This window comes from Hyla sarda, chromosome 11 (assembly GCF_029499605.1).
Source record: "Hyla sarda isolate aHylSar1 chromosome 11, aHylSar1.hap1, whole genome shotgun sequence".
In the NCBI taxonomy this organism is placed as follows: domain Eukaryota; kingdom Metazoa; phylum Chordata; class Amphibia; order Anura; family Hylidae; genus Hyla; species Hyla sarda.
In genome coordinates this window covers 82,669,722-82,813,900 of record NC_079199.1, presented here as the reverse complement: position 1 = coordinate 82,813,900, position 144,179 = coordinate 82,669,722, and positions in this window count along the sequence as shown.

Sequence of the window (144,179 nt, the reverse complement as noted above, 5' to 3'; positions counted from 1 at the left end):
GCTGGTTCATGTACCCCACCCAGGGCAGGGAGGTCCCCGAGCGAAGCCTTTGAAACAGTCCCCTGACAGGCTTCCATGCCTGTAGACCTTTGACACGTAGAGAACCAGAAATGGCTATAAGGGCGGGAGGCGCAGGTCCCTGTACCCAGACAGGGCGCGCCATCTTTGGGCACAGGATCGGTGATGCAGACCCCCCAGCGTCGGGGAGCAGAACCGTCTGGCGAGTCGGCAAACATCGGCGGGCGGTCCGCCGAGGAGGTTCATCCCCACGGGAGCCCGTACTCAGCCGTTCTCTCAGGGTATGCAAGGGCCGAACGCGGGCTCCCCTGGGACGAACCTTCCGGTTTCTCCCTTGGTCTTTTCCAGGGGGATTGGGCTGGTTCATGTACCCAGCCCAGGGCTGGGTGGTCCCCGGCGAAACCTCCGGAACAGTCCTCTGACAGGCTTCCATGCCTGAAGACCTTTGACACGCAGAGAACCAGAGAGGCTATAAGGGAGGGATGTGCGGGTCCCTGTACCCAAACAGGGCGTGCCGTCCATGGGCACAGGATCAGTGATGCGGACCCTCCAGCGTCAGGGAGCAGAAGCGTCGGGCGAGTCGGCAAACATCGGTGGGCGGTCCGTCGAGGAGGTTCATCCTTAGGGGAGCCCGTACTCAGCCGCTCTCTCAGGTTACGCCAGGGCCGAGCGCGGGGTCCCCTGGGGACGAACCTTGGTATTTTACAGGGGGAAAGGGCTGGTTCATGTACCCCACCAAGGGCAGGGCGGTCCCCGAGCGAAGCCTTTGAAACAGTCCCCTGACAGGCTTCCATGCCTGTAGACCTTTGACACGTAGAGAACCAGAAATGGCTATAAGGGCAGGAGGCGCAGGTCCCTGTACCCAGACAGGGCGCGCCATCCTTGGGCACAGGATCGGTGATACGGACCCCCTAGTGTCGGGAAGCAGAACCGTCGGGCGAGTCGGCAAACATCGGCGGGCGGTCCGCCGAGGAGGTTCATCCCCACGGGAGCCCGTACTCAGCCGTTCTCTCAGGGTACGCAAGGGCTGAGCGTGGGCTCCCCTGGGGACGATTCTTCAGGTTTCTCCCTTGGTATTTTACAGGGGGAATGGGCTGGTTCATGTACCCCACCCGGGGCTGGGCGGTCCCTGAGCAAAGCCTTTGTAACAGTCTCCTGACACGCTTCCATGCCTGTAGACCTTTGACACGCAGAGAACCAGAGAGGCTATAAGGCAGGGAGGCGCGGGTCCCTGTAGCCAGGCAGGGCATGCCGTTCTTGGGCACAGGATCGGTGATGCGGACCCCCAGGCGACGGGGAGCAGAAGCGTCGGGCGAGTCGGCAAACATTGGCGGGCGGTCCACCAAGGCACTCAGGCCCTCCGGAGGTGAAATTAAAAATTCCAGGTTGTCGGCCAGGGGCAGATGCGAGTCCAAATGCACAGAAGGGTCAACAGAACACGGGCAAGGCCTCTGTAAGGGTCTTCCATGCCTGTAGACTTTGACACACAGAGAACTAGAGAAGGCTATAAGGGCGGGAGGCGCCGGTCCCTGTACCCAGGTAGGGCGCGCCATCCTTGGGCACAGGATCGGTGACGCGGACCCCAGGGTTGCGGGGAGCAGAAGCATCAGGCTAGTAAGAATACATAGGCGGGCGGTCCGCCAAGGAGGTTCGTCCCCAGGGGAGCCCGTACTCGGCCACTCTCTCAGGGTACGCCAGGGACAAGCGCGGGCTCCCCTGGGGACGAACCTTCAGGTTTCTCCCTTGGTATTTTACAGGGGGAAAGGGCTGGTTCATGTACCCAGCCCAGGGCTGGGTGGTCCCCGGGCGAAACCTCCGGAACGGTCCCCTGACAGGCTTCCATGCCTGAAGACCTTTGACACGCAGAGAACCAGAGAGGCTATAAGGGAGGGAGGCGCAGGTCCCTGTACCCAGACAGGGCGTGCCGTCCATGGGCACAGGATCAGTGATGCGGACCCCCCAGCGTCAGGGAGCAGAAGCGTCGGGCGAGTCGGCAAACATCGGCGGGCGGTCCGCAGAGGAGGTTCATCCCCAGGGGAGCCTGTACTCAGCCGCTCAGGTTACGCCAGGGCCGAGCGCAGTGTCCCCTGGGGACGAACCTTCCGGTTTCTACCTTTGTATTTTCCAGGGGGATTGGGCTGGTTCATGTACCCAGCCCAGGGCTGGGTAGTCCCCGGGCGAAACCTCAGGAACGGTCCCTGACAGGCTTCCATGTCTGAAGACCATTGACATGCAGAGAACCAGAGAGGCTATAAGGGAAGGAGGCGCGGGTCCCTGTACCCAGACAGGGCGTGCCGTCCATGGGCAGAGGATCAGTGATGCGGACCCCCCAGCGCCAAGGAGCAAAAGCGTTGGGCGAGTCGGCAAACATCGGCGGGCGGTCCGCTGAGGAGATTCATCCCCAGGGGAGCCAGTACTCAGTCGCTCTCTCAGGTTACGCCAGGGCCGAGCGCGGGGTCCCCTGGGGACAAACCTTCAGGTTTCTCCCTTAGTATTTTACAGGGGGAAAGGGCTGGTTTACAGGGGGAAAGGCCTGTAGACCTTTGACACGTAGAGAACCAGAAATGGCTATAAGGGCGGGAGGCGCAGGTCCCTGCACCCAGACAGGGCGCGCCATCCTTGGGCACAGGATTGGTGATGCAGACCCCCCAGCGTCGGGGAGCAGAACCGTCGGTGGAGTTGGCAAAGATCGGCGGCCGGTCCGCCGAGGAGGTTCATCCCCACGGTAGCCCGTACTCAGCCGTTCTCCCAGGGTACGCCAGGACCAAGCGCGGGCTCCCCTGGGGACGAACCTTCAGGTTTCTCCCTTGGTATTTTACAGGGGGAATGGGCTGGTTCATGTACCCCACCCAGGCTGGGCTGTCCCTGAGCAAAGCCTTTGTAACAGTCCCCTGACAGGCTTCCATGCCTGTAGACCTTTGACAGGCAGAGAATCAGAGAGGCTATAAGGCAGGGAGGCGCGGGTCCCTGTAGCCAGGCAGGGCATGCCGTCCTTGGGCACAGAATCGATGATGTGGACCCCCAGGCGACGGGGAGCAGAAGCGTCAGGCGAGTCGGCAAACATTGGCGGCGGTCCACCAAGGCACCCCGGCCCTCCGGAGGTGAAATTAAAAATTCCAGGTTGTCGGCCAGGGGCAGATGCGAGTCCAAATGCACAGGAGGGTCAACAGAACACAGGCAAATCCTCTGGAAGGGTCTTCCATGCCTGTAGACTTTTGACACGCTGAGAACCAGAGAAGGCTATAAGGGCGGGAGGCGTGGGTCCCTGTACCCAGACAGGGTGCGCTGTCCTTGGGCACAGGATCAGTGACGAAGACCCCCCAGCGTCGGGGAGCAGAAGCGGCGGGCGAGTCGGCAAACATCGCGGGCGGTCCGCCGAGGAGGGTAATCCACAGGGGAGCCCGTACTCAGCCGCTTTCTCAGGGTACGCCAGGACCGAGTGCGGGCTCCCCTGGGGACGAACCTTGAAGTTTCTCCCTTGGTATTTTACAGGGGGAATGGGCTGGTTCATGTGCCCGACCCGGGGCCGGGCGGTCCCCGAGCGAAGCTTTGAAACAGACCCCTGACAGGCTTCCATGCCTGTAGACCTTTGACACGTAGAGAACCAGAGAAGCTATAAAGGGCGGGAGGCACGGTTCCCTGTACCCAGACAGGGCGCGCCGTCTTTGGGCACAGGATAGGTGACGTGGACATCCCTGCAGCGAGGAGCAGAAGCGTCGGGCGAGTCAAAAAACATCGGCGTACGGTCCACTGAGACGCCTAGGCCCTCCAGAGGCAAAATGAAAGATTACAAAGTCCAGGTTGTCGGCCAGGGGGAGATGCGAGTCCCTATGCCCAGGATGGTCAACCGAACATGGCAAGGCCTCTGGAAGGATCTTCTATGCCTGTAGACTTTTGAAACGCAGAGAACAAGGGAGGCTATAACGGTGGGAGGCGCGGGTCCCTGTACCCAGACAGGGCGCACTGTCCTTGGGCACAGAATCGGTCATGCGGACCCCCCAGGATCGGGGAGCAGAACCGTCGGGCAAGTCGGCAAACATCGGCAGGCGGTCCGCTGAGGAGGTTCATCCCCACGCACTGGAGCCCGTACTCAGACGTTCTCTCAGGGTACGCCAGGGCCGAGCGCAGGCTCCCAAGGAAATTATTCTTCCGGTTTCTCCCTTGGTATTTTACAGGTGGAATGGGCTGGTTCATGTACCCGACCCGGGGCTGGGCGGTCCCCGAGCGAAGCCTTTGAAACAGTCCCCTGACAGGCTTCATTGCCTGTAGACCTTTGACACGTAGAGAACCAGAGAGGCTATAAGGGCAGGAGGCACGGGTCCCTGTACACAGGCAGGGCGTGCCGTCCTTGGGCACAGGATCGGTGATGCGGACCCCCTGGCGACGGGGAGCAGAAGCGTCGGACGAGTCGGCAAACATTGGCGGGCGGTCCACCAAAGCACCCCGGCCCTCCAGAGGCAAAATTAAAAATTCCAGGTTTTCGGCCAGGGGCAGATGCACTTCCAAATGCACAGGAGGGTCAACAGAACACGGGCAAGGCATCTGGAAGGGTCTTCCATGCATGTAGACTTTTGACATGCAGAGAACCAGAGAAGGCTATAAGGGCAGGAGGCGCGGGTCCCTGTACCCAGGCAGGGCGCACCGTCCTTGGACACAGGATAGGTGACGCAGACATCCCGGCAGCGGGGAGCAGAAGCGCCGGGGGAGTCAAAAAACATTGGCGTACGGTCCACTGAGGCGCCTCGGCCCTCCAGAGGCAAAATGAAAGATTACAAAGTCCAGGTCTCTGGAAGGATCTTCCAGGCAAAGCCTCTGGAAGGATCTTCTATGCCTGTAGACTTTTGACACGCAGAGAACAAGAGAGGCTATAAGGGCGGGAGGCGTGGGTCCCTGTACCCAGACAGGGCGCGCCGTCCTTGGGCACAGGATCGGTGATTCGGCCCCCCAGCATCAGGGAGGATAACCGTTGGGCGAGTCGCCAAACATCGGCGGGCGGTCCGCCGAGGAGGTTCATCCCCATGGGAGCCCGTACTCAGCCGTTCTCTCAGGGTACGCCAGGGCCGAGCGCTGGCTCCCCTGGGGACGATTCTTCAGGTTTCTCCCTTGGTATTTTACAGGGGGAATGGGCTGGTTCATGTACCCGACCCGGGGCTGGGCGGTCCCCGGGCGAAGCCTCTGAAACAGTCCCCTGACAGGCTTCCATGCCTGTAGACCTTTGACACGTAGAGAACCAGAGAGGCTATAAGGGCGGGAGGCGCGGGTCCCTGTACCCAGGCAGGGCGCGCCGTCCTTGGGCACAGGATCGGTGACGTGGACATCCCGGCAGCAGGGAGCAGAAGCGTCAGGCGAGTCAACAAACATCAGCGTGTGGTCCGCTGAGGCGCCTTGGCCCTCCAGAGGCGAAATGAAAGATTACAAAGTCCAACTTGTCGGCCAGGGGGAGATGAGAGTCCCTATGCCCAGGATGGTCAACCGAATATGGGCAAGGCCTCTGAAAGGGTCTATCATGCCTGCCTTTAGACTTTTGACATGCAGTGAACAAGAGAGGCTATACGGGAGTGAGGCGTGGGTCCCTGTACAAAGGCAGGGCGCGCCGTCATTGTGCACAGGATCAGTGACGCGGACCCCCGGTGGCGTGGTGCAAAAGCGTTGGGCGAGTCGGCAAACATCGGGGGTGGGCGGTGGTGCCCTGGCCCTCTGGAGGCCAGTTGTTGGCCAGGGGGAGGTACGGGTCCCTGTGCCCAGGAGGGTCACTGGAGGTAACTCACTGTAACAAACCTCCTAATCAGCTTACTACTGGGGTAACACACTGTAACAAACCTCCTCCTCCTCATGTAATCTCCTACTACTGGGGTGACACACTGTAACAAACCTTCTCCCCGTGTAATCTCCTTACTACTAGGGTGACACACTGTAACAAACCTCCTCCTTATGTAATCTCCTTACTACTGGGTTGACACTCTGTAACAAATCTCCTCTTCATGATTTTTCTCCTAATTACTGGGGTGACACACACACTGTAACAAACCTTCTCCTCATGGATCTTCCTTACAACTGGGGTGACACAATGTAACAAATCTCATCATGTAATACCCGAAATAAAAAATGTCAAATTCCTGGTTATAGGCCAAGGGGAGGTGTAGGTCCATGTGCCCAGGAAGGTCAACCTTACCTGGGCAAGTCCTCCTGAAGGGTCCCCTGACTGACTTCCATGCCTAACAATAATTGAAAAACTGAGAACCAGTATGAGATCGGATTTGAAAGCTGAATCCAGCTCAGAGTTCCACGAGCTGGGCATGTCCGAGTGGTATGCGTTCATAAAACTGTATCGCAGCATCGCAAGTAGGTACCTTTGAACGGCCACCTGCCTCAGAATAGCAGGAGAGCAAGCCGTCCGGCTGCTTTCTCAGGGTACGCCAGGGCCGAGCGCGGGCTCCCCTGGGGTCGAACCCCTGGTTTCTCCCTTGATATTTTCCAAGGGGATTGGGATGGTTCACGTACCCGAACCGGGGCAGGGCTGTCCCCGGGTGAAACCTCTGGAAGGGTCCCCTGAAAGGCTTCAATGCCTGTTGTCTCTGGTTCTCTGCATGTCAAAAGTCGCTATAAGGGGTGGGAGGCACGGGTCCCTGTACACAGGCAGGGCGTGCCGTCCTTGGGCACAGGATCGGTGACGCGGACCCCCTGGCGACGGGGAGCAGAAGCGTGGGGCGAGTCGGCAAACATTGGTGGGCGGTCCACCAAGGCACCCCGGCCCTCCGGAGGCGAAATTAAAAATTCCAGGTTGTCGGCCAGGGGCAGATGCGAGTCCAAATGCACAGGAGGGTCAACAGAACACGGGCAAGGCCTCTGGAAGGGTCTTCCATGCCTGTAGAATTTTGACACACAGAGAACCAGAGAAGGCTATATGGGCGGGAGGCGCCAATCCCTGTACCCAGGGACCCCAGGGTTGCGGGGAGCAGAAGCATCAGGCGAGTAAGAATACATAGGTGGGCGGTCCGCCAAGGAGGTTCGTCCCCAGGGGAGCCCGTACTCGGCCACTCTCTCAGGGTACGCCAGGGACAAGCGCGGGCTCCCCTGGGGATGAACCTTCCGGTTTCTCCCTTTGTATTTTCCAGGGGGATTGGGCTGGTTCATGTACCCAGCCCAGGGCTTGGTGGTCCCCGGGCGAAACCTCCGGAACGGTCCGGTGACAGGCTTCCATGCCTGAAGACCTTTGACACGCAGAGAACCAGAGAGGCTATAAGTGAGGGAGGCGCGGGTCCCTGTACCCAGACAGGGCGTGCCGTCCATGGGCACAGGATCAGTGATGCGGACCCCCCAGTGTCAGGGAGCAGAAGCGTCGGACGAGTCGGCAAACATCGGCGGGCGGTCTGCCGAGGAGGTTCATCCCCAGGGGAGCCCGTACTCAGCCGCTCTCTCAGGTTACGCCACGGCCGAGCCCGGGTTCTCCTGTTGACGAACCTTCAGGTTTCTCCCTTGGTATTTTACAGGGGGAAAGGGCTGGTTCATGTACCCCACCCAGGGCAGGGCGGGCGAAGCCTTTGAAACAGTCTCCTGACAGGCTTCCATGCCTGTAGACCGTTAACATGTAGAGAACCAGAAATGGCTATAAGGGCGGGAGGCGCAGGTCCCTGTACCCAGACAGGGCACGCCATCCTTGTCACAGGATCGGTGATGCAGACCCCCCAGCGTCGGGGAGCAGAACCGTAGGGCGAGTCGGCAAACGTCGGCGGGCGGTCCGCCGAGGAGGTTCATCCCCACGGGAGCCCGTACTCAGCTGTTCTCTCAGGGTATGCGAGGGCCGAGCGTGGGCTAACCTGGGGACGAACCTTCCGGTTTCTCCCTTGGTATTTTCCAGGGGGATTGGGCTGGTTCATGTACCCAGCCCAGGGCTGGGTGGTCCCCGGGCGAAACCTCCGTAACGGTCCCCTGGCAGGCTTCCATGCCTGAAGACCTTTGACACGCAGAGAACCAGAGAGGCCATAAGGGAGGGAGGCGCGGGTCCCTGTACCCAGACAGGGCGTGCCGTCCATGGGCACAGGATCAGTGATGCGGACCCCCCAGCGTCAGGGAGCAGAAGCATTAGGCGAGTCGGCAAACATCGGCGGGCGGTCCGCCGAGAAAATTCATCCACAGGGGAGCCCGTACTCAGCTGCTCTCTCAGGTTACGCCAGGGCCGAGCGTGGGGTCCCCTGGGGACGAACCTTGAGGTTTCTCCCTTGGTATTTTACAGGGGGAAAGGGCTGGTTCATGTACCCGACCAGGGGCTGGGCGGTCCCCGGGTGAAGCCTCTGAAACAGTCCCCTGACAGGCTTCCATGCCTGTAGACCTTTGACACGTAGAGAACCAGAGATGGCAATAAGGGCGGGAGGCGCAGGTCCCTGTACCCAGACAGGGCGCGCCATCCTTGGGCACAGGATTGGTGATGCAGACCCCCCAGCATCCGGGAGCAGAACCGTCGGGCGAGTCGGAAAACATTGGCGGGCGGTCCGCCGAGGAGGTTCATACCCACGGGAGCCCGTACTCAGCCATTCTCTCAGGGTATGCAAGGGCCGAGCGCGGGCACCCCTGGGGACGAACCTTCCGGTTTCTCCCTTGGTATTTTCCAGGGGGATTGGGCTGGTTCATGTTCCCAGCCCAGGGCTGGGTGGTCCCCGGGCAAAAGCTCCGGAACGGTCCCCTGACAGGCATTCATGCGTTGCGTACCCTGAGAGAACGGCTGAGTACGGGCTCCGGTGGGGATGAACCTCCTCGGCGGACCGCCCGCCGATGTTTGCCGACTCGCCCGACCACTTCTGCTCCCTGATGCTGAGGGGTCCGCATCACTGATCCTGTGCCCATGGACGGCACTCCCTGTCTGGGTACAGGGACCCGCGCTTCCCTCCCTTATAGCCTCCCTGGTTCTCTGCGTGTCAAAGGTCTTCAGGCATGAAAGCCTGTCAGGGGACCGTTCCGGAGGTTTCGCCCTGGGACCACCCAGGCCTGGGCTGGGTACATGAACCAGCCCAATCCACCTGGAAAATACCAAGGGAGAAACCGGAAGATTCGTCCCCAGGGGACCCCGCGCTCGGCCCTGGCGTAACCTGAGAGAGCGGCCGAGTACGGGCTCCCCTGGGGATGAATTTCCTCGGCGGACCGTTCGGGAGCAGAATTGTCGGGCGAGTCGGCAAACATCGGCGGGCGGTCCGCCGAGGAGGTTCATCCCCACGGGAGCCCGTACTCAGCCGTTCTCTCAGGGTACGCAAGGCATGGAAGCCTGTCAGGGGACCGTTCCGGATTTTTCGCCTTGGGACCACCCAGCCTTGTACTCCCATACTCAGCCGTTCTCTCAGGGTACGCAAGGGCCTAGAGCGGGCTCCCCTGGGGACGATTCTTCAAGTTTCTCCCTTGGTATTTTACAGGGGGAATGGACTGGTTCATGTACCCCACCCGGGCTGGGCGGTCCCTGAGCAAAGCCTTTGTAACAGTCCTCTGAGAAGCTTCCATGCCTGTAGACCTTTGACACGCAGAAAGGGTCCTCTGGAAGGGTCCCCTGAAAGGCTTCCATGCCTGTTGACTTTTGACATGCAGAGATTGATAGACGCTATAAGGGGCGGGAGGCACGGGTCCCTGTACACAGGCAGGGCGTGCCGTCAATGGGCACAGGATCGGTGACGCGGACCCCCTGGTCATGGGGAGCAGAAGCATTGAGTGAGTCGGTAAACATTGGCGGGCGGTCCACCAAGGCACCCCGGCCCTCCGGAGGCGAAATTAAAAATTCCAGGTTGTCGGCCAGGGGCAGATGCGAGTCCAAATGCACAGGAGGGTCAACACGGGCAAGGCCTCTGGAAGTTGTACACCCCGATAAATACGGTAATGTTCCCTTATGGTGCTATCCTTTTATAATCCATAATTTTTGGGCCAGGTAGTCTAATTACTTGGCGACATAATAATAGTATGAGTTCATGGTTTGGGAAAATAGATGCAGAAGGACAAATGGATGAAAGGATTGCCGCATCTGGCAACTTTACTGTTGGCTTTTTTTCAATGCAAAGGAGGAGCATATAATTATTAAAAAGGGTATTTTTGGAGATGGACAGGCAGGCTGTAGGGGAGGAGGTAGGCCTGTATTTTGAACTTAAAAACTCAAATGTGTTTTTGGGTTCAAAATGTGTATTTTTCCCTTATGCTGCTATCCTTTTATAATCCATAATTTTGGGGCCAGGTAGTCTAATTACTTGGCGACATAATAACAGTATGGGTGCATGGTTTGGGAAAATAGATGCAGAAGGACAAATGGATGAAAGGATGGCCGCATCTGGCAACTTTACTGTTTGCTTTTTTTCAATGCAAAGGAGGAGCGTATAATTATTAAAAAGGGTATTTTTGAAGATGGAAAGGCAGGCTGTAGGGGAGGAGGTAGGCCTATATTTTGAACTTAAAAACTCAAATGGGTTTTTGGGTTCAAAATGTGTATTTTTCCCTTATGCTGCTATCCTTTTATAATCCATAATTTTGGGGACAGGTAGTCTAATTACTTGGCGACATAATAACAGTATGAGTGCATGGTTTGGGAAAATAGATGCAGAAGGACAAATGGATGAAAGGATGGCCGCATCTGGCAACTTTACTGTTTGCTTTTTTTCAATGCAAAGGAGGAGCGTATAATTATTAAAAAGGGTATTTTTGGAGATGAACAGGCGGGCTGTAGGGGAGGAGGTAGGCCTGTATTTTGAACTTAAAAACTTAAATGGGTTTTTGGGTTCAAAATGTGTATTTTTCCCTTATGCTGCTATCCTTTTATAATCCATAATTTTGGGGCCTGGTAGTCTAATTACTTGGCGACATAATAACAGTATGAGTGCATGGTTTGGGAAAATAGATGCAGAAGGACAAATGGATGAAAGAATGGCCGCATCTGGCAACTTTACTGTTTGCTTTTTTTCAATGCAAAGGAGGAGCGTATAATTATTAAGAAGGGTATTTTTGGAGATGGACAGGCAGGCTGTAGGGGAGGAGGTAGGCCTGTATTTTGAACTTAAAAACTCAAATGGGTTTTTGGGTTCAAAATGTGTATTTTTCCCTTATGCTGCTATCCTTTTATAATCCATAATTTTGGGGCCAGGTTTTTCGATAACTTGGCAAAGTGAAAACAGTATGAGTGTATGATGGTTTGGGAACATAGGTGTAGAAGCACAAATCGATGAAAGGATAGCAGCATATGGCAACTTAACTGTTTGTTTTCCAAAGCAAACGAAGAGTGTATAATTATTAAAAACTGTATTTTTGGAGATGGACAGGCAGGCTGTAGGGGAGGAGGTAGGCCTGTATTTTGAACTTAAAAACTCAAATGGGTTTTTGGCTTCAAAATGTGTATTTTTCACTAATGCTGCTATACTTTTATAATCCATAATTTTTGGGTCAGGTAGTCTAATTACTTGGCGACATAATAACAGTATGAGTGCATGTTTTGGGAAAATAGATGCAGAAGGACAAATGGATGAAAGGATGGCCGCATCTGGCAACTTTACTGTTTGCTTTTTTTCAATGCAAAGGAGGAGCGTATAATTATTAAAAAGGGTATTTTTGGAAATGGACAGGCAGGCTGTAGGGGAGGAGGTAGGCCTGTATTTTGAACTTAAAAACTCAAATGGGTTTTTGGGTTCAAAATGTGTATTTTTCACTAATGCTGCTATCCTTTTATAATCCATAAATTTTGGGCCAGGTAGTCTAATTACTTGGCGACATAATAACAGTATGAGTGCATGGTTTGGGAAAATAGATGCAGAAGGACAAATGGATGAAAGGATGCCCGCATCTGGCAACTTTACTGTTTGCTTTTTTTCAATGCAAAGGAGGAGCGTATAATTATTAAAAAGGGTATTTTTGGAGATGGACAGGCAGGCTGTAGGGGAGGAGGTAGGCCTGTATTTTGAACTTAAAAACTCAAATGGGTTTTTGGGTTCAAAATGTGTATTTTTCCCTTATGCTGCTATTCTTTAATAATCCATAATTTTTGGGCTAGTGAGTCTAATTACTTGGCGACATAATAACAGTATGAGTGCATGGTTTGGGAAAAATAGATGCAGAAGGACAAATGGATGAAAGGATGGCCGCATCTGGCAACTTTACTGTTTGCTTTTTTTCAATGCAAAGGAGGAGCGTATAATTATTAAAAAGGGTATTTTTGGAGATGGACAGGCAGGCTGTAGGGGAGGAGGTAGGCCTGTATTTTGAACTTAAAAACTCAAATGGATTTTTGGGTTCAAAATGTGTATTTTTCACTAATGCTGCTATCCTTTTATAATCCATAATTTTTGGGCCAGGTAGTCTAATTACTTGGCGACATAATAACAGTATGAGTGCATGGTTTGGGAAAATAGATGCAGAAGGACAAATGGATGAAAGGATGGCCGCATCTGGCAACTTTACTGTTTGCTTTTTTTCAATGCAAAGGAGGAGCGTATAATTATTAAAAAGGGTATTTTTGGAGATGGACAGGCAGGCTGTAGGGGAGGAGGTAGGCCTGTATTTTGAACTTAAAAACTCAAATGGGTTTTTGGGTTCAAAATGTGTATTTTTCACTAATGCTGCTATCCTTTTATAATCCATAATTTTTGGGCCAGGTAGTCTAATTACTTGGCGACATAATAACAGTATGAGTGCATGGTTTGGGAAAATAGATGCAGAAGGACAAATGGATGAAAGGATGGCCGTATCTGGCAACTTTATTGTTTGCTTTTTTTCAATGCAAAGGAGGAGCGTATAATTATTAAAAAGGGTATTTTTGGAGATGGACAGGCAGGCTGTAGGGGAGGAGGTAGGCCTGTATTTTGAACTTAAAAACTCAAATGGGTTTTTGGGTTCAAAATGTGTATTTTTCCCTTATGCTGCTATCCTTTTATAATCCATAATTTTTGGGCCAGGTAGTCTAATTACTTGGCGACATAATAACAGTATGAGTGCATGGTTTGGGAAAATAGATGCAGAAGGACAAATGGATGAAAGGATGGCCGCATCTGGCAACTTTACTGTTTGCTTTTTTTCAATGCAAAGGAGGAGCGTATAATTATTAAAAAGGGTATTTTTGGAGATGGACAGGCAGGCTGTAGGGGAGGAGGTAGGCCTGTATTTTGAACTTAAAAACTCAAATGGGTTTTTGGGTTCAAAATGTGTATTTTTCCCTTATGCTGCTATCCTTTTATAATCCATAATTTTGGGGCCAGGTTGTTCGATAACTTGGCAAAGTGAAAACAGTATGAGTGTATGATGGTTTGGGAACATAGGTGTAGAAGCACAAATCGATGAAAGGATAGCAGCATATGGCAACTTAACTGTTTGTTTTCCAAAGCAAACGAAGAGTGTATAATTATTAAAAACTTTATTTTTGGAGATGGACAGGCAGGCTGTAGGGGAGGAGGTAGGCCTGTATTTTGAACTTAAAAACTCAAATGGGTTTTTGGCTTCAAAATGTGTATTTTTCACTAATGCTGCTATCCTTTTATAATCCATAATTTTTGGGCCAGGTAGTCTAATTACTTGGCGACTTAATAACAGTATGAGTGCATGGTTTGGGAAAATAGATGCAGAAGGACAAATGGATGAAAGGATGGCCGCATCTGGCAACTTTATTGTTTGCTTTTTTTCAATGCAAAGGAGGAGCGTATAATTATTAAAAAGGGTATTTTTGGAGATGGACAGGCAGGCTGTAGGGGAGGAGGTAGGCCTGTATTTTGAACTTAAAAACTCAAATGGGTTTTTGGGTTCAAAATGTGTATTTTTCCCTTATGCTGCTATCCTTTTATAATCCATAATTTTTGGGCCAGGTAGTCTAATTACTTGGCGACATAATAACAGTATGAGTGCATGGTTTGGGAAAATAGATGCAGAAGGACAAATGGATGAAAGGATGGCCGCATCTGGCAACTTTACTGTTTGCTTTTTTTCAATGCAAAGGAGGAGCGTATAATTATTAAAAAGGGTATTTTTGGAGATGGACAGGCAGGCTGTAGGGGTGGAGGTAGGCCTGTATTTTGAACTTAAAAACTCAAATGGGTTTTTGGGTTCAAAATGTGTATTTTTCCCTTATGCTGCTATCCTTTTATAATCCATAATTTTGGGGCCAGGTTGTCCGATAACTTGGCAAAGTGAAAACAGTATGAGTGTATGATGGTTTGGGAACATAGGTGTAGAAGCACAAATCGATGAAAGGATAGCAGCATATGGCAACTTAACTATTTGCTTTTCCAAAGCAAATGAAGAGTGCATAATTATTAAAACAGGGTATTTTTGGAGATGGACAGGAAGGCTGATGGGGAGGAGGTAGGCCTGGATTTTGAACTTAAAAACTCAAATGGGTTTTTGGGTTCAAAATGTGTATTTTTTCCCTTATGCTGCTATCCTTTTATAATCCATAATTTTGGGGCCAGGTTGTCCGATAACTTGGCAAAGTGAAAACAGTATGAGTGTATGATGGTTTGGGAACATAGGTGTAGAAGCACAAATCGATGAAAGGATAGCAGCATATGGCAACTTAACTGTTTGTTTTCCAAAGCAAACGAAGAGTGTATAATTATTAAAAACTTTATTTTTGGAGATGGACAGGCAGGCTGTAGGGGAGGAGGTAGGCCTGTATTTTGAACTTAAAAACTCAAATGGGTTTTTGGCTTCAAAATGTGTATTTTTCACTAATGCTGCTATCCTTTTATAATCCATAATTTTTGGGCCAGGTAGTCTAATTACTTGGCGACATAATAACAGTATGAGTGCATGGTTTGGGAAAATAGATGCAGAAGGACAAATGGATGAAAGGATGGCCGCATCTGGCATCTTTACTGTTTGCTTTTTTTCAATGCAAAGGAGGAGCGTATAATTATTAAAAAGGGTATTTTTGGAGATGGACAGGCAGGCTGTAGGGGAGGAGGTAGGCCTGTATTTTGAACTTAAAAACTCAAATGGGTTTTTGGGTTCAAAATGTGTATTTTTCACTAATGCTGCTATCCTTTTATAATCCATAATTTTTGGGCCAGGTAGTCTAATTACTTGGCGACATAATAACAGTATGAGTGCATGGTTTGGGAAAATAGATGCAGAAGGACAAATGGATGAAAGGATGGCCGCATCTGGCAACTTTATTGTTTGCTTTTTTTCAATGCAAAGGAGGAGCGTATAATTATTAAAAAGGGTATTTTTGGAGATGGACAGGCAGGCTGTAGGGGAGGAGGTAGGCCTGTATTTTGAACTTAAAAACTCAAATGGGTTTTTGGGTTCAAAATGTGTATTTTTCCCTTATGCTGCTATCCTTTTATAATCCATAATTTTTGGGCCAGGTAGTCTAATTACTTGGCGACATAATAACAGTATGAGTGCATGGTTTGGGAAAATAGATGCAGAAGGACAAATGGATGAAAGGATGGCCGCATCTGGCAACTTTACTGTTTGCTTTTTTTCAATGCAAAGGAGGAGCGTATAATTATTAAAAAGGGTATTTTTGGAGATGGACAGGCAGGCTGTAGGGGTGGAGGTAGGCCTGTATTTTGAACTTAAAAACTCAAATGGGTTTTTGGGTTCAAAATGTGTATTTTTCCCTTATGCTGCTATCCTTTTATAATCCATAATTTTGGGGCCAGGTTGTCCGATAACTTGGCAAAGTGAAAACAGTATGAGTGTATGATGGTTTGGGAACATAGGTGTAGAAGCACAAATCGATGAAAGGATAGCAGCATATGGCAACTTAACTATTTGCTTTTCCAAAGCAAATGAAGAGTGCATAATTATTAAAACAGGGTATTTTTGGAGATGGACAGGAAGGCTGATGGGGAGGAGGTAGGCCTGGATTTTGAACTTAAAAACTCAAATGGGTTTTTGGGTTCAAAATGTGTATTTTTTCCCTTATGCTGCTATCCTTTTATAATCCATAATTTTGGGGCCAGGTTGTCCGATAACTTGGCAAAGTGAAAACAGTATGAGTGTATGATGGTTTGGGAACATAGGTGTAGAAGCACAAATCGATGAAAGGATAGCAGCATATGGCAACTTAACTGTTTGTTTTCCAAAGCAAACGAAGAGTGTATAATTACTAAAAACTTTATTTTTGGAGATGGACAGGCAGGCTGTAGGGGAGGAGGTAGGCCTGTATTTTGAACTTAAAAACTCAAATGGGTTTTTGGCTTCAAAATGTGTATTTTTCACTAATGCTGCTATCCTTTTATAATCCATAATTTTTGGGCCAGGTAGTCTAATTACTTGGCGACATAATAACAGTATGAGTGCATGGTTTGGGAAAATAGATGCAGAAGGACAAATGGATGAAAGGATGGCCGCATCTGGCATCTTTACTGTTTGCTTTTTTTCAATGCAAAGGAGGAGCGTATAATTATTAAAAAGGGTATTTTTGGAGATGGACAGGCAGGCTGTAGGGGAGGAGGTAGGCCTGTATTTTGAACTTAAAAACTCAAATGGGTTTTTGGGTTCAAAATGTGTATTTTTCACTAATGCTGCTATCCTTTTATAATCCATAATTTTTGGGCCAGGTAGTCTAATTACTTGGCGACATAATAACAGTATGAGTGCATGGTTTGGGAAAATAGATGCAGAAGGACAAATGGATGAAAGGATGGCCGCATCTGGCAACTTTATTGTTTGCTTTTTTTCAATGCAAAGGAGGAGCGTATAATTATTAAAAAGGGTATTTTTGGAGATGGACAGGCAGGCTGTAGGGGAGGAGGTAGGCCTGTATTTTGAACTTAAAAACTCAAATGGGTTTTTGGGTTCAAAATGTGTATTTTTCCCTTATGCTGCTATCCTTTTATAATCCATAATTTTTGGGCCAGGTAGTCTAATTACTTGGCGACATAATAACAGTATGAGTGCATGGTTTGGGAAAATAGATGCAGAAGGACAAATGGATGAAAGGATGGCCGCATCTGGCAACTTTACTGTTTGCTTTTTTTCAATGCAAAGGAGGAGCGTATAATTATTAAAAAGGGTATTTTTGGAGATGGACAGGCAGGCTGTAGGGGAGGAGGTAGGCCTGTATTTTGAACTTAAAAACTCAAATGGGTTTTTGGGTTCAAAATGTGTATTTTTCCCTTATGCTGCTATCCTTTTATAATCCATAATTTTGGGGCCAGGTTGTTCGATAACTTGGCAAAGTGAAAACAGTATGAGTGTATGATGGTTTGGGAACATAGGTGTAGAAGCACAAATCGATGAAAGGATAGCAGCATATGGCAACTTAACTGTTTGTTTTCCAAAGCAAACGAAGAGTGTATAATTATTAAAAACTTTATTTTTGGAGATGGACAGGCAGGCTGTAGGGGAGGAGGTAGGCCTGTATTTTGAACTTAAAAACTCAAATGGGTTTTTGGCTTCAAAATGTGTATTTTTCACTAATGCTGCTATCCTTTTATAATCCATAATTTTTGGGCCAGGTAGTCTAATTACTTGGCGACATAATAACAGTATGAGTGCATGGTTTGGGAAAATAGATGCAGAAGGACAAATGGATGAAAGGATGGCCGCATCTGGCAACTTTACTGTTTGCTTTTTTTCAATGCAAAGGAGGAGCGTATAATTATTAAAAAGGGTATTTTTGGAGATGGACAGGCAGGCTGTAGGGGAGGAGGTAGGCGTGTATTTTGAACTTAAAAACTCAAATGGGTTTTTGGGTTCAAAATGTGTATTTTTCACTAATGCTGCTATCCTTTTATAATCCATAATTTTTGGGCCAGGTAGTCTAATTACTTGGCGACTTAATAACAGTATGAGTGCATGGTTTGGGAAAATAGATGCAGAAGGACAAATGGATGAAAGGATGGCCGCATCTGGCAACTTTATTGTTTGCTTTTTTTCAATGCAAAGGAGGAGCGTATAATTATTAAAAAGGGTATTTTTGGAGATGGACAGGCAGGCTGTAGGGGAGGAGGTAGGCCTGTATTTTGAACTTAAAAACTCAAATGGGTTTTTGGGTTCAAAATGTGTATTTTTCCCTTATGCTGCTATCCTTTTATAATCCATAATTTTTGGGCCAGGTAGTCTAATTACTTGGCGACATAATAACAGTATGAGTGCATGGTTTGGGAAAATAGATGCAGAAGGACAAATGGATGAAAGGATGGCCGCATCTGGCAACTTTACTGTTTGCTTTTTTTCAATGCAAAGGAGGAGCGTATAATTATTAAAAAGGGTATTTTTGGAGATGGACAGGCAGGCTGTAGGGGTGGAGGTAGGCCTGTATTTTGAACTTAAAAACTCAAATGGGTTTTTGGGTTCAAAATGTGTATTTTTCCCTTATGCTGCTATCCTTTTATAATCCATAATTTTGGGGCCAGGTTGTCCGATAACTTGGCAAAGTGAAAACAGTATGAGTGTATGATGGTTTGGGAACATAGGTGTAGAAGCACAAATCGATGAAAGGATAGCAGCATATGGCAACTTAACTATTTGCTTTTCCAAAGCAAATGAAGAGTGCATAATTATTAAAACAGGGTATTTTTGGAGATGGACAGGAAGGCTGATGGGGAGGAGGTAGGCCTGGATTTTGAACTTAAAAACTCAAATGGGTTTTTGGGTTCAAAATGTGTATTTTTTCCCTTATGCTGCTATCCTTTTATAATCCATAATTTTGGGGCCAGGTTGTCCGATAACTTGGCAAAGTGAAAACAGTATGAGTGTATGATGGTTTGGGAACATAGGTGTAGAAGCACAAATCGATGAAAGGATAGCAGCATATGGCAACTTAACTGTTTGTTTTCCAAAGCAAACGAAGAGTGTATAATTATTAAAAACTTTATTTTTGGAGATGGACAGGCAGGCTGTAGGGGAGGAGGTAGGCCTGTATTTTGAACTTAAAAACTCAAATGGGTTTTTGGCTTCAAAATGTGTATTTTTCACTAATGCTGCTATCCTTTTATAATCCATAATTTTTGGGCCAGGTAGTCTAATTACTTGGCGACATAATAACAATATGAGTGCATGGTTTGGGAAAATAGATGCAGAAGGACAAATGGATGAAAGGATGGCCGCATCTGGCATCTTTACTGTTTGCTTTTTTTCAATGCAAAGGAGGAGCGTATAATTATTAAAAAGGGTATTTTTGGAGATGGACAGGCAGGCTGTAGGGGAGGAGGTAGGCCTGTATTTTGAACTTAAAAACTCAAATGGGTTTTTGGGTTCAAAATGTGTATTTTTCACTAATGCTGCTATCCTTTTATAATCCATCATTTTTGGGCCAGGTAGTCTAATTACTTGGCGACATAATAACAGTATGAGTGCATGGTTTGGGAAAATAGATGCAGAAGGACAAATGGATGAAAGGATGGCCGCATCTGGCAACTTTATTGTTTGCTTTTTTTCAATGCAAAGGAGGAGCGTATAATTATTAAAAAGGGTATTTTTGGAGATGGACAGGCAGGCTGTAGGGGAGGAGGTAGGCCTGTATTTTGAACTTAAAAACTCAAATGGGTTTTTGGGTTCAAAATGTGTATTTTTCCCTTATGCTGCTATCCTTTTATAATCCATAATTTTTGGGCCAGGTAGTCTAATTACTTGGCGACATAATAACAGTATGAGTGCATGGTTTGGGAAAATAGATGCAGAAGGACAAATGGATGAAAGGATGGCCGCATCTGGCAACTTTACTGTTTGCTTTTTTTCAATGCAAAGGAGGAGCGTATAATTATTAAAAAGGGTATTTTTGGAGATGGACAGGCAGGCTGTAGGGGTGGAGGTAGGCCTGTATTTTGAACTTAAAAACTCAAATGGGTTTTTGGGTTCAAAATGTGTATTTTTCCCTTATGCTGCTATCCTTTTATAATCCATAATTTTGGGGCCAGGTTGTCCGATAACTTGGCAAAGTGAAAACAGTATGAGTGTATGATGGTTTGGGAACATAGGTGTAGAAGCACAAATCGATGAAAGGATAGCAGCATATGGCAACTTAACTATTTGCTTTTCCAAAGCAAATGAAGAGTGCATAATTATTAAAACAGGGTATTTTTGGAGATGGACAGGCAGGCTGATGGGGAGGAGGTAGGCCTGGATTTTGAACTTAAAAACTCAAATGGGTTTTTGGGTTCAAAATGTGTATTTTTTCCCTTATGCTGCTATCCTTTTATAATCCATAATTTTGGGGCCAGGTTGTCCGATAACTTAGCAAAGTGAAAACAGTATCAGTGTTTGATGGTTACCCCTGCTATCGGCGCTGCTGCCCCTTCTCTCCCCCTGGCTATCAGTGCCGCTGCCCCATTGCCGGCGCCGATAGCCAGGGGTAGAGAAACGGCGCCGGCAATGGGGCAGCGTCGTCGACAGACAGGGGGAAAGAAGAGGCAGCGGCACCCATTGCTGGCGCCGCTGCCCCGTGTCCCCCCACCAGAGGCCTGAAGCAGCACGGACCTGACCCCGGCAACAGGGTAATTATACAACTAGGGATGGGGGAGGCAACGGAGGAGCGGCACCGGCAATGGGTGCCGCTGCCCCTTATCCCCCCCTGGCTATCGGTGCCGTTGCCCCATTGCCGGAGCCGCTTCTCTCCCCCTGTATTTTGAACTTAAAAACTCAAATGGATTTTTGGCTTCAAAATGTGTATTTTTCACTAATGCTGCTATCCTTTTATAATCCATAATTTTTGGGCCAGGTAGTCTAATTACTTGGCGACATAATAACAGTATGAGTGCATGGTTTGGGAAAATAGATGCAGAAGGACAAATGGATGAAAGGATGGCCGCATCTGGCAACTTTACTGTTTGCTTTTTTTCAATGCAAAGGAGGAGCGTATAATTATTAAAAAGGGTATTTTTGGAGATGGACAGGCAGGCTGTAGGGAAGGAGGTAGGCCTGTATTTTGAACTTAAAAACTCAAATGGGTTTTTGGGTTCAAAATGTGCATTTTTCCCTTATGCTGCTATCCTTTTATAATCCATAATTTTGGGGCCAGGTTGTTCGATAACTTGACAAAGTGAAAACAGTATGAGTGTATGATGGTTTGGGAACATAGGTGTAGAAGCACAAATCGATGAAAGGATAGCAGCATATGGCAACTTAACTGTTTGTTTTCCAAAGCAAACGAAGAGTGTATAATTATTAAAAACTGTATTTTTGGAGATGGACAGGCAGGCTGTAGGGGAGGAGGTAGGCCTATATTTTGAACTTAAAAACTCAAATGGGTTTTTGGCTTCAAAATGTGTATTTTTCACTAATGCTGCTATCCTTTTATAATCCATAATTTTTGGGCCAGGTAGTCTAATTACTTGGCGACATAATAACAGTATGAGTGCATGGTTTGGGAAAATAGATGCAGGAGGACAAATGGATGAAAGGATGGCCGCATCTGGCAACTTTACTGTTTGCTTTTTTTCAATGCAAAGGAGGAGCGTATAATTATTAAAAAGGGTATTTTTGGAGATGGACAGGCAGGCTGTAGGGGAGGAGGTAGGCCTGTATTTTGAACTTAAAAACTCAAATGGGTTTTTGGGTTCAAAATGTGTATTTTTAACTAATGCTGCTATCCTTTTATAATCCATAATTTTTGGGCCAGGTAGTCTAATTACTTGGCGACATAATAACAGTATGAGTGCATGGTTTGGGAAAATAGATGCAGAAGGACAAATGGATGAAAGGATGCCCGCATCTGGCAACTTTACTGTTTGCTTTTTTTCAATGCAAAGGAGGAGCGTATAATTATTAAAAAAGGGTATTTTTGGAGATGGACAGGCAGGCTGTAGGGGAGTAGGTAGGCCTGTATTTTGAACTTAAAAACTCAAATGGGTTTTTGGGTTCAAAATGTGTATTTTTCCCTTATGCTGCTATCCTTTTATAATCCATAATTTTGGGGCCAGGTTGTCCGATAACTTGGCAAAGTGAAAACAGTATGAGTGTATGATGGTTTGGGAACATAGGTGTAGAAGCACAAATCGATGAAAGGATAGCAGCATATGGCAACTTAACTATTTGCTTTTCCAAAGCAAATGAAGAGTGCATAATTATTAAAACAGGGTATTTTTGGAGATGGACAGGCAGGCTGATGGGGAGGAGGTAGGCCTGGATTTTGAACTTAAAAACTCAAATGGGTTTTTGGGTTCAAAATGTGTATTTTTTCCCTTATGCTGCTATCCTTTTATAATCCATAATTTTGGGGCCAGGTTGTCCGATAACTTGGCAAAGTGAAAACAGTATGAGTGTATGATGGTTTGGGAACATAGGTGTAGAAGCACAAATCGATGAAAGGATAGCAGCATATGGCAACTTAACTGTTTGTTTTCCAAAGCAAACGAAGAGTGTATAATTATTAAAAACTTTATTTTTGGAGATGGACAGGCAGGCTGTAGGGGAGGAGGTAGGCCTGTATTTTGAACCTAAAAACTCAAATGGGTTTTTGGCTTCAAAATGTGTATTTTTCACTAATGCTGCTATCCTTTTATAATCCATAATTTTTGGGCCAGGTAGTCTAATTACTTGGCGACATAATAACAGTATGAGTGCATGGTTTGGGAAAATAGATGCAGAAGGACAAATGGATGAAAGGATGGCCGCATCTGGCAACTTTACTGTTTGCTTTTTTTCAATGCAAAGGAGGAGCGTATAATTATTAAAAAATGTATTTTTGGAGATGGACAGGCAGGCTGTAGGGGAGGAGGTAGGCCTGTATTTTGAACTTAAAAACTCAAATGGGTTTTTGGGTTCAAAATGTGTATTTTTTCCCTTATGCTGCTATCCTTTTATAATCCATAATTTTGGGGCCAGGTTGTTCGATAACTTGGCAAAGTGAAAACAGTATGAGTGTATGTATGATGGTTTGGGAACATAGGTGTAGAAGCACAAATCGATGAAAGGATAGCAGCATATGGCAACTTAACTGTTTGTTTTCCAAAGCAAACGAAGAGTGTATAATTATTAAAAACTGTATTTTTGGAGATGGACAGGCAGGCTGTAGGGGAGGAGGTAGGCCTGTATTTTGAACTTAAAAACTCAAATGGGTTTTTGGGTTCAAAATGTGTATTTTTCCCTTATGCTGCTATCCTTTTATAATCCATAATTTTGGGGCCAGGTAGTCTAATTACTTGGCGACATAATAACAGTATGAGTGCATGGTTTGGGAAAATAGATGCAGAAGGACAAATGGATGAAAGGATGGCCGCATCTGGCAACTTTACTGTTTGCTTTTTTTCAATGCAAAGGAGGAGCGTATAATTATTAAAAAGGGTATTTTTGGAGATGGACAGGCAGGCTGTAGGGGAGGAGGTAGGCCTGTATTTTGAACTTAAAAACTCAAATGGGTTTTTGGGTTCAAAATGTGTATTTTTCACTAATGCTGCTATCCTTTTATAATCCATAATTTTTGGGCCAGGTAGTCTAATTACTTGGCGACATAATAACAGTATGAGTGCATGGTTTGGGAAAATAGATGCAGAAGGACAAATGGATGAAAGGATGGCCGCATCTGGCAACTTTATTGTTTGCTTTTTTTCAATGCAAAGGAGGAGCGTATAATTATTAAAAAGGGTATTTTTGGAGATGGACAGGCAGGCTGTAGGGGAGGAGGTAGGCCTGTATTTTGAACTTAAAAACTCAAATGGGTTTTTGGGTTCAAAATGTGTATTTTTCCCTAATGCTGCTATCCTTTTATAATTCATAATTTTGGGGCCAGGTAGTCTAATTACTTGGCGACATAATAACAGTATGAGTGCATGGTTTGGGACAATAGATGCAGAAGGACAAATGGATGAAAGGATGGCCGCATCTGGCAACTTTACTGTTTGCTTTTTTTCAATGCAAAGGAGGAGCGTATAATTATTAAAAAGGGTATTTTTGGAGATGGACAGGCAGGCTGTAGGGGTGGAGGTAGGCCTGTATTTTGAACTTAAAAACTCAAATGGGTTTTTGGGTTCAAAATGTGTATTTTTCCCTTATGCTGCTATCCTTTTATAATCCATAATTTTGGGGCCAGGTAGTCTAATTACTTGGCGACATAATAACAGTATAAGTGCATGGTTTGGGAAAATAGATGCAGAAGGACAAATGGATGAAAGGATGGCCGCATCTGGCAACTTTACTGTTTGCTTTTTTTCAATGCAAAGGAGGAGCGTATAATTATTAAAAAATGTATTTTTGGAGATGGACAGGCAGGCTGTAGGGGAGGAGGTAGGCCTGTATTTTGAACTTAAAAACTCAAATGGGTTTTTGGGTTCAAAATGTGTATTTTTTCCCTTATGCTGCTATCCTTTTATAATCCATAATTTTGGGGCCAGGTTGTTCGATAACTTGGCAAAGTGAAAACAGTATGAGTGTATGTATGATGGTTTGGGAACATAGGTGTAGAAGCACAAATCGATGAAAGGATAGCAGCATATGGCAACTTAACTGTTTGTTTTCCAAAGCAAACGAAGAGTGTATAATTATTAAAAACTGTATTTTTGGAGATGGACAGGCAGGCTGTAGGGGAGGAGGTAGGCCTGTATTTTGAACTTAAAAACTCAAATGGGTTTTTGGGTTCAAAATGTGTATTTTTCCCTTATGCTGCTATCCTTTTATAATCCATAATTTTGGGGCCAGGTAGTCTAATTACTTGGCGACATAATAACAGTATGAGTGCATGGTTTGGGAAAATAGATGCAGAAGGACAAATGGATGAAAGGATGGCCGCATCTGGCAACTTTACTGTTTGCTTTTTTTCAATGCAAAGGAGGAGCGTATAATTATTAAAAAGGGTATTTTTGGAGATGGACAGGCAGGCTGTAGGGGAGGAGGTAGGCCTGTATTTTGAACTTAAAAACTCAAATGGGTTTTTGGGTTCAAAATGTGTATTTTTCACTAATGCTGCTATCCTTTTATAATCCATAATTTTTGGGCCAGGTAGTCTAATTACTTGGCGACATAATAACAGTATGAGTGCATGGTTTGGGAAAATAGATGCAGAAGGACAAATGGATGAAAGGATGGCCGCATCTGGCAACTTTATTGTTTGCTTTTTTCAATGCAAAGGAGGAGCGTATAATTATTAAAAAGGGTATTTTTGGAGATGGACAGGCAGGCTGTAGGGGAGGAGGTAGGCCTGTATTTTGAACTTAAAAACTCAAATGGGTTTTTGGGTTCAAAATGTGTATTTTTCCCTTATGCTGCTATCCTTTTATAATCCATAATTTTTGGGCCAGGTAGTCTAATTACTTGGCGACATAATAACAGTATAAGTGCATTGTTTGGGAAAATAGATGCAGAAGGACAAATGGATGAAAGGATGGCCGCATCTGGCAACTTTACTGTTTGCTTTTTTTCAATGCAAAGGAGGAGCGTATAATTATTAAAAAATGTATTTTTGGAGATGGACAGGCAGGCTGTAGGGGAGGAGGTAGGCCTGTATTTTGAACTTAAAAACTCAAATGGGTTTTTGGGTTCAAAATGTGTATTTTTTCCCTTATACTGCTATCCTTTTATAATCCATAATTTTGGGGCAGGTTGTTCGATAACTTGGCAAAGTGAAAACAGTATGAGTGTATGATGGTTTGGGAACATAGGTGTAGAAGCACAAATCGATGAAAGGATAGCAGCATATGGCAACTTAACTGTTTGTTTTCCAAAGCAAACGAAGAGTGTATAATTATTAAAAACTGTATTTTTGGAGATGGACAGGCAGGCTGTAGGGGGGGAGATAGGCCTGTATTTTGAACTTAAAAACTCAAATGGGTTTTTGGGTTCAAAATGTGTATTTTTCACTTATGCTGCTATCCTTTTATAATCCATAATTTTGGGGCCAGGTAGTCTAATTACTTGGCGACATAATAACAGTATGAGTGCATGGTTTGGGAAAATAGATGCAGAAGGACAAATGGATGAAAGGATGGCCGCATCTGGCAACTTTACTGTTTGCTTTTTTTCAATGCAAAGGAGGAGCGTATAATTATTAAAAAGGGTATTTTTGGAGATGGACAGGCAGGCTGTAGGGGAGGAGGTAGGCCTGTATTTTGAACTTAAAAACTCAAATGGGTTTTTGGCTTCAAAATGTGTATTTTTCACTAATGCTGCTATCCTTTTATAATCCATAATTTTTGGGCCAGGTAGTCTAATTACTTGGCGACATAATAACAGTATGAGTGCATGGTTTGGGAAAATAGATGCAGAAGGACAAATGGATGAAAGGATGGCCGCATCTGGCAACTTTATTGTTTGCTTTTTTTCAATGCAAAGGAGGAGCGTATAATTATTAAAAAGGGTATTTTTGGAGATGGACAGGCAGGCTGTAGGGGAGGAGGTAGGCCTGTATTTTGAACTTAAAAACTCAAATGGGTTTTTGGGTTCAAAATGTGTATTTTTCCCTTATGCTGCTATCCTTTTATAATCCATAATTTTGGGGCCAGGTTGTTCGATAACTTGGCAAAGTGAAAACAGTATGAGTGTATGATGGTTTGGGAACATAGGTGTAGAAGCACAAATCGATGAAAGGATAGCAGCATATGGCAACTTAACTATTTGCTTTTCCAAAGCAAATGAAGAGTGCATAATTATTAAAACAGGGTATTTTTGGAGATGGACAGGCAGGCTGATGGGGAGGAGGTAGGCCTGGATTTTGAACTTAAAAACTCAAATGGGTTTTTGGGTTCAAAATGTGTATTTTTCCCTTATGCTGCTATCCTTTTATAATTCATCATTTTGGTCCCAGGTTGTCCGATAACTTAGCAAAGGGAAAACAGTATGAGTGTATGATGGTTACCCCTGCTATCGGTGCTGCTGCCCCTTCTCTCCCCCTGGCTATCAGTGCCGCTGCCCCATTGCCGGCGCCGATAGCCAGGGGTAGAGAAATGGCGCCGGCAATGGGGCAGCGTCGTCGACAGACAGGGGGAAAGAAGAGGCAGCGGCACCCATTGCTGGCGCCGCTGCCCCGTGTCCCCCCACGGGAGGCCTGAAGCAGCACGGACCCGACCCCGGCAACAGGGTAATTATACAACTAGGGATGGGGGAGGCAACGGGGCAGCGGCACCGGCAATGGGTGCCGCTGCCCCTTATCCCCCCCTGGCTATCGGTGCCGTTGCCCCATTGCCGGCGCCTCTTCTCTCCCCCTGTATTTTGAACTTAAAAACTCAAATGGATTTTTGGCTTCAAAATGTGTATTTTTCACTAATGCTGCTATCCTTTTATAATCCATAATTTTTGGGCCAGGTAGTCTAATTACTTGGCGACATAATAACAGTATGAGTGCATGGTTTGGGAAAATAGATGCAGATGGACAAATGGATGAAAGGATGGCCGCATCTGGCAACTTTACTGTTTGCTTTTTTTCAATGCAAAGGAGGAGCGTATAATTATTAAAAAGGGTATTTTTGGAGATGGACAGGCAGGCTGTAGGGGAGGAGGTAGGCCTGTATTTTGAACTTAAAAACTCAAATGGGTTTTTGGGTTCAAAATGTGTATTTTTCCCTTATGCTGCTATCCTTTTATAATCCATAATTTTTGGGCCAGGTAGTCTAATTACTTGGCGACATAATAACAGTATGAGTGCATGGTTTGGGAAAATAGATGCAGAAGGACAAATGGATGAAAGGAAGGTTGCATCTGGCAACTTTACTGTTTGCTTTTTTTCAATGCAAAGGAGGAGCGTATAATTATTAAAAAGGGTATTTTTGGAGATGGACAGGCAGGCTGTAGGGGAGGAGGTAGGCCTGTATTTTGAACTTAAAAACTCAAATGGGTTTTTGGGTTCAAAATGTGTATTTTTCCCTTATGCTGCTATCCTTTTATAATCCATAATTTTGGGGCCAGGTTGTTCGATAACTTGGCAAAGTGAAAACAGTATGAGTGTATGATGGTTAGGGAACATAGGTGTAGAAGCACAAATCGATGAAAGGATAGCAGCATATGGCAACTTAACTATTTGCTTTTCCAAAGCAAATGAAGAGTGCATAATTATTAAAACAGGGTATTTTTGGAGATGGACAGGCAGGCTGATGGGGAGGAGGTAGGCCTGGATTTTGAACTTAAAAACTCAAATGGGTTTTTGGGTTCAAAATGTGTATTTTTCCCTTATGCTGCTATCCTTTTATAATCCATAATTTTGGGGCCAGGTTGTCCGATAACTTAGCAAAGTGAAAACAGTATGAGTGTATGATGGTTACCCCTGCTATCGGTGCTGCTGCCCCTTCTCTCCCCCTGGCTATCAGTGCCGCTGCCCCATTGCCGGCGCCGATAGCCAGGGGTAGAGAAACGGCGCCGGCAATGGGGCAGCGTCGTCGACAGACAGGGGGAAAGAAGAGGCAGCGGCACCCATTGCTGGCGCCGCTGCCCCGTGTCCCCCCACCGGAGGCCTGAAGCAGCACGGACCTGACCCCGGCAACAGGGTAATTATACAACTAGGGATGGATGAGGCAACGGGGCAGCGGCACCGGCAATGGGTGCCGCTGCCCCTTATCCCCCCCTGGCTATCGGTGCCGTTGCCCCATTGCCGGCGCTGCTTCTCTCCCCCTGTATTTTGAACTTAAAAACTCAAATGGATTTTTGGCTTCAAAATGTGTATTTTTCACTAATGCTGCTATCCTTTTATAATCCATAATTTTTGGGCCAGGTAGTCTAATTACTTGGCGACATAATAACAGTATGAGTGCATGGTTTGGGAAAATAGATGCAGAAGGACAAATGGATGAAAGGATGGCCGCATCTGGCAACTTTACTGTTTGCTTTTTTTCAATGCAAAGGAGGAGCGTATAATTATTAAAAAGGGTATTTTTGGAGATGGACAGGCAGGCTGTAGGGGAGGAGGTAGGCCTGTATTTTGAACTTAAAAACTCAAATGGGTTTTTGGGTTCAAAATGTGTATTTTTCCCTTATGCTGCTATCCTTTTATAATCCATAATTTTTGGGCCAGGTAGTCTAATTACTTGGCGACATAATAACAGTATGAGTGCATGGTTTGGGAAAATAGATGCAGAAGGACAAATGGATGAAAGAATGGCCGCATCTGGCAACTTTACTGTTTGCTTTTTTTCAATGCAAAGGAGGAGCGTATAATTATTAAAAAGGGTATTTTTGGAGATGGACAGGCAGGCTGATGGGGAGGAGGTAGGCCTGTATTTTGAACTTAAAAACTCAAATGGGTTTTTGGGTTCAAAATGTGTATTTTTCCCTTATGCTGCTATCCTTTTATAATCCATAATTTTGGGGCCAGGTTGTTCGATAACTTGGCAAAGTGAAAACAGTATGAGTGTATGATGGTTAGGGAACATAGGTGTAGAAGCACAAATCGATGAAAGGATAGCAGCATATGGCAACTTAACTATTTGCTTTTCCAAAGCAAATGAAGAGTGCATAATTATTAAAACAGGGTATTTTTGAAGATGGACAGGCAGGCTGATGGGGAGGAGGTAGGCCTGGATTTTGAACTTAAAAACTCAAATGGGTTTTTGGGTTCAAAATGTGTATTTTTCCCTTATGCTGCTATCCTTTTATAATCCATAATTTTGGGGCCAGGTTGTCCGATAACTTAGCAAAGTGAAAACAGTATGAGTGTATGATGGTTACCCCTGCTATCGGTGCTGCTGCCCCTTCTCTCCCCCTGGCTATCAGTGCCGCTGCCCCATTGCCGGCGCCGATAGCCAGGGGTAGAGAAACGGCGCCGGCAATGGGGCTGCGTCGTTGACAGACAGGGGGAAAGAAGAGGCAGCGGCACCCATTGCTGGCGCCGCTGCCCCGTTTCCCCCCACCGGAGGCCTGAAGCAGCACGGACCTGACCCCGGCAACAGGGTAATTATACAACTAGGGATGGATGAGGCAACGGGGCAGCGGCACCGGCAATGGGTGCCGCTGCCCCTTATCCCCCCCTGGCTATCGGTGCCGTTGCCCCATTGCCGGCGCTGCTTCTCTCCCCATGTATTTTGAACTTAAAAACTCAAATGGATTTTTGGCTTCAAAATGTGTATTTTTCACTAATGCTGCTATCCTTTTATAATCCATAATTTTTGGGCCAGGTAGTCTAATTACTTGGCGACATAATAACAGTATGAGTGCATGGTTTGGGAAAATAGATGCAGAAGGACAAATGGATGAAAGGATGGCCGCATCTGGCAACTTTACTGTTTGCTTTTTTTCAATGCAAAGGAGGAGCGTATAATTATTAAAAAGGGTATTTTTGGAGATGGACAGGCAGGCTGTAGGGGAGGAGGTAGGCCTGTATTTTGAACTTAAAAACTCAAATGGGTTTTTGGGTTCAAAATGTGTATTTTTCCCTTATGCTGCTATCCTTTTATAATCTATAATTTTGGGGCCAGGTTGTCCGATAACTTGGCAAAGTGAAAACAGTATGAGTGTATGATGGTTTGGGACCATGGGTGTAGAAGCACAAATCGATGAAAGGATAGCAGTATATGGCAACTTAACTGTTTGTTTTTCCAAAGCAAACGAAGAGTGTATAATTATTAAAAAAAGGTATTTTTGGAGATGGACAGGCAGGCTGAAGGGGAGGAGGTAGGCCTGTATTTTGAACTTAAAATCTCAAATGGGTTTTTGGGTTCAAAATGTGTATTTTTCCCTTATGCTGCTATCCTTTTATAATCCATAATTTTGGGGCCAGGTTGTCCGATAATTTGGCAAAGTGAAAACAGTATGAGTGTATGATGGTTACCCCTGCTATCGGCGCTGCTGCCCCTTCTCTCCCCCTGGCTATCAGAGCCGCTGCCCCATTGCCGGCGCCGATAGCCAGGGGGAGAGAAACGGCGACGGCAAAGGGGCAGCGGCGTCGACAGACAGGGGGAAAGAAGGGGCAGCGGCACCCATTGCCGGTGCCGCTGCCCCGTTGCCTCTCCATCCCCGGCTGTATAATTACCTGTTGCTGGGGTCGGGTCAGCGCTGCTTCAGGCCTCCGGTGTGCATTCCCTGCGTCGTTGCTATGCTTTGCATGGCGCGGCGCAATGACGAGAGACGTCACTCGTCATTGCGTCTCGCAATGCATAGCAATGATGCAGGGGACGCACACCGGAGGCCTGAAGCAGAACGGACCCGACCCCGGCAACACGTAATTATACAACTAGGGATGGGGGAGGCAACGGGGCAGCGGCGCCGGCAATGGGTGCCGCTGCCCCTTATCTCCCCCTGGCTATCGGTGCCGCTGCCCCATTGCCGGCACAGCTTCTCTCCCCCTGGCTATCGGTGCTGGCAATGGGACAGCGGCACCGATAGCCAGGGGGAGAGAAGGGGCAGCGGCGCCGATAGCAGGGGGAGAGAAAGCAGGGCTCTAGACCACAGGAAAGGCAGGGGGAGAGAAACAGGCAGTGACGGCATCTCTCCCCCTGCCTTTCCTGGGGGCTCTGTGGGGTGAAACAAACCCCATCTTTATGTTATTAACTTACTACTTGGGTGACACACTGTAACAAACCTCCTCCTCATTTTTTTCTCCTAACTACTGCGGTGACACACTGTAACAAACCCCATCCTCATATTATTAACTTACTACTGGGTGACAAACTGTAAAAAAAAAAAAAAACATTGTCAAGTAATCACCTTACGACTGGGGTGAAACACTGTAACAAACCCCATTCTTATATTATTAACTTACTACTGGGGTGATACACTGTAACAAACCCCCTCGTCATGTAATCTCCTTACTACTGGAGTGACACACTGAAACAAACCTTCCCCTCATGTAATCTCCTTTCTACTGGGGTGACACACTCTAACAAACCTTCTCATCATGTAATCTTATTACTACTGGAGTGACACACTGTAACAAAACTTCACCTCATGTAATCTCGTTTCTACTGGGGTGACCCACTGTAACAAACCCCATCTTCATATTATTACCTTACTACTGGGGTGACACATAGTAACAAGCCTACTCCCCATGTAATCTCCTTACTACTTGGGTGACACACTGTAACAAACCTCCTCCTCCTTTTTTCTCCTATCTACTGGGGTGACACACTGTAACAAACCCCATCCTCATATTATTAACTTACTACTGGGTGACAAACTGTAAAAAAAAAAAAACTCATCGTGTCATCTCCTTACGACTGGGGTGACACACTGTAACAAACCCCATTCTTATATTATTAACTTACTACTGGGGTGACACACTGTAACAAACCTACTGCCCAAGTAATCTTATTAGTAATAGGGTGACACACTGTAACAAACCTCCTCCACATGTAATCTTATTACTACTGAGGTGACACACTGTAACAAACCTCCACCACATGTTATTGACTTACTACTGGGGTGACACACTGTAACAAACCTTCTCCTTATGTAATCTCCTTTCTACTGTGGTGATACACTGTAACAAACCTCCTCCACATGTAATCTTATTACTACTGGGGTGACACACTGTAACAAACCTCCTACACATGTAATCTCCTTTCTACTGGGGTGACACACTGTAACAAAACTTCTCCTCATGTAATCTCCTTTCTACTGGGGTGACACACTGTAACAAACCTCATCATGTTATTAACTTATTACTGGGGTGACACACTGTAACAAAACTTCACCTCATGTAATCTCGTTTCTACTTGAGTGACCCACTGTAACAAACCCCATCTTCATATTATTAACTTACCAATGGGTTGACACACAGTAACAAGCCTACTCCCCATGTAATCTCCTAAATACTGGAGTGACACACTGTAACAAACCCCATCCTCATATTATTAACTTACTACTGGGTGACATACTGTAAAAAAAAAAAAAAACTCCTCATGTCATCTCCTTACGACTGGGGTGACACACTGTAAAAAACCCCATTCTTATATTATTAACTTACTACTGGGGTGACACACTGTAACAAACCCCCTCCTCATGTAATCTCCTTACTACTGGGGTGACACACTGCAACAAACCTTCCCCTCATGTAATCTCCTTTCTACTGGGGTGACACACTGTAACAAACCTCCTCATGTTATTAACTTATCACTGGGGTGACACACTGTAACAAACCTTCTCATCATGTAATCTCCTTACTACTGGGGTGACACACTGTAACAAACCTTCTCATCATGTAATCTCCTTACTACTGGGATGACACACCATTACAAACCCCATCCTCATGTAATCTCTTTACTACTGGGATGACACATTGTAACAAACCTTCTCATCATATAATCTCCTTTCTACTGGGGTGACACATTGTAACAAACCTTCTCATGTTATTAACTTATTACTGGGGTGACACACTGTAACAAACCTCCTCATCATGTAATCTCCTTACAACTGGGGTGACACACTGTAACAAAACTCCTCATCATCATGTTATCTCCTTACAACTGGGGTGACACACTGTAACAAAACTTCTCCTCATCATGTAATCTCCTTTCTACTGGGGTGACACACTGTAACAAATCTCCTCATGTTATTAACTTATTACTGGGGTGACTCACAGTAACAAACCTTCTCATTATGTAATCACCTTACTACTGGGGTGACACACTGTAACAAACCCCCTACTCATATAATCTCCTTACTATTGGGGTGACACACTGTAACAAAACTTCTCATGTTATTAACTTATTACTGGGGTGACTCACTGTAACAAACCTTCTCATCATGTAATCAGCTTACTACTGGGGTAACACACTGTAACAAACCTCCTCCTCCTCATGTCAACTCCTACTACTGGGGTGACACACTGTAACAAACCTTCTCCCCGTGTAATCTCCTTACTACTAGGGTGACACACTGTAACAAACCTCCTCCTTATGTAATCTCCTTACTACTGGGTTGACACTCTGTAACAAATCTCCTCTTCATGATTTTTCTCCTAATTACTGGGGTGACACACACACTGTAACAAACCTCCTCCTCATGGATCTTCCTTACAACTGGGGTGACACAATGTAACAAATCTCATCATGTAATACCCGAAATAAAAAAAATGTCAAATTCCTGGTTATAGGCCAGGGGGAGGTGTGGGTCCATGTGCCCAGGAAGGTCAACCTTACCTGGGCAAGTCCTCCTGAAGTGTCCCCTGACTGACTTCCATGCCTAACAATAATTGAAAAACTGAGAACCAGTATGAGATCGGATTTGAAAGCTGAATCCAGCTCACAGTTCCACGAGCTGGGCATGTCCGAGTGGTATGTCCGAGTGCGTTCATAAAACTGTATCGCAGCATCACGAGTTGGTACCTTTGAACGGCCACCTGCCTCAGAATAGCAGGAGAGCAAGCCGTCCGGCTGCTTTCTCAGGGTACGCCAGGGCCGAGCGCGGGCTCCCCTGGGGTCGAACCCCTGGTTTCTCCCTTGATATTTTCCAAGGGGATTGAGATGGTTAAGGTACCCGAACCGGGGCAGGGCTGTCCCCGGGTGAAACCTCTGGAAGGGTCCCCTGAAAGGCTTCCATGCCTGTTGACTTTTGACATGCAGAGAACCAGAGACGCTATAAGGGGTGGGAGGCACGGGTCCCTGTACACAGGCAGGGCGTGCCGTCCTTGGGCACAGGATTGGTGACGCGGACCCCCTGGCGACGGGGAGCAGAAGCGTCGGGCGAGTCGGCAAATATTGGTGGGCGGTCTACCAAGGCACCCCGGCCCTCCGGAGGCGAAATTAAAAATTCCAGGTTGTCGGCCAGGGGCAGATGCGAGTCCAAATGCACAGGAGGGTCAACAGAACACGGGCAAGGCCTCTGTAAGGGTCTTCCATGCCTGTAGACTTTTGAAACACAGAGAACCAGAGAAGGCTATAAGGGCGGGAGGCTCCGGTCCCTGTACCCAGGTAGGGCGCGCCGTCCTTGCGCACAGGATCGGTGACGCGGACCCCAGGGTTGCGGGGAACAGAAGCATCAGGCGAGTAAGAATACATAGGCGAGCGGTCCGCCGAGGAGATTCATCCCCAGGGGAGTCCGTACTCAGCCGCTCTCTCAGGTTACGCCAGGGCCAAGCGCGGGGTCCCCTGGGGACGAACCTTCAGGTTTTTCCCTTAGTATTTTACAGGGGGAAAGGGCTGGTTCATGTACCCCACCCAGGGCGTGGCGGTCCCCATGCGAAGCCTTTGAAACAGTCTCCTGACAGGCTTCCATGCCTGTAGACCTTTGACATGTAGAGAACCAGAAATGGCTATAAGGGCGGGAGGCGCAGGTCCCTGTACCCAGACAGGGCACGCCATCCTTGGGCACAGGATCGGTGATGCAGACCCCCCAGTGTCGGGGAGCAGAACCGTCAGGCGAGTCGGCAAACATCGGCGGGCGGTCCGCCGAGGAGGTTCATCCCCACGGGAGCCCGTACTCAGCCGTTCTCTCAGGGTATGCGAGGGCCGAGCGTGGGCTAACCTGGGGACGAACCTTCCGGTTTCTTCCTTGGTATTTTCCAGGGGGATTGGGCTCGTTCGTCCCCGGGCGAAACCTCCGGAACGGTCCCCTGGCAGGCTTCCATGCCTGAAGACCTTTGACACGCAGAGAACCAGAGAGGCTATAAGGGAGGGAGGCGCGGGTCCCTGTACCCAGACAGGGCGTGCCGTCCATGGGCACAGGATCAGTGTCGCGGCCCTGGCGTAACCTGAGAGAGCGGCCGAGTACGGGCTCCGGTGGGGATGAACCTCCTCGGCGGACCGCCCGCCGATGTTTGCCGACTCGCCCTACGCTTCTGCTCCCTGACGCTGGGGGGTCAGCATCACTGATCCTGTGCCCATGGACGGCACTCCCTGTCTGGGTACAGGGACCCGCGCTTCCCTCCCTTATAGCCTCTCTGGTTCTCTGCGTGTCAACGGTCTTCAGGCATGGAAGCCTGTCAGGGGACCGTTCCGGAGGTTTCGCCCTGGGACCACCCAGGCCTGGGCTGGGTACATGAACCAGCCCAATCCACCTAGAAAATACCAAGGGAGAAACCGGAAGATTCGTCCCCAGGGGACCCCGCGCTCGGCCCTGGCGTAACCTGAGAGAGCGGCCGAGTACGGGCTCATCTGGGGATGAATTTCCTCGGCGGACCGTTCGGGAGCAGAATTGTCGGGCGAGTCGGCAAACATCGGCCGGCGGTCCGCCGAGGAGGTTCATCCCAACGGGTGCCTGTACTCAGCCGTTCTCTCAGGGTACGCAAGGCATGGAAGCCTGTCAGGGGACCGTTCCGGATTTTTCGCCTTGGGACCACCCAGCCCTGTACTCCCATACTCAGCCGTTCTCTCAGGGTACGCAAGGGCCTAAAGCGGGCTCCCCTGGGGACGATTCTTCAAGTTTCTCCCTTGGTATTTTACAGGGGGAATGGGCTGGTTCATGTACCCCACCCGAACTGGGCGGTCCCTGAGCAAAGCCTTTGTAACAGTCCTCTGACAAGCTTCCATGCCTGTAGACCTTTGACACGCAGGAAGGGTCCTCTGGAAGGGTCCCCTGAAAGGCTTCCATGCCTGTTGACTTTTGACATGCAGAGAACCATAGACGCTATAAGGGGCGGGAGGCACGGGTCCCTGTACACAGGCAGGGCGTGCCGTCCTTGGGCACAGGATCGGTGACGCGGATCCCCTGGTGACGGGGAGCAGAAGCGTTGAGTGAGTCGGTAAACATTGGCGGGCGGTCCACCAAGGCACCCCGGCCCTCCGGAGGCGAAATTAAAAATTCCAGGTTGTCGGCCAGGGGCAGATGCGAGTCCAATTTCACAGGAGGGTCAACAGAACACAGGCAAGGCCTCTGGAAGGGTCTTCCATGCCTGTAAGTTTTGACACGCTGAGAACCAGAGAAGGCTATAAGGGCGGGAGGCGTGGGTCCCTGTACCCAGACAGTGTGTGCTGTATTTGGGCACAGGATCAGTGATGAAGACCCCCCAGCGTCGGGGAGCAGAAGCGGCGGGCGAGTCGGCAAACATCGGCGGGCGGTCCTCCGAGGAGGTTCATCCCCAGGGGAGCCCGTACTCAGCCGCTTTCTCAGGGTACGCCAGGACAGAGCGCGGGCTCCCCTGGGGACGAACCTTGAGGTTTCTCCCTTGGTATTTTACAGGGGGAAAGGGCTGGTTCATGTACCCGACCAGGGGCTGGGCGGTCCCCGGGTGAAGCCTCTGAAACAGTCCCCTGTAGACCTTTGACACGTAGAGAACCAGAGAGGCTATAAGGGTGGGAGGCACGGGTCCCTGTACGCAAGCAGGGCGTGCCGTCCTTGGGCACAGGATCAGTGATGCGGACCCCTGGCGACGGGGAGAAGAAGCGTCGGGCGAGTGGGCAAACATTGGCGGGCGGTCCACCAAGGCACCCCGGCCCTCCGGAGGCGAAATTAAAAATTCCAGGTTGTCGGCCAGGGGCAGATGCAAGTCCAAATGCACAGGAGGGTCAACACAACACGGGCAAGGCCTCTTGAAGTTGTACACCCCGATAAATACGGTAATGTTCCCTTATGGTGCTAGCCTTTTATAATCCATAATTTTTGGGCCAGGTAGTCTAATTACTTGGCGACATAATAACAGTATGAGTGCATGGTTTGGGAAAATAGATGCAGAAGGACAAATGGATGAAAGGATGGCCGCATCTGGCAACTTTACTGTTTGCTTTTTTTCAATGCAAAGGAGGAGCGTATAATTATTAAAAAGGGTATTTTTGGAGATTGACAGGCAGGCTGTAGGGGAGGAGGTAGGCCTGTATTTTGAACTTAAAAACTCAAATGGGTTTTTGGGTTCAAAATGTGTATTTTTCACTAATGCTGCTATCCTTTTATAATCCATAATTTTTGGGCCAGGTAGTCTAATTACTTGGCGACATAATAACAGTATGAGTGCATGGTTTGGGAAAATAGATGCAGAAGGACAAATGGATGAAAGGATGGCCACATCTGGCAACTTTACTGTTTGCTTTTTTTCAATGCAAAGGAGGAGCGTATAATTATTAAAAAGGGTATTTTTGGAGATGGACAGGCAGGCTGTAGGGGAGGAGGTAGGCCTGTATTTTGAACTTAAAAACTCAAATGGGTTTTTGGGTTCAAAATGTGTATTTTTCACTAATGCTGCTATCCTTTTATAATCCATAATTTTTGGGCCAGGTAGTCTAATTACTTGGCGACATAATAACAGTATGAGTGCATGGTTTGGGAAAATAGATGCAGAAGGACAAATGGATGAAAGGATGGCCGCATCTGGCAACTTTACTGTTTGCTTTTTTTCAATGCAAAGGAGGAGCGTATAATTATTAAAAAGGGTATTTTTGGAGATGGACAGGCAGGCTGTAGGGGAGGAGGTAGGCCTGTATTTTGAACTTAAAAACTCAAATGGGTTTTTGGGTTCAAAATGTGTATTTTTCCCTTATGCTGCTATCCTTTTATAATCCATAATTTTTGGGCCAGGTAGTCTAATTACTTGGCGACATAATAACAGTATGAGTGCATGGTTTGGGAAAATAGATGCAGAAGGACAAATGGATGAAAGGATGGCCGCATCTGGCAACTTTACTGTTTGCTTTTTTTCAATGCAAAGGAGGAGCGTATAATTATTAAAAAGGGTATTTTTGGAGATGGACAGGCAGGCTGTAGGGGAGGAGGTAGGCCTGTATTTTGAACTTAAAAACTCAAACAGGTTTTTGGGTTCAAAATGTGTATTTTTCACTACTGCTGCTATCCTTTTATAATCCATAATTTTTGGGCCAGGTAGTCTAATTACTTGGCGACATAATAACAGTATGAGTGCATGGTTTGGGAAAATAGATGCAGAAGGACAAATGGATGAAAGGATGGCCGCATCTGGCAACTTTACTGTTTGCTTTTTTTCAATGCAAAGGAGGAGCGTATCATTAATAAAAAGGGTATTTTTGGAGATGGACAGGCAGGCTGTAGGGGAGGAGGTAGGCCTGTATTTTGAACTTAAAAACTCAAATGGGTTTTTGGGTTCAAAATGTGTATTTTTCACTAATGCTGCTATCCTTTTATAATCCATAATTTTTGGGCCAGGTAGTCTAATTACTTGGCGACATAATAACAGTATGAGTGCATGGTTTGGGAAAATAGATGCAGAAGGACAAATGGATGAAAGGATGGCCGCATCTGGCAACTTTACTGTTTGCTTTTTTTCAATGCAAAGGAGGAGCGTATAATTATTAAAAAGGGTATTTTTGGAGATGGACAGGCAGGCTGTAGGGGAGGAGGTAGGCCTGTATTTTGAACTTAAAAACTCAAATGGGTTTTTGGGTTCAAAATGTGTATTTTTCCCTTATGCTGCTATCCTTTTATAATCCATCATTTTGGGGCCAGGTAGTCTAATTACTTGGCGACATAATAACAGTATGAGTGCATGGTTTGGGAAAATAAATGCAGAAGGACAAATGGATGAAAGGATGGCCGCATCTGGCAACTTTACTGTTTGCTTTTTTTCAATGCAAAGGAGGAGCGTATAATTATTAAAAAGGGTATTTTTGGAGATGGACAGGCAGGCTGTAGGGGAGGAGGTAGGCCTGTATTTTGAACTTAAAAACTCAAATGGGTTTTTGGGTTCAAAATGTGTATTTTTCCCTTATGCTGCTATCCTTTTATAATCCATAATTTTGGGGCCAGATTGTTCGATAACTTGGCAAAGTGAAAACAGTATGAGTGTATGATGGTTTGGGAACATAGGTGTAGAAGCACAAATCGATGAAAGGATAGCAACATATGGCAACTTAACTGTTTGTTTTCCAAAGCAAACGAAGAGTGTATAATTATTAAAAACTGTATTTTTGGAGATGGACAGGCAGGCTGTAGGGGAGGAGGTAGGCCTGTATTTTGAACTTAAAAACTCAAATGGGTTTTTGGGTTCAAAATGTGTATTTTTCACTAATGCTGCTATCCTTTTATAATCCATAATTATTGGGCCAGGTAGTCTAATTACTTGGCGACATAATAACAGTATGAGTGCATGGTTTGGGAAAATAGATGCAGAAGGACAAATGGATGAAAGGATGGCCGCATCTGGCAACTTTACTGTTTGCTTTTTTTCAATGCTGAGGAGGAGCTTATAATTATTAAAAAGGGTATTTTTGGAGATGGACAGGCAGGCTGTAGGGGAGGAGGTAGGCCTGTATTTTGAACTTAATAACTCAAATGGGTTTTTGGGTTCAAAATGTGTATTTTTCCCTTATGCTGCTATCCTTTTATAATCCATAATTTTGGGGCCAGGTTGTTCGATAACTTGGCAAAGTGAAAACAGTATGAGTGTATGATGGTTTGGGAACATAGGTGTAGAAGCACAAATCGATGAAAGGATAGCAGCATATGGCAACTTAACTGTTTGCTTTTCCAAAGCAAATGAAGAGTGCATAATTATTAAAACAGGGTATTTTTGGAGATGGACAGGCAGGCTGATGGGGAGGAGGTAGGCCTGGATTTTGAACTTAAAAACTCAAATGGGTTTTTGGGTTCAAAATGTGTATTTTTCCCTTATGCTGCTATCCTTTTATAATCCATAATTTTGGGGCCAGGTTGTCCGATAACTTAGCAAAGTGAAAACAGTATGAGTGTATGATGGTTACCCCTGCTATCGGCGCTGCTGCCCCTTCTCTCCCCCTGGCTATCAGTGCCGCTGCCCCATTGCCGGCGCCGATAGCCAGGGGTAGAGAAACGGCGCCGGCAATGGGGCAGCGTCGTCGATAGACAGGGGGAAAGAAGAGGCAGCGGCACCCATTGCTGGCGCCGCTGCCCCGTGTCCCCCCACCGGAGGCCTGAAGCAGCACGGACCCGACCCCGGCAACATTGTAATTATACAACTAGGGATGGGGGAGGCAACGGGGCAGCGGCATCGGCAATGGGTGCCCCTGCCCCTTATCCCCCCCTGGCTATCGGTGCCGTTGCCCCATTGCCGGCGCCGCTTCTCTCCCCCTGGCTATCGGCACTGGCAATGGGACAGCGGCACCGATAGCCAGGGGGAGAGAAGGGGCAGCGGCGCCGATAGCAGGGGGAGAGAAGCGGCGGTAGCAGGGCTCTAGACCCCAGAAAAGGCAGGGGGAGAGAAGCAGGCAGCGATGGCCTCTCTCCCCTGCCTTTCCTGGGGGCTCTGTGGGGTGAGAAGCAGTGTATCGGGGTATACACATGCACACACACGCACCCTCATTTTATGAAGGATATTTGGGTAAAAAACTTTTTTTAACTAAATATCATTGGTAAAATGAGGGTGCGTGTTATAGGCCAGTGCGTGGTACACCCCGATAAATACAGTAATTTTCCCTTATGCTGCTACCCTTTTATAATCCATAATTTTTGGGCCAGGTAGTCTAATAACTTGGCGACATGATAACAGTATGAGTGCATGATTTCGGAAAATAGGTGCAGAAGGACAAATGGATGAAAGGATGGCTGCATATGGCAACTTTACTGTTTGCTTTTTTTCAATGCAAAGGAGGAGCGTAAAATTATTAAAAAGGGTATATTTGGAGATGGACAGGCAGGCTAAAGGTGAGGACGTAGGCCTGTATTTTGAATGGGTTTTTGGTTCAAAATGTGTATTTTTCCCTTATGCTGCTATCCTTTTAAAATCCATAATTTTGGGGCTAGGTACTCCGATAACTTGTTAAAGTGAGAACAGTATGAGTGTATGATGGTTTTGGAACATAGGTGTTGAAGCACAATTCGATGAAAGGATGGCCGCATATGGCAACTTTACTGTTTGCTTTTTTTCAATGCAAAGGAGGAGCGTTTAATTATTAAAAAGGGTATTTTTGGAGATGGACAGGCAGGCTGTAGGGGAGGAGGTAGGCCTGTATTTTAAACTTAAAAACTCAAATGAGTTTTTGGGTTCAAAATGTGTATTTTTCCCTTATGCTGCTATCCTTTTATAAACCATCATTTTGGGGCCAGGTAGTCTAATTACTTGGCGACATAATAACAGTATGAGTGCATGGTTTGGGAAAATAGATGCAGAAGGACAAATGGATGAAAGGATGGCCGCATCTGGCAACTTTACTGTTTGCTTTTTTTCAATGCAAAGGAGGAGCGTATAATTATTAAAAAGGGTATTTTTGGAGATGGACAGGCAGGCTGTAGGGGAGGAGGTAGGCCTGTATTTTGAACTTAAAAACTCAAATGGGTTTTTGGGTTCAAAATGTGTATTTTTCCCTTATGCTGCTATCCTTTTATAATCCATAATTTTGGGGCCAGATTGTTCGATAACTTGGCAAAGTGAAAACAGTATGAGTGTATGATGGTTTGGGAACATAGGTGTAGAAGCACAAATCGATGAAAGGATAGCAGCATATGGCAACTTAACTGTTTGTTTTCCAAAGCAAACGAAGAGTGTATAATTATTAAAAACTGTATTTTTGGAGATGGACAGGCAGGCTGTAGGGGAGGAGGTAGGCCTGTATTTTGAACTTAAAAACTCAAATGGGTTTTTGGGTTCAAAATGTGTATTTTTCACTAATGCTGCTATCCTTTTATAATCCATAATTTTGGGGCCAGGTTGTCCGATAACTTAGCAAAGTGAAAACAGTATGAGTGTATGATGGTTACCCCTGCTATCGGCGCTGCTGCCCCTTCTCTCCCCCTGGCTATCAGTGCCGCTGCCCCATTGCCGGCGCCGATAGCCAGAGGTAGAGAAACGGCGCCGGCAATGGGGCAGCGTCGTCGACAGACAGGGGGAAAGAAGAGGCAGTGGCACCCATTGCTGGCGCCGCTGCCCCGTGTCCTCCCCCTCCCCGGTTGTATAATTACCTGTTGCTGGGGTCGGGTCAGCGCTGCTTCAGGCCTCCGGTGTGCATTCCCTGTGTCGTTGCTATGCTTTGCATGGCGCGGCGCAATGACGAGAGACGTCACTCGTCATTGCGTCTCGCAACGCATAGCAATGATGCAGGGGACGCACACCGGAGGCCTGAAGCAGCACGGATCCGAACCCCGGCAACAGGGTTATTATACAACTAGGGATGGGGGAGGCAACGGGGCAGTGGCGCCGGCAATGGGTGCCGCTGCCCCTTATCCCCCCTGGCTATCGGTGCCGTTGCCCCATTGCCGGCGCCGCTTCTCTCCCCCTGGCTATCGGCACTGGCAATGGGACAGCGGCACCGATAGCCAGGGGGAGAGAAGGGGAAGCGGCGCCGATAGCAGGGGGAGAGAAGCGGCGGTAGCAGGGCTCTAGACCCCAGAAAAGGCAGGGGGAGAGAAGCAGGCAGCGATGGCCTCTCTCCCCCTGCCTTTCCTGGGGGCTCTGTGGGGTGAGAAGCAGTGTATCGGGGTATACACATGCACACACACGCACCCTCATTTTATGAAGGATATTTGGGTAAAAAACTTTTTTTACCCAAATATCCTTGGTAAAATGGGGGTGCGTGTTATAGGCCGGTGCGTGGTACACCCCGATAAATACGGTAATTTTCCCTTATGCTGCTACCCTTTTATAATCCATAATTTTTGGGCCAGGTAGTCTAATAACTTGGCAACATGATAACAGTATGAGTGCATGGTTTCGGAAAATAGGTGCCGGAAAATAGGTGTAGAAGGACAAATGGATGAAAGGATGGCTGCATATGGCAACTTTACTGTTTGCTTTTTTTCAATGCAAAGGAGGAGCGTATAATTATTAAAAAGGGTATTTTTGGAGATGGACAGGCAGGCTGTAGGGGAGGAGGTAGGCCTGTATTTTGAACTTAAAAACTCAAATGGGTTTTTGGGTTCAAAATGTGTATTTTTCCCTTATGCTGCTATCCTTTTATAATCCATCATTTTGGGGCCAGGTAGTCTAATTACTTGGCGACATAATAACAGTATGAGTGCATGGTTTGGGAAAATAAATGCAGAAGGACAAATGGATGAAAGGATGGCCGCATCTGGCAACTTTACTGTTTGCTTTTTTTCAATGCAAAGGAGGAGCGTATAATTATTAAAAAGGGTATTTTTGGAGATGGACAGGCAGGCTGTAGGGGAGGAGGTAGGCCTGTATTTTGAACTTAAAAACTCAAATGGGTTTTTGGGTTCAAAATGTGTATTTTTCCCTTATGCTGCTATCCTTTTATAATCCATAATTTTGGGGCCAGATTGTTCGATAACTTGGCAAAGTGAAAACAGTATGAGTGTATGATGGTTTGGGAACATAGGTGTAGAAGCACAAATCGATGAAAGGATAGCAACATATGGCAACTTAACTGTTTGTTTTCCAAAGCAAACGAAGAGTGTATAATTATTAAAAACTGTATTTTTGGAGATGGACAGGCAGGCTGTAGGGGAGGAGGTAGGCCTGTATTTTGAACTTAAAAACTCAAATGGGTTTTTGGGTTCAAAATGTGTATTTTTCACTAATGCTGCTATCCTTTTATAATCCATAATTATTGGGCCAGGTAGTCTAATTACTTGGCGACATAATAACAGTATGAGTGCATGGTTTGGGAAAATAGATGCAGAAGGACAAATGGATGAAAGGATGGCCGCATCTGGCAACTTTACTGTTTGCTTTTTTTCAATGCTGAGGAGGAGCTTATAATTATTAAAAAGGGTATTTTTGGAGATGGACAGGCAGGCTGTAGGGGAGGAGGTAGGCCTGTATTTTGAACTTAATAACTCAAATGGGTTTTTGGGTTCAAAATGTGTATTTTTCCCTTATGCTGCTATCCTTTTATAATCCATAATTTTGGGGCCAGGTTGTTCGATAACTTGGCAAAGTGAAAACAGTATGAGTGTATGATGGTTTGGGAACATAGGTGTAGAAGCACAAATCGATGAAAGGATAGCAGCATATGGCAACTTAACTGTTTGCTTTTCCAAAGCAAATGAAGAGTGCATAATTATTAAAACAGGGTATTTTTGGAGATGGACAGGCAGGCTGATGGGGAGGAGGTAGGCCTGGATTTTGAACTTAAAAACTCAAATGGGTTTTTGGGTTCAAAATGTGTATTTTTCCCTTATGCTGCTATCCTTTTATAATCCATAATTTTGGGGCCAGGTTGTCCGATAACTTAGCAAAGTGAAAACAGTATGAGTGTATGATGGTTACCCCTGCTATCGGCGCTGCTGCCCCTTCTCTCCCCCTGGCTATCAGTGCCGCTGCCCCATTGCCGGCGCCGATAGCCAGGGGTAGAGAAACGGCGCCGGCAATGGGGCAGCGTCGTCGATAGACAGGGGGAAAGAAGAGGCAGCGGCACCCATTGCTGGCGCCGCTGCCCCGTGTCCCCCCACCGGAGGCCTGAAGCAGCACGGACCCGACCCCGGCAACATTGTAATTATACAACTAGGGATGGGGGAGGCAACGGGGCAGCGGCATCGGCAATGGGTGCCCCTGCCCCTTATCCCCCCCTGGCTATCGGTGCCGTTGCCCCATTGCCGGCGCCGCTTCTCTCCCCCTGGCTATCGGCACTGGCAATGGGACAGCGGCACCGATAGCCAGGGGGAGAGAAGGGGCAGCGGCGCCGATAGCAGGGGGAGAGAAGCGGCGGTAGCAGGGCTCTAGACCCCAGAAAAGGCAGGGGGAGAGAAGCAGGCAGCGATGGCCTCTCTCCCCTGCCTTTCCTGGGGGCTCTGTGGGGTGAGAAGCAGTGTATCGGGGTATACACATGCACACACACGCACCCTCATTTTATGAAGGATATTTGGGTAAAAAACTTTTTTTAACTAAATATCATTGGTAAAATGAGGGTGCGTGTTATAGGCCAGTGCGTGGTACACCCCGATAAATACAGTAATTTTCCCTTATGCTGCTACCCTTTTATAATCCATAATTTTTGGGCCAGGTAGTCTAATAACTTGGCGACATGATAACAGTATGAGTGCATGATTTCGGAAAATAGGTGCAGAAGGACAAATGGATGAAAGGATGGCTGCATATGGCAACTTTACTGTTTGCTTTTTTTCAATGCAAAGGAGGAGCGTAAAATTATTAAAAAGGGTATATTTGGAGATGGACAGGCAGGCTAAAGGTGAGGACGTAGGCCTGTATTTTGAATGGGTTTTTGGTTCAAAATGTGTATTTTTCCCTTATGCTGCTATCCTTTTAAAATCCATAATTTTGGGGCTAGGTACTCCGATAACTTGTTAAAGTGAGAACAGTATGAGTGTATGATGGTTTTGGAACATAGGTGTTGAAGCACAATTCGATGAAAGGATGGCCGCATATGGCAACTTTACTGTTTGCTTTTTTTCAATGCAAAGGAGGAGCGTTTAATTATTAAAAAGGGTATTTTTGGAGATGGACAGGCAGGCTGTAGGGGAGGAGGTAGGCCTGTATTTTAAACTTAAAAACTCAAATGAGTTTTTGGGTTCAAAATGTGTATTTTTCCCTTATGCTGCTATCCTTTTATAAACCATCATTTTGGGGCCAGGTAGTCTAATTACTTGGCGACATAATAACAGTATGAGTGCATGGTTTGGGAAAATAGATGCAGAAGGACAAATGGATGAAAGGATGGCCGCATCTGGCAACTTTACTGTTTGCTTTTTTTCAATGCAAAGGAGGAGCGTATAATTATTAAAAAGGGTATTTTTGGAGATGGACAGGCAGGCTGTAGGGGAGGAGGTAGGCCTGTATTTTGAACTTAAAAACTCAAATGGGTTTTTGGGTTCAAAATGTGTATTTTTCCCTTATGCTGCTATCCTTTTATAATCCATAATTTTGGGGCCAGATTGTTCGATAACTTGGCAAAGTGAAAACAGTATGAGTGTATGATGGTTTGGGAACATAGGTGTAGAAGCACAAATCGATGAAAGGATAGCAGCATATGGCAACTTAACTGTTTGTTTTCCAAAGCAAACGAAGAGTGTATAATTATTAAAAACTGTATTTTTGGAGATGGACAGGCAGGCTGTAGGGGAGGAGGTAGGCCTGTATTTTGAACTTAAAAACTCAAATGGGTTTTTGGGTTCAAAATGTGTATTTTTCACTAATGCTGCTATCCTTTTATAATCCATAATTTTGGGGCCAGGTTGTCCGATAACTTAGCAAAGTGAAAACAGTATGAGTGTATGATGGTTACCCCTGCTATCGGCGCTGCTGCCCCTTCTCTCCCCCTGGCTATCAGTGCCGCTGCCCCATTGCCGGCGCCGATAGCCAGAGGTAGAGAAACGGCGCCGGCAATGGGGCAGCGTCGTCGACAGACGGGGAAAGAAGAGGCAGTGGCACCCATTGCTGGCGCCGCTGCCCCGTGTCCTCCCCCTCCCCGGTTGTATAATTACCTGTTGCTGGGGTCGGGTCAGCGCTGCTTCAGGCCTCCGGTGTGCATTCCCTGTGTCGTTGCTATGCTTTGCATGGCGCGGCGCAATGACGAGAGACGTCACTCGTCATTGCGTCTCGCAACGCATAGCAATGATGCAGGGGACGCACACCGGAGGCCTGAAGCAGCACGGATCCGAACCCCGGCAACAGGGTTATTATACAACTAGGGATGGGGGAGGCAACGGGGCAGTGGCGCCGGCAATGGGTGCCGCTGCCCCTTATCCCCCCCTGGCTATCGGTGCCGTTGCCCCATTGCCGGCGCCGCTTCTCTCCCCCTGGCTATCGGCACTGGCAATGGGACAGCGGCACCGATAGCCAGGGGGAGAGAAGGGGAAGCGGCGCCGATAGCAGGGGGAGAGAAGCGGCGGTAGCAGGGCTCTAGACCCCAGAAAAGGCAGGGGGAGAGAAGCAGGCAGCGATGGCCTCTCTCCCCCTGCCTTTCCTGGGGGCTCTGTGGGGTGAGAAGCAGTGTATCGGGGTATACACATGCACACACACGCACCCTCATTTTATGAAGGATATTTGGGTAAAAAACTTTTTTTACCCAAATATCCTTGGTAAAATGGGGGTGCGTGTTATAGGCCGGTGCGTGGTACACCCCGATAAATACGGTAATTTTCCCTTATGCTGCTACCCTTTTATAATCCATAATTTTTGGGCCAGGTAGTCTAATAACTTGGCAACATGATAACAGTATGAGTGCATGGTTTCGGAAAATAGGTGCCGGAAAATAGGTGTAGAAGGACAAATGGATGAAAGGATGGCTGCATATGGCAACTTTACTGTTTGCTTTTTTTCAATGCAAAGGAGGAGCGTATAATTATTAAAAAGGGTATTTTTGGAGATGGACAGGCAGGCTGTAGGGGAGGAGGTAGGCCTGTATTTTGAACTTAAAAACTCAAATGGGTTTTTGGGTTCAAAATGTGTCTTTTTCCCTTATGCTGCTATCCTTTTATAATCCATAATTTTGGGGCCAGGTTGTCCGATAACTTGGCAAAGTGAAAACAAAATGAGTGTATGATGGTTTGGGAACATAGGTGTAGAAGCACAAATCGATGAAAGGATAGCAGCATATGGCAACTTAACTGTTTGTTTGTTTTTCCAAAGCAAATGAAGAGTGCATAATTATTAAAAAAAGGGTATTTTTGGAGATGGACAGGCAGGCTGATGGGGAGGAGGTAGGCCTGTATTTTGAACTTAAAAACTCAAATGGGTTTTTGGGTTCAAAATGTGTATTTTTCCCTTATGCTGCTATCCTTTTATAATCCATAATTTTGGGGCCAGGTTGTCCGATAACTTGGCAAAGTGAAAACAGTATGATTGTATGATGGTTACCCCTGCTATTGGCGCTGCTGTCCCTTCTCTCCCCCTGGCTATCAGAGACGCTGCCCCATTGCCGGCGCCGATAGCCAGGGGGAGAGAAACGGCGCCGGCAATGGGGCAGCGGCGTCGACTGACAGGGGGAAAGAAGTGGCAGCGGCACCCATTGCCGGTGCCGCTGCCCCGTTGCCTCCACCATCCCCGGTTGTATAATTACCTGTTGCTGGGGTCGGGTCAGCACTGCTTTTAGGCCTCCGGTGTGCATTCCCTGCGTCGTTGCTATGCTTTGCATGGCGCGGCGCAATGACGAGAGTAGTCACTCGTCATTGCGTCTCGCAACGCATAGCAATGATGCAGGGGACGCACACCGGAGGCCTGAAGCAGCGCGTTCCCGACCCCGGCAACAGATAATTATACAACTAGGGATGGGGTAGGCAACGGGGCAGCGGCGCCGGCAATGGGTGCCGCTGCCCCTTATCTCCTCCTGGCTATCGATGCCGCTGCCCCATTGCCGGCGCCGCTTCTCTCCCCCTGGCAATCGGTGCTGGCAATGGGACAGCAGCACCGATAGCCAGGGGGAGAGAAGGGGCAGCGGCGCCGATAGCAGGGGGAGAGAAGCGGCGGTAGCAGGGCCCTAGACCCCAGGAAAGGCAGGGGGAGAGAAGAAGGCAGCGACGGCCTCTCTTCCCCTGCCTTTCCTGGGGGCTCTGTGGGGTGAGAAGCAGTGTATCGGGGTATACACATGCACACACACGCATCCTCATTTTATGAAGGATATTTGGGTAAAAAAAATTTTTTACCCACATATCCTTTGTAAAATGAGGGTGCGTGTTATAGGCCGGTGCGTGGTACACCCCGATAAATACGGTAATTTTCCTTTATGCTGCTACCCTTTTATAATCCATAATTTTTGGGCCAGGTAGTCTAATAACTTGGCGACATGATAACAGTATGAGTGCATGGTTTTGGAAAATAGGTGCAGAAGGACAAATGGATGAAAGGATGGCTGCATATGGCAACTTTACTGTTTGCAATTTTTTAATGCAAAGGAGGAGCGTAAAATTATTAAAAAGGGTATATTTGGAGATGGACAGGCAGGCTGAAGGTGAGGACGTAGGCCTGTATTTTGAAATGTTTTTTGGGTTCAAAATGTGTATTTTTCCCTTATGCTGCTATCCTTTTAAAATCCATAATTTTGGGGCTAGGTACTCCGATAACTTGTTAAAGTGTGAACAGTATGAGTGTATGATGGTTTTGGAACATAGGTGTTGAAGCACAATTCGATGAAAGGATGGCCGCATATGGCAAGTTTACTGTTTGATTTTTTTCAATGCAGTGGAGGAGCTTATAATTATTAAAAAGGGTATTTTTGGAGATGGACAGGCAGGCTGTAGGGGAGGAGGTAGGCCTGTATTTTGAACTTAAAAACTCAAATGGGTTTTTGGGTTCAAAATGTGTATTTTTCCCTCATGCTGCTATACTTTTATAATCCATAATTTTAGGGCCAGGTTGTCCGATAACTTGGCAAAGTGAAAACAGTATGAGTGTATGATGGTTTGGGACCATGGGTGTAGAAGCACAAATCGATGAAAGGATAGCGGCATATGGTAACTTAACTGTTTGTTTTTCCAAAGCAAACAAAGAGTGTATAATTATTAAAAAAGGTATTTTTGGAGATGGACAGGCAGGCTGAAGGGGAGGAGGTAGGCCTGTATTTTGAACTTAAAAACTCAAATGGGTTTTTGGGTTCAAAATGTGTATTTTTCACTACTGCTGCTATCCTTTTATAATCCATAATTTTTGGGCCAGGTAGTCTAATTACTTGGCGACATAATAACAGTATGAGTGCATGGTTTGGGAAAATAGATGCAGAAGGACAAATGGATGAAAGGATGGCCGCATCTGGCATCTTTTTTTGCTTTTTTCAATGCAAAGGAGGAGCGTTTAATTATTAAAAAGGGTATTTTTGGAGATGGACAGGCAGGCTGTAGGGGAGGAGGTAGGCCTGTATTTTGAACTTAAAAACTCAAATGGGTTTTTGGGTTCAAAATGTGTATTTTTCCCTTATGCTGCTATCCTTTTATAATCCATAATTTTGGGGCCAGGTAGTCCGATAACTTGGCAAAGTGAAAACAGTATGAGCGTATGATGGTTTGGGAACATAGGTGTAGAAGCACAAATCGATGAAAGGATAGCAGCATATGGCAACTTAACTGTTTGTTTTTCCAAAGCAAATAAAGAGTGCATAATTATTAAAACAGGGTATTTTTGGAGATGGACAGGCAGGCTGATGGGGAGGAGGTAGGCCTGTATTTTGAACTTAAAAACTCAAATGGGTTTTTGGGTTAAAAATGTGTATTTTTCACTAATGCTGCTATCCTTTTATAATCCATAATTTTTGGGCCAGGTAGTCTAATTACTTGGCGACATAATTACAGTATGAGTGCATGGTTTGGGAAAATAGATGCAGAAGGACAAATGGATGAAAGGAAGGCCGCATCTGGCATCTTTTTTTGCTTTTTTCAATGCAAAGGAGGAGCGTTTAATTATTAAAAAGGGTATTTTTGGAGATGGACAGGCAGGCTGATGGGGAGGAGGTAGGCCTGTATTTTGAACTTAAAATCTCAAATGGGATTTTGGGTTCAAAATGTGTATTTTTCCCTTATGCTGCTATCCTTTTATAATCCATAATTTTGGGGCCAGGTTGTCCGATAACTTGGCAAAGTGAAAACAGTATGAGTTTTTGATGGTTACCCCTGCTATCGGCGCTGCTGCCCCTTCTCTCCCCCTGGCTATCAGAGCCGCTGCCCCATTGCCGGCGCCGATAGCCAGGGGGAGAGAAACGGCGCCGGCAATGGATGCAGCGGCGTCGACAGACAGGGGGAAAGAAGGGGCAGCGGCACCCATTGCCGGTTCCGCTGCCCCGTTGCCTTTCCCATCCCCGGTTGTATAATTACCTGTTGCTGGGGTCGGGTCAGCGCTGCTTCAGGCCTCCGGTGTGCATTTCGTTGTTGCTATGCTTTGCATGGCGCGGCGCAATGACGAGAGACGTCACTCGTCATTGCGTCTCGCAACGCATAGCAATGATGCAGGGGACGCACACCGGAGGCCTGAAGCAGCACGGACCCGACCCGGCAACACGTAATTATACAACTAGGGATGGGGGAGGCAACGGGGCAGCGGCGCCGGTAATGGGTGCCGCTACCCCTTATCTCCCCCTGGCTATCGGTGCCGCTGCCCCATTGCCACCAATAGCCAGGGGGAGAGAAGGGGCAGCGGCGCCGATAGCAGTTGGAGAGAAAGCAGGGCTCTAGACCACAGGAAAGGCAGGGGGCGAGAAGCAGGCAGCGATGGCATCTCTCCCCTGCCTTTCCTGGGGGCTCTGTGGGGTGAAACAAACCCCATCTTTATGTTATTAACTTACTACTTGGGTGACACACTGTAACAAACCTCCTCCTCATTTTTTTCTCCTAACTACTGGGGTGAAACACTGTAACAAACCCCATCCTCATATTAGTAACTTACTACTGGGTGACAAACTGTAAAAAAAAAAAAACATTGTCAAGTAATCACCTTACGACTGAGGTGAAACACTGTAAAAAACCCCATTCTTATATTATTAACTTACTACTGGGGTGATACACTGTAACAAACCCCCTCCTCATGTAATCTCCTTACTACTGGAGTGACACACTGTAACAAACCTTCCCCTCATGTAATCTCCTTTCTACTGGGGTGACACACTGTAACAAACCTTCTCATCATGTAATCTAATTACTACTGGGGTGACACACTGTAACAAAATTTCACCTCATGTAATCTCGTTTCTACTGGGGTGACCCACTGTAACAAACCCCATCTTCATATTATTACCTTACTACTGGGGTGACACATAGTAACAAGCCTACTCACCATGTAATCTCCTTACTACTTGGGTGACACACTGTAACAAACCTCCTCCTCATTTTTTCTCCTATCTACTGGGGTGACACACTGTAACAAACCCCATCCTCATATTATTAACTTACTACTGGGTGACAAACTGTAAAAAAAAAAAACTCATCATGTCATCTCCTTACGACTGGGGTGACACACTGTAACAAACCCCATTCTTATATTATTAACTTACTACTGGGGTGACACACTGTAACAAACCTACTGCCCATGTAATCTTATTAGTACTAGGGTGACACACTGTAACAAACCTCCTCGACATGTAATCTTATTACTACTGAGGTGACACACTGTAACAAACCTCCTCCACATGTTCTTAACTTACTACTGGGGTGACACACTGTAACAAACCTTCTCATGTAATCTCCTTTCTACTGGGGTGATACACTGTAAAAAACCTCCTCCACATGTAATCTTATTACTACTGGGGTGACACACTGTAACAAACCTTCTCCACATGTAATCTTATTACTTCTGGGGTGACACACTGTAACAAACCTCCTCCACATGTTATTAACTTACTACTGGGGTGACACACTGTAACAAACCTTCTCCTCATGTAATCTCCTTTCTACTGGGGTGATACATTGTAACAAACCTCCTCCACATGTAATCTTATTACTACTGGGGTGACACACTGTAACAAACCTCCTCCACATGTAATCTCCTTTCTACTGGGGTGACACACTGTAACAAAACTTCTCCTCATGTAATCTCCTTTCTACTGGGGTGACACACTGTAACAAACCTCATCATGTTATTAACTTATTACTGGGGTGACACACTGTAACAAACCTACTCCCCATGTAATCTCCTAAATACTGGAGTGACACACTGTAACAAACCCCATCCTCATATTATTAACTTACTACTGGGTGACATGCTGTAAAAAAAAAAAACTCCTCATGTCATCTCCTTACGACTGGGGTGACACACTGTAACAAACCCCATTCTTATATTATTAACTTACTACTGGGGTGACACACTGTAACAAACCCCCTCCTCATGTAATCTCCTTACTACTGTGGTGACACACTGCAACAAACTTTCCCCTCATGTAATCTCCTTTCTACTGGATTGACACACTGTAACAAACCTCCTCATGTTATTAACTTATCACTGGGGTGACACACTGTAACAAACCTTCTCATCATGTAATCTCCTTACTACTGGGGTGACACACTGTAACAAACCTTCTCATCATGTAATCTCCTTACTACTGGGATGACACACCATTACAAACCCCATCCTCATGTAATCTCCTTACTACTGGGATGACACATTGTAACAAACCTTCTCATCATATAATCTCCTTTCTACTGGGGTGACACATTGTAACAAACCTCCTCATGTTATTAACTTATTACTGGGGTGACACACTGTAACAAACCTCCTCATCATGTAATCTCCTTTCTACTGGGGTGACACACTGTAACAAATCTCCTCATGTTATTAACTTATTACTGGGGTGACTCACAGTAACAAACCTTCTCATTATGTAATCACCTTACTACTGGGGTGACACACTGTAACAAACCCCCTACTCATGTAATCTCCTTACTATTGGGGTGACACACTGTAACAAAACTTCTCATGTTATTAACTTATTACTGGGGTGACTCACTGTAACAAACCTTCTCATCATGTAATCAGCTTACTACTGGGGTAACACACTGTAACAAACCTCCTCCTCCTCATGTAAACTCCTACTACTGGGGTGACACACTGTAACAAACCTTCTCCCCGTGTAATCTCCTTACTACTAGGGTGACACACTGTAACAAACCTCCTCCTTATGTAATCTATTACTACTGGGTTGACACTCTGTAAAAAATCTCTTCATGATTTTTCTCCTAATTACTGGGGTGACACACACACTGTAACAAACCTCCTCTTCACGGATCTTCCTTACAACTGGGGTGACACAATGTAACAAATCTCATCATGTAATACCCGAAATAAAAAAATGTCAAATTCCTGGTTATAGGCCAGGGGGAGGTGTGGGTCCATGTGCCCAGGAAGGTCAACCTTACCTGGGCAAGTCCTCCTGAAGGGTCCCCTGACTGACTTCCATGCCTAACAATAATTGAAAAACTGAGAACCAGTATGAGATCGGATTTGAAAGCTGAATCCAGCTCACAGTTCCACGAGCTGGGCCTGTCCGAGTGGTATGTCCGAGTGCGTTCATAAAACTGTATCGCAGCATCACGAGTTGGTACCTTTGAACGGCCACCTGCCTCAGAATAGCAGGAGAGCAAGCCGTCCGGCTGCTTTCTCAGGGTACGCCAGGGCCGAGCGCGGGCTCCCCTGGGGTCGAACCCCTGGTTTCTCCCTTGATATTTTCCAAGGGGATTGGGATGGTTCACGTACCCGAACCGGGGCAGGGCTGTCCCCGGGTGAAACCTCTGGAAGGGTCCCCTGAAAGGCTTCCATGCCTGTTGACTTTTGACATGCAGAGAACCAGAGACGCTATAAGGGGTGGGAGGCGCGGGTCCCTGTACACAGGCAGGGCGTGCCGTCCTTGGGCACAGGATCGGTGACGCGGACCCCCTGGCGACGGGGAGCAGAAGCGTCGGGCGAGTCGGCAAACATTGGTGGGCGGTCCACCAAGGCACCCCGGCCCTCCGGAGGCGAAATAAAAAATTCCAGGTTGTCGGCCAGGGGCAGATGCGAGTCCAAATACACAGGAGGGTCAACAGAACAAGGGCAAGGCCTCTGGAAGGGTCTTCCATGCCTGTAGATTTTTGACACACAGAGAACCAGAGAAGGTTATAAGGGGGGTAGGCGCCGGTCCCTGTACCCAGGCAGGGCGCGCCGTCCTTGGGCACAGGATCGGTGACGCAGAAGCATCAGGCGAGTAAGAATACATAGGCGGGCGGTCCGCCAAGGAGGCTCGTCCCCAGGGGAGCCCGTACTCGGCCACTCTCTCAGGGTACGCCAGGGACAAGCGCGGGCTCCCCTGGGGACGGACCTTCCGGTTTCTCCCTTAGTATTTTCCAGGGGGATTGGGCTGGTTCATGTACCCAGCCCAGGGCTGGGTGGTCCCCGGGCGAAACCTCCGGAACGGTCCCCTGACAGGCTTCCATGCCTGAAGACCTTTGACACGCAGAGAACCAGAGAGGCTATAAGTGAGGGAGGCGCGGGTCCCTGTACCCAGACAGGGCGTGCCGTCCATGGGCACAGGATCAGTAATGCGGACCCCCCAGCGTCAGGGAGCAGAAGCGTCGGACGAGTCGGCAAACATCGGCGGGCGGTCTGCCGAGGAGGTTCATCCCCAGGGGAGCCCGTACTCAGACGCTCTCTCAGGTTACGCCACTGCCGAGCCCGGGTTCTCCTGGGGACGAACCTTCAGGTTTCTCCCTTGGTATTTTACAGGGGGATTGGGCTGGTTCATGTACCCCACCCAGGGCAGGGAGGTCCCCGAGCGAAGCCTTTGAAACAGTCCCCTGACAGGCTTCCATGCCTGTAGACCTTTGACATGTAGAGAACCAGAAATGGCTATAAGGGCGGGAGGCGCAGGTCCCTGTACCCAGACAGGGCGCGCCATCCTTGGGCACAGGATCGGTGATGCAGACCCCCCAGCGTCGGGGAGCAGAACCGTCTGGCGAGTCGGCAAACATCGGCGGGCGGTCCGCCGAGGAGGTTCATCCCCACGGGAGCCCGTACTCAGCCGTTCTCTCAGGGTATGCAAGGGCCGAGCGCGGGCTCCCCTGGGGACGAACCTTCCAGTTTCTCCCTTGGTATTTTCCAGGGGGATTGGGCTGGTTCATGTACCCAGCCCAGGGCTGGGTGGTCCCCGGGCGAAACCTCCGGAACGGTCCCCTGACAGGCTTCCATGCCTGAAGACCTTTGACACGCAGAGAACCAGAGAGGCTATAAGGGAGGGATGTGCGGGTCCCTGTACCCAAACAGGGCGTGCCGTCCATGGGCACAGGATCAGTGATGCGGACCCTCCAGCGTCAGGGAGCAGAAGCGTCGGGCGAGTCGGCAAACATCGGTGGGCGGTCCGTCGAGGAGGTTCATCCTTAGGGGAGCCCGTACTCAGCCGCTCTCTCAGGTTACGCCAGGGCCGAGCGCGGGGTCCCCTGGGGACGAACCTTGGTATTTTACAGGGGGAAAGGGCTGGTTCATGTACCCCACCAAGGGCAGGGCGGTCCCCGAGCGAAGCCTTTGAAACAGTCCCCTGACAGGCTTCCATGCCTGTAGACCTTTGACACGTAGAGAACCAGAAATGGCTATAAGGGCAGGAGGCGCAGGTCCCTGTACCCAGACAGGGCGCGCCATCCTTGGGCACAGGATCGGTGATACGGACCCCCCAGTGTCGGGAAGCAGAACCGTCGGGCGAGTCGGCAAACATCGGCGGGCGGTCCGCCGAGGAGGTTCATCCCCATGGGAGCCCGTACTCAGCCGTTCTCTCAGGGTACGCAAGGGCCGAGCGCGGGCTCCCCTGGGGACGATTCTTCAGGTTTCTCCCTTGGTATTTTACAGGGGGAATGGGCTGGTTCATGTACCCCACCCGGGGCTGGGCGGTCCCTGAGCAAAGCCTTTGTAACAGTCTCTTGACACGCTTCCATACCTGTAGACCTTTGACACGCAGAGAACCAGAGAGGCTATAAGGCAGGGAGGCGCGGGTCCCTGTAGCCAGGCAGGGCATGCCGTTCTTGGGCACAGGATCGGTGATGCGGACCCCCAGGCGACGGGGAGCAGAAGCGTCGGGCGAGTCGACAAACATTGGCGGGCGGTCCACCAAGGCACTCAGGCCCTCCGGAGGTGAAATTAAAAATTCCAGGTTGTCGGCCAGGGGCAGATGCGAGTCCAAATGCACAGGAGGGTCAACAGAACACGGGCAAGGCCTCTGTAAGGGTCTTCCATGCCTGTAGACTTTGACACACAGAGAACTAGAGAAGGCTATAAGGGCGGGAGGCGCCGGTCCCTGTACCCAGGTAGGGCGCGCCATCCTTGGGCACAGGATCGGTGACGCGGACCCCAGGGTTGCGGGGAGCAGAAGCATCAGGCTAGTAAGGATACATAGGCGGGCGGTCCGCCAAGGAGGTTCGTCCCCAGGGGAGCCCGTACTCGGCCACTCTCTCAGGGTACGCCAGGGACAAGCGCGGGCTCCCCTGGGGACGAACCTTCAGGTTTCTCCCTTGGTATTTTACAGGGGGAAAGGGCTGGTTCATGTACCCCACCCAGGGCAGGGCGGTCCCCGAGCGAAGCCTTTGAAACAGTCCCCTGACAGGCTTCCATGCCTGTAGACCTTTGACACGTAGAGAAGCAGAAATGGCTATAAGGGTGGGAGGCGCAGGTCCCTGTACCCAGACAGGGCGTGCCATCCTTGGGCACAGGATCGGTGATGCAGACCCCCCAGCGTCGGGGAGCAGAACCGTCGGGCGAGTCGGCAAACATCGGCGGGCGGTCCGCCGAGGAGGTTCATCCCCACGGGAGCCCGTACTCAGCCGTTCTCTCAGGGTATGCAAGGGCCGAGCGCGGGCTCCCCTGGGGACGAACCTTCCGGTTTCTCCCTTGGTATTTTCCAGGGGGATTGGGCTGGTTCATGTACCCAGCCCAGGGCTGGGTGGTCCCCGGGCGAAACCTCCGGAACGGTCCCCTGACAGGCTTCCATGCCTGAAGACCTTTGACACGCAGAGAACCAGAGAGGCTATAAGGGAGGGAGGCGCGGGTCCCTGTACCCAGACAGGGCGTGCCGTCCATGGTCACAGGATCAGTGATGCCGACCCCCCAGCGTCAGGGAGCAGAAGCGTCGGGCGAGTCGGCAAACATCGGCGGGCGGTCCGCAGAGGAGGTTCATCCCCAGGGGAGCCTGTACTCAGCCGCTCAGGTTACGCCAGGGCCGAGCGCAGTGTCCCCTGGGGACGAACCTTCCGGTTTCTACCTTTGTATTTTCCAGGGGGATTGGGCTGGTTCATGTACCCAGCCCAGGGCTGGGTAGTCCCCGGGCGAAACCTCAGGAACGGTCCCTGACAGGCTTCCATGTCTGAAGACCATTGACATGCAGAGAACCAGAGAGGCTATAAGGGAAGGAGGCGCGGGTCCCTGTACCCAGACAGGGCGTGCCGTCCATGGGCAGAGGATCAGTGATGCGGACCCCCCAGCGCCAGGGAGCAAAAGCGTTGGGCGAGTCGGCAAACATCGGCGGGCGGTCCGCTGAGGAGATTCATCCCCAGGGGAGCCAGTACTCAGCCGCTCTCTCAGGTTACGCCAGGGCCGAGCGCGGGGTCCCCTGGGGACAAACCTTCAGGTTTCTCCCTTAGTATTTTACAGGGGGAAAGGGCTGGTTTACAGGGGGAAAGGCCTGTAGACCTTTGACACGTAGAGAACCAGAAATGGCTATAAGGGCGGGAGGCGCAGGTCCCTGCACCCAGACAGGGCGCGCCATCCTTGGGCACAGGATTGGTGATGCAGACCCCCCAGCGTCGGGGAGCAGAACCGTCGGTGGAGTTGGCAAAGATCGGCGGCCGGTCCGCCGAGGAGGTTCATCCCCACGGTAGCCCGTACTCAGCCGTTCTCCCAGGGTACGCCAGGACCAAGCGCGGGCTCCCCTGGGGACGAACCTTCAGGTTTCTCCCTTGGTATTTTACAGGGGGAATGGGCTGGTTCATGTACCCCACCCAGGCTGGGCTGTCCCTGAGCAAAGCCTTTGTAACAGTCCCCTGACAGGCTTCCATGCCTGTAGACCTTTGACAGGCAGAGAATCAGAGAGGCTATAAGGCAGGGAGGCGCGGGTCCCTGTAGCCAGGCAGGGCATGCCGTCCTTGGGCACAGAATCGATGATGTGGACCCCCAGGCGACGGGGAGCAGAAGCGTCAGGCGAGTCGGCAAACATTGGCGGCGGTCCACCAAGGCACCCCGGCCCTCCGGAGGTGAAATTAAAAATTCCAGGTTGTCGGCCAGGGGCAGATGCGAGTCCAAATGCACAGGAGGGTCAACAGAACACAGGCAAATCCTCTGGAAGGGTCTTCCATGCCTGTAGACTTTTGACACGCTGAGAACCAGAGAAGGCTATAAGGGCGGGAGGCGTGGGTCCCTGTAGCCAGACAGGGTGCGCTGTCCTTGGGCACAGGATCAGTGACGAAGACCCCCCAGCGTCGGGGAGCAGAAGCGGCGGGCGAGTCGGCAAACATCGCGGGCGGTCCGCCGAGGAGGGTAATCCACAGGGGAGCCCGTACTCAGCCGCTTTCTCAGGGTACGCCAGGACCGAGTGCGGGCTCCCCTGGGGACGAACCTTGAGGTTTCTCCCTTGGTATTTTACAGGGGGAATGGGCTGGTTCATGTGCCCGACCCGGGGCCGGGCGGTCCCCGAGCGAAGCTTTGAAACAGACCCCTGACAGGCTTCCATGCCTGTAGACCTTTGACACGTAGAGAACCAGAGAAGCTATAAAGGGCGGGAGGCACGGTTCCCTGTACCCAGACAGGGCGCGCCGTCTTTGGGCACAGGATAGGTGACGTGGACATCCCTGCAGCGAGGAGCAGAAGCGTCGGGCGAGTCAAAAAACATCGGCGTACGGTCCACTGAGACGCCTAGGCCCTCCAGAGGCAAAATGAAAGATTACAAAGTCCAGGTTGTCGGCCAGGGGGAGATGCGAGTCCCTATGCCCAGGATGGTCAACCGAACATGGCAAGGCCTCTGGAAGGATCTTCTATGCCTGTAGACTTTTGAAACGCAGAGAACAAGGGAGGCTATAACGGTGGGAGGCACGGGTCCCTGTACCCAGACAGGGCGCACTGTCCTTGGGCACAGAATCGGTGATGCGGACCCCCCAGGATCGGGGAGCAGAACCGTCGGGCAAGTCGGCAAACATCGGCAGGCGGTCCGCTGAGGAGGTTCATCCCCACGCACTGGAGCCCGTACTCAGACGTTCTCTCAGGGTACGCCAGGGCCGAGCGCAGGCTCCCAAGAAAATTATTCTTCCGGTTTCTCCCTTGGTATTTTACAGGTGGAATGGGCTGGTTCATGTACCCGACCCGGGGCTGGGCGGTCCCCGAGCGAAGCCTTTGAAACAGTCCCGACAGGCTTCATTGCCTGTAGACCTTTGACACGTAGAGAACCAGAGAGGCTATAAGGGCAGGAGGCACGGGTCCCTGTACACAGGCAGGGCGTGCCGTCCTTGGGCACAGGATCGGTGATGCGGACCCCCTGGCGACGGGGAGCAGAAGCGTCGGACGAGTCGGCAAACATTGGCGGGCGGTCCACCAAAGCACCCCGGCCCTCCAGAGGCAAAATTAAAAATTCCAGGTTTTCGGCCAGGGGCAGATGCAAGTCCAAATGCACAGGAGGGTCAACAGAACACGGGCAAGGCATCTGGAAGGGTCTTCCATGCATGTAGACTTTTGACATGCAGAGAACCAGAGAAGGCTATAAGGGCAGGAGGCGCGGGTCCCTGTACCCAGGCAGGGCGCACCGTCCTTGGACACAGGATAGGTGACGCAGACATCCCGGCAGCGGGGAGCAGAAGCGCCGGGGGAGTCAAAAAACATTGGCGTACGGTCCACTGAGGCGCCTCGGCCCTCCAGAGGCAAAATGAAAGATTACAAAGTCCAGGTCTCTGGAAGGATCTTCCAGGCAAAGCCTCTGGAAGGATCTTCTATGCCTGTAGACTTTTGACACGCAGAGAACAAGAGAGGCTATAAGGGCGGGAGGCGTGGGTCCCTGTACCCAGACAGGGCGCGCCGTCCTTGGGCACAGGATCGGTGATTCGGCCCCCCAGCATCAGGGAGGATAACCGTTGGGCGAGTCGCCAAACATCGGCGGGCGGTCCGCCGAGGAGGTTCATCCCCACGGGAGCCCGTACTCAGCCGTTCTCTCAGGGTACGCCAGGGCCGAGCGCTGGCTCCCCTGGGGACGATTCTTCAGGTTTCTCCCTTGGTATTTTACAGGGGGAATGGGCTGGTTCATGTACCCGACCCGGGGCTGGGCGGTCCCCGGGCGAAGCCTCTGAAACAGTCCCCTGACAGGCTTCCATGCCTGTAGACCTTTGACACGTAGAGAACCAGAGAGGCTATAAGGGCGGGAGGTGCGGGTCCCTGTACCCAGGCAGGGCGCGCCGTCCTTGGGCACAGGATCGGTGACGTGGACATCCCGGCAGCAGGGAGCAGAAGCGTCAGGCGAGTCAACAAACATCAGCGTGTGGTCCGCTGAGGCGCCTTGGCCCTCCAGAGGCGAAATGAAAGATTACAAAGTCCAAGTTGTCGGCCAGGGGGAGATGAGAGTCCCTATGCCCAGGATGGTCAACCGAATATGGGCAAGGCCTCTGAAAGGGTCTATCATGCCTGCCTTTAGACTTTTGACATGCAGTGAACAAGAGAGGCTATACGGGAGTGAGGCGTGGGTCCCTGTACAAAGGCAGGGCGCGCCGTCCTTGTGCACATGATCAGTGACGCGGACCCCCGGTGGCGTGGTGCAAAAGCGTTGGGCGAGTCGGCAAACATCGGGGGTGGGCGGTGGTGCCCTGGCCCTCTGGAGGCCAGTTGTTGGCCAGGGGGAGGTACGGGTCCCTGTGCCCAGGAGGGTCACTGGAGGTAACTCACTGTAACAAACCTCCTAATCTCCTTACTACTGGGGTGACACACTGTAACAAACCTCCTTCTCAAGTAATCTCCTTACTACCGGGGTGACACACTATAACCAACCTCATCCTCATTTTATTAACTTACTACTGCGGTTACACACTGTAACAAAACCCCTCCTCATGTAATCTCCTTACTACGGGGTGACACACTGTAACAAACCTCTCCTCATGTAATCTCCTTACTACTGGGGTGACACAAAGTAACAAACCCCCTCCTCATGTAATCTCCTTACTACTGGGGTGACACACTGTAACAAACCTCCTTATTTAATCTCCTTACTACTGGGGTGACACAAAGTAACAAACCTCCTGCCCATGTAATCTTATTACTACTAGGGTGACACACTGTAACAAACCTCCTAATGTTAATAACTTATTACTATGGTGAAACACTGTAACAAACCTCATCCTCATTTTATTAACTTACTACTGGGGTGACACACTGTAACAAAACCCCTCCTCATGTTATCTCCTTACTACGGGGTGAAACACTGTAACAAACCTCTCCTCATGTAATCTCCTTACTACTGGGGTGACACACTGTAACAAACCTCCTTATTTAATCTCCTTACTACTGGGGTGACACAAAGTAACAAACCTCCTGCCCATGTAATCTTATTACTACTAGGGTGACACACTGTAACAAACCTCCTAATGTTAATAACTTATTACTGGGGTGAAACACTGTAACAAACCTCCTCCACATGTTATTAACTTACTACTGGGGTGAAACACTGTAACAAACCTTCTCCTCGTGCAATCTCCTTTCTACTGGGATGACACACTGTAACAAAACCCCCTCCTCATGTAATCTCCTTACTACGGGGTGACACACTGTAACAAACCTCTCCTCATGTAATCTCCTTACTACTGGGGTGACACAAAGTAAAAAACCCCCTCCTCATGTAATCTCCTTACTACTGGGGTGACACACTGTAACAAACCTCCTTATTTAATCTCCTTACTACTGAGGTGACACAAAGTAACAAACCTCCTGCCCATGTAATCTCCTTTCTACTGGAGTGACACACTGTAACAAACCTCATCATGTTATTAACTTATTACTGGGGTGACACACTGTAACAAACCTCCTCATCATGTAATCTCTTTACTACTGGGGTGACACACTGTAACAAAACTTCCCCTCATGTAATCTCGTTTCTACTGGGGTGACCCACTGAAACAAACCCCATTTTCATGTTATTAACTTACTACTGGGGTGACACACAATAACAAACCTACTCCCCATGTAATCTCCTTACTACTTGGGTGACACACTGTAACAAACCTCCTCCTTATTTTTTGCTCCTAACTACTGGAGTGACACACTGTAACAAACCCCATCCTCATATTATTAACTTACTACTGGGTGACAAACTGTAAAAAAAAACAAAAAAAAAACCTTGTCATGTAATCACCTTACGACTGGGGTGACACACTGTAACAAACCTCCTAATGTTAATAACTTATTACTGGGGTGACACACTGTAACAAACCTTCTTATCATGTAATCTCCTTACTACTGGGGTGACACACTGTAACAACCTCCTCCACATGTTATTAACTTACTACTGGGGTGACACACCGTAACAAACCTTCCCCTCATGTAATCTACTTTCTACTGGGGTGACACACTGTAAAAAACCTCCTCACGTTATTAACTTATTACTGGGGTGACACACTGTAACAAACCTCCTCATCAAGTAATCTCTTTACTACTGGGGTGACACACTGTAACAAAACTTCCCCTCATGTAATCTCGTTTCTACTGGGGTGACCCACTGAAACAAACCCCATCTTCATGTTATTAACTTACTACTAGGGTGACACACAGTAACAAACCTACTCCCATGTAATCTCCTTACTACTTGGGTGACACACTGTAACAAACCTCCTCCTCATTTTTTTTCTCCTAACTACTGGGGTGACACACTGTAACAAACCCCATCCTCATATGATTAACTTACTACTGGGTGACAAACTGTAAAAAAAAAAAAAAACCTTGTCATGTAATCACCTTACGACTGGGGTGACACACTGTAACAAACCCCATTCTTATATTATTAACTTACTACTGGGGTGACCCACTGTAACAAACCCAATCTTCATGTTATTAACTTACTACTGGGGTGACACACAGTAACAAACCTACTCCCCATGTAATCTCCTTACTACTTGGGTGACACACTGTAACAAACCTCCTCCTCATTTTTTCTCCTAACTACTGGGGTGACACACTGTAACAAACCTCATCCTCATGTAATCTCCCTTACTACTGGGGTGACACACTGTAACAAACGCCCACCTCATGTAATCTCCTTACTACTGGGGTGACACAAAGTAACAAACCTCCTGCCCATGTAATCTTATTACTACTAGGGTGACACACTGTAACAAACCTCCTCCACATGTAATCTTATTACTACTGGGGTGATACACTGTAACAAACCTCCTCCACATGTTATTAACTTACTACTAGGGTGACACACTGTGACAAACCTTTTCCTCATGTATTCTCCTTTCTACTGGGGTGACATACTGTAACAAAACTTCTCCTCATGTAATCTCCTTTCTGCTTGGGTGACACACTGTAAAAAACCTCCTCATGTTATTAACGTATTACTGGGGTGACACACTGTAACAAAACTTCTCATGTAATCTCGTTTCTACTGGGTTGACCCACTGTAACAAACCCCATCTTCATGTAATTAACTTACCACTGGGGTGACACACAGTAACAAACCTACTCCCCATGTAATCTCCATACTACTTGGGTGACACACTGTAACAAACACCCTCCTCATGTAATCTCCTTACTACGGGGTGACACACTGTAACAAACCTCTCCTCATGTAATCTCCTTACTACTGGGGTGACACAAAGTAACAAACCCCCTCCTCATGTAATCTCCTTACTACTGGGGTGACACACTGTAACAAACCTCCTTATTTAATCTCCTTACTACTGGGGTGACACAAAGTAACAAACCTCCTGCCCATGTAATCTTATTACTACTAGGGTGTGACACACTGTAACAAACCTCCTAATGTTAATAACTTATTACTGGGGTGAAACACTGTAACAAACCTCCTCCACATGTTATTAACTTACTACTGGGGTGAAACACTGTAACAAACCTTCTCCTCGTGCAATCTCCTTTCTATTGGGATGACACACTGTAACAAAACCCCCTCCTCATGTAATCTCCTTACTACGGGGTGACACACTGTAAAAAATCTCTCCTCATGTAATCTCCTTACTACTGGGGTGACACAAAGTAACAAACCCCCTTCTCATGTAATCTCCTTACTACTGGGGTGACACACTGTAACAAACCTCCTTATTTAATCTCCTTACTACTGGGGTGACACAAAGTAACAAACCTCCTGCCCATGTAATCTCCTTTCTACTGGAGTGACACACTGTAACAAACCTCATCATGTTATTAACTTATTACTGGGGTGACACACTGTAACAAACCTCCTCATCATGTAATCTCTTTACTACTGGGGTGACACACTGTAACAAAACTTCCCCTCATGTAATCTCGTTTCTACTGGGGTGACCCACTGAAACAAACCCCATTTTCATGTTATTAACTTACTACTGGGGTGACACACAATAACAAACCTACTCCCCATGTAATCTCCTTACTACTTGGGTGACACACTGTAACAAACCTCCTCCTTAATTTTTTTCTCCTAACTACTGGGGTGACACACTGTAACAAACCCCATCCTCATATTATTAACTTACTACTGGGTGACAAACTGTAAAAAAAAAAAAAAAAAAAAAACCTTGTCATGTAATCACCTTACGACTGGGGTGACACACTGTAACAAACCTCCTAATGTTAATAATTTATTACTGGGGTGAAACACTGTAACAAACCTTCTCATCATGTAATCTCCTTACTACTGGGGTGACACACTGTAACAAACCTCCTCCACATGTTATTAACTTACTACTGGGGTGACACACTGTAACAAACCTTCTCCTCGTGCAATCTCCTTTCTAATGGGATGACACACTGTAACAAAACTTCTCTTCATGTAATCTCCTTTCTACTGGGGTGACACACTGTAACAAACCTCCTCACGTTATTAACTTATTACTGGGGTGACACACTGTAACAAACCTCCTCATCAAGTAATCTCTTTACTACTGGGGTGACACACTGTAACAAAACTTCCCCTCATGTAATCTCATTTCTACTGGGGTGACCCACTAAAACAAACCCCATCTTCATGTTATTAACTTACTACTGGGGTTACACACAGTAACAAACCTACTCCCCATGTAATCTCCTTACTACTTGCGTGACACACTGTAACAAACCTCCTCCTCATTTTTTTTCTCCTAACTACTGGGGTGACACACTGTAACAAACCCCATCCTCATATTATTAACTTACTACTGGGTGACAAACTGTAAAAAAAAAAAAACCTTGTCATGTAATCACCTTACGACTGGGGTGACACACTGTAACAAACCCCATTCTTATATTATTAACTTACTACTGGGGTGACCCACTGTAACAAACCCAATCTTCATGTTATTAACTTACTACTGGGGTGACACACAGTAACAAACCTACTCCCCATGTAATCTCCTTACTACTTGGGTGACACACTGTAACAAACCTCCTCCTCATTTTTTCTCCTAACTACTGGGGTGACACACTGTAACAAACCTCATCCTCATGTAATCTCCCTTACTACTGGGGTGACACACTGTAACAAACGCACACCTCATGTAATCTCCTTACTACTGGGGTGACACAAAGTAACAAACCTCCTGCCCATGTAATCTTATTACTACTAGGGTGACACACTGTAACAAACCTCCTCCACATGTAATCTTATTACTACTGGGGTGATACACTGTAACAAACCTCCTCCACATGTTATTAACTTACTACTAGGGTGACACACTTTAACAAACCTTTTCCTAATGTATTCTCCTTTCTACTGGGGTTACATACTGTAACAAAACTTCTCCTCATGTAATCTCCTTTCTACTTGGGTGACACACTGTAACAAACCTCCTCATGTTATTAACGTATTACTGGGGTGACACACTGTAACAAAACTTCTCCTCATGTAATCTCGTTTCTACTGGGTTGACCCACTGTAACAAACCCCATCTTCATGTTATTAACTTACTACTGGGGTGACACACAGTAACAAACCTACTCCCCATGTAATCTCCTTACTACTTGGGTGACACACTGTAACAAACACCCTCCTCATGTAATCTCCTTACTACTGGGGTGATACACTGTAATAAACCTTCTCCTTATGTAATCTCCTTACTACTGGGGTGACACACTGTAACAAACCTCATCCTCATGTCATATCCATACTACCGGGGTGACACACTATAACCAACCTCATCCTCATTTTATTAACTTACTACTGGGGTGACACACTGTAACAAACCCCCTCCTCATGTAAACTCCTTACTACGGGGTGACACACTGTAACAAACCTCTCCTCATGTAATCTCCTTACTACTGAGGTGACACAAAGTAACAAACCCCCTCCACATGTAATCTCCTTACTACTGGGGTGACACACTGTAACAAACCTACTTATTTAATCTCCTTACTACTGGGGTGACACAAAGTAACAAACCTCCTGCCCATGTAATCTTATTACTACTAGGGTGACACACTGTAACAAACCTCCTCCACATGTAATCTTATTACTACTGGGGTGATACACTGTAACAAACCTCCTCCACATGTTATTAACTTACTACTAGGGTGACACACTTTAACAAACCTTTTCCTCATGTATTCTCCTTTCTACTGGGGTGACATACTGTAACAAAACTTCTCCTCATGTAATCTCCTTTCTACTTGGGTGACACACTGTAACAAACCTCCTCATGTTATTAACGTATTACTGGGGTGACACACTGTAACAAAACTTCTCCTCATGTAATCTCGTTTCTACTGGGTTGACCCACTGTAACAAACCCCATCTTCATGTTATTAACTTACTACTGGGGTGACACACAGTAACAAACCTACTCCCCATGTAATCTCCTTACTACTTGGGTGACACACTGTAACAAACACCCTCCTCATGTAATCTCCTTACTACTGGGGTGATACACTGTAATAAACCTTCTCCTTATGTAATCTCCTTACTACTGGGGTGACACACTGTAACAAACCTCATCCTCATGTCATATCCATACTACCGGGGTGACACACTATAACCAACCTTATCCTCATTTTATTAACTTTCTACTGGGGTGACACACTGTAACAAACCCCCTCCTCATGTAAACTCCTTACTACGGGGTGAAACACTGTAACAAACCTCTCCTCATGTAATCTCCTTACTACTGGGGTGACACAAAGTAACAAACCCCCTCCACATGTAATCTCCTTACTACTGGGGTGACACACTGTAACAAACCTCCTTATTTAATCTCCTTACTACTGGGGTGACACAAAGTAACAAACCTCCTGCCCATGTAATCTTATTACTACTAGGGTGACACACTGTAACAAACCTCCTAATGTTAATAACTTATTACTGGGATGAAACACTGTAACAAACCTCCTCCACATGTCATTAACTTACTACTGGGGTGAAACACTGTAACAAACCTTCTCCTCGTGCAATCTCCTTTCTACTGGGATGACACACTGTAACAAAACCCCTCCTCATGTAAACTCCTTACTACGGGGTGACACACTGTAACAAACCTCTCCTCATGTAATCTCCTTACTACTGGGGTGACACAAAGTAACAAACCCCCTCCTCATGTAATCTCCTTACTACTGGGGTGACACACTGTAACAAACCTCCTTATTTAATCTCCTTACTACTGGGGTGACACAAAGTAACAAACCTCCTGCCCATGTAATCTCCTTTCTACTGGAGTGACACACTGTAACAAACCTCATCATGTTATTAACTTATTACTGGGGTGACACACTGTAACAAACCTCCTCATCATGTAATCTTTTTACTACTGGGGTGACACACTGTAACAAAACTTCCCCTCATGTAATCTCGTTTCTACTGGGGTGACCCACTGAAACAAACCCCATTTTCATGTTATTAACTTACTACTGGGGTGACAAACTGTAAAAAAAAAAAAAAAAAACCTTGTCATGTAATCACCTTACGACTGGGGTGACACACTGTAACAAACCTCCTCCTTATTTTTTTCTCCTAACTACTGGGGTGACACACTGTAACAAACCCCATCCTAATATTATTAACTTACTACTGGGTGACAAACTGTAAAAAAAAAAAAAAAAACCTTGTCATGTAATCACCTTACGACTGGGTTGACACACTGTAACAAACCTCCTAATGTTAATAACTTATTACTGGGGTGACACACTGTAACAAACCTTCTCATCATGTAATCTCCTTACTACTGGGGTGACACACTGTAACAAACCTCCTCCACATGTTATTAACTTACTACTGGGGTGACACACTGTAACAAACCTTCTCCTCGTGCAATCTCCTTTCTACTGGGATGACACACTGTAACAAACCTCCTCACGTTATTAACTTATTACTGGGGTGACACACTGTAACAAACCTCCTCATCAAGTAATCTCTTTACTACTGAGGTGACACACTATAACAAAACTTCCCCTCATGTAATCTCATTTCTACTGGGTTGACCCACTGAAACAAACCCCATCTTCATGTTATTAACTTACTACTGGGGTTACACACAGTAACAAACCTACTCCCCATGTAATCTCCTTACTACTTGGGTGACACACTGTAACAAACCTCCTCCTCATTTTTTTTCTCCTAACTACTGGGGTGACACACTGTAACAAACCCCATCCTCATATTATTAACTTACTACTGGGTGACAAACTGTAAAAAAAAAAAAAAAAAACCTTGTCATGTAATCACCTTACGACTGGGGTGACACACTGTAACAAACCCCATTCTTATATTTTTAACTTACTACTGGGGTGACCCACTGTAACAAACCCAATCTTCATGTTATTAACTTACTACTGGGGTGACACACAGGAACAAACCTACTCCCCATGTAATCTACTTTCTACTGGGGTGACACACTGTAACAAACCTCCTCACGTTATTAATTTATTACTGGGGTGACACACTGTAACAAACCTCCTCATCAAGTAATCTCTTTACTACTGGGGTGACACACTGTAACAAAACTTCCCCTCATGTAATCTCGTTTCTACTGGGGTGAACCACTGAAACAAACCCCATCTTCATGTTATTAACTTACTACTGGGGTGACACACAGTAACAAACCTACTCCCCTTGTAATCTCCTTACTACTTGGGTGACACACTGTAACAAACCTCCTCCTCATTTTTTTTCTCCTAACTACTGGGGTGACACACTGTAACAAACCCCATCCTCATATTATTAACTTACTACTGGGTGACAAACTGTAAAAAAAAAAAAAAAAACCTTGTCATGTAATCACCTTACGACTGGGGTGACACACTGTAACAAACCCCATTCTTATATTTTTAACTTACTACTGGGGTGACCCACTGTAACAAACCCAATCTTCATGTTATTAACTTACTACTGGGGTGACACACAGGAACAAACCTACTCCCCATGTAATCTCCTTACTACTTGGGTGACACACTGTAACAAACCTCCTCCTCATTTTTTCTCCTAACTACTGGGGTGACACACTGTAACAAACCTCATCCTCATGTAATCTCCCTTACAACTGGGGTGACACACTGTAACAAACGCCCTCCTCATGTAATCACCTTACTACTGGGGTGACAAACTGTAATAAACCTCCTTATTTAATCTCCTTACTACTGGGGTGACACAAAGTAACAAACCTCCTGCCCATGTAATCTTATTACTACTAGGGTGACACACTGTAACAAACCTCCTCCACATGTAATCTTATTACTACTGGGGTGATACACTGTAACAAACCTCCTCCACATGTTATTAACTTACTACTAGGGTGACACACTGTAACAAACCTTTTCCTCATGTATTCTCCTTTCTACTGGGGTGACATACTGTAACAAAACTTCTCCTCATGTAATCTCCTTTCTACTTGGGTGACACACTGTAACAAACCTCCTCATGTTATTAACGTATTACTGGGGTGACACACTGTAGCAAAACTTCTCCTCATGTAATCTCGTTTCTACTGGGTGGACCCACTGTAACAAACCCCATCTTCATGTTATTAACTTACTACTGGGGTGACACACAGTAACAAACCTACTCCCCATGTAATCTCCTTACTACTTGGGTGACACACTGTAACAAACACCCTCCTCATGTAATCTCCTTACTACTGGGGTGATACACTGTAATAAACCTTCTCCTTATGTAATCTCCTTACTACTGGGGTGACACACTGTAACAAACCTCATCCTCATGTCATATCCATACTACCGGGGTGACACACTATAACCAACCTTATCCTCATTTTATTAACTTTCTACTGGGGTGACACACTGTAACAAACCCCCTCCTCATGTAAACTCCTTACTACGGGGTGAAACACTGTAACAAACCTCTCCTCATGTAATCTCCTTACTACTGGGGTGACACAAAGTAACAAACCCCCTCCACATGTAATCTCCTTACTACTGGGGTGACACACTGTAACAAACCTCCTTATTTAATCTCCTTACTACTGGGGTGACACAAAGTAACAAACCTCCTGCCCATGTAATCTTATTACTACTAGGGTGACACACTGTAACAAACCTCCTAATGTTAATAACTTATTACTGGGGTGAAACACTGTAACAAACCTCCTCCACATGTTATTAACTTACTACTGGGGTGAAACACTGTAACAAACCTTCTCCTCGTGCAATCTCCTTTCTACTGGGATGACACACTGTAACAAAACCCCTCCTCATGTAAACTCCTTACTACGGGGTGACACACTGTAACAAACCTCTCCTCATGTAATCTCCTTACTACTGGGGTGACACAAAGTAACAAACCCCCTCCTCATGTAATCTCCTTACTACTGGGGTGACACACTGTAACAAACCTCCTTATTTAATCTCCTTACTACTGGGGTGACACAAAGTAACAAACCTCCTGCCCATGTAATCTCCTTTCTACTGGAGTGACACACTGTAACAAACCTCATCATGTTATTAACTTATTACTGGGGTGACACACTGTAACAAACCTCCTCATCATGTAATCTTTTTACTACTGGGGTGACACACTGTAACAAAACTTCCCCTCATGTAATCTCGTTTCTACTGGGGTGACCCACTGAAACAAACCCCATTTTCATGTTATTAACTTACTACTGGGGTGACAAACTGTAAAAAAAAAAAAAAAAAACCTTGTCATGTAATCACCTTACGACTGGGGTGACACACTGTAACAAACCTCCTCCTTATTTTTTTCTCCTAACTACTGGGGTGACACACTGTAACAAACCCCATCCTAATATTATTAACTTACTACTGGGTGACAAACTGTAAAAAAAAAAAAAAAAACCTTGTCATGTAATCACCTTACGACTGGGTTGACACACTGTAACAAACCTCCTAATGTTAATAACTTATTACTGGGGTGACACACTGTAACAAACCTTCTCATCATGTTATTAACTTACTACTGGGGTGACACACTGTAACAAACCTTCTCCTCGTGCAATCTCCTTTCTACTGGGATGACACACTGTAACAAACCTCCTCACGTTATTAACTTATTACTGGGGTGACACACTGTAACAAACCTCCTCATCAAGTAATCTCTTTACTACTGAGGTGACACACTATAACAAAACTTCCCCTCATGTAATCTCATTTCTACTGGGTTGACCCACTGAAACAAACCCCATCTTCATGTTATTAACTTACTACTGGGGTTACACACAGTAACAAACCTACTCCCCATGTAATCTCCTTACTACTTGGGTGACACACTGTAACAAACCTCCTCCTCATTTTTTTTCTCCTAACTACTGGGGTGACACACTGTAACAAACCCCATCCTCATATTATTAACTTACTACTGGGTGACAAACTGTAAAAAAAAAAAAAAAAACCTTGTCATGTAATCACCTTACGACTGGGGTGACACACTGTAACAAACCCCATTCTTATATTTTTAACTTACTACTGGGGTGACCCACTGTAACAAACCCAATCTTCATGTTATTAACTTACTACTGGGGTGACACACAGGAACAAACCTACTCCCCATGTAATCTCCTTACTACTTGGGTGACACACTGTAACAAACCTCCTCCTCATTTTTTCTCCTAACTACTGGGGTGACACACTGTAACAAACCTCATCCTCATGTAATCTCCCTTACAACTGGGGTGACACACTGTAACAAACGCCCTCCTCATGTAATCACCTTACTACTGGGGTGACAAACTGTAACAAACCTCCTTATTTAATCTCCTTACTACTGGGGTGACACAAAGTAACAAACCTCCTGCCCATGTAATCTTATTACTACTAGGGTGACACACTGTAACAAACCTCCTCCACATGTAATCTTATTACTACTGGGGTGATACACTGTAACAAACCTCCTCCACATGTTATTAACTTACTACTAGGGTGACACACTGTAACAAACCTTTTCCTCATGTATTCTCCTTTCTACTGGGGTGACATACTGTAACAAAACTTCTCCTCATGTAATCTCCTTTCTACTTGGGTGACACACTGTAAAAAACCTCCTCATGTTATTAACGTATTACTGGGGTGACACATTGTAACAAAACTTCTCCTCATGTAATCTCGTTTCTACTGGGTGGACCCACTGTAACAAACCCCATCTTCATGTTATTAACTTACTACTGGGGTGACACACAGTAACAAACCTACTCCCCATGTAATCTCCTTACTACTTGGGTGACACACTGTAACAAACACCCTCCTCATGTAATCTCCTTACTACTGGGGTGATACACTGTAATAAACCTTCTCCTTATGTAATCTCCTTACTACTGGGGTGACACACTGTAACAAACCTCATCCTCATGTCATATCCATACTACCGGGGTGACACACTATAACCAACCTTATCCTCATTTTATTAACTTTCTACTGGGGTGACACACTGTAACAAACCCCCTCCTCATGTAAACTCCTTACTACGGGGTGACACACTGTAACAAACCTCTCCTCATGTAATCTCCTTACTACTGGGGTGACACAAAGTAACAAACCCCCTCCACATGTAATCTCCTTACTACTGGGGTGACACACTGTAACAAACCTCCTTATTTAATCTCCTTACTACTGGGGTGACACAAAGTAACAAACCTCCTGCCCATGTAATCTTATTACTACTAGGGTGACACACTGTAACAAACCTCCTAATGTTAATAACTTATTACTGGGGTGAAACACTGTAACAAACCTCCTCCACATGTTATTAACTTACTACTGGGGTGAAACACTGTAACAAACCTTCTCCTCGTGCAATCTCCTTTCTACTGGGATGACACACTGTAACAAAACCCCTCCTCATGTAAACTCCTTACTACGGGGTGACACACTGTAACAAACCTCTCCTCATGTAATCTCCTTACTACTGGGGTGAAACAAAGTAACAAACCCCCTCCTCATGTAATCTCCTTACTACTGGGGTGACACACTGTAACAAACCTCCTTATTTAATCTCCTTACTACTGGGGTGACACAAAGTAACAAACCTCCTGCCCATGTAATCTCCTTTCTACTGGAGTGACACACTGTAACAAACCTCATCATGTTATTAACTTATTACTGGGGTGACACACTGTAACAAACCTCCTCATCATGTAATCTCTTTACTACTGGGGTGACACACTGTAACAAAACTTCCCCTCATGTAATCTCGTTTCTACTGGGGTGACCCACTGAAACAAACCCCATTTTCATGTTATTAACTTACTACTGGGGTGACACACAATAACAAACCTACTCCCCATGTAATCTCCTTACTACTTGGGTGACACACTGTAACAAACCTCTCCTTATTTTTTTCTCCTAACTACTGGGGTGACACACTGTAACAAACCCCATCCTCATAGTATTAACTTACTACTGGGTGACAAACTGTAAAAAAAAAAAAAAAAAACCTTGTCATGTAATCACCTTACGACTGGGGTGGCACACTGTAACAAACCTCCTAATGTTAATAACTTATTACTGGGGTGACACACTGTAACAAACCTTCTCATCATGTAATCTCCTTACTACTGGGGTGACACACTGTAACAAACCTCCTCCACATGTTATTAACTTACTACTGGGGTGACACACTGTAACAAACCTTCTCCTCGTGCAATCTCCTTTCTACTGGGATGACACACTGTAACAAAACTTCCCCTCATGTAATCTACTTTCTACTGGGGTGACACACTGTAACAAACCTCCTCACGTTATTAACTTATTACTGGGGTGACACACTGTAACAAACCTCATCAAGTAATCTCTTTACTACTGGGGTGACACACTGTAACAAAACTTCCCCTCATGTAATCTCGTTTCTACTGGGGTGAACCACTGAAACAAACCCCATCTTCATGTTATTAACTTACTACTGGGGTGACACACAGTAACAAACCTACTCCCCATGTAATCTCCTTACTACTTGGGTGACACACTGTAACAAACCTCCTCCTCATTTTTTTTCTCCTAACTACTGGGGTGACACACTGTAACAAACCCCATCCTCATATTATTAACTTACTACTGGGTGACAAACTGTAAAAAAAAAAAAAAAAAACCTTGTCATGTAATCACCTTACGACTGGGGTGACACACTGTAACAAACCCCATTCTTATATTTTTAACTTACTACTGGGGTGACCCACTGTAACAAACCCAATCTTCATGTTATTAACTTACTACTGGGGTGACACACAGGAACAAACCTACTCCCCATGTAATCTCCTTACTACTTGGGTGACACACTGTAACAAACCTCCTCCTCATTTTTTCTCCTAACTACTGGGGTGACACACTGTAACAAACCTCATCCTCATGTAATCTCCCTTACAACTGGGGTGACACACTGTAACAAACGCCCTCCTCATGTAATCACCTTACTACTGGGGTGACAAACTGTAACAAACCTCCTTATTTAATCTCCTTACTACTGGGGTGACACAAAGTAACAAACCTCCTGCCCATGTAATCTTATTACTACTAGGGTGACACACTGTAACAAACCTCCTCCACATGTAATCTTATTACTACTGGGGTGATACACTGTAACAAACCTCCTCCACATGTTATTAACTTACTACTAGGGTGACACACTGTAACAAACCTTTTCCTCATGTATTCTCCTTTCTACTGGGGTGACATACTGTAACAAAACTTCTCCTCATGTAATCTCCTTTCTACTTGGGTGACACACTGTAACAAACCTCCTCATGTTATTAACGTATTACTGGGGTGACACACTGTAACAAAACTTCTCCTCATGTAATCTCGTTTCTACTGGGTGGACCCACTGTAACAAACCCCATCTTCATGTTATTAACTTACTACTGGGGTGACACACAGTAACAAACCTACTCCCCATGTAATCTCCTTACTACTTGGGTGACACACTGTAACAAACACCCTCCTCATGTAATCTCCTTACTACTGGGGTGATACACTGTAATAAACCTTCTCCTTATGTAATCTCCTTACTACTGGGGTGACACACTGTAACAAACCTCATCCTCATGTCATATCCATACTACCGGGGTGACACACTATAACCAACCTTATCCTCATTTTATTAACTTTCTACTGGGGTGACACACTGTAACAAACCCCCTCCTCATGTAAACTCCTTACTACGGGGTGACACACTGTAACAAACCTCTCCTCATGTAATCTCCTTACTACTGGGGTGACACAAAGTAACAAACCCCCTCCACATGTAATCTCCTTACTACTGGGGTGACACACTGTAACAAACCTCCTTATTTAATCTCCTTACTACTGGGGTGACACAAAGTAACAAACCTCCTGCCCATGTAATCTTATTACTACTAGGGTGACACACTGTAACAAACCTCCTAATGTTAATAACTTATTACTGGGGTGAAACACTGTAACAAACCTCCTCCACATGTTATTAACTTACTACTGGGGTGAAACACTGTAACAAACCTTCTCCTCGTGCAATCTCCTTTCTACTGGGATGATACACTGTAACAAAACCCCTCCTCATGTAAACTCCTTACTACGGGGTGACACACTGTAACAAACCTCTCCTCATGTAATCTCCTTACTACTGGGGTGACACAAAGTAACAAACCCCCTCCACATGTAATCTCCTTACTACTGGGGTGACACACTGTAACAAACCTCCTTATTTAATCTCCTTACTACTGGGGTGACACAAAGTAACAAACCTCCTGCCCATGTAATCTTATTACTACTAGGGTGACACACTGTAACAAACCTCCTAATGTTAATAACTTATTACTGGGGTGAAACACTGTAACAAACCTCCTCCACATGTTATTAACTTACTACTGGGGTGAAACACTGTAACAAACCTTCTCCTCGTGCAATCTCCTTTCTACTGGGATGACACACTGTAACAAAACCCCTCCTCATGTAAACTCCTTACTACGGGGTGACACACTGTAACAAACCTCTCCTCATGTAATCTCCTTACTACTGGGGTGACACAAAGTAACAAACCCCCTCCTCATGTAATCTCCTTACTACTGGGGTGACACACTGTAACAAACCTCCTTATTTAATCTCCTTACTACTGGGGTGACACAAAGTAACAAACCTCCTGCCCATGTAATCTCCTTTCTACTGGAGTGACACACTGTAACAAACCTCATCATGTTATTAACTTATTACTGGGGTGACACACTGTAACAAACCTCCTCATCATGTAATCTCTTTACTACTGGGGTGACACACTGTAACAAAACTTCCCCTCATGTAATCTCGTTTCTACTGGGGTGACCCACTGAAACAAACCCCATTTTCATGTTATTAACTTACTACTGGGGTGACACACAATAACAAACCTACTCCCCATGTAATCTCCTTACTACTTGGGTGACACACTGTAACAAACCTCCTCCTTATTTTTTTCTCCTAACTACTGGGGTGACACACTGTAACAAACCCCATCCTCATATTATTAACTTACTACTGGGTGACAAACTGTAAAAAAAAAACAAAAAAACCTTGTCATGTAATCACCTTACGACTGGGGTGGCACACTGTAACAAACCTCCTAATGTTAATAACTTATTACTGGGGTGACACACTGTAACAAACCTTCTCATCATGTAATCTCCTTACTACTGGGGTGACACACTGTAACAAACCTCCTCCACATGTTATTAACTTACTACTGGGGTGACACACTGTAACAAACCTTCTCCTCGTGCAATCTCCTTTCTACTGGGATGACACACTGTAACAAAACTTCCCCTCATGTAATCTACTTTCTACTGGGGTGACACACTGTAACAAACCTCATCATGTTATTAACTTATTACTGGGGTGACACACTGTAACAAACCTCCTCATCATGTAATCTCTTTACTACTGGGGTGACACACTGTAACAAAACTTCCCCTCATGTAATCTCGTTTCTAATGAGGTGACCCACTGAAACAAACCCCATTTTCATGTTATTAACTTACTACTGGGGTGACACACAATAACAAACCTACTCCCCATGTAATCTCCTTACTACTTGGGTGACACACTGTAACAAACCTCCTCCTTATTTTTTTCTCCTAACTACTGGGGTGACACACTGTAACAAACCCCATCCTCATATTATTAACTTACTACTGGGTGACAAACTGTAAAAAAAAAAAAAAAAAACCTTGTCATGTAATCACCTTACGACTGGGGTGGCACACTGTAACAAACCTCCTAATGTTAATAACTTATTACTGGGGTGACACACTGTAACAAACCTTCTCATCATGTAATCTCCTTACTACTGGGGTGACACACTGTAACAAACCTCCTCCACATGTTATTAACTTACTACTGGGGTGCCACACTGTAACAAACCTTCTCCTCGTGCAATCTCCTTTCTACTGGGATGACACACTGTAACAAAACTTCCCCTAATGTAATCTACTTTCTACTGGGGTGACACACTGTAACAAACCTCCTCACGTTATTAATTTATTACTGGGGTGACACACTGTAACAAACCTCCTCATCAAGTAATCTCTTTACTACTGGGGTGACACACTGTAACAAAACTTCCCCTCATGTAATCTCGTTTCTACTGGGGTGAACCACTGAAACAAACCCCATCTTCATGTTATTAACTTACTACTGGGGTGACACACAGTAACAAACCTACTCCCCATGTAATCTCCTTACTACTTGGGTGACACACTGTAACAAACCTCCTCCTCATTTTTTTTCTCCTAACTACTGGGGTGACACACTGTAACAAACCCCATCCTCATATTATTAACTTACTACTGGGTGACAAACTGTAAAAAAAAAAAAAAAAAAACCTTGTCATGTAATCACCTTACGACTGGGGTGACACACTGTAACAAACCCCATTCTTATATTTTTAACTTACTACTGGGGTGACCCACTGTAACAAACCCAATCTTCATGTTATTAACTTACTACTGGGGTGACACACAGGAACAAACCTACTCCCCATGTAATCTCCTTACTACTTGGGTGACACACTGTAACAAACCTCCTCCTCATTTTTTCTCCTAACTACTGGGGTGACACACTGTAACAAACCTCATCCTCATGTAATCTCCCTTACTACTGGGGTGACACACTGTAACAAACGCCCTCCTCATGTAATCACCTTACTACTGGGGTGACAAACTGTAACAAACCTCCTTATTTAATCTCCTTACTACTGGGGTGACACAAAGTAACAAACCTCCTGCCCATGTAATCTTATTACTACTAGGGTGACACACTGTAACAAACCTCCTCCACATGTAATCTTATTACTACTGGGGTGATACACTGTAACAAACCTCCTCCACATGTTATTAACTTACTACTAGGGTGACACACTGTAACAAACCTTTTCCTCATGTATTCTCCTTTCTACTGGGGTGACATACTGTAACAAAACTTCTCCTCATGTAATCTCCTTTCTACTTGGGTGACACACTGTAACAAACCTCCTCATGTTATTAACGTATTACTGGGGTGACACACTGTAACAAAACTTCTCCTCATGTAATCTCGTTTCTACTGGGTGGACCCACTGTAACAAACCCCATCTTCATGTTATTAACTTACTACTGGGGTGACACACAGTAACAAACCTACTCCCCATGTAATCTCCTTACTACTTGGGTGACACACTGTAACAAACACCCTCCTCATGTAATCTCCTTACTACTGGGGTGATACACTGTAATAAACCTTCTCCTTATGTAATCTCCTTACTACTGGGGTGACACACTGTAACAAACCTCATCCTCATGTCATATCCATACTACCGGGGTGACACACTATAACCAACCTTATCCTCATTTTATTAACTTTCTACTGGGGTGACACACTGTAACAAACCCCCTCCTCATGTAAACTCCTTACTACGGGGTGACACACTGTAACAAACCTCTCCTCATGTAATCTCCTTACTACTGGGGTGACACAAAGTAACAAACCCCCTCCACATGTAATCTCCTTACTACTGGGGTGACACACTGTAACAAACCTCCTTATTTAATCTCCTTACTACTGGGGTGACACAAAGTAACAAACCTCCTGCCCATGTAATCTTATTACTACTAGGGTGACACACTGTAACAAACCTCCTAATGTTAATAACTTATTACTGGGGTGAAACACTGTAACAAACCTCCTCCACATGTTATTAACTTACTACTGGGGTGAAACACTGTAACAAACCTTCTCCTCGTGCAATCTCCTTTCTACTGGGATGACACACTGTAACAAAACCCCTCCTCATGTAAACTCCTTACTACGGGGTGACACACTGTAACAAACCTCTCCTCATGTAATCTCCTTACTACTGGGGTGACACAAAGTAACAAACCCCCTCCTCATGTAATCTCCTTACTACTGGGGTGACACACTGTAACAAACCTCCTTATTTAATCTCCTTACTACTGGGGTGACACAAAGTAACAAACCTCCCGCCCATGTAATCTCCTTTCTACTGGAGTGACACACTGTAACAAACCTCATCATGTTATTAACTTATTACTGGGGTGACACACTGTAACAAACCTCCTCATCATGTAATCTTTTTACTACTGGGGTGACACACTGTAACAAAACTTCCCCTCATGTAATCTCGTTTCTACTGGGGTGACCCACTGAAACAAACCCCATTTTCATGTTATTAACTTACTACTGGGGTGACAAACTGTAAAAAAAAAAAAAAAAAAACCTTGTCATGTAATCACCTTACGACTGGGGTGACACACTGTAACAAACCTCCTCCTTATTTTTTTCTCCTAACTACTGGGGTGACACACTGTAACAAACCCCATCCTAATATTATTAACTTACTACTGGGTGACAAACTGTAAAAAAAAAAAAAAAAAACTTGTCATGTAATCACCTTACGACTGGGTTGACACACTGTAACAAACCTCCTAATGTTAATAACTTATTACTGGGGTGACACACTGTAACAAACCTTCTCATCATGTAATCTCCTTACTACTGGGGTGACACACTGTAACAAACCTCCTCCACATGTTATTAACTTACTACTGGGGTGACACACTGTAACAAACCTTCTCCTCGTGCAATCTCCTTTCTACTGGGATGACACACTGTAACAAACCTCCTCACGTTATTAACTTATTACTGGGGTGACACACTGTAACAAACCTCCTCATCAAGTAATCTCTTTACTACTGGGGTGACACACTATAACAAAACTTCCCCTCATGTAATCTCATTTCTACTGGGTTGACCCACTGAAACAAACCCCATCTTCATGTTATTAACTTACTACTGGGGTTACACACAGTAACAAACCTACTCCCCATGTAATCTCCTTACTACTTGGGTGACACACTGTAACAAACCTCCTCCTCATTTTTTTTCTCCTAACTACTGGGGTGACACACTGTAACAAACCCCATCCTCATATTATTAACTTACTACTGGGTGACAAACTAAAAAAAAAAAAACCTTGTCATGTAATCACCTTACGACTGGGGTGACACACTGTAACAAACTCCATTCTTATATTATTAACTTACTACTGGGGTGACCCACTGTAACAAACCCAATCTTCATGTTATTAACTTACTGCTGGGGTGACACACAGTAACAAACCTACTCCCCATGTAATCTCCTTATTACTTGGGTGACACACTGTAACAAACCTCATCCTCATTTTTTCTCCTAACTACTGGGGTGACACAGTGTAACAAACCTCATCCTCATGTAATCTCCCTTACTACTGGGGTGACACACTGTAACAAACGCCCTCCTCATGTAATCACCTTACTACTGGGGTGACACACTGTAACAAACCTCCTTATTTAATCTCCTTACTACTGGGGTGACACAAAGTAACAAACCTCCTGCCCATGTAATCTTATTACTACTAGGGTGACACACTGTAACAAACCTCCTAATGTTAATAACTTATTACTGGGGTGAAACACTGTAACAAACCTCCTCCACATGTTATTAACTTACTACTGGGGTGAAACACTGTAACAAACCTCCTCGTGCAATCTCCTTTCTACTGGGATGACACACTGTAACAAAACCCCCTCCTCATGTAATCTCCTTACTACGGGGTGACACACTGTAACAAACCTCTCCTCATGTAATCTCCTTACTACTGGGGTGACACAAAGTAACAAACCCCCTCCTCATGTAATCTCCTTACTACTGGGGTGACACACTGTAACAAAACTTCTCCTCATCATGTAATCTCCTTTCTACTGGGGTGACACACTGTAACAAATCTCCTCATGTTATTAACTTATTACTGGGGTGACTCACAGTAACAAACCTTCTCATTATGTAATAACCTTACTACTGGGGTGACACACTGTAACAAACCCCCTACTCATGTAATCTCCTTACTATTGGGGTGACACACTGTAACAAAACTTCTCATGTTATTAACTTATTACTGGGGTGACTCACTGTAACAAACCTTCTCATCATGTAATCAGCTTACTACTGGGGTAACACACTGTAACAAACCTCCTCCTCCTCATGTAATCTCCTACTACTGGGGTGACACACTGTAACAAACCTTCTCCCCGTGTAATCTCCTTACTACTAGGGTGACACACTGTAACAAACCTCCTCCTTATGTAATCTCCTTACTACTGGGTTGACACTCTGTAACAAATCTCCTCTTCATGATTTTTCTCCTAATTACTGGGGTGACACACACACTGTAACAAACCTTCTCCTCATGGATCTTCCTTACAACTGGGGTGACACAATGTAACAAATCTCATCATGTAATACCCGAAATAAAAAATGTCAAATTCCTGGTTATAGGCCAAGGGGAGGTGTAGGTCCATGTGCCCAGGAAGGTCAACCTTACCTGGGCAAGTCCTCCTGAAGGGTCCCCTGACTGACTTCCATGCCTAACAATAATTGAAAAACTGAGAACCAGTATGAGATCGGATTTGAAAGCTGAATCCAGCTCAGAGTTCCACGAGCTGGGCATGTCCGAGTGGTATGCGTTCATAAAACTGTATCGCAGCATCGCAAGTAGGTACCTTTGAACGGCCACCTGCCTCAGAATAGCAGGAGAGCACGCCGTCCGGCTGCTTTCTCAGGGTACGCCAGGGCCGAGCGCGGGCTCCCCTGGGGTCGAACCCCTGGTTTCTCCCTTGATATTTTCCAAGGGGATTGGGATGGTTCACGTACCCGAACCGGGGCAGGGCTGTCCCCGGGTGAAACCTCTGGAAGGGTCCCCTGAAAGGCTTCAATGCCTGTTGTCTCTGGTTCTCTGCATGTCAAAAGTCGCTATAAGTGAGGGAGGCGCGGGTCCCTGTACCCAGACAGGGCGTGCCGTCCATGGGCACAGGATCAGTGATTCAGACCCCCCAGTGTCAGGGAGCAGAAGCGTCGGACGAGTCGGCAAACATCGGCGGGCGGTCTGCCGAGGAGGTTCATCCCCAGGGGAGCCCGTACTCAGCCGCTCTCTCAGGTTACGCCACGGCCGAGCCCGGGTTCTCCTGTTGACGAACCTTCAGGTTTCTCCCTTGGTATTTTACAGGGGGAAAGGGCTGGTTCATGTACCCCACCCAGGGCAGGGCGGGCGAAGCCTTTGAAACAGTCTCCTGACAGGCTTCCATGCCTGTAGACCGTTGACATGTAGAGAACCAGAAATGGCTATAAGGGCGGGAGGCGCAGGTCCCTGTACCCAGACAGGGCACGCCATCCTTGTCACAGGATCGGTGATGCAGACCCCCCAGCGTCGGGGAGCAGAACCGTCGGGCGAGTCGGCAAACGTCGGCGGGCGGTCCGCCGAGGAGGTTCATCCCCACGGGAGCCCGTACTCAGCTGTTCTCTCAGGGTATGCGAGGGCCGAGCGTGGGCTAACCTGGGGACGAACCTTCCGGTTTCTCCCTTGGTATTTTCCAGGGGGATTGGGCTGGTTCATGTACCCAGCCCAGGGCTGGGTGGTCCCCGGGCGAAACCTCCGGAACGGTCCCCTGGCAGGCTTCCATGCCTGAAGACCTTTGACACGCAGAGAACCAGAGAGGCCATAAGGGAGGGAGGCGCGGGTCCCTGTACCCAGACAGGGCGTGCCGTCCATGGGCACAGGATCAGTGATGCGGACCCCCCAGCGTCAGGGAGCAGAAGCATTGGGCGAGTCGGCAAACATCGGCGGGCGGTCCGCCGAGAAAATTCATCCACAGGGGAGCCCGTACTCAGCTGCTCTCTCAGGTTACGTACGCCAGGGCCGAGCGCGGGGTCCCCTGGGGACGAACCTTGAGGTTTCTCCCTTGGTATTTTACAGGGGAAAGGGCTGGTTCATGTACCCGACCAGGGGCTGGGCGGTCCCCGGGTGAAGCCTCTGAAACAGTCCCCTGACAGGCTTCCATGCCTGTAGACCTTTGACACGTAGAGAACCAGAGATGGCAATAAGGGCGGGAGGCGCAGGTCCCTGTACCCAGACAGGGCGCGCCATCCTTGGGCACAGGATCGGTGATGCAGACCCCCCAGCGTCCGGGAGCAGAACCGTCGGGCGGGGGTGACACAATGTAACAAATCTCATCATGTAATACCCGAAATAAAAAATGTCAAATTCCTGGTTATAGGCCAAGGGGAGGTGTAGGTCCATGTGCCCAGGAAGGTCAACCTTACCTGGGCAAGTCCTCCTGAAGGGTCCCCTGACTGACTTCCATGCCTAACAATAATTGAAAAACTGAGAACCAGTATGAGATCGGATTTGAAAGCTGAATCCAGCTCAGAGTTCCACGAGCTGGGCATGTCCGAGTGGTATGCGTTCATAAAACTGTATCGCAGCATCGCAAGTAGGTACCTTTGAACGGCCACCTGCCTCAGAATAGCAGGAGAGCAAGCCGTCCGGCTGCTTTCTCAGGGTACGCCAGGGCCGAGCGCGGGCTCCCCTGGGGTCGAACCCCTGGTTTCTCCCTTGATATTTTCCAAGGGGATTGGGATGGTTCACGTACCCGAACCGGGGCAGGGCTGTCCCCGGGTGAAACCTCTGGAAGGGTCCCCTGAAAGGCTTCAATGCCTGTTGTCTCTGGTTCTCTGCATGTCAAAAGTCGCTATAAGGGGTGGGAGGCACGGGTCCCTGTACACAGGCAGGGCGTGCCGTCCTTGGGCACAGGATCGGTGACGCGGACCCCCTGGCGACGGGGAGCAGAAGCGTGGGGCGAGTCGGCAGACATTGGTAGGCGGTCCACCAAGGCACCCCGGCCCTCCGGAGGCGAAATTAAAAATTCCAGGTTGTCGGCCAGGGGCAGATGCGAGTCCAAATGCACAGGAGGGTCAACAGAACACGGGCAAGGCCTCTGGAAGGGTCTTCCATGCCTGTAGAATTTTGACACACAGAGAACCAGAGAAGGCTATATGGGCGGGAGGCGCCAATCCCTGTACCCAGGGACCCCAGGGTTGCGGGGAGCAGAAGCATCAGGCGAGTAAGAATACATAGGTGGGCGGTCCGCCAAGGAGGTTCGTCCCCAGGGGAGCCCGTACTCGGCCACTCTCTCAGGGTACGCCAGGGACAAGCGCGGGCTCCCCTGGGGACGAACCTTCCGGTTTCTCCCTTTGTATTTTCCAGGGGGATTGGGCTGGTTCATGTACCCAGCCCAGGGCTTGGTGGTCCCCGGGCGAAACCTCCGGAACGGTCCGGTGACAGGCTTCCATGCCTGAAGACCTTTGACACGCAGAGAACCAGAGAGGCTATAAGTGAGGGAGGCGCGGGTCCCTGTACCCAGACAGGGCGTGCCGTCCATGGGCACAGGATCAGTGATGCGGACCCCCCAGTGCCAGGGAGCAGAAGCGTCGGACGAGTCGGCAAACATCGGCGGGCGGTCTGCCGAGGAGGTTCATCCCCAGGGGAGCCCGTACTCAGCAGCTCTCTCAGGTTACGCCACGGCCGAGCCCGGGTTCTCCTGTTGACGAACCTTCAGGTTTCTCCCTTGGTATTTTACAGGGGGAAAGGGCTGGTTCATGTACCCCACCCAGGGCAGGGCGGGCGAAGCCTTTGAAACAGTCTCCTGACAGGCTTCCATGCCTATAGACCGTTGACATGTAGAGAACCAGAAATGGCTATAAGGGCGGGAGGCGCAGGTCCCTGTACCCAGACAGGGCACGCCATCCTTGTCACAGGATCGGTGATGCAGACCCCCCAGCGTCGGGGAGCAGAACCGTCGGGCGAGTCGGCAAACGTCGGCGGGCGGTCCGCCGAGGAGGTTCATCCCCACGGGAGCCCGTACTCAGCGTTTCTCTCAGGGTATGCGAGGGCCGAGCGTGGGCTAACCTGGGGACGAACCTTCCGGTTTCTCCCTTGGTATTTTCCAGGGGGATTGGGCTGGTTCATGTACCCAGCCAAGGGCTGGGTGGTCCCCGGGCGAAACCTCCGGAACGGTCCCCTGGCAGGCTTCCATGCCTGAAGACCTTTGACACGCAGAGAACCAGAGAGGCCATAAGGGAGGGAGGCGCGGGTCCCTGTACCCAGACAGGGCGTGCCGTCCATGGGCACAGGATCAGTGATGCGGACCCCCCAGCGTCAGGGAGCAGAAGCATTAGGCGAGTCGGCAAACATCGGCGGGCGGTCCGCCGAGAAAATTCATCCACAGGGGAGCCCGTACTCAGCTGCTCTCTCAGGTTACGCCAGGGCCGAGCGCGGGGTCCCCTGGGGACGAACCTTGAGGTTTCTCCCTTGGTATTTTACAGGGGGAAAGGGCTGGTTCATGTACCCGACCAGGGGCTGGGCGGTCCCCGGGTGAAGCCTCTGAAACAGTCCCCTGACAGGCTTCCATGCCTGTAGACCTTTGACACGTAGAGAACCAGAGATGGCAATAAGGGCGGGAGGCGCAGGTCCCTGTACCCAGACAGGGCGCGCCATCCTTGGGCACAGGATTGGTGATGCAGACCCCCCAGCATCCGGGAGCAGAACCGTCGGGCGAGTCGGAAAACATTGGCGGGCGGTCCGCCGAGGAGGTTCATCCCCACGGGAGCCCGTACTCAGCTGTTCTCTCAGGGTACGCAAGGCATGGAAGCCTGTCAGGGGACCGTTCCGGATTTTTCGCCTTGGTACCACCCAGCCTTGTACTCCCATACTCAGCCGTTCTCTCAGGGTACGCAAGGGCCTAGAGCGGGCTCCCCTGGGGACGATTCTTCAAGTTTCTCCCTTGGTATTTTATAGGGGGAATGGGCTGGTTCATGTACCCCACCCGGGCTGGGCGGTCCCTGAGCAAAGCCTTTGTAACAGTCCTCTGAGAAGCTTCCATGCCTGTAGACCTTTGACACGCAGAAAGGGTCCTCTGGAAGGGTCCCCTGAAAGGCTTCCATGCCTGTTGACTTTTGACATGCAGAGAACCATAGACGCTATAAGGGGCGGGAGGCACGGGTCCCTGTACACAGGCAGGGCGTGCCGTCAATGGGCACAGGATCGGTGACGCGGACCCCCTGGTGATGGGGAGCAAAAGCATTGAGTGAGTCGGTAAACATTGGCGGGCAGTACACCAAGGCACCCCGGCCCTCCGGAGACGAAATTAAAAATTCCAGGTTGTCGGCCAGGGGCAGATGCGAGTCCAAATGCACAGGAGGGTCAACACGGGCAAGGCCTCTGGAAGTTGTACATCCCGATAAATACGGTAATGTTCCCTTATGGTGCTATCCTTTTATAATCCATAATTTTTGGGCCAGGTAGTCTAATTACTTGGCGACATAATAACAGTATGAGTTCATGGTTTGGGAAAATAGATGCAGAAGGACAAATGGATGAAAGGATTGCCGCATCTGGCAACTTTACTGTTGGCTTTTTTTCAATGCAAAGGAGGAGCGTATAATTATTAAAAAGGGTATTTTTGGAGATGGACAGGCAGGCTGTAGGGGAGGAGGTAGGCCTGTATTTTGAACTTAAAAACTCAAATGGGTTTTTGGGTTCAAAATGTGTATTTTTCCCTTATGCTGCTATCCTTTTATAATCCATAATTTTGGGGCCAGGTAGTCTAATTACTTGGCGACATAATAACAGTATGAGTGCATGGTTTGGGAAAATAGAAGCAGAAGGAAAAATGGATGAAAGAATGGCCGCATCTGGCAACTTTACTGTTTGTTTTTTTTCAATGCAAAGGAGGAGCGTATAATTATTAAAAAGGGTATTTTTGGAGATGGACAGGCAGGCTGTAGGGGAGGAGGTAGGCCTGTATTTTGAACTTAAAAACTCAAATGGGTTTTTGGGTTCAAAATGTGTATTTTTCCCTTATGCTGCTATCCTTTTATAATCCATAATTTTGGGGCCAGGTTGTTCGATAACTTGGCAAAGTGAAAACAGCATGAGTGTATGATGGTTTGGGAACATAGGTGTAGAAGCACAAATCGATGAAAGGATAGCAGCATATGGCAACTTAACTGTTTGTTTTCCAAAGCAAACGAAGAGTGTATAATTATTAAAAACTGTATTTTTGGAGATGGACAGGCAGGCTGTAGGGGAGGAGGTAGGCCTGTATTTTGAACTTAAAAACTCAAATGGGTTTTTGGGTTCAAAATGTGTATTTTTCACTAATGCTGCTATCCTTTTATAATCCATAATTTTTGGGCCAGGTAGTCTAATTACTTGGCGACATAATAACAGTATGAGTGCATGGTTTGGGAAAATAGATGCAGAAGGACAAATGGATGAAAGGATGGCCGCATCTGGCAACTTTACTGTTTGCTTTTTTTCAATGCAAAGGAGGAGCGTATAATTATTAAAAAGGGTATTTTTGGAGATGAACAGGCAGGCTGTAGGGGAGGAGGTAGGCCTGTATTTTGAACTTAAAAACTTAAATGGGATTTTGGGTTCAAAATGTGTATTTTTCCCTTATGCTGCTATCCTTTTATAATCCATAATTTTGGGGCCAGGTAGTCTAATTACTTGGCGACATAATAACAGTATGAGTGCATGGTTTGGGAAAATAGATGCAGAAGGACAAATGGATGAAAGGATGGCCGCATCTGGCAACTTTACTGTTTGCTTTTTTTCAATGCAAAGGAGGAGCGTATAATTATTAAAAAGGGTATTTTTGGAAATGGACAGGCAGAGGCTGTAGGGGAGGAGGTAGGCCTGTATTTTGAACTTAAAAACTCAAATGGGTTTTTGGGTTCAAAATGTGTATTTTTCACTAATGCTGCTATCCTTTTATAATCCATAATTTTTGGGCCAGGTAGTCTAATTACTTGGCGACATAATAACAGTATGAGTGCATGGTTTGGGAAAATAGATGCAGAAGGACAAATGGATGAAAGGATGCCCGCATCTGGCAACTTTACTGTTTGCTTTTTTTCAATGCAAAGGAGGAGTGTATAATTATTAAAAAGGGTATTTTTGGAGATGGACAGGCAGGCTGTAGGGGAGGAGGTAGGCCTGTATTTTGAACTTAAAAACTCAAATGGGTTTTTGGGTTCAAAATGTGTATTTTTCCCTTATGCTGCTATCCTTTAATAATCCATAATTTTTGGGCCAGTGAGTCTAATTACTTGGCGACATAATAACAGTATGAGTGCATGGTTTGGGAAAAATAGATGCAGAAGGACAAATGGATGAAAGGATGGCCGCATCTGGCAACTTTACTGTTTGCTTTTTTTCAATGCAAAGGAGGAGCGTATAATTATTAAAAAGGGTATTTTTGGAGATGGACAGGCAGGCTGTAGGGGAGGAGGTAGGCCTGTATTTTGAACTTAAAAACTCAAATGGGTTTTTGGGTTCAAAATGTGTATTTTTCCCTTATGCTGCTATCCTTTTATAATCCATAATTTTGGGGCTAGGTTGTTCGATAACTTGGCAAAGTGAAAACAGTATGAGTGTATGATGGTTTGGGAACATAGGTGTAGAAGCACAAATCGATGAAAGGATAGCAGCATATGGCAACTTAACTGTTTGTTTTCCAAAGCAAACGAAGAGTGTATAATTATTAAAAACTTTATTTTTGGAGATGGACAGGCAGGCTGTAGGGGAGGAGGTAGGCCTGTATTTTGAACTTAAAAACTCAAATGGGTTTTTGGCTTCAAAATGTGTATTTTTCACTAATGCTGCTATCCTTTTATAATCCATAATTTTTGGGCCAGGTAGTCTAATTACTTGGCGACATAATAACAGTATGAGTGCATGGTTTGGGAAAATAGATGCAGAAGGACAAATGGATGAAAGGATGGCCGCATCTGGCAACTTTATTGTTTGCTTTTTTTCAATGCAAAGGAGGAGCGTATAATTATTAAAAAGGGTATTTTTGGAGATGGACAGGCAGGCTGTAGGGGAGGAGGTAGGCCTGTATTTTGAACTTAAAAACTCAAATGGGTTTTTGGGTTCAAAATGTGTATTTTTCCCTTATGCTGCTATCCTTTTATAATCCATAATTTTTGGGCCAGGTAGTCTAATTACTTGGCGACATAATAACAGTATGAGTGCATGGTTTGGGAAAATAGATGCAGAAGGACAAATGGATGAAAGGATGGCCGCATCTGGCAACTTTACTGTTTGCTTTTTTTCAATGCAAAGGAGGAGCGTATAATTATTAAAAAGGGTATTTTTGGAGATGGACAGGCAGGCTGTAGGGGTGGAGGTAGGCCTGTATTTTGAACTTAAAAACTCAAATGGGTTTTTGGGTTCAAAATGTGTATTTTTCCCTTATGCTGCTATCCTTTTATAATCCATAATTTTGGGGCCAGGTTGTCCGATAACTTGGCAAAGTGAAAACAGTATGAGTGTATGATGGTTTGGGAACATAGGTGTAGAAGCACAAATCGATGAAAGGATAGCAGCATATGGCAACTTAACTATTTGCTTTTCCAAAGCAAATGAAGAGTGCATAATTATTAAAACAGGGTATTTTTGGAGATGGACAGGCAGGCTGATGGGGAGGAGGTAGGCCTGGATTTTGAACTTAAAAACTCAAATGGGTTTTTGGGTTCAAAATGTGTATTTTTTCCCTTATGCTGCTATCCTTTTATAATCCATAATTTTGGGGCCAGGTTGTCCGATAACTTGGCAAAGTGAAAACAGTATGAGTGTATGATGGTTTGGGAACATAGGTGTAGAAGCACAAATCGATGAAAGGATAGCAGCATATGGCAACTTAACTGTTTGTTTTCCAAAGCAAACGAAGAGTGTATAATTATTAAAAACTTTATTTTTGGAGATGGACAGGCAGGCTGTAGGGGAGGAGGTAGGCCTGTATTTTGAACTTAAAAACTCAAATGGGTTTTTGGCTTCAAAATGTGTATTTTTCACTAATGCTGCTATCCTTTTATAATCCATAATTTTTGGGCCAGGTAGTCTAATTACTTGGCGACATAATAACAGTATGAGTGCATGGTTTGGGAAAATAGATGCAGAAGGACAAATGGATGAAAGGATGGCCGCATCTGGCAACTTTACTGTTTGCTTTTTTTCAATGCAAAGGAGGAGCGTATAATTATTAAAAAGGGTATTTTTGGAGATGGACAGGCAGGCTGTAGGGGTGGAGGTAGGCCTGTATTTTGAACTTAAAAACTCAAATGGGTTTTTGGGTTCAAAATGTGTATTTTTCCCTTATGCTGCTATCCTTTTATAATCCATAATTTTGGGGCCAGGTTGTCCGATAACTTGGCAAAGTGAAAACAGTATGAGTGTATGATGGTTTGGGAACATAGGTGTAGAAGCACAAATCGATGAAAGGATAGCAGCATATGGCAATTTAACTATTTGCTTTTCCAAAGCAAATGAAGAGTGCATAATTATTAAAACAGGGTATTTTTGGAGATGGACAGGCAGGCTGATGGGGAGGAGGTAGGCCTGGATTTTGAACTTAAAAACTCAAATGGGTTTTTGGGTTCAAAATGTGTATTTTTTCCCTTATGCTGCTATCCTTTTATAATCCATAATTTTGGGGCCAGGTTGTCCGATAACTTGGCAAAGTGAAAACAGTATGAGTGTATGATGGTTTGGGAACATAGGTGTAGAAGCACAAATCGATGAAAGGATAGCAGCATATGGCAACTTAACTGTTTGTTTTCCAAAGCAAACGAAGAGTGTATAATTATTAAAAACTTTATTTTTGGAGATGGACAGGCAGGCTGTAGGGGAGGAGGTAGGCCTGTATTTTGAACTTAAAAACTCAAATGGGTTTTTGGCTTCAAAATGTGTATTTTTCACTAATGCTGCTATCCTTTTATAATCCATAATTTTTGGGCCAGGTAGTCTAATTACTTGGCGACATAATAACAGTATGAGTGCATGGTTTGGGAAAATAGATGCAGAAGGACAAATGGATGAAAGGATGGCCGCATCTGGCAACTTTACTGTTTGCTTTTTTTCAATGCAAAGGAGGAGCGTATAATTATTAAAAAGGGTATTTTTGGAGATGGACAGGCAGGCTGAAGGGGAGGAGGTAGGCCTGTATTTTGAACTTAAAAACTCAAATGGGTTTTGGGTTCAAAATGTGTTTTTTTCACTAATGCTGCTATCCTTTTATAATCCATAATTTTTGGGCCAGGTAGTCTAATTACTTGGCGACATAATAACAGTATGAGTGCATGGTTTGGGAAAATAGATGCAGAAGGACAAATGGATGAAAGGATGGCCGCATCTGGCAACTTTATTGTTTGCTTTTTTTCAATGCAAAGGAGGAGCGTATAATTATTAAAAAGGGTATTTTTGGAGATGGACAGGCAGGCTGTAGGGGAGGAGGTAGGCCTGTATTTTGAACTTAAAAACTCAAATGGGTTTTTGGGTTCAAAATGTGTATTTTTCCCTTATGCTGCTATCCTTTTATAATCCATAATTTTTGGGCCAGGTAGTCTAATTACTTGGCGACATAATAACCGTATGAGTGCATGGTTTGGGAAAATAGATGCAGAAGGACAAATGGATGAAAGGATGGCCGCATCTGGCAACTTTACTGTTTGCTTTTTTTCAATGCAAAGGAGGAGCGTATAATTATTAAAAAGGGTATTTTTGGAGATGGACAGGCAGGCTGTAGGGGAGGAGGTAGGCCTGTATTTTGAACTTAAAAACTCAAATGGGTTTTTGGGTTCAAAATGTATATTTTTCACTAATGCTGCTATCCTTTTATAATCCATAATTTTTGGGCCAGGTAGTCTAATTACTTGGCGACATAATAACAGTATGAGTGCATGGTTTGGGAAAATAGATGCAGAAGGACAAATGGATGAAAGGATGGCCGCATCTGGCAACTTTATTGTTTGCTTTTTTTCAATGCAAAGGAGGAGCGTATTATTATTAAAAAGGGTATTTTTGGAGATGGACAGGCAGGCTGTAGGGGAGGAGGTAGGCCTGTATTTTGAACTTAAAAACTCAAATGGGTTTTTGGGTTCAAAATGTGTATTTTTAACTAATGCCGCTATCCTTTCATAATCCATAATTTTTGGGCCAGGTAGTCTAATTACTTGGCGACATAATAACAGTATGAGTGCATGGTTTGGGAAAATAGATGCAGAAGGACAAATGGATGAAAGGATGCCCGCATCTGGCAACTTTACTGTTTGCTTTTTTTCAATGCAAAGGAGGAGTGTATAATTATTAAAAAGGGTATTTTTGGAGATGGACAGGCAGGCTGTAGGGGAGGAGGTAGGCCTGTATTTTGAACTTAAAAACTCAAATGGGTTTTTGGGTTCAAAATGTGTATTTTTCCCTTATGCTGCTATCCTTTAATAATCCATAATTTTTGGGCCAGTGAGTCTAATTACTTGGCGACATAATAACAGTATGAGTGCATGGTTTGGGAAAAATAGATGCAGAAGGACAAATGGATGAAAGGATGTCCGCATCTGGCAACTTTACTGTTTGCTTTTTTTCAATGCAAAGGAGGAGCGTATAATTATTAAAAAGGGTATTTTTGGAGATGGACAGGCAGGCTGATGGGGAGGAGGTAGGCCTGTATTTTGAACTTAAAAACTCAAATGGGTTTTTGGGTTCAAAATGTGTATTTTTCCCTTATGCTGCTATCCTTTAATAATCCATAATTTTTGGGCCAGTGAGTCTAACTACTTGGCGACATAATAACAGTATGAGTGCATGGTTTGGGAAAAATAGATGCAGAAGGACAAATGGATGAAAGTATGGCCGCATCTGGCAACTTTACTGTTTGCTTTTTTTCAATGCAAAGGAGGAGCGTATAATTATTAAAAAGGGTATTTTTGGAGATGGACAGGCAGGCTGTAGGGGTGGAGGTAGGCCTGTATTTTGAACTTAAAAACTCAAATGGGTTTTTGGGTTCAAAATGTGTATTTTTCCCTTATGCTGCTATCCTTTTATAATCCATAATTTTGGGGCCAGGTTGTCCGATAACTTGGCAAAGTGAAAACAGTATGAGTGTATGATGGTTTGGGAACATAGGTGTAGAAGCACAAATCGATGAAAGGATAGCAGCATATGGCAACTTAACTATTTGCTTTTCCAAAGCAAATGAAGAGTGCATAATTATTAAAACAGGGTATTTTTGGAGATGGACAGGCAGGCTGATGGGGAGGAGGTAGGCCTGGATTTTGAACTTAAAAACTCAAATGGGTTTTTGGGTTCAAAATGTGTATTTTTTCCCTTATGCTGCTATCCTTTTATAATCCATAATTTTGGGGCCAGGTTGTCCGATAACTTGGCAAATTGAAAACAGTATGAGTGTATGATGGTTTGGGAACATAGGTGTAGAAGCACAAATCGATGAAAGGATAGCAGCATATGGCAACTTAACTGTTTGTTTTCCAAAGCAAACGAAGAGTGTATAATTATTAAAAACTGTATTTTTGGAGATGGACAGGCAGGCTGTAGGGGAGGAGGTAGGCCTGTATTTTGAACTTAAAAACTCAAATGGGTTTTTGGGTTCAAAATGTGTATTTTTCCCTTATGCTGCTATCCTTTTATAATCCATAATTTTGGGGCCAGGTAGTCTAATTACTTGGCGACATAATAACAGTATGAGTGCATGGTTTGGGAAAATAGATGCAGAAGGACAAATGGATGAAAGGATGGCCGCATCTGGCAACTTTACTGTTTGCTTTTTTTCAATGCAAAGGAGGAGCGTATAATTATTAAAAAGGGTATTTTTGGAGATGGACAGGCAGGCTGTAGGGGAGGAGGTAGGCCTGTATTTTGAACTTAAAAACTCAAATGGGTTTTTGGGTTCAAAATGTGTATTTTTCACTAATGCTGCTATCCTTTTATAATCCATAATTTTTGGGCCAGGTAGTCTAATTACTTGGCGACATAATAACAGTATGAGTGCATGGTTTGGGAAAATAGATGCAGAAGGACAAATGGATGAAAGGATGGCCGCATCTGGCAACTTTATTGTTTGCTTTTTTTCAATGGAAAGGAGGAGCGTATAATTATTAAAAAGGGTATTTTTGGAGATGGACAGGCAGGCTGATGGGGAGGAGGTAGGCCTGTATTTTGAACTTAAAAACTCAAATGGGTTTTTGGGTTCAAAATGTGTATTTTTCCCTAATGCTGCTATCCTTTTATAATCCATAATTTTGGGGCCAGGTAGTCTAATTACTTGGCGACATAATAACAGTATGAGTGCATGGTTTGGGACAATAGATGCAGAAGGACAAATGGATGAAAGGATGGCCGCATCTGGCAACTTTACTGTTTGCTTTTTTTCAATGCAAAGGAGGAGCGTATAATTATTAAAAAGGGTATTTTTGGAGATGGACAGGCAGGCTGTAGGGGAGGAGGTAGGCCTGTATTTTGAACTTAAAAACTCAAATGGGTTTTTGGGTTCAAAATGTGTATTTTTCCCTTATGCTGCTATCCTTTTATAATCCATAATTTTGGGGCCAGGTTGTCTGATAACTCAGCAAAGTGAAAACAGTATGAGTGCCCCTTCTCTCCCCCTGGCTATCAGTGCCGCTGCCCCATTGCCGGCGCCGATAGCCAGGGGTAGAGAAGCGGCGCCGGCAACGGGGCAGCGTCGTCGACAGACAGGGGGAAAGAAGAGGCAGCGGCACCCATTGCTGGCGCCGCTGCCCCGTGTCCCCCCACCGGAGGCCTGAAGCAGCACGGACCCGACCCCGGCAACAGGGTAATTATACAACTAGGGATGGGGGAGGCAACGGGGCAGCGGCACCGGCAATGGGTGCCGCTGCCCCTTATCCCCCCTGGCTATCGGTGCCGTTGCCCCATTGCCGGCGCCTCTTCTCTCCCCCTGTATTTTGAACTTAAAAACTCAAATGAGTTTTTGGGTTCAAAATGTGTATTTTTCCCTTATGCTGCTATCCTTTTATAATCCATAATTTTTGGGCCAGGTAGTCTAATTACTTGGCGACATAATAACAGTATGAGTGCATGGTTTGGGAAAATAGATGCAGAAGGACAAATGGATGAAAGGATGGCCGCATCTGGCAACTTTATTGTTTGCTTTTTTTCAATGCAAAGGAGGAGCGTATAATTATTAAAAAGGGTATTTTTGGAGATGGACAGGCAGGCTGTAGGGGAGGAGGTAGGCCTGTATTTTGAACTTAAAAACTCAAATGGGTTTTTGGGTTCAAAATGTGTATTTTTCCCTTATGCTGCTATCCTTTTATAATCCATAATTTTTGGGCCAGGTAGTCTAAATACTTGGCGACATAATAACAGTATGAGTGCATGGTTTGGGAAAATAGATGCAGAAGGACAAATGGATGAAAGGATGGCCGCATCTGGCAACTTTACTGTTTGCGTTTTTTCAATGCAAAGGAGGAGCGTATAATTATTAAAAAGGGTATTTTTGGAGATGGACAGGCAGGCTGTAGGGGTGGAGGTAGGCCTGTATTTTGAACTTAAAAACTCAAATGGGTTTTTGGGTTCAAAATTTGTATTTTTCCCTTATGCTGCTATCCTTTTATAATCCATAATTTTGGGGCCAGGTTGTCCGATAACTTGGCAAAGTGAAAACAGTATGAGTGTATGATGGTTTGGGAACATAGGTGTAGAAGCACAAATCGATGAAAGGATAGCAGCATATGGCAACTTAACTATTTGCTTTTCCAAAGCAAATGAAGAGTGCATAATTATTAAAACAGGGTATTTTTGGAGATGGACAGGCAGGCTGATGGGGAGGAGGTAGGCCTGGATTTTGAACTTAAAAACTCAAATGGGTTTTTGGGTTCAAAATGTGTATTTTTCCCTTATGCTGCTATCCTTTTATAATCCATAATTTTGGGGCCAGGTTGTCCGATAACTTGGCAAAGTGAAAACAGTATGAGTGTATGATGGTTTGGGAACATAGGTGTAGAAGCACAAATCGATGAAAGGATAGCAGCATATGGTAACTTAACTGTTAGTTTTCCAAAGCAAACGAAGAGTGTATAATTATTAAAAACTTTATTTTTGGAGATGGACAGGCAGGCTGTAGGGGAGGAGGTAGGCCTGTATTTTGAACTTAAAAACTCAAATGGGTTTTTGGCTTCAAAATGTGTATTTTTCCCTTATGCTGCTATCCTTTTATAATCCATAATTTTGGGGCCAGGTTGTTCGATAACTTGGCAAAGTGAAAACAGTATGAGTGTATGATGGTTTGGGAACATAGGTGTAGAAGCACAAATCGATGAAAGGATAGCAGCATATGGCAACTTAACTATTTGCTTTTCCAAAGCAAATGAAGAGTGCATAATTATTAAAACAGGGTATTTTTGAAGATGGACAGGCAGGCTGATGGGGAGGAGGTAGGCCTGGATTTTGAACTTAAAAACTCAAATGGGTTTTTGGGTTCAAAATGTGTATTTTTCCCTTATGCTGCTATCCTTTTATAATCCATAATTTTGGGTCAGGTTGTCCGATAACTTAGCAAAGTGAAAACAGTATGAGTGTATGATGGTTACCCCTGCTATCGGTGCTGCTGCCCCTTCTCTCCCCCTGGCTATCAGTGCCGCTGCCCCATTGCCGGCGCCGATAGCCAGGGGTAGAGAAACGGCGCCGGCAATGGGGCAGCGTCGTCGACAGACAGGGGGAAAGAAGAGGCAGCGGCACCCATTGCTGGCGCCGCTGCCCCGTGTCCCCCCACCGGAGGCCTGAAGCAGCACGGACCTGACCCCGGCAACAGGGTAATTATACAACTAGGGATGGATGAGGCAACGGGGCAGCGGCACCGGCAATGGGTGCCGCTGCCCCTTATCCCCCCCTGGCTATCGGTGCCGTTGCCCCATTGCCGGCGCTGCTTCTCTCCCCCTGTATTTTGAACTTAAAAACTCAAATGGATTTTTGGCTTCAAAATGTGTATTTTTCACTAATGCTGCTATCCTTTTATAATCCATAATTTTTGGGCCAGGTAGTCTAATTACTTGGCGACATAATAACAGTATGAGTGCATGGTTTGGGAAAATAGATGCAGAAGGACAAATGGATGAAAGGATGGCCGCATCTGGCAACTTTACTGTTTGCTTTTTTTCAATGCAAAGGAGGAGCGTATAATTATTAAAAAGGGTATTTTTGGAGATGGACAGGCAGGCTGTAGGGGAGGAGGTAGGCCTGTATTTTGAACTTAAAAACTCAAATGGGTTTTTGGGTTCAAAATGTGTATTTTTCCCTTATGCTGCTATCCTTTTATAATCCATAATTTTTGGGCCAGGTAGTCTAATTACTTGGCGACATAATAACAGTATGAGTGCATGGTTTGGGAAAATAGATGCAGAAGGACAAATGGATGAAAGAATGGCCGCATCTGGCAACTTTACTGTTTGCTTTTTTTCAATGCAAAGGAGGAGCGTATAATTATTAAAAAGGGTATTTTTGGAGATGGACAGGCAGGCTGATGGGGAGGAGGTAGGCCTGTATTTTGAACTTAAAAACTCAAATGGGTTTTTGGGTTCAAAATGTGTATTTTTCCCTTATGCTGCTATCCTTTTATAATCCATAATTTTGGGGCCAGGTTGTTCGATAACTTGGCAAAGTGAAAACAGTATGAGTGTATGATGGTTAGGGAACATAGGTGTAGAAGCACAAATCGATGAAAGGATAGCAGCATATGGCAACTTAACTATTTGCTTTTCCAAAGCAAATGAAGAGTGCATAATTATTAAAACAGGGTATTTTTGGAGATGGACAGGCAGGCTGATGGGGAGGAGGTAGGCCTGGATTTTGAACTTAAAAACTCAAATGGGTTTTTGGGTTCAAAATGTGTATTTTTCCCTTATGCTGCTATCCTTTTCTAATCCATAATTTTGGGGCCAGGTTGTCCGATAACTTAGCAAAGTGAAAACAGTATGAGTGTATGATGGTTACCCCTGCTATCGGTGCTGCTGCCCCTTCTCTCCCCCTGGCTATCAGTGCCGCTGCCCCATTGCCGGCGCCGATAGCCAGGGGTAGAGAAACGGCGCCGGCAATGGGGCAGCGTCGTCGACAGACAGGGGGAAAGAAGAGGCAGCGGCACCCATTGCTGGCGCCGCTGCCCCGTGTCCCCCCACCGGAGGCCTGAAGCAGCACGGACCTGACCCCGGCAACAGGGTAATTATACAACTAGGGATGGATGAGGCAACGGGGCAGCGGCAACGGCAATGGGTGCCGCTGCCCCTTATCCCCCCCTGGCTATCGGTGCCGTTGCCCCATTGCCGGCGCTGCTTCTCTCCCCCTGTATTTTGAACTTAAAAACTCAAATGGATTTTTGGCTTCAAAATGTGTATTTTTCACTAATGCTGCTATCCTTTTATAATCCATAATTTTTGGGCCAGGTAGTCTAATTACTTGGCGACATAATAACAGTATGAGTGCATGGTTTGGGAAAATAGATGCAGAAGGACAAATGGATGAAAGGATGGCCGCATCTGGCAACTTTACTGTTTGCTTTTTTTCAATGCAAAGGAGGAGCGTATAATTATTAAAAAGGGTATTTTTGGAGATGGACAGGCAGGCTGTAGGGGAGGAGGTAGGCCTGTATTTTGAACTTAAAAACTCAAATGGGTTTTTGGGTTCAAAATGTGTATTTTTCCCTTATGCTGCTATCCTTTTATAATCCATAATTTTTGGGCCAGGTAGTCTAATTACTTGGCGACATAATAACAGTATGAGTGCATGGTTTGGGAAAAAAAATGCAGAAGGACAAATGGATGAAAGAATGGCCGCATCTGGCAACTTTACTGTTTGCTTTTTTTCAATGCAAAGGAGGAGCGTATAATTATTAAAAAGGGTATTTTTGGAGATGGACAGGCAGGCTGATGGGGAGGAGGTAGGCCTGTATTTTGAACTTAAAAACTCAAATGAGTTTTTGGGTTCAAAATGTGTATTTTTCCCTTATGCTGCTATCCTTTTATAATCCATAATTTTGGGGCCAGGTTGTCCGATAACTTGGCAAAGTGAAAACAGTATGAGTGTATGATGGTTTGGGACCATGGGTGTAGAAGCACAAATTGATGAAAGGATAGCAGTATATAGCAACTTAACTGTTTGTTTTTCCAAAGCAAACAAAGAGTATAATTATTAAAAAAAGGTATTTTTGGAGATGGACAGGCAGGCTGAAGGGGAGGAGGTAGGCCTGTATTTTGAACTTAAAATCTCAAATGAGTTTTTGGGTTCAAAATGTGTATTTTTCCCTTATGCTGCTATCCTTTTATAATCCATAATTTTGGGGCCAGGTTGTCCGATAATTTGGCAAAGTGAAAACAGTATGAGTGTATGATGGTTATCCCTGCTATCGGCGCTGCTGCCCCTTCTCTCCCCCTGGCTATCAGAGCCGCTGCCCCATTGCCGGCGCCGATAGCCAGGGGGAGAGAAACGGCGACGGCAATGGGGCAGCGGCGTCGACAGACAGGGGGAAAGAAGGGGCAGCGGCACCCATTGCCGGTGCCGCTGCCCCGTTGCCTCCCCCATCCCCGGCTGTATAATTACCTGTTGCTGGGGTCGGGTCAGCGCTGCTTCAGGCCTCCGGTGTGCATTCCCTGCGTCGTTGCTATGCTTTGCATGGCGCGGCGCAATGACGAGAGACGTCACTCGTCATTGCGTCTCGCAATGCATAGCAATGATGCAGGGGACGCACACCGGAGGCCTGAAGCAGAACGGACCCGACCCCGGCAACACGTAATTATACAACTAGGGATGGGGGAGGCAACGGGGCAGCGGCGCCGGCAATGGGTGCCGCTGCCCCTTATCTCCCCCTGGCTATCGGTGCCGCTGCCCCATTGCCGGCACCGCTTCTCTCCCCCTGGCTATCGGCGCTGGCAATGGGACAGCGGCACCGATAGCCAGGGGGAGAGAAGGGGCAGCGGCGCCGATAGCAGGGGGAGAGAAAGCAGGGCTCTAGACCACAGGAAAGGCAGGGGGAGAGAAACAGGCAGTGACGGCATCTCTCCCCCTGCCTTTCCTGGGGGCTCTGTGGGGTGAAACAAACCCCATCTTTATGTTATTAACTTACTACTTGGGTGACACACTGTAACAAACCTCCTCCTCATTTTTTTCTCCTAACTACTGCGGTGACACACTGTAACAAACCCCATCCTCATATTATTAACTTACTACTGGGTGACAAACTGTAAAAAAAAAAAAAAACATTGTCAAGTAATCACCTTACGACTGGGGTGAAACACTGTAACAAACCCCATTCTTATATTATTAACTTACTACTGGGGTGATACACTGTAACAAACCCCCTCGTCATGTAATCTCCTTACTACTGGAGTGACACACTGAAACAAACCTTCCCCTCATGTAATCTCCTTTCTACTGGGGTGACACACTCTAACAAACCTTCTCATCATGTAATCTTATTACTACTGGAGTGACACACTGTAACAAAACTTCACCTCATGTAATCTCGTTTCTACTGGGGTGACCCACTGTAACAAACCCCATCTTCATATTATTACCTTACTACTGGGGTGACACATAGTAACAAGCCTACTCCCCATGTAATCTCCTTACTACTTGGGTGACACACTGTAACAAACCTCCTCCTCCTTTTTTCTCCTATCTACTGGGGTGACACACTGTAACAAACCCCATCCTCATATTATTAACTTACTACTGGGTGACAAACTGTAAAAAAAAAAAAAACTCATCGTGTCATCTCCTTACGACTGGGGTGACACACTGTAACAAACCCCATTCTTATATTATTAACTTACTACTGGGGTGACACACTGTAACAAACCTACTGCCCAAGTAATCTTATTAGTAATAGGGTGACACACTGTAACAAACCTCCTCCACATGTAATCTTATTACTACTGAGGTGACACACTGTAACAAACCTCCACCACATGTTATTAACTTACTACTGGGGTGACACAGTGTAACAAACCTTCTCCTTATGTAATCTCCTTTCTACTGTGGTGATACACTGTAACAAACCTCCTCCACATGTAATCTTATTACTACAGGGGTGACACACTGTAACAAACCTCCTACACATGTAATCTCCTTTCTACTGGGGTGACACACTGTAACAAAACTTCTCCTCATGTAATCTCCTTTCTACTGGGGTGACACACTGTAACAAACCTCATCATGTTATTAACTTATTACTGGGGTGACACACTGTAACAAAACTTCACCTCATGTAATCTCGTTTCTACTTGAGTGACCCACTGTAACAAACCCCATCTTCATATTATTAACTTACCAATGGGTTGACACACAGTAACAAGCCTACTCCCCATGTAATCTCCTAAATACTGGAGTGACACACTGTAACAAACCCCATCCTCATATTATTAACTTACTACTGGGTGACATACTGTAAAAAAAAAAAAACCTCCTCATGTCATCTCCTTACGACTGGGGTGACACACTGTAAAAAACCCCATTCTTATATTATTAACTTACTACTGGGGTGACACACTGTAACAAACCCCCTCCTCATGTAATCTCCTTACTACTGGGGTGACACACTGCAACAAACCTTCCCCTCATGTAATCTCCTTTCTACTGGGGTGACACACTGTAACAAACCTCCTCATGTTATTAACTTATCACTGGGGTGACACACTGTAACAAACCTTCTCATCATGTAATCTCCTTACTACTGGGGTGACACACTGTAACAAACCTTCTCATCATGTAATCTCCTTACTACTGGGATGACACACCATTACAAACCCCATCCTCATGTAATCTCTTTACTACTGGGATGACACATTGTAACAAACCTTCTCATCATATAATCTCCTTTCTACTGGGGTGACACATTGTAACAAACCTTCTCATGTTATTAACTTATTACTGGGGTGACACACTGTAACAAACCTCCTCATCATGTAATCTCCTTACAACTGGGGTGACACACTGTAACAAAACTCCTCATCATCATGTAATCTCCTTACAACTGGGGTGACACACTGTAACAAAACTTCTCCTCATCATGTAATCTCCTTTCTACTGGGGTGACACACTGTAACAAATCTCCTCATGTTATTAACTTATTACTGGGGTGACTCACAGTAACAAACCTTCTCATTATGTAATCACCTTACTACTGGGGTGACACACTGTAACAAACCCCCTACTCATATAATCTCCTTACTATTGGGGTGACACACTGTAACAAAACTTCTCATGTTATTAACTTATTACTGGGGTGACTCACTGTAACAAACCTTCTCATCATGTAATCAGCTTACTACTGGGGTAACACACTGTAACAAACCTCCTCCTCCTCATGTCAACTCCTACTACTGGGGTGACACACTGTAACAAACCTTCTCCCCGTGTAATCTCCTTACTACTAGGGTGACACCTGTAACAAACCTCCTCCTTATGTAATCTCCTTACTACTGGGTTGACACTCTGTAACAAATCTCCTCTGCATGATTTTTCTCCTAATTACTGGGGTGACACACACACTGTAACAAACCTCCTCCTCATGGATCTTCCTTACAACTGGGGTGACACAATGTAACAAATCTCATCATGTAATACCCGTAATAAAAAAATGTCAAATTCCTGGTTATAGGCCAGGGGGAGGTGTGGGTCCATGTGCCCAGGAAGGTCAACCTTACCTGGGCAAGTCCTCCTGAAGTGTCCCCTGACTGACTTCCATGCCTAACAATAATTGAAAAACTGAGAACCAGTATGAGATCGGATTTGAAAGCTGAATCCAGCTCACAGTTCCACGAGCTGGGCATGTCCGAGTGGTATGTCCGAGTGCGTTCATAAAACTGTATCGCAGCATCACGAGTTGGTACCTTTGAACGGCCACCTGCCTCAGAATAGCAGGAGAGCAAGCCGTCCGGCTGCTTTCTCAGGGTACGCCAGGGCCGAGCGCGGGCTCCCCTGGGGTCGAACCCCTGGTTTCTCCCTTGATATTTTCCAAGGGGATTGGGATGGTTAAGGTACCCGAACCGGGGCAGGGCTGTCCCCGGGTGAAACCTCTGGAAGGGTCCCCTGAAAGGCTTCCATGCTTGTTGACTTTTGACATGCAGAGAACCAGAGACGCTATAAGGGGTGGGAGGCACGGGTCCCTGTACACAGGCAGGGCGTGCCGTCCTTGGGCACAGGATTGGTGACGCGGACCCCCTGGCGACGGGGAGCAGAAGCGTCGGGCGAGTCGGCAAACATTGGTGGGCGGTCTACCAAGGCACCCCGGCCCTCCGGAGGCGAAATTAAAAATTCCAGGTTGTCGGCCAGGGGCAGATGCGAGTCCAAATGCACAGGAGGGTCAACAGAACACGGGCAAGGTCTCTGTAAGGGTCTTCCATGCCTGTAGACTTTTGAAACACAGAGAACCAGAGAAGGCTATAAGGGCGAGAGGCTCCGGTCCCTGTACCCAGGTAGGGCGCGCCGTCCTTGCGCACAGGATCGGTGACGCGGACCCCAGGGTTGCGGGGAACAGAAGCATCAGGCGAGTAAGAATACATAGGCGAGCGGTCCGCCGAGGAGATTCATCCCCAGGGGAGCCCGTACTCAGCCGCTCTCTCAGGTTACGCCAGGGCCAATCGCGGGGTCCCCTGGGGACGAACCTTCAGGTTTTTCCCTTAGTATTTTACAGGGGGAAAGGGCTGGTTCATGTACCCCACCCAGGGCGTGGCGGTCCCCATGCGAAGCCTTTGAAACAGTCTCCTGACAGGCTTCCATGCCTGTAGACCTTTGACATGTAGAGAACCAGAAATGGCTATAAGGGCGGGAGGCGCAGGTCCCTGTACCAAGACAGGGCACGCCATCCTTGGGCACAGGATCGGTGATGCAGACCCCCCAGCGTCGGGGAGCAGAACCGTCAGGCGAGTCGGCAAACATCGGCGGGCGGTCCGCCGAGGAGGTTCATCCCCACGGGAGCCCGTACTCAGCCGTTCTCTCAGGGTATGCGAGGGCCGAGCGTGGGCTAACCTGGGGACGAACCTTCCGGTTTCTCCCTTGGTATTTTCCAGGGGGATTGGGCTGGTTCGTCCCCGGGCGAAACCTCCGGAACGGTCCCCTGGCAGGCTTCCATGCCTGAAGACCTTTGACACGCAGAGAACCAGAGAGGCTATAAGGGAGGGAGGCGCGGGTCCCTGTACCCAGACAGGGCGTGCCGTCCATGGGCACAGGATCAGTGTCGCGGCCCTGGCGTAACCTGAGAGAGCGGCCGAGTACGGGCTCCGGTGGGAATGAACCTCCTCGGCGGACCGCCCGCCGATGTTTGCCGACTCGCCCTACGCTTCTGCTCCCTGACGCTGGGGGGTCAGCATCACTGATCCTGTGCCCATGGACGGCACTCCCTGTCTGGGTACAGGGACCCGCGCTTCCCTCCCTTATAGCCTCTCTGGTTCTCTGCGTGTCAACGGTCTTCAGGCATGGAAGCCTGTCAGGGGACCGTTCCGGAGGTTTCGCCCTGGGACCACCCAGGCCTGGGCTGGGTACATGAACCAGCCCAATCCACCTAGAAAATACCAAGGGAGAAACCGGAAGATTCGTCCCCAGGGGACCCCGCGCTCGGCCCTGGCGTAACCTGAGAGAGCGGCCGAGTACGGGCTCATCTGGGGATGAATTTCCTCGGCGGACCGTTCGGGAGCAGAATTGTCGGGCGAGTCGGCAAACATCGGCCGGCGGTCCGCCGAGGAGGTTCATCCCAACGGGTGCCTGTACTCAGCCGTTCTCTCAGGGTACGCAAGGCATGGAAGCCTGTCAGGGGACCGTTCCGGATTTTTCGCCTTGGGACCACCCAGCCCTGTACTCCCATACTCAGCCGTTCTCTCAGGGTACGCAAGGGCCTAAAGCGGGCTCCCCTGGGGACGATTCTTCAAGTTTCTCCCTTGGTATTTTACAGGGGGAATGGGCTGGTTCATGTACCCCACCCGAACTGGGCGGTCCCTGAGCAAAGCCTTTGTAACAGTCCTCTGACAAGCTTCCATGCCTGTAGACCTTTGACACGCAGGAAGGGTCCTCTGGAAGGGTCCCCTGAAAGGCTTCCATGCCTGTTGACTTTTGACATGCAGAGAACCATAGACGCTATAAGGGGCGGGAGGCACGGGTCCCTGTACACAGGCAGGGCGTGCCGTCCTTGGGCACAGGATCGGTGACGCGGATCCCCTGGTGACGGGGAGCAGAAGCGTTGAGTGAGTCGGTAAACATTGGCGGGCGGTCCACCAAGGCACCCCGGCCCTCCGGAGGCGAAATTAAAAATTCCAGGTTGTCGGCCAGGGGCAGATGCGAGTCCAAATTCACAGGAGGGTCAACAGAACACAGGCAAGGCCTCTGGAAGGGTCTTCCATGCCTGTAAGTTTTGACACGCTGAGAACCAGAGAAGGCTATAAGGGCGGGAGGCGTGGGTCCCTGTACCCAGACAGTGTGTGCTGTATTTGGGCACAGGATCAGTGATGAAGACCCCCCAGCGTCGGGGAGCAGAAGCGGCGGGCGAGTCGGCAAACATCGGCGGGCGGTCCTCCGAGGAGGTTCATCCCCAGGGGAGCCCGTACTCAGCCGCTTTCTCAGGGTACGCCAGGACAGAGCGCGGGCTCCCCTGGGGACGAACCTTGAGGTTTCTCCCTTGGTATTTTACAGGGGGAAAGGGCTGGTTCATGTACCCGACCAGGGGCTGGGCGGTCCCCGGGTGAAGCCTCTGAAACAGTCCCCTGTAGACCTTTGACACGTAGAGAACCAGAGAGGCTATAAGGGTGGGAGGCACGGGTCCCTGTACGCAAGCAGGGCGTGCCGTCCTTGGGCACAGGATCAGTGATGCGGACCCCTGGCGACGGGGAGAAGAAGCGTCGGGCGAGTGGGCAAACATTGGCGGGCGGTCCACCAAGGCACCCCGGCCCTCCGGAGGCGAAATTAAAAATTCCAGGTTGTCGGCCAGGGGCAGATGCGAGTCCAAATGCACAGGAGGGTCAACACAACACGGGCAAGGCCTCTTGAAGTTGTACACCCCGATAAATACGGTAATGTTCCCTTATGGTGCTAGCCTTTTCTAATCCATAATTTTTGGGCCAGGTAGTCTAATTACTTGGCGACATAATAACAGTATGAGTGCATGGTTTGGGAAAATAGATGCAGAAGGACAAATGGATGAAAGGATGGCCGCATCTGGCAACTTTACTGTTTGCTTTTTTTCAATGCAAAGGAGGAGCGTATAATTATTAAAAAGGGTATTTTTGGAGATTGACAGGCAGGCTGTAGGGGAGGAGGTAGGCCTGTATTTTGAACTTAAAAACTCAAATGGGTTTTTGGGTTCAAAATGTGTATTTTTCACTAATGCTGCTATCCTTTTATAATCCATAATTTTTGGGCCAGGTAGTCTAATTACTTGGCAACATAATAACAGTATGAGTGCATGGTTTGGGAAAATAGATGCAGAAGGACAAATGGATGAAAGGATGGCCGCATCTGGCAACTTTACTGTTTGCTTTTTTTCAATGCAAAGGAGGAGCGTATAATTATTAAAAAGGGTATTTTTGGAGATGGACAGGCAGGCTGTAGGGGAGGAGGTAGGCCTGTATTTTGAACTTAAAAACTCAAATGGGTTTTTGGGTTCAAAATGTGTATTTTTCCCTTATGCTGCTATCCTTTTATAATCCATAATTTTTGGGCCAGGTAGTCTAATTACTTGGCGACATAATAACAGTATGAGTGCATGGTTTGGGAAAATAGATGCAGAAGGACAAATGGATGAAAGGATGGCAGCATCTGGCAACTTTACTGTTTGCTTTTTTTCAATGCAAAGGAGGAGCGTATAATTATTAAAAAGGGTATTTTTGGAGATTGACAGGCAGGCTGTAGGGGAGGAGGTAGGCCTGTATTTTGAACTTAAAAACTCAAATGGGTATTTGGGTTCAAAATGTGTATTTTTCACTAATGCTGCTATCCTTTTATAATCCATAATTTTTGGGCCAGGTAGTCTAATTACTTGGCGACATAATAACAGTATGAGTGCATGGTTTGGGAAAATAGATGCAGAAGGACAAATGGATGAAAGGATGGCCGCATCTGGCAACTTTACTGTTTGCTTTTTTTCAATGCAAAGGAGGAGCGTATAATTATTAAAAAGGGTATTTTTGGAGATTGACAGGCAGGCTGTAGGGGAGGAGGTAGGCCTGTATTTTGAACTTAAAAACTCAAATGGGTTTTTGGGTTCAAAATGTGTATTTTTCACTAATGCTGCTATCCTTTTATAATCCATAATTTTTGGGCCAGGTAGTCTAATTACTTGGCGACATAATAACAGTATGAGTGCATGGTTTGGGAAAATAGATGCAGAAGGACAAATGGATGAAAGGATGGCCGCATCTGGCAACTTTACTGTTTGCTTTTTTTCAATGCAAAGGAGGAGCGTATAATTATTAAAAAGGGTATTTTTGGAGATGGACAGGCAGGCTGTAGGGGAGGAGGTAGGCCTGTATTTTGAACTTAAAAACTCAAATGGGTTTTTGGGTTCAAAATGTGTATTTTTCCCTTATGCTGCTATCCTTTTATAATCCATAATTTTTGGGCCAGGTAGTCTAATTACTTGGCGACATAATAACAGTATGAGTGCATGGTTTGGGAAAATAGATGCAGAAGGACAAATGGATGAAAGGATGGCCGCATCTGGCAACTTTACTGTTTGCTTTTTTTCAATGCAAAGGAGGAGCGTATAATTATTAAAAAGGGTATTTTTGGAGATTGACAGGCAGGCTGTAGGGGAGGAGGTAGGCCTGTATTTTGAACTTAAAAACTCAAATGGGTTTTTGGGTTCAAAATGTGTATTTTTCACTAATGCTGCTATCCTTTTATAATCCATAATTTTTGGGCCAGGTAGTCTAATTACTTGGCGACATAATAACAGTATGAGTGCATGGTTTGGGAAAATAGATGCAGAAGGACAAATGGATGAAAGGATGGCCGCATCTGGCAACTTTACTGTTTGCTTTTTTTCAATGCAAAGGAGGAGCGTATAATTATTAAAAAGGGTATTTTTGGAGATGGACAGGCAGGCTGTAGGGGAGGAGGTAGGCCTGTATTTTGAACTTAAAAACTCAAATGGGTTTTTGGGTTCAAAATGTGTATTTTTCCCTTATGCTGCTACCCTTTTATAATCCATAATTTTTGGGCCAGGTAGTCTAATAACTTGGCGACATGATAACAGTATGAGTGCATGGTTTCGGAAAATAGGTGCAGAAGGACAAATGGATGAAAGGATGGCCGCATCTGGCAACTTTACTGTTTGCTTTTTTTCAATACAAAGGAGGAGCGTATAATTATTAAAAAGGGTATTTTTGGAGATGGACAGGCAGGCTGTAGGGGAGGAGGTAGGCCTGTATTTTGAACTTAAAAACTCAAATGGGTTTTTGGGTTCAAAATGTGTATTTTTCCCTTATGCTGCTATCCTTTTATAATCCATAATTTTGGGGCCAGATTGTTCGATAACTTGGCAAAGTGAAAACAGTATGAGTGTATGATGGTTTGGGAACATAGGTGTAGAAGCACAAATCGATGAAAGGATAGCAGCATATGGCAACTTAACTGTTTGTTTTCCAAAGCAAACGAAGAGTGTATAATTATTAAAAACTGTATTTTTGAAGATGGACAGGCAGGCTGTAGGGGAGGAGGTAGGCCTGTATTTTGAACTTAAAAACTCAAATGGGTTTTTGGGTTCAAAATGTGTATTTTTCACTAATGCTGCTATCCTTTTATAATCCATAATTTTTGGGCCAGGTAGTCTAATTACTTGGCGACATAATAACAGTATGAGTGCATGGTTTGGGAAAATAGATGCAGAAGGACAAATGGATGAAAGGATGGCCGCATCTGGCAACTTTACTGTTTGCTTTTTTTCAATGCAAAGGAGGAGCGTATAATTATTAAAAAGGGTATTTTTGGAGATTGACAGGCAGGCTGTAGGGGAGGAGGTAGGCCTGTATTTTGAACTTAAAAACTCAAATGGGTTTTTGGGTTCAAAATGTGTATTTTTCACTAATGCTGCTATCCTTTTATAATCCATAATTTTTGGGCCAGGTAGTCTAATTACTTGGCGACATAATAACAGTATGAGTGCATGGTTTGGGAAAATAGATGCAGAAGGACAAATGGATGAAAGGATGGCCGCATCTGGCAACTTTACTGTTTGCTTTTTTTCAATGCAAAGGAGGAGCGTATAATTATTAAAAAGGGTATTTTTGGAGATGGACAGGCAGGCTGTAGGGGAGGAGGTAGGCCTGTATTTTGAACTTAAAAACTCAAATGGGTTTTTGGGTTCAAAATGTGTATTTTTCCCTTATGCTGCTATCCTTTTATAATCCATAATTTTTGGGCCAGGTAGTCTAATTACTTGGCGACATAATAACAGTATGAGTGCATGGTTTGGGAAAATAGATGCAGAAGGACAAATGGATGAAAGGATGGCCGCATCTGGCAACTTTACTGTTTGCTTTTTTTTCAATGCAAAGGAGGAGCGTATAATTATTAAAAAGGGTATTTTTGGAGATTGACAGGCAGGCTGTAGGGGAGGAGGTAGGCCTGTATTTTGAACTTAAAAACTCAAATGGGTTTTTGGGTTCAAAATGTGTATTTTTCACTAATGCTGCTATCCTTTTATAATCCATAATTTTTGGGCCAGGTAGTCTAATTACTTGGCGACATAATAACAGTATGAGTGCATGGTTTGGGAAAATAGATGCAGAAGGACAAATGGATGAAAGGATGGCCGCATCTGGCAACTTTACTGTTTGCTTTTTTTCAATGCAAAGGAGGAGCGTATAATTATTAAAAAGGGTATTTTTGGAGATGGACAGGCAGGCTGTAGGGGAGGAGGTAGGCCTGTATTTTGAACTTAAAAACTCAAATGGGTTTTTGGGTTCAAAATGTGTATTTTTCCCTTATGCTGCTACCCTTTTATAATCCATAATTTTTGGGCCAGGTAGTCTAATAACTTGGCGACATGATAACAGTATGAGTGCATGGTTTCGGAAAATAGGTGCAGAAGGACAAATGGATGAAAGGATGGCCGCATCTGGCAACTTTACTGTTTGCTTTTTTTCAATACAAAGGAGGAGCGTATAATTATTAAAAAGGGTATTTTTGGAGATGGACAGGCAGGCTGTAGGGGAGGAGGTAGGCCTGTATTTTGAACTTAAAAACTCAAATGGGTTTTTGGGTTCAAAATGTGTATTTTTCCCTTATGCTGCTATCCTTTTATAATCCATAATTTTGGGGCCAGATTGTTCGATAACTTGGCAAAGTGAAAACAGTATGAGTGTATGATGGTTTGGGAACATAGGTGTAGAAGCACAAATCGATGAAAGGATAGCAGCATATGGCAACTTAACTGTTTGTTTTCCAAAGCAAACGAAGAGTGTATAATTATTAAAAACTGTATTTTTGAAGATGGACAGGCAGGCTGTAGGGGAGGAGGTAGGCCTGTATTTTGAACTTAAAAACTCAAATGGGTTTTTGGGTTCAAAATGTGTATTTTTCACTAATGCTGCTATCCTTTTATAATCCATAATTTTGGGGCCAGGTTGTCCGATAACTTAGCAAAGTGAAAACAGTATGAGTGTATGATGGTTACCCCTGCTATCGGCGCTGCTGCCCCTTCTCTCCCCCTGGCTATCAGTGCCGCTGCCCCATTGCCGGCGCCGATAGCCAGAGGTAGAGAAACGGCGCCGGCAATGGGGCAGCGTCGTTGACAGACAGGGGGAAAGAAGAGGCAGTGGCACCCATTGCTGGCGCCGCTGCCCCGTGTCCTCCCCCTCCCCGGTTGTATAATTACCTGTTGCTGGGGTCGGGTCAGCGCTGCTTCAGGCCTCCGGTGTGCATTCCCTGTGTCGTTGCTGTGCTTTGCATGGCGCGGCGCAATGACGAGAGACGTCACTCGTCATTGCGTCTCGCAACGCATAGCAATGATGCAGGGGACGCACACCGGAGGCCTGAAGCAGCACGGACCCGACCCCGGCAACAGGGTTATTATACAACTAGGGATGGGGGAGGCAACGGGGCAGCGGCGCCGGCAATGGGTGCCGCTGCCCCTTATCCCCCCTGGCTATCGGTGCCGTTGCCCCATTGCCGGCGCCGCTTCTCTCCCCCTGGCTATCGGCACTGGCAATGGGACAGCGGCACCGATAGCCAGGGGGAGAGAAGGGGAAGCGGCGCCGATAGCAGGGGGAGAGAAGCGGCGGTAGCAGGGCTCTAGACCCCAGAAAAGGCAGGGGGAGAGAAGCAGGCAGCGATGGCCTCTCTCCCCCTGCCTTTCCTGGGGGCTCTGTGGGGTGAGAAGCAGTGTATCGGGGTATACACATGCACACACACGCACCCTCATTTTATGAAGGATATTTGGGTAAAAAACTTTTTTTACCCAAATATCCTTGGTAAAATGAGGGTGCGTGTTATAGGCCGGTGCGTGGTACACCCCGATAAATACGGTAATTTTCCCTTATGCTGCTACCCTTTTATAATCCATAATTTTTGGGCCAGGTAGTCTAATAACTTGGCAACATGATAACAGTATGAGTGCATGGTTTCGGAAAATAGGTGCCGGAAAATAGGTGTAGAAGGACAAATGGATGAAAGGTTGGCTGCATATGGCAACTTTACTGTTTGCTTTTTTTCAATGCAAAGGAGGAGCGTATAATTATTAAAAAGGGTATTTTTGGAGATGGACAGGCAGGCTGTAGGGGAGGAGGTAGGCCTGTATTTTGAACTTAAAAACTCAAATGGGTTTTTGGGTTCAAAATGTGTCTTTTTCCCTTATGCTGCTATCCTTTTATAATCCATAATTTTGGGGCCAGGTTGTCCGATAACTTGGCAAAGTGAAAACAAAATGAGTGTATGATGGTTTGGGAACATAGGTGTAGAAGCACAAATCGATGAAAGGATAGCAGCATATGGCAACTTAACTGTTTGTTTGTTTTTCCAAAGCAAATGAAGAGTGCATAATTATTAAAAAAAGGGTATTTTTGGAGATGGACAGGCAGGCTGATGGGGAGGAGGTAGGCCTGTATTTTGAACTTAAAAACTCAAATGGGTTTTTGGGTTCAAAATGTGTATTTTTCCCTTATGCTGCTATCCTTTTATAATCCATAATTTTGGGGCCAGGTTGTCCGATAACTTGGCAAAGTGAAAACAGTATGATTGTATGATGGTTACCCCTGCTATTGGCGCTGCTGTCCCTTCTCTCCCCCTGGCTATCAGAGACGCTGCCCCATTGCCGGCGCCGATAGCCAGGGGGAGAGAAACGGCGCCGGCAATGGGGCAGCGGCGTCGACTGACAGGGGGAAAGAAGTGTCAGCGGCACCCATTGCCGGTGCCGCTGCCCCGTTGCCTCCACCATCCCCGGTTGTATAATTACCTGTTGCTAGGGTCGGGTCAGCACTGCTTCAGGCCTCCGGTGTGCATTCCCTGCGTCGTTGCTATGCTTTGCATGGCGCGGCGCAATGACGAGAGTAGTCACTCGTCATTGCGTCTCGCAACGCATAGCAATGATGCAGGGGACGCACACCGGAGGCCTGAAGCAGCGCGTACCCGACCCCGGCAACAGGTAATTATACAACTAGGGATGGGGTAGGCAACGGGGCAGCGGCGCCGGCAATGGGTGCCGCTGCCCCTTATCTCCTCCTGGCTATCGATGCCGCTGCCCCATTGCCGACGCCGCTTCTCTCCCCCTGGCAATCGGTGCTGGCAATGGGACAGCAGCACCGATAGCCAGGGGGAGAGAAGGGGCAGCGGCGCCGATAGCAGGGGGAGAGAAGCGGCGGTAGCAGGGCCCTAGACCCCAGGAAAGGCAGGGGGAGAGAAGAAGGCAGCGACGGCCTCTCTTCCCCTGCCTTTCCTGGGGGCTCTGTGGGGTGAGAAGCAGTGTATCGGGGTATACACATGCACACACACGCATCCTCATTTTATGAAGGATATTTGGGTAAAAAAAATTTTTTACCCACATATCCTTTGTAAAATGAGGGTGCGTGTTATAGGCCGGTGCGTGGTACACCCCGATAAATACTGTAATTTTCCTTTATGCTGCTACCCTTTTATAATCCATAATTTTTGGGCCAGGTAGTCTAATAACTTGGCGACATGATAACAGTATGAGTGCATGGTTTTGAAAAATAGGTGCAGAAGGACAAATGGATGAAAGGATGGCTGCATATGGCAACTTTACTGTTTGCAATTTTTTAATGCAAAGGAGGAGCGTAAAATTATTAAAAAGGGTATATTTGGAGATGGACAGGCAGGCTGAAGGTGAGGACGTAGGCCTGTATTTTGAAATGTTTTTTGAGTTCAAAATGTGTATTTTTCCCTTATGCTGCTATCCTTTTAAAATCCATAATTTTGGTGCTAGGTACTCCGATAACTTGTTAAAGTGAGAACAGTATGAGTGTATGATGGTTTTGGAACATAGGTGTTGAAGCACAATTCGATGAAAGGATGGCCGCATATGGCAAGTTTACTGTTTGATTTTTTTCAATGCAGTGGAGGAGCTTATAATTATTAAAAAGGGTATTTTTGGAGATGGACAGGCAGGCTGTAGGGGAGGAGGTAGGCCTGTATTTTGAACTTAAAAACTCAAATGGGTTTTTGGGTTCAAAATGTGTATTTTTCCCTTCTGCTGCTATACTTTTATAATCCATAATTTTAGGGCCAGGTTGTCCGATAACTTGGCAAAGTGAAAACAGTATGAGTGTATGATGGTTTGGGACCATGGGTGTAGAAGCACAAATCGATGAAAGGATAGCGGCATATGGCAACTTAACTGCTTGTTTTTCCAAAGCAAACAAAGAGTGTATAATTATTAAAAAAGGTATTTTTGGAGATGGACAGGCAGGCTGAAGGGGAGGAGGTAGGCCTGTATTTTGAACTTAAAAACTCAAATGGGTTTTTGGGTTCAAAATGTGTATTTTTCACTACTGCTGCTATCCTTTTATAATCCATAATTTTTGGGCCAGGTAGTCTAATTACTTGGCGACATAATAACAGTATGAGTGCATGGTTTGGGAAAATAGATGCAGAAGGACAAATGGATGAAATTATGGCCGCATCTGGCATCTTTTTTTGCTTTTTTCAATGCAAAGGAGGAGCGTTTAATTATTAAAAAGGGTATTTTTGGAGATGGACAGGCAGGCTGTAGGGGAGGAGGTAGGCCTGTATTTTGAACTTAAAAACTCAAATGGGTTTTTGGGTTCAAAATGTGTATTTTTCCCTTATGCTGCTATCCTTTTATAATCCATAATTTTGGGGCCAGGTAGTCCGATAACTTGGCAAAGTGAAAACAGTATGAGTGTATGATGCTTTGGGAACATAGGTGTAGAAGCACAAATCGATGAAAGGATAGCAGCATATGGCAACTTAACTGTTTGTTTTTCCAAAGCAAATAAAGAGTGCATAATTATTAAAACAGGGTATTTTTGGAGATGGACAGGCAGGCTGATGGGGAGGAGGTAGGCCTGTATTTTGAACTTAAAAACTCAAATGGGTTTTTGGGTTAAAAATGTGTATTTTTCACTAATGCTGCTATCCTTTTATAATCCATAATTTTTGGGCCAGGTAGTCTAATTACTTGGCGACATAATTACAGTATGAGTGCATGGTTTGGGAAAATAGATGCAGAAGGACAAATGGATGAAAGGATGGCCGCATCTGGCATCTTTTTTTGCTTTTTTCAATGCAAAGGAGGAGCGTTTAATTATTAAAAAGGGTATTTTTGGAGATGGACAGGCAGGCTGATGGGGAGGAGGTAGGCCTGTATTTTGAACTTAAAATCTCAAATGGGATTTTGGGTTCAAAATGTGTATTTTTCCCTTATGCTGCTATCCTTTTATAATCCATAATTTTGGGGCCAGGTTGTCCGATAACTTGGCAAAGTGAAAACAGTATGAGTTTTTGATGGTTACCCCTGCTATCGGCGCTGCTGCCCCTTCTCTCCCCCTGGCTATCAGAGCCGCTGCCCCATTGCCGGTGCCGATAGCCAGGGGGAGAGAAACGGCGACCGCAATGGATGCAGCGGCGTCGACAGACAGGGGGAAAGAAGGGGCAGCGGCACCCATTGCCGGTGCCGCTGCCCCATTGCCTTTCCCATCCCCAGTTGTATAATTACCTGTTGCTGGGGTCGGGTCAGCGCTGCTTCAGGCCTCCGGTGTGCATTCCGTTGTTGCTATGCTTTGCATGGCGCGGCACAATGACGAGAGACGTCACTCGTCATTGCGTCTCGCAACGCATAGCAATGATGCAGGGGACGCACACCGGAGGCCTGAAGCAGCACGGACCCGACCCCGGCAACACGTAATTATACAACTAGGGATGGGGGAGGCAACGGGGCAGCGGCGCCGGTAATGGGTGCCGCTACCCCTTATCTCCCCCTGGCTATCGGTGCCGCTGCCCCATTGCCACCAATAGCCAGGGGGAGAGAAGGGGCAGCGGCGCCGATAGCAGTTGGAGAGAAAGCAGGGCTCTAGACCACAGGAAAGGCAGGGGGCGAGAAGCAGGCAGCGACGGCATCTCTCCCCTGCCTTTCCTGGGGGCTCTGTGGGGTGAAACAAACCCCATCTTTATGTTATTAACTTACTACTTGGGTGACACACTGTAACAAACCTCCTCCTCATTTTTTTCTCCTAACTACTGGGGTGAAACACTGTAACAAACCCCATCCTCATATTATTAACTTACTACTGGGTGACAAACTGTAAAAAAAATAAAAACATTGTCAAGTAATCACCTTACGACTGAGGTGAAACACTGTAACAAACCCCATTCTTATATTATTAACTTACTACTGGGGTGATACACTGTAACAAACCCCCTCCTCATGTAATCTCCTTACTACTGGAGTGACACACTGTAACAAACCTTCCCCTCATGTAATCTCCTTCTACTGGGGTGACACACTGTAACAAACCTTCTCATCATGTAATCTAATTACTACTGGGGTGACACACTGTAACAAAACTTCACCTCATGTAATCTCGTTTCTACTGGGGTGACCCACTGTAACAAACCCCATCTTCATATTATTACCTTACTACTGGGGTGACACATAGTAACAAGCCTACTCACCATGTAATCTCCTTACTACTTGGGTGACACACTGTAACAAACCTCCTCCTCATTTTTTCTCCTATCTACTGGGGTGACACACTGTAACAAACCCCATCCTCATATTATTAACTTACTACTGGGTGACAAACTGTAAAAAAAAAAACTCATCATGTCATCTCCTTACGACTGGGGTGACACACTGTAACAAACCCCATTCTTATATTATTAACTTACTACTGGGGTGACACACTGTAACAAACCTACTGCCCATGTAATCTTATTAGTACTAGGGTGACACACTGTAACAAACTTCCTCGACATGTAATCTTATTACTACTGAGGTGACACACTGTAACAAACCTCCTCCACATGTTCTTAACTTACTACTGGGGTGACACACTGTAACAAACCTTCTCATGTAATCTCCTTTCTACTGGGGTGATACACTGTAAAAAACCTCCTCCACATGTAATCTTATTACTACTGGGGTGACACACTGTAACAAACCTTCTCCACATGTAATCTTATTACTTCTGGGGTGACACACTGTAACAAACCTCCTCCACATGTTATTAACTTACTACTGGGGTGACACACTGTAACAAACCTTCTCCTCATGTAATCTCCTTTCTACTGGGGTGATACATTGTAACAAACCTCCTCCACATGTAATCTTATTACTACTGGGGTGACACACTGTAACAAACCTCCTCCACATGTAATCTCCTTTCTACTGGGGTGACACACTGTAACAAAACTTCTCATGTAATCTCCTTTCTACTGGGGTGACACACTGTAACAAACCTCATCATGTTATTAACTTATTACTGGGGTGACACACTGTAACAAACCTACTCCCCATGTAATCTCCTAAATACTGGAGTGACACACTGTAACAAACCCCATCCTCATATTATTAACTTACTACTGGGTGACATACTGTAAAAAAAAAAAAAACTCCTCATGCCATCTCCTTACGACTGGGGTGACACACTGTAACAAACCCCATTCTTATATTATTAACTTACTACTGGGGTGACACACTGTAACAAACCCCCTCCTCATGTAATCTCCTTACTACTGTGGTGACACACTGCAACAAACTTTCCCCTCATGTAATCTCCTTTCTACTGGGGTGACACACTGTAACAAACCTCCTCATGTTATTAACTTATCACTGGGGTGACACACAGTAACAAACCTTCTCATCATGTAATCTCCTTACTACTGGGGTGACACACTGTAACAAACCTTCTCATCATGTAATCTCCTTACTACTGGGATGACACACCATTACAAACCCCATCCTCATGTAATCTCCTTACTACTGGGATGACACATTGTAACAAACCTTCTCATCATATAATCTCCTTTCTACTGGGGTGACACATTGTAACAAACCTCCTCATGTTATTAACTTATTACTGGGGTGACACACTGTAACAAACCTCCTCATCATGTAATCTCCTTTCTACTGGGGTGACCCACTGTAACAAACCCCATCTTCATATTATTACCTTACTACTGGGGTGACACATAGTAACAAGCCTACTCACCATGTAATCTCCTTACTACTTGGGTGACACACTGTAACAAACCTCCTCCTCATTTTTTCTCCTATCTACTGGGGTGACACACTGTAACAAACCCCATCCTCATATTATTAACTTACTACTGGGTGACAAACTGTAAAAAAAAAAACTCATCATGTCATCTCCTTACGACTGGGGTGACACACTGTAACAATCCCCATTCTTATATTATTAACTTACTACTGGGGTGACACACTGTAACAAACCTACTGCCCATGTAATCTTATTAGTACTAGGGTGACACACTGTAACAAACCTCCTCGACATGTAATCTTATTACTACTGAGGTGACACACTGTAACAAACCTCCTCCACATGTTCTTAACTTACTACTGGGGTGACACACTGTAACAAACCTTCTCATGTAATCTCCTTTCTACTGGGGTGATACACTGTAAAAAACCTCCTCCACATGTAATCTTATTACTACTGGGGTGACACACTGTAACAAACCTTCTCCACATGTAATCTTATTACTTCTGGGGTGACACACTGTAACAAACCTCCTCCACATGTTATTAACTTACTACTGGGGTGACACACTGTAACAAACCTTCTCCTCATGTAATCTCCTTTCTACTGGGGTGATACATTGTAACAAACCTCCTCCACATGTAATCTTATTACTACTGGGGTGACACACTGTAACAAACCTCCTCCACATGTAATCTCCTTTCTACTGGGGTGACACACTGTAACAAAACTTCTCCTCATGTAATCTCCTTTCTACTGGGGTGACACACTGTATCAAACCTCATCATGTTATTAACTTATTACTGGGGTGACACACTGTAACAAACCTACTCCCCATGTAATCTCCTAAATACTGGAGTGACACACTGTAACAAACCCCATCCTCATATTATTAACTTACTACTGGGTGACATACTGTAAAAAAAAAAAAACTCCTCATGTCATCTCCTTACGACTGGGGTGACACACTGTAACAAACCCCATTCTTATATTATTAACCTACTACTGGGGTGACACACTGTAACAAACCCCCTCCTCATGTAATCTCCTTACTACTGTGGTGACACACTGCAACAAACTTTCCCCTCATGTAATCTCCTTTCTACTGGGGTGACACACTGTAACAAACCTCCTCATGTTATTAACTTATCACTGGGGTGACACACTGTAACAAACCTTCTCATCATGTAATCTCCTTACTACTGGGGTGACACACTGTAACAAACCTTCTCATCATGTAATCTCCTTACTACTGGGATGACACACCATTACAAACCCCATCCTCATGTAATCTCCTTACTACTGGGATGACACATTGTAACAAACCTTCTCATCATATAATCTCCTTTCTACTGGGGTGACACATTGTAACAAACCTCCTCATGTTATTAACTTATTACTGGGGTGACACACTGTAACAAACCTCCTCATCATGTAATCTCCTTTCTACTGGGGTGACACACTGTAACAAATCTCCTCATGTTATTAACTTATTACTGGGGTGACTCACAGTAACAAACCTTCTCATTATGTAATCACCTTACTACTGGGGTGACACACTGTAACAAACCCCCTACTCATGTAATCTCCTTACTATTGGGGTTACACACTGTAACAAAACTTCTCATGTTATTAACTTATTACTGGGGTGACTCACTGTAACAAACCTTCTCATCATGTAATCAGCTTACTACTGGGGTAACACACTGTAACAAACCTCCTCCTCCTCATGTAAACTCCTACTACTGGGGTGACACACTGTAACAAACCTTCTCCCCGTGTAATCTCCTTACTACTAGGGTGACACACTGTAACAAACCTCCTCCTTATGTAATCTATTACTACTGGGTTGACACTCTGTAAAAAATCTCTTCATGATTTTTCTCCTAATTACTGGGGTGACACACACACTGTAACAAACCTCCTCCTCATGGATCTTCCTTACAACTGGGGTGACACAATGTAACAAATCTCATCATGTAATACCCGAAATAAAAAAATGTCAAATTCCTGGTTATAGGCCAGGGGGAGGTGTGGGTCCATGTGCCCAGGAAGGTCAACCTTACCTGGGCAAGTCCTCCTGAAGGGTCCCCTGACTGACTTCCATGCCTAACAATAATTGAAAAACTGAGAACCAGTATGAGATCGGATTTGAAAGCTGAATCCAGCTCACAGTTCCACGAGCTGGGCATGTCCGAGTGGTATGTCCGAGTGCGTTCATAAAACTGTATCGCAGCATCACGAGTTGGTACCTTTGAACGGCCACCTGCCTCAGAATAGCAGGAGAGCAAGCCGTCCGGCTGCTTTCTCAGGGTACGCCAGGGCCGAGCGCGGGCTCCCCTGGGGTCGAACCCCTGGTTTCTCCCTTGATATTTTCCAAGGGGATTGGGATGGTTCACGTACCCGAACCGGGGCAGGGCTGTCCCCGGGTGAAACCTCTGGAATGGTCCCCTGAAAGGCTTCCATGCCTGTTGACTTTTGACATGCAGAGAACCAGAGACGCTATAAGGGGTGGGAGGCGCGGGTCCCTGTACACAGGCAGGGCGTGCCGTCCTTGGGCACAGGATCGGTGACGCGGACCCCCTGGCGACGGGGAGCAGAAGCGTCGGGCGAGTCGGCAAACATTGGTGGGCGGTCCACCAAGGCACCCCGGCCCTCCGGAGGCGAAATAAAAAATTCCAGGTTGTCGGCCAGGGGCAGATGCGAGTCCAAATACACAGGAGGGTCAACAGAACAAGGGCAAGGCCTCTGGAAGGGTCTTCCATGCCTGTAGATTTTTGACACACAGAGAACCAGAGAAGGTTATAAGGGGGGGTAGGCGCCGGTCCCTGTACCCAGGCAGGGCGCGCCGTCCTTGGGCACAGGATCGGTGACGCAGAAGCATCAGGCGAGTAAGAATACATAGGCGGGCGGTCCGCCAAGGAGGCTCGTCCCCAGGGGAGCCCGTACTCGGCCACTCTCTCAGGGTACGCCAGGGACAAGCGCAGGCTCCCCTGGGGACGAACCTTCCGGTTTCTCCCTTTGTATTTTCCAGGGGGATTGGGCTGGTTCATGTACCCAGCCCAGGGCTGGGTGGTCCCCGGGCGAAACCTCCGGAACGGTCCCCTGACAGGCTTCCATGCCTGAAGACCTTTGACACGCAGAGAACCAGAGAGGCTATAAGTGAGGGAGGCGCGGGTCCCTGTACCTAGACAGGGCGTGCCGTCCATGGGCACAGGATCAGTAATGCGGACCCCCCAGCGTCAGGGAGCAGAAGCGTCGGACGAGTCGGCAAACATCGGCGGGCGGTCTGCCGAGGAGGTTCATCCCCAGGGGAGCCCGTACTCAGACGCTCTCTCAGGTTACGCCACGGCCGAGCCCGGGTTCTCCTGGGGACGAACCTTCAGGTTTCTCCCTTGGTATTTTACAGGGGGATTGGGCTGGTTCATGTACCCCACCCAGGGCAGGGAGGTCCCCGAGCGAAGCCTTTTAAACAGTCCCCTGACAGGCTTCCATGCCTGTAGACCTTTGAAACGTAGAGAACCAGAAATGGCTATAAGGGCGGGAGGCGCAGGTCCCTGTACCCAGACAGGGCGCGCCATCCTTGGGCACAGGATCGGTGATGCAGACCCCCCAGCGTCGGGGAGCAGAACCGTCTGGCGAGTCGGCAAACATCGGCGGGCGGTCCGCCGAGGAGGCTCATCCCCACGGGAGCCCGTACTCAGCCGTTCTCTCAGGGTATGCAAGGGCCGAACGCGGGCTCCCCTGGGACGAACCTTCCGGTTTCTCCCTTGGTATTTTCCAGGGGGATTGGGCTGGTTCATGTACCCAGCCCAGGGCTGGGTGGTCCCCGGCGAAACCTCCGGAACAGTCCTCTGACAGGCTTCCATGCCTGAAGACCTTTGACACGCAGAGAACCAGAGAGGCTATAAGGGAGGGATGTGCGGGTCCCTGTACCCAAACAGGGCGTGCCGTCCATGGGCACAGGATCAGTGATGCGGACCCTCCAGCGTCAGGGAGCAGAAGCGTCGGGCGAGTCGGCAAACATCGGTGGGCGGTCCGTCGAGGAGGTTCATCCTTAGGGGAGCCCGTACTCAGCCGCTCTCTCAGGTTACGCCAGGGCCGAGCGCGGGGTCCCCTGGGGACGAACCTTGGTATTTTACAGGGGGAAAGGGCTGGTTCATGTACCCCACCAAGGGCAGGGCGGTCCCCGAGCGAAGCCTTTGAAACAGTCCCCTGACAGGCTTCCATGCCTGTAGACCTTTGACACGTAGAGAACCAGAAATGGCTATAAGGGCAGGAGGCGCAGGTCCCTGTACCCAGACAGGGCGCGCCATCCTTGGGCACAGGATCGGTGATACGGACCCCCCAGTGTCGGGAAGCAGAACCGTCGGGCGAGTCGGCAAACATCGGCGGGCGGTCCGCCGAGGAGGTTCATCCCCATGGGAGCCCGTACTCAGCCGTTCTCTCAGGGTACGCAAGGGCCGAGCGCGGGCTCCCCTGGGGACGATTCTTCAGGTTTCTCCCTTGGTATTTTACAAGGGGAATGGGCTGGTTCATGTACCCCACCCGGGGCTGGGCGGTCCCTGAGCAAAGCCTTTGTAACAGTCTCCTGACACGCTTCCATGCCTGTAGACCTTTGACACGCGGAGAACCAGAGAGGCTATAAGGCAGGGAGGCGCGGGTCCCTGTAGCCAGGCAGGGCATGCCGTTCTTGGGCACAGGATCGGTGATGCGGACCCCAAGGCGACGGGGAGCAGAAGCGTCGGGCGAGTCGGCAAACATTGGCGGGCGGTCCACCAAGGCACTCAGGCCCTCCGGAGGTGAAATTAAAAATTCCAGGTTGTCGGCCAGGGGCAGATGCGAGTCCAAATGCACAGGAGGGTCAACAGAACACGGGCAAGGCCTCTGTAAGGGTCTTCCATGCCTGTAGACTTTGACACACAGAGAACTAGAGAAGGCTATAAGGGCGGGAGGCGCCGGTCCCTGTACCCAGGTAGGGCGCGCCATCCTTGGGCACAGGATCGGTGACGCGGACCCCAGGGTTGCGGGGAGCAGAAGCATCAGGCTAGTAAGAATACATAGGCGGGCGGTCCGCCAAGGAGGCTCGTCCCCAGGGGAGCCCGTACTCGGCCACTCTCTCAGGGTACGCCAGGGACAAGCGCGGGCTCCCCTGGGGACGAACCTTCAGGTTTCTCCCTTGGTATTTTACAGGGGGAAAGGGCTGGTTCATGTACCCCACCCAGGGCAGGGCGGTCCCCGAGCGAAGCCTTTGAAACAGTCCCCTGACAGGCTTCCATGCCTGTAGACCTTTGACACGTAGAGAAGCAGAAATGGCTATAAGGGTGGGAGGCGCAGGTCCCTGTACCCAGACAGGGCGTGCCATCCTTGGGCACAGGATCGGTGATGCAGACCCCCCAGCGTCGGGGAGCAGAACCGTCGGGCGAGTCGGCAAACATCGGCAGGCGGTCCGCCGAGAAGGTTCATCCCCACGGGAGCCCGTACTCAGCCGTTCTCTCAGGGTATACAAGGGCCGAGCGCGGGCTCCCCTGGGGACGAACCTTCCGGTTTCTCCCTTGGTATTTTCCAGGGGGATTGGGCTGGTTCATGTACCCAGCCCAGGGCTGGGTGGTCCCCGGGGCGAAACCTCCGGAACGGTCCCCTGACAGGCTTCCATGCCTGAAGACCTTTGACACGCAGAGAACCAGAGAGGCTATAAGGGAGGGAGGCGCGGGTCCCTGTACCCAGACAGGGCGTGCCGTCCATGGGCACAGGATCAGTGATGCCGACCCCCCAGCGTCAGGGAGCAGAAGCGTCGGGCGAGTCGGCAAACATCGGCGGGCGGTCCGCAGAGGAGGTTCATCCCCAGGGGAGCCTGTACTCAGCCGCTCAGGTTACGCCAGGGCCGAGCGCAGTGTCCCCTGGGGACGAACCTTCCGGTTTCTACCTTTGTATTTTCCAGGGGGATTGGGCTGGTTCATGTACCCAGCCCAGGGCTGGGTAGTCCCCGGGCGAAACCTCAGGAACGGTCCCTGACAGGCTTCCATGTCTGAAGACCATTGACATGCAGAGAACCAGAGAGGCTATAAGGGAAGGAGGCGCGGGTCTCTGTACCCAGACAGGGCGTGCCGTCCATGGGCAGAGGATCAGTGATGCGGACCCCCCAGCGCCAGGGAGCAAAAGCGTTGGGCGAGTCGGCAAACATCGGCGGGCGGTCCGCTGAGGAGATTCATCCCCAGGGGAGCCAGTACTCAGCCGCTCTCTCAGGTTACGCCAGGGCCGAGCGCGGGGTCCCCTGGGGACAAACCTTCAGGTTTCTCCCTTAGTATTTTACAGGGGGAAAGGGCTGGTTTACAGGGGGAAAGGCCTGTAGACCTTTGACACGTAGAGAACCAGAAATGGCTATAAGGGCGGGAGGCGCAGGTCCCTGCACCCAGACAGGGCGCGCCATCCTTGGGCACAGGATTGGTGATGCAGACCCCCCAGCGTCGGGGAGCAGAACCGTCGGTGGAGTTGGCAAAGATCGGCGGCCGGTCCGCCGAGGAGGTTCATCCCCACGGTAGCCCGTACTCAGCCGTTCTCCCAGGGTACGCCAGGACCAAGCGCGGGCTCCCCTGGGGACGAACCTTCAGGTTTCTCCCTTGGTATTTTACAGGGGGAATAGGCTGGTTCATGTACCCCACCCAGGCTGGGCTGTCCCTGAGCAAAGCCTTTGTAACAGTCCCCTGACAGGCTTCCATGCCTGTAGACCTTTGACAGGCAGAGAATCAGAGAGGCTATAAGGCAGGGAGGCGCGGGTCCCTGTAGCCAGGCAGGGCATGCCGTCCTTGGGCACAGAATCGATGATGTGGACCCCCAGGCGACGGGGAGCAGAAGCGTCAGGCGAGTCGGCAAACATTGGCGGCGGTCCACCAAGGCACCCCGGCCCTCCGGAGGTGAAATTAAAAATTCCAGGTTGTCGGCCAGGGGCAGATGCGAGTCCAAATGCACAGGAGGGTCAACAGAACACAGGCAAATCCTCTGGAAGGGTCTTCCATGCCTGTAGACTTTTGACACGCTGAGAACCAGAGAAGGCTATAAGGGCGGGAGGCGTGGGTCCCTGTACCCAGACAGGGTGCGCTGTCCTTGGGCACAGGATCAGTGACGAAGACCCCCCAGCGTCGGGGAGCAGAAGCGGCGGGCGAGTCGGCAAACATCGCGGGCGGTCCGCCGAGGAGGGTAATCCACAGGGGAGCCCGTACTCAGCCGCTTTCTCAGGGTACGCCAGGACCGAGTGCGGGCTCCCCTGGGGACGTACCTTGAGGTTTCTCCCTTGGTATTTTACAGGGGGAATGGGCTGGTTCATGTGCCCGACCCGGGGCCGGGCGGTCCCCGAGCGAAGCTTTGAAACAGACCCCTGACAGGCTTCCATGCCTGTAGACCTTTGACACGTAGAGAACCAGAGAAGCTATAAAGGGCGGGAGGCACGGTTCCCTGTACCCAGACAGGGCGCCGTCTTTGGGCACAGGATAGGTGACGTGGACATCCCTGCAGCGAGGAGCAGAAGCGTCGGGCGAGTCAAAAAACATCGGCGTACGGTCCACTGAGACGCCTAGGCCCTCCAGAGGCAAAATGAAAGATTACAAAGTCCAGGTTGTCGGCCAGGGGGAGATGCGAGTCCCTATGCCCAGGATGGTCAACCGAACATGGCAAGGCCTCTGGAAGGATCTTCTATGCCTGTAGACTTTTGAAACGCAGAGAACAAGGGAGGCTATAACGGTGGGAGGCACGGGTCCCTGTACCCAGACAGGGCGCACTGTCCTTGGGCACAGAATCGGTCATGCGGACCCCCCAGGATCGGGGAGCAGAACCGTCGGGCAAGTCGGCAAACATCGGCAGGCGGTCCGCTGAGGAGGTTCATCCCCACGCACTGGAGCCCGTACTCAGACGTTCTCTCAGGGTACGCCAGGGCCGAGCGCAGGCTCCCAAGGAAATTATTCTTCCGGTTTCTCCCTTGGTATTTTACAGGTGGAATGGGCTGGTTCATGTACCCGACCCGGGGCTGGGCGGTCCCCGAGCGAAGCCTTTGAAACAGTCCCCTGACAGGCTTCATTGCCTGTAGACCTTTGACACGTAGAGAACCAGAGAGGCTATAAGGGCAGGAGGCACGGGTCCCTGTACACAGGCAGGGCGTGCCGTCCTTGGGCACAGGATCGGTGATGCGGACCCCCTGGCGACGGGGAGCAGAAGCGTCGGACGAGTCGGCAAACATTGGCGGGCGGTCCACCAAAGCACCCCGGCCCTCCAGAGGCAAAATTAAAAATTCCAGGTTTTCGGCCAGGGGCAGATGCACTTCCAAATGCACAGGAGGGTCAACAGAACACGGGCAAGGCATCTGGAAGGGTCTTCCATGCATGTAGACTTTTGACATGCAGAGAACCAGAGAAGGCTATAAGGGCAGGAGGCGCGGGTCCCTGTACCCAGGCAGGGCGCACCGTCCTTGGACACAGGATAGGTGACGCAGACATCCCGGCAGCGGGGAGCAGAAGCGCCGGGGGAGTCAAAAAACATTGGCGTACGGTCCACTGAGGCGCCTCGGCCCTCCAGAGGCAAAATGAAAGATTACAAAGTCCAGGTCTCTGGAAGGATCTTCCAGGCAAAGCCTCTGGAAGGATCTTCTATGCCTGTAGACTTTTGACACGCAGAGAACAAGAGAGGCTATAAGGGCGGGAGGCGTGGGTCCCTGTACCCAGACAGGGCGCGCCGTCCTTGGGCACAGGATCGGTGATTCGGCCCCCCAGCATCAGGGAGGATAACCGTTGGGCGAGTCGCCAAACATCGGCGGGCGGTCCGCCGAGGAGGTTCATCCCCACGGGAGCCCGTACTCAGCCGTTCTCTCAGGGTACGCCAGGGCCGAGCGCTGGCTCCCCTGGGGACGATTCTTCAGGTTTCTCCCTTGGTATTTTACAGGGGGAATGGGCTGGTTCATGTACCCGACCCGGGGCTGGGCGGTCCCCGGGCGAAGCCTCTGAAACAGTCCCCTGACAGGCTTCCATGTCTGTAGACCTTTGACACGTAGAGAACCAGAGAGGCTATAAGGGCGGGAGGTGCGGGTCCCTGTACCCAGGCAGGGCGCGCCGTCCTTGGGCACAGGATCGGTGACGTGGACATCCCGGCAGCAGGGAGCAGAAGCGTCAGGCGAGTCAACAAACATCAGCGTGTGGTCCGCTGAGGCGCCTTGGCCCTCCAGAGGCGAAATGAAAGATTACAAAGTCCAAGTTGTCGGCCAGGGGGAGATGAGAGTCCCTATGCCCAGGATGGTCAACCGAATATGGGCAAGGCCTCTGAAAGGGTCTATCATGCCTGCCTTTAGACTTTTGACATGCAGTGAACAAGAGAGGCTATACGGGAGTGAGGCGTGGGTCCCTGTACAAAGGCAGGGCGCGCCGTCCTTGTGCACAGGATCAGTGACGCGGACCCCCGGTGGCGTGGTGCAAAAGCGTTGGGCGAGTCGGCAAACATCGGGGGTGGGCGGTGGTGCCCTGGCCCTCTGGAGGCCAGTTGTTGGCCAGGGGGAGGTACGGGTTCCTGTGCCCAGGAGGGTCACTGGAGGTAACTCACTGTAACAAACCTCCTAATCTCCTTACTACTGGGGTGACACACTGTAACAAACCTCCTTCTCAAGTAATCTCCTAACTACTTGGGTGACAAACTGTAAGGAACTCATGTAATCTCCTTACTACTGGGGTGACACACTTTAACAAACCCCATTCTCATGTTATTAATTTATTACTGGGGTGACACAATGTAACAAACCTCCTCCTCATGTAATCTCCTTACTATTTGGGTTACAGACTGTAACAAACCTCCTCCATATGTAATCTCCTTACTACTGAGGTGACACACTGCAATAAACCTCCTCCTCATGTTATTGTGACACACTGTAACAAACCCCATCCTCATGTAATCTCCTTACTATTGGAGCGACACAATGTAACAAACCACCTGACCATGTATTCTCCTTACTACTGGGGTGACTCACTGTAACAAACCTCCTCCTCATGTCATCTCCTTACTGCGGGGGTGATACACTATAACAAATCCCCTGCTCATGGAATCTCCTTACTACTAGGGTGACACACTGTATCAAACCTCCTCCACATGTAATCTTATTACTATTAGGGTGACACACTGTAACAAACCTCCTCCACGTGTTATTAACTTACTACTTGGGTGACACACTGTAACACACCTTCTCCTCATGTAATCTCCTTTCTACTGGGGTGACACACTGTAACAAAACTTCTCCTCATGTAATATCCTTTCTACTGGGGTAACACACTGTAACAAACCTCCTCATGTTATTAACTTATTACTGGGGTGACACACTGTAACAAGCCTCCTTATCATGTTATCTCCTTACTAGTAGGGTGACACACTGTAACAAAACTTCTCCTCATGTAATCTCATTTCTACTGGGGAGACCCACTGTAACAAACCCCCTTTTCATGTTATTAACTTACTACTGGGGTGACACACTGTAACAAACGCCCTCCTCATGTAATCTCCTTACTACTGGGGTGATACACTGTAAAAAACCTCATCCTCATGTCATATCCTTACTACCGGGGTGACACACTATAACCAACCCCATCCTCATTTTATTAACTTACTACTGGGGTGACACACTGTAACAAACCCCTCCTCATGTAATCTCCTTACTACTGGGGTGACACAAAGTTACAAAACCCCTCCTCGTGTAATCTCCTTACTACTGGGGTGACACACTGGAACAAACCTCCTTATTTAATCTCCTTACTACTGGGGTGACACAAAGTAACAAACCTCCTGCCCATGTAATCTTATTACTACTAGTGTGACACACTGTAACAAACCTCCTCCACATGTAATCTTATTACTACTGGGGTGACACACTGTAACAAACCTCCTAATGTTAATAACTTATTACTGGGGTGACACACTGTAACAAACCTTCTCATCATGCAATCTCCTTACTACTGGGGTGATACACTGTAACAAACCTCCTCCACATGTTATTAACTTACTACTAGGGTGACACACTGTAACAAACCTTCTCCTCATGTATTCTCCTTTCTACTGGGGTGACATACTGTAACAAAACTTCTCCTCATGTAATCTCCTTTCTACTGGGGTGACACACTGTAACAAATCTCCTCATGTTATTAACGTATTACTGGGGTGACACACTGTAACAAAACTTCTCCTCATGTAATCTCGTTTCTACTGGGTTGACCCACTGTAACAAACCCCATCTTCATGTTATTAACTTACTACTGGGGTGACACACAGTAACAAACCTACTCCCGATGTAATCTCCTTACTACTTGGGTGACACACTGTAAAAAACACCCTCCTCATGTAATCTCCTTACTACTGGGGTGATACACTGTAATAAACCTTCTCCTTATGGAATCTCCTTACTACGGGGTGACACACTGTAACAAATCTCATCCTCATGTCGTATCCTTACTACCTGGGTGACACACTATAACCAACCTCATCCTCATTTTATTAACTTACTACTGCGGTGACACACTGTAACAAAACCCCTCCTCATGTAATCTCCTTACTACGGGGTGAGACACTGTAACAAACCTCTCCTCATGTAATCTCCTTACTACTGGGGTGACACAAAGTAACAAACCCCCTCCTCATGTAATCTCCTTACTACTGGGGTGACACACTGTAACAAACCTCCTTATTTAATCTCCTTACTACTGGGGTGACACAAAGTAACAAACCTCCTGCCCATGTAATCTTATTACTACTAGGGTGACACACTGTGACAAACCTCATAATGTTAATAACTTATTACTATGGTGAAACACTGTAACAAACCTCATCCTCATTTTATTAACTTACTACTGGGGTGACACACTGTAACAAAACCCCTCCTCATGTAATCTCCTTACTACGGGGTGACACACTGTAACAAACCTCTCCTCATGTAATCTCCTTACTACTGGGGTGACACAAAGTAACAAACCCCCTCCTCATGTAATCTCCTTACTACTGGGGTGACACACTGTAACAAACCTCCTTATTTAATCTCCTTACTACTGGGGTGACACAAAGTAACAAACCTCCTGCCCATGTAATCTTATTACTACTAGGGTGACACACTGTAACAAACCTCCTAATGTTAATAACTTATTACTGGGGTGAAACACTGTAACAAACCTCCTCCACATGTTATTAACTTACTACTGGGGTGAAACACTGTAACAAACCTTCTCCTCGTGCAATCTCCTTTCTATTGGGATGACACACTGTAACAAAACCCCCTCCTCATGTAATCTCCTTACTACGGGGTGACACACTGTAACAAACCTCTCCTCATGTAATCTCCTTACTACTGGGGTGACACAAAGTAACAAACCCCCTCCTCATGTAATCTCCTTACTACTGGGGTGACACACTGTAACAAACCTCCTTATTTAATCTCCTTACTACTGGGGTGACACAAAGTAACAAACCTCCTGCCCATGTAATCTCCTTTCTACTGGAGTGACACACTGTAACAAACCTCATCATGTTATTAACTTATTACTGGGGTGACACACTGTAAAAAACCTCCTCATCATGTAATCTCTTTACTACTGGGGTGACACACTGTAACAAAACTTCCCCTCATGTAATCTCGTTTCTACTGGGGTGACCCACTGAAACAAACCCCATTTTCATGTTATTAACTTACTACTGGGGTGACACACAATAACAAACCTACTCCCCATGTAATCTCCTTACTACTTGGGTGACACACTGTAACAAACCTCCTCCTTATTTTTTTCTCCTAACTACTGGGGTGACACACTGTAACAAACCCCATCCTCATATTATTAACTTACTACTGGGTGACAAACTGTAAAAAAAAAAAAAAAAAAACCTTGTCATGTAATCACCTTACGACTGGGGTGACACACTGTAACAAACCTCCTAATGTTAATAATTTATTACTGGGGTGAAACACTGTAACAAACCTTCTCATCATGTAATCTCCTTACTACTGGGGTGACACACTGTAACAAACCTCCTCTACATGTTATTAACTTACTACTGGGGTGACACACTGTAACAAACCTTCTCCTCGTGCAATCTCCTTTCTAATGGGATGACACACTGTAACAAAACTTCTCCTCATGTAATCTCCTTTCTACTGGAGTGACACACTGTAACAAACCTCCTCACGTTATTAACTTATTACTGGGGTGACACACTGTAACAAACCTCCTCATCAAGTAATCTCTTTACTACTGGGGTGACACACTGTAACAAAACTTCCCCTCATGTAATCTCATTTCTACTGGGGTGACCCACTAAAACAAACCCCATCTTCATGTTATTAACTTACTACTGGGGTTACACACAGTAACAAACCTACTCCCCATGTAATCTCCTTACTAATTGCGTGACACACTGTAACAAACCTCCTCCTCATTTTTTTTCTCCTAACTACTGGGGTGACACACTGTAACAAACCCCATCCTCATATTATTAACTTACTACTGGGTGACAAACTGTAAAAAAAAAAAAAACAACCTTGTCATGTAATCACCTTACGACTGGGGTGACACACTGTAACAAACCCCATTCTTATATTATTAACTTACTACTGGGGTGACCCACTGAAACAAACCCCATTTTCATGTTATTAACTTACTACTGGGGTGACACACAATAACAAACCTACTCCCCATGTAATCTCCTTACTACTTGGGTGACACACTGTAACAAACCTCCTCCTTATTTTTTTCTCCTAACTACTGGGTTGACACACTGTAACAAACCCCATTCTCATATTATTAACTTACTACTGGGTGACAAACTGTAAAAAAAAAAAAAAAAAAACCTTGTCATGTAATCACCTTACGACTGGGGTGGCAAACTGTAACAAACCTCCTAATGTTAATAACTTATTACTGGGGTGACACACTGTAACAAACCTTCTCATCATGTAATCTCCTTACTACTGGGGTGACACACTGTAACAAACCTCCTCCACATGTTATTAACTTACTACTGGGGTGACACACTGTAACAAACCTTCTCCTCGTGCAATCTCCTTTCTACTGGGATGACACACTGTAACAAAACTTCCCCTCATGTAATCTACTTTCTACTGGGGTGACACACTGTAACAAACCTCCTCACGTTATTAATTTATTACTGGGGTGACACACTGTAACAAACCTCCTCATCAAGTAATCTCTTTACTACTGGGGTGACACACTGTAACAAACCTCCTAATGTTAATAACTTATTACTGGGGTGACACACTGTAACAAACCTTCTCATCATGCAATCTCCTTACTACTGGGGTGATACACTGTAACAAACCTCCTCCACATGTTATTAACTTACTACTAGGGTGACACACTGTAACAAACCTTCTCCTCATGTATTCTCCTTTCTACTGGGGTGACATACTGTAACAAAACTTCTCCTCATGTAATCTCCTTTCTACTGGGGTGACACACTGTAACAAATCTCCTCATGTTATTAACGTATTACTGGGGTGACACACTGTAACAAAACTTCTCCCCATGTAATCTCGTTTCTACTGGGTTGACCCACTGTAACAAACCCCATCTTCATGTTATTAACTTACTACTGGGGTGACACACAGTAACAAACCTACTCCCGATGTAATCTCCTTACTACTTGGGTGACACACTGTAAAAAACACCCTCCTCATGTAATCTCCTTACAACTGGGGTGATATACTGTAATAAACCTTCTCCTTATGGAATCTCCTTACTACGGGGTGACACACTGTAACAAACCTCATCCTCATGTCATATCCTTACTACCGGGGTGACACACTATAACCAACCTCATCCTCATTTTATTAACTTACTACTGCGGTGACACACTGTAACAAAACCCCTCCTCATGTAATCTCCTTACTACGGGGTGACACACTGTAACAAACCTCTCCTCATGTAATCTTCTTACTACTGGGGTGACACAAAGTAACAAACCCCCTCCTCATGTAATCTCCTTACTACTGGGGTGACACACTGTAACAAACCTCCTTATTTAATCTCCTTACTACTGGGGTGACACAAAGTAACAAACCTCCTGCCCATGTAATCTTATTACTACTAGGGTGACACACTGTAACAAACCTCCTAATGTTAATAACTTATTACTATGGTGAAACACTGTAACAAACCTCATCCTCATTTTATTAACTTACTACTGGGGTGACACACTGTAACAAAACCCCTCCTCATGTAATCTCCTTACTACAGGGTGACACACTGTAACAAACCTCTCCTCATGTAATCTCCTTACTACTGTGGTGACACAAAGTAACAAACCCCCTCCTCATGTAATCTCCTTACTACTGGGGTGACACACTGTAACAAACCTCCTTATTTAATCTCCTTACTACTGGGGTGACACAAAGTAACAAACCTCCTGCCCATGTAATCTTATTACTACTAGGGTGACACACTGTAACAAACCTCCTAATGTTAATAACTTATTACTGGGGTGAAACACTGTAACAAACCTCCTCCACATGTTATTAACTTACTACTGGGGTGAAACACTGTAACAAACCTTCTCCTCGTGCAATCTCCTTTCTACTGGGATGACACACTGTAACAAAACCCCCTCCTCATGTAATCTCCTTACTACGGGGTGACACACTGTAACAAACCTCTCCTCATGTAATCTCCTTACTACTGGGGTGACACAAAGTAACAAACCCCCTCCTCATGTAATCTCCTTACTACTGGGGTGACACACTGTAACAAACCTCCTTATTTAATCTCCTTACTACTGGGGTGACACAAAGTAACAAACCTCCTGCCCATGTAATCTCCTTTCTACTGGAGTGACACACTGTAACAAACCTCATCATGTTATTAACTTATTACTGGGGTGACACACTGTAACAAACCTCCTCATCATGTAATCTCTTTACTACTGGGGTGACACACTGTAACAAAACTTCCCCTCATGTAATCTCGTTTCTACTGGGGTGACCCACTGAAACAAACCCCATTTTCATGTTATTAACTTACTACTGGGGTGACACACAATAACAAACCTACTCCCCATGTAATCTCCTTACTACTTGGGTGACACACTGTAACAAACCTCCTCCTTATTTTTTTCTCCTAACTACTGGGGTGACACACTGTAACAAACCCCATCCTCATATTATTAACTTACTACTGGGTGACAAACTGTAAAAAAAATACAAAAAAAAAACCTTGTCATGTAATCACCTTACGACTGGGGTGACACACTGTAACAAACCTCCTAATGTTAATAACTTATTACTGGGGTGACACACTGTAACAAACCTTCTTATCATGTAATCTCCTTACTACTGGGGTGACACACTGTAACAACCTCCTCCACATGTTATTAACTTACTACTGGGGTGACACACCGTAACAAACCTTCTCCTCGTTCAATCTCCTTTCTATTGGGATGACACACTGTAACAAAACTTCCCCTCATGTAATCTACTTTCTACTGGGGTGACACACTGTAAAAAACCTCCTCACGTTATTAACTTATTACTGGGGTGACACACTGTAACAAACCTCCTCATCAAGTAATCTCTTTACTACTGGGGTGACACACTGTAACAAAACTTCCCCTCATGTAATCTCGTTTCTACTGGGGTGACCCACTGAAACAAACCCCATCTTCATGTTATTAACTTACTACTAGGGTGACACACAGTAACAAACCTACTCCCATGTAATCTCCTTACTACTTGGGTGACACACTGTAACAAACCTCCTCCTCATTTTTTTTCTCCTAACTACTGGGGTGACACACTGTAACAAACCCCATCCTCATATGATTAACTTACTACTGGGTGACAAACTGTAAAAAAAAAAAAAACCTTGTCATGTAATCACCTTACGACTGGGGTGACACACTGTAACAAACCCCATTCTTATATTATTAACTTACTACTGGGGTGACCCACTGTAACAAACCCAATCTTCATGTTATTAACTTACTACTGGGGTGACACACAGTAACAAACCTACTCCCCATGTAATCTCCTTACTACTTGGGTGACACACTGTAACAAACCTCCTCCTCATTTTTTCTCTTAATTACTGGGGTGACACACTGTAACAAACCTCATCCTCATGTAATCTCCCTTACTACTGGGGTGACACACTGTAACAAACGCCCACCTCATGTAATCTCCTTACTACTGGGGTGACACAAAGTAACAAACCTCCTGCCCATGTAATCTTATTACTACTAGGGTGACACACTGTAACAAACCTCCTCCACATGTTATTAACTTACTACTAGGGTGCCACACTGTAACAAACCTTTTCCTCATGTATTCTCCTTTCTACTGGGGTGACATACTGTAACAAAACTTCTCCTCATGTATTCTCTTTTCTACTTGGGTGACACACTGTAACAAACCTCCTCCACATGTTATTAACTTACTACTGGGGTGACACACTGTAACAAACCTTCTCCTCGTGCAATCTCCTTTCTAATGGGATGACACACTGTAACAAAACTTCTCCTCATGTAATCTCCTTTCTACTGGGGTGACACACTGTAACAAAACTTCCCCTCATGTAATCTCGTTTCTACTGGGGTGACCCACTGAAACAAACCCCATTTTCATGTTATTAACTTACTACTGGGGTGACACACAATAACAAACCTACTCCCCATGTAATCTCCTTACTACTTGGGTGACACACTGTAACAAACCTCCTCCTTATTTTTTTCTCCTAACTACTGGGGTGACACACTGTAACAAACCCCATCCTCATATTATTATCTTACTACTGGGTGACAAACTGTAAAAAAAAAAAAAAAACCTTGTCATGTAATCACCTTACGACTGGGGTGGCACACTGTAACAAACCTCCTAATGTTAATAACTTATTACTGGGGTGACACACTGTAACAAACCTCCTCCACATGTTATTAACTTACTACTGGGGTGACACACTGTAACAAACCTTCTCCTCGTGCAATCTCCTTTCTACTTGGATGACACACTGTAACAAAACTTCCCCTCATGTAATCTACTGGGGTGACACACTGTAACAAACCTCCTCACGTTATTAACTTATTACTGGGGTGACACACTGTAACAAACCTCCTCATCAAGTAATCTCTTTACTACTGGGGTGACACACTGTAACAAAACTTCCCCTCATGTAATCTCGTTTCTACTGGGGTGAACCACTGAAACAAACCCCATCTTCATGTTATTAACTTACTACTGGGGTGACACACAGTAACAAACCTACTCCCCATGTAATCTCCTTACTGTTACGCCGAGCGCTCCGGGTCCCCGCTCCTCCCCGGAGCGCTCGCTTCTCTCTCGCTACCGCAGCGCTCCGGGCAGCTCCACTGACCCGGTGCGCTGCGATACCGTCTCCAGCCGGGATGCGATTCGCGATGCGGGTAGCGCCCGCTCGCGATGCGCATCCCGGCTCCCGTATCTGACTCGCTCTCCGTCTGTCCTGTCCCGGCGCGCGCGGCCCCGCTCCCAAGGGCGCGCGCGCGCCGGGTCTCTGCGATTTAAAGGGCCACTGCGCCGCTGATTGGCGCAGTGGTTCCAATTAGTGTGTTCACCTGTGCACTCCCTATTTATACCTCACTTCCCCTTCACTCCCTCGCCGGATCTTGTTGCCATTGTGCCAGTGAAAGCGTTTCCTTGTGTGTTCCTAGCCTGTGTTCCAGACCTCCTGCCGTTGCCCCTGACTACGATTCTTGCTGCCTGCCCCGACCTTCTGCTACGTCCGACCTTGCTTCTGTCTACTCCCTTGTACCGCGCCTATCTTCAGCAGTCAGAGAGGTTGAGCCGTTGCTAGTGGATACGACCTGGTCACTACCGCCGCAGCAAGACCATCCTGCTTTGCGGCGGGCTCTGGTGAAAACCAGTAGTGACTTAGAACCGATCCACTAGCACGGTCCACGCCAATCCCTCTCTGGCACAGAGGATCCACTACCTGCCAGCCGGCATCGCGACAGTAGATCCGGCCATGGATCCCGCTGAAGTTCCTCTGCCAGTTGTCGCCGACCTCACCACGGTGGTCGCCCAGCAGTCACAACAGATAGCGCAACAAGGCCAACAGCTGTCTCAACTGACCGTGATGCTACAGCAGCTACTACCACAGCTTCAGCAATCATCTCCTCCGCCAGCTCCTGCACCTCCTCCGCAGCGAGTGGCCGCTTCTGGTCTACGACTATCCTTGCCGGATAAATTTGATGGGGACTCTAAATTCTGCCGTGGCTTTCTTTCCCAATGTTCCCTGCACTTGGAGATGATGTCGGACCAGTTCCCTACTGAAAGGTCTAAGGTGGCTTTCGTAGTCAGCCTTCTGTCTGGAAAAGCTCTGTCATGGGCCACACCGCTCTGGGACCGCAATGACCCCGTCACTGCCTCTATACACTCCTTCTTCTCAGAAATTCGAAGTGTCTTTGAGGAACCTGCCCGAGCCTCTTCTGCTGAGACTGCCCTGTTGAACCTGGTCCAGGGTAATTCTTCCGTTGGCGAGTACGCCGTACAATTCCGTACTCTTGCTTCAGAATTATCCTGGAATAATGAGGCCCTCTGCGCGACCTTTAAAAAAGGCCTATCCAGCAACATTAAAGATGTTCTGGCCGCACGAGAAATCCCTGCTAACCTACATGAACTCATCCATCTTGCCACTCGCATTGACATGCGTTTTTCCGAAAGGCGTCAGGAGCTCCGCCAGGATATGGACTTTGTTCGCACAAGACGTTTTTTCTCCCCGGCTCCTCTCTCCTCTGGTCCCCTGCAATCCGTTTCTGTGCCTCCCGCCGTGGAGGCTATGCAGGTCGACCGGTCTCGCCTGACACCTCAAGAGAGGACACGACGCCGCATGGAGAATCTCTGTCTGTACTGTGCCAGTACCGAACACTTCCTGAAGGATTGTCCTATCCGTCCTCCCCGCCTGGAAAGACGTACGCTGACTCCGCACAAAGGTGAGACAGTCCTTGATGTCTACTCTGCTTCTCCACGTCTTACTGTGCCTGTGCGGATATCTGCCTCTGCCTTCTCCTTCTCTACTATGGCCTTCTTGGATTCCGGATCTGCAGGAAATTTTATTTTGGCCTCTCTCGTCAACAGGTTCAACATCCCAGTGACCAGTCTCGCCAGACCCCTCTACATCAATTGTGTAAACAATGAAAGATTGGATTGTACCATACGTTTCCGCACGGAGCCCCTTCTAATGTGCATCGGACCTCATCACGAGAAGATTGAATTTTTGGTCCTCCCCAATTGCACTTCCGAAATCCTCCTTGGACTACCCTGGCTTCAACTCCATTCCCCAACCCTGGATTGGTCCACTGGGGAGATCAAGAGTTGGGGGCCCTCTTGTTTCAAGAACTGCCTAAAACCGGTTCCCAGTACCCCTTGCCGTGACTCTGTGGTTCCCCCTGTAACCGGTCTCCCTAAGGCCTATATGGACTTTGCGGATGTTTTTTGCAAAAAACAAGCTGAGACTCTACCTCCTCACAGGCCTTATGATTGTCCTATTGACCTCCTCCCGGGCACTACTCCACCCCGGGGCAGAATCTATCCTCTGTCCGCCCCAGAGACTCTTGCTATGTCGGAGTACATCCAGGAAAATTTTAAAAAAGGCTTTATCCGTAAATCCTCCTCTCCTGCCGGAGCCGGATTTTTCTTTGTGTCCAAAAAAGATGGCTCTCTACGCCCTTGCATTGACTACCGCGGTCTTAATAAAATCACGATAAAGAACCGCTACCCTCTACCCCTCATCTCTGAACTCTTTGATCGCCTCCAAGGTGCCCACATCTTTACCAAACTGGACTTAAGAGGTGCTTATAATCTCATCCGCATCAGAGAGGGGGATGAATGGAAAACGGCATTTAACACTAGAGATGGACACTTTGAGTATCTGGTCATGCCCTTTGGCCTGTGCAACGCCCCTGCCGTCTTCCAAGACTTTGTTAATGAAATTTTTCGTGATCTCTTATACTCCTGTGTTGTTGTATATCTGGACGATATCCTGATTTTTTCTGCCAATCTAGAAGAACACCGCCAGCATGTCCGTATGGTTCTTCAGAGACTTCGTGACAATCAACTTTATGCCAAGATAGAGAAATGTCTGTTTGAATGCCAATCTCTTCCTTTCCTAGGATACTTGGTCTCTGGCCAGGGACTACAAATGGATCCAGACAAACTCTCTGCCGTCTTAGATTGGCCACGCCCCTCCGGACTCCGTGCTATCCAACGTTTTTTGGGGTTCGCCAATTATTACAGGCAATTTATTCCACATTTTTCTACCGTTGTGGCCCCTATCGTGGCTTTAACCAAAAAAAATGCCAATCCCAAGTCTTGGCCTCCTCAAGCGGAAGACGCCTTTAAACGGCTCAAGTCTGCCTTTTCTTCGGCTCCCGTGCTCTCCAGACCTGACCCATCTAAACCCTTCCTATTGGAGGTTGATGCCTCCTCTGTAGGAGCTGGAGCGGTCCTTCTACAAAAAAATTCTTCCGGGCATGCTGTTACTTGTGGTTTTTTTTCTAGGACCTTCTCTCCGGCGGAGAGGAACTACTCCATCGGGGATCGAGAGCTTCTAGCCATTAAATTAGCACTTGAGGAATGGAGGCATCTGCTGGAGGGATCAAGATTTCCTGTTATTATTTACACCGATCACAAGAACCTCTCCTATCTCCAGTCTGCCCAACGGCTGAATCCTCGCCAGGCCAGGTGGTCTCTGTTCTTTGCCCGATTTAATTTTGAAATTCACTTTCGGCCTGCCGATAAGAACATTAGGGCCGATGCTCTCTCTCGTTCCTCGGATGCCTCGGAAGTCGAACTCTCTCCGCAACACATCATTCCTCCTGACTGCCTGATCTCCACTTCTCCAGCCTCCATCAGGCAAACTCCTCCAGGAAAGACCTTCGTCTCTCCACGCCAACGCCTCGGAATCCTCAAATGGGGTCACTCCTCCCATCTCGCAGGTCATACAGGCATCAAGAAATCTGTGCAACTCATCTCTCGCTTCTATTGGTGGCCGACTCTGGAGACGGATGTCGTGGACTTTGTGCGAGCCTGCACTGTCTGTGCTCGGGATAAGACTCCTCGCCAGAAGCCCGCTGGTTTTCTTCATCCTCTGCCTGTCCCCGAACAGCCTTGGTCTCTGATTGGTATGGATTTTATTACTGACCTACCCCCATCCCGTGGCAACACTGTTGTTTGGGTGGTCGTTGATCGATTCTCCAAGATGGCACATTTCATCCCTCTTCCTGGTCTTCCTTCAGCGCCTCAGTTGGCTAAACAATTTTTTGTACACATTTTTCGTCTTCACGGGTTGCCCACACAAATAGTCTCGGATAGAGGCGTCCAATTCGTGTCAAAATTCTGGAGGGCTCTCTGTAAACAACTCAAGATTAAATTAAACTTTTCTTCTGCATATCATCCTCAATCCAATGGACAAGTAGAAAGAATTAACCAGGTCTTGGGTGATTATTTACGACATTTTGTTTCCTCCCCCCATTTTTGCTCCCGGAGACAAGGTATGGCTCTCCGCTAAATATGTCCGCTTTCGTGTCCCCAGTTACAAACTGGGTCCACGCTATCTTGGTCCCTTCAAAGTCTTGTGCCAAATTAATCCTGTCTCTTACTAACTTCTTCTTCCCCCTTCTCTCCGTATTCCTAATGCCTTTCATGTCTCTCTTCTTAAACCACTCATCATCAACCGTTTCTCTCCCAAATTAGTTTCTCCCACTCCTGTCTCCGGTTCTTCTGACGTCTTCTCAGTGAAAGAGATACTGGCCTCCAAGACGGTCAGAGGAAAAAAGTTCTTTTTGGTGGATTGGGAGGGCTGTGGACCTGAAGAGAGATCCTGGGAACCTGAGGACAACATCCTAGACAAAAGTCTGCTCCTCAGGTTCTCAGGCTCTAAGAAGAGGGGGAGACCCAAGGGGGGGGGGTACTGTTACGCCGAGCGCTCCGGGTCCCCGCTCCTCCCCGGAGCGCTCGCTTCTCTCTCGCTACCGCAGCGCTCCGGGCAGCTCCACTGACCCGGTGCGCTGCGATACCGTCTCCAGCCGGGATGCGATTCGCGATGCGGGTAGCGCCCGCTCGCGATGCGCATCCCGGCTCCCGTATCTGACTCGCTCTCCGTCTGTCCTGTCCCGGCGCGCGCGGCCCCGCTCCCTAGGGCGCGCGCGCGCCGGGTCTCTGCGATTTAAAGGGCCACTGCGCCGCTGATTGGCGCAGTGGTTCCAATTAGTGTGTTCACCTGTGCACTCCCTATTTATACCTCACTTCCCCTTCACTCCCTCGCCGGATCTTGTTGCCATTGTGCCAGTGAAAGCGTTTCCTTGTGTGTTCCTAGCCTGTGTTCCAGACCTCCTGCCGTTGCCCCTGACTACGATTCTTGCTGCCTGCCCCGACCTTCTGCTACGTCCGACCTTGCTTCTGTCTACTCCCTTGTACCGCGCCTATCTTCAGCAGTCAGAGAGGTTGAGCCGTTGCTAGTGGATACGACCTGGTCACTACCGCCGCAGCAAGACCATCCCGCTTTGCGGCGGGCTCTGGTGAAAACCAGTAGTGACTTAGAACCGATCCACTAGCACGGTCCACGCCAATCCCTCTCTGGCACAGAGGATCCACTACCTGCCAGCCGGCATCGTGACACTTACTACTTGGGTGACACACTGTAACAAACCTCCTCCTCATTTTTTTTCTCCTAACTACTGGGGTGACACACTGTAACAAACCCCATCCTCATATTATTAACTTACTACTGGGTGACAAACTGTAAAAAAAAAAAAACTTGTCATGTAATCACCTTACGACTGGGGTGACACACTGTAACAAACCCCATTCTTATATTTTTAACTTACTACTGGGGTGACCGACTGTAACAAACCCAATCTTCATGTTATTAACTTACTACTGGGGTGACACACAGGAACAAACCTACTCCCCATGTAATCTCCTTACTACTTGGGTGACACACTGTAACAAACCTCCTCCTCATTTTTTCTCCTAACTACTGGGGTGACACACTGTAACAAACCTCATCCTCATGTAATCTCCCTTACTACTGGGGTGACACACTGTAACAAACGCCCTCCTCATGTAATCACCTTATTACTGGGGTGACAAACTGTAACAAACCTCCTTATTTAATCTCCTTACTACTGGGGTGACACAAAGTAACAAACCTCCTGCCCATGTAATCTTATTACTACTAGGGTGACACACTGTAACAAACCTCCTCCACATGTAATCTTATTACTACTGGGGTGATACAATGTAACAAACCTCCTTCACATGTTATTAACTTACTACTAGGGTGACACACTGTAACAAACCTTTTCCTCATGTATTCTCCTTTCTACTGGGGTGACATACTGTAACAAAACTTTTCCTCATGTAATCTCCTTTCTACTTGGGTGACACACTGTAAAAAACCTCCTCATGTTATTAACGTATTACTGGGGTGACACACTGTAACAAAACTTCTCCTCATGTAATCTCGTTTCCACTGGGTTGACCCACTGTAACAAACCCCATCTTCATGGAATTAACTTACCACTGGGGTGACACACAGTAACAAACCTACTCCCCATGTAATCTCCTTTCTACTGGGATGACACACTGTAACAAAACCCCTCCTCATGTAAACTCCTTACTACGGGGTGACACACTGTAACAAACCTCTCCTCATGTAATCTCCTTACTACTGGGGTGACACAAAGTAACAAACCCCCTCCTCATGTAATCTCCTTACTACTGGGGTGACACACTGTA